The sequence below is a fragment of the Medicago truncatula genome, chromosome 5 (genome assembly GCF_003473485.1).
Source record: "Medicago truncatula cultivar Jemalong A17 chromosome 5, MtrunA17r5.0-ANR, whole genome shotgun sequence".
Classification (NCBI taxonomy): domain Eukaryota; kingdom Viridiplantae; phylum Streptophyta; class Magnoliopsida; order Fabales; family Fabaceae; genus Medicago; species Medicago truncatula.
The window spans coordinates 29036092-29163936 of NC_053046.1; the positions used below are offsets into that span (position 1 = coordinate 29036092).

Consider the following 127845-nt stretch of genomic DNA (forward strand, 5'->3'; position numbering starts at 1 on the left):
ATTTCCTATGTTGTTTGATTCAATTCTATTATTTCGTTTGTCAAAAGCAAAATGGCTTAATTTCATGATGCCCATGGATAAATTTTTTACTGTTTCTAATTTAGGCTTAATTTTTCCCTTTTTAATTTGCTAATGTGAGGGTTAATACGAGGAATCTGAATCTTGTGACTCGGTGACTAACATCTCTAATTCTTAGCTTGATTCTAATTATTATGCATTGTTTATTTATTTCTCTTTGTTTTGTGTTCTTAGACAATGTGCCTTTTTCAATTACTTGCTTGAGTCATTGTTCTTATTCTCCCTTTCTTGTTTTATTTTGTTATTTATTATTTATGTGTGAATTGTGCATTTTGTAGGAGTAATAATGCAATGATTCAACCAGATGAGCAGCCTTGAAAGGAACCTCTTCGTCAATGTTTTCAGCCTGCCCAAACCTCTGGCGATGATTCAAAGGAGTGAAAGACAACAGGGGTATGCTTGTGTGGTTACTTGCAAGATAATAAAAAGCATCTGACTTGTAATCTTTTTAGTCAGCTGTACAGCGATAATTCTAGAAATAGGTGGTTAGTTTTTGTTGATTTCAATTTGGTTTTGTGTCAAGCTGGAAAAAAAATGGAGGTAATCCTATTGATAGTAGTATTACTAACCAGTTCAAAGACACTATCCAGCAGCGTGGCTTTAATGATTTGAGCTACATTGGGGATATTTTCATCACATAAAAGCTAGATTGGACAGATTCTTAGTTAGCAATGTATATGTTCCATAATTTTTCTAATATACAAAGGTATGCCTCTGATCATATACCTTTACTTTTTTAAAAAAATTTGTAACTCTCATTTGGATATATTGTTAAAAAAAAAACACTCTCATTTGGATATAATAGTTGCGGCTCCCCCGAATATTTTGGGCAAGATCCGCCACTGATCTTATTACAATTATCTTCTTATAATGCACCAAAAAACAGAATTATTCATAGCCTCGCATTATCATTATTCACGTTTAAGCCTTAAGAAGTGCAAGTGAACTTCCATAAAATTGCTTGGTAACCAAATGCATATTTCAATTGAGAAGCTTTCAAATGGTAAAACATAATCCAAACATCAAGCACACGTAACATATTAAACAACATCTGACTGACATAAGAACCATAATTTGGGGTTCGGTGTTAAATTTTAAGGCGGCTTTTTCACAGGTTTAACAATGTTGTTGTTCATAATTATGAATTTATTGTTTAAACTCAAGAGTAGCAACGAGAATATACTAATTTATGGAAGACTAGTTTAGCTTTAAATATGTGGAAAAATTCTATTTTGTTAGTCATTCATAGAGCCATTTCAAATCTTATAAATCCATATAGTACATTGAAATCTTAAAAGTCTTCAAATTGAAATCTCTCAAAATCCAAATGAAATATAAACCCTCACAAATGGCACATGATATCCATGGATTAATGGCAGGAATTAAGAAAGCTGCAGCTACATTTGCTATACCCAAAGAAATGCCACCTTCGACAAAAATGGCATGACAAATGCATGGCCTAGTCCAATGAGTGTCTTCCCTCAAGCTTTGTAAATTGCGTCCAAATAGTACACAAGGACAGAACAGTCCAGTCAAGCCTGCAGTGAAAAATGAAAGAATGTAAAAAAGGATGCAATATGCAAATCAAGTAGAATTTGAGAGGTATTAACATACAACTTTCCCGGTCTTCTACACATCCAAAAATACCAGTCATCCAAGGTTCATCTGCAGGAGGTTTATAGCTTTCAGGTAATGGCTGCCTACAGAATTTGGAATTTTTTGCATTCTAGGCTAAGATCATCAATGACTTCTGTGTTCTTTATTTGTTGTACTATCTTTTTGGGTCCCTCGTACTCGTACGCAGTGACTATAATTGACACACTATCTTTATTCACTAATTTGTATGCTACACACTCATACAAATTGGAGTAGGAATGAAATTATTAGGAAAATAGAGAATCCACTTTGATTGAAAATATAGTTGCATATTTTTTTATGAAGTATGATGAGAAGTTGCAAAGCCTCTACCGAAAGAAAATAAAAGAAATTAATCAATTGGTTGTTTTTAAAAATCAAATTACTTTATTATCCTTTAATTTAAACTAGTTTGAAAAGAAAAACTTTGTTTTTACTCGAAATCTAATGGGTATATATTGCTTACATACTCTTTCATGTTTGTAAGTTTTTTCTTGACAAAAGGCAAAAAAAACTATACATATAAGTTTTTTCTTTCATGTTAGCACTATATATATAATATCTCAAAAAATGTATCAACCACAAATGTTGCTAACACACTCTTGAATGGTTTTGGATGCCTTAGACAACTAATCAAATGTTTCAACCACAAATGTTGGGTAAGAAAAGAAGCTGATAGAAAGGAGACAATATTCACCTTTGTGTGTATAATTGGTTCTTTAGCTTTATTTTTTTTGGGTTAGCCATTAGAAAGGAGGTTAATAATTTGAAGTTCAGACTTGTATAAATTAATCATTTAAACTCAATTGTTTGATTATAGGTTCTTTAGTTTAGATTAACTGATCACTCTAGAATTTAATGACTTACAGACTTAAAAATGAAAACATACAAAGTATACCAACAAGCAAGTAGTTGCATGCTTCCCATTCTCATGCCATGCAGGAAAAATCACAATTGAGTTTCTATTGTGAGCAAGAGCAAACACACGAGTTTAGATGTCACATTTTTATCCAAAATCTAAATGCATTAAATATATGATTCATCTCATTTATATATGTCGTTTAACATATATTCTTATGCCTAAATTTAATGTAGAAACTCTAACTCGAACTTACTTATTGACATTATCTTTCTCCAATGTAAGAGTCTTCATATCCTTGATTGAACATCAAAATTTCCGTCTTCAAAAGATTTTTTCATATTATGAATGATTACCAACTTGTGATAGTATTTTGTGTGCTAAGATTATTGATCAACACAACTTTGTTATAGATACATGTATGTGCCTTCTAAGGATTTGCCTTCCAAGGAGTATAACAAAAATATTGTGTGCTTTTACAAAACTTAATTTTCAATGTATAAGAAAATTGACTATTCAATTAAACGATAACTTTGTTTTTAAAAGAAATGGTCATGCTAACAAATGTTCTAAAGATACTTGTTAAGGATTCAAAAATGAAAATAATTAATAAATTTTATGTAAAAAAAAAAATTTAATTTTTTAAAGTTTCAATATGTTGAATATAATTAATATTCCCATAATAAAACTTACTAAGATTTCTTAACACCTTTAGTGCACTTGTTAGTGTTTCTATGGAAAAAATGATTAAATAGTTATAATTTTCCATAATTGAATTCAATATTTCAAGAATTAACCTAAAAATACAAATCAAGAAATCTAAATAGAGGAGGAAGATAAGATCAAAAAGATGATCACCGCAAGAGATTTGAAAAGCACCTTGATAAGATACATGCTTGGTTCAACCAAGAGCTCTTGGAGGGAATTCTCTACCTCACACACAAGTATGAAAGTTGTAAATTTTACTATAATCTAAAACTAAAATAGTGTGTAAATTTTTTATTTAAATGCGTGCAAGTTGAATGCTAAATACTAGTGCACTTAGAATTTTCCAACACTCTTTTGAACTCTAATTCATATACATTCACCCTCTTATGCATAACCAATCTATGCTTCACCATTTAAAATGATGTAAAAAGCATGTGAAAGTACCCAAAGCCAAGTCCATATCCCGCACCATTGCACACTTCTTATATTAGTCAACACTTGCCAAAATTTATCAACGTTTACCAAGTACTCCAGTACATAGTAAAAATTAGATGACTCTTATCTTATCACCCTCCATCAAAATATTTTACTTCCACGGGTACATACATTTTTATTTTATTTTCTTTCAACTTTTTTTGACTTGATTGTAATTAGTTAAGTACGGCAAAGTCATTGGGTCATTCATGATATTCTTTTATAGGTGCCATACATCTACTAGTAGTACTAAGTACACACATTTTCTTGATAATGTCACAGACATGACTAAACACTTGTTAAGATTATTTCCTCTTGTTCCTCAAATATGAATCTGTAAGAAAAACATATTAGCTGGTAAATAATTAATTTTAAATTATAAAAACATAAAAATATATCGTATAAAAATTCGATTCAATATAATATTTGATTGTGCATATTAGATAAAACTTATATTATATATCTATTTATACAACCTACACATATTATCGAGAGAGAAAAAAATAGAAAAGCTTAGTGATTAAGTGGTTAAGGGATAATACTTGGGTGACATTGTGGTTAGGTGTTGTCGTAATCACCTTAAAAAGATATTTGTAAGAAAGGATACAATTAAACACAGAATAAAAAATATAAAAACATTCTTTCAAAATAATAAAATATAAAAACATATTGTACCAAAATTTGATTCAATAGGCCCAACAAGGGCATCCCGATACAATATCTGAGCACCAACTTAACAAATAAAAAAAAAATTGATTCAATATAATATTTGGGATTACATTCAACTGAACTGATTGGATAACAATTTAATTAAAACTAAAGTAAAAGCATATTAACAAAGTCTAATTTTTTTTCATTTCTTAAATCATCTTCTTGTCCATAGCCAATTGCTCCACATTACACATATCTCCTGTCTCCTGTCTCTCTAGTTCCAGTTTTGCCGGGGCGAAAACAACAAAGTGGTGCATATAAAATGTAGGTTGTAGAAATGGTTCCCTCATATGTTCTTCCTTCTATACTGGAATAAATTTAGAATGAGCAACTAATGATAAGAGCATATGTACAAGAAGTTAGCTCCTAAATTAACAAATTCTTCAATATGATTGACTTCCTCACTGGAAGATGATTCTTTCTCTTGACCACTAACTCATAATGCGGGTCAAAGATTTTCTAGAGCTTTAGAGATTCAGTTTAAATGTTCCTCAAGTTAAGTGGAAAGTGAGTAAGTACGGAGTGAATCGTACCTTTGGTTGGCGATAGGTCATGCTCATATAGGCGAGTCGTTGTAACTATCCTCGTTGTATTCGACATGAGATGCAAAAGACAGTTGTATGATGATCCAACGGTCCAGAGCAGAGGTGATGCACTCTTGTGTGGTGAGGCACATTGGACGTCTTCTGGTCTTGCAGGTTCAACAAACCCTTGAGAAATTAAGCACATTGGAAGGTTCCAAAATCTTACTAATTATTTTGAATTTAGAATTATCTAAAGTAATAGGTCTAAGTTGCTCAATTCTTGAAGATTAGCATTGCCAAATTATAAATGCCAACCAATCATGGTTGAAATATTGAATGATAACAATATTGTTAACATCATATTTTAAGCTATTTCCTATTCTTTTGAAAGAACATGGCTTCATCAAAATCATCAAGGCAAAGAGTTCTATCAGAGTTCTTTGCAAAAATAATTGTCTTAATTAATCTTCACTTTGTTATGCAAGATCATACTAACCGTCATGTGAACATCTCCAAAATGGAAAGCTCTCAATATATCAACTTCCATCAAAACTCTGGAAAATTGACCAACAAGGCAATCTTTGGTTGCTTGATCAATGAAAATATGGTTCCATCGATAATTTTGACGAGGCACTAGTGATATATAAGAAGTACTTGGGAGGAGGAAGAGTTAAAGAAACTCAATGAATGAAAGACATGTTTTTCCATTACAATGAAGGAGACACACAACCCTAAGAGGCTATATAGTGGAAACCCTAGCTGCAGAACCCATCTCTTTAGAGAATTTAATTATGTTAATCAAACCACATCTAGGTCAATAATATAGGTTTGGTGACTTGAGTGAGGAGTGGAGTAATAAAAAGTCAAGAATTCAAGCCCTAATACTAACATAATACTAACAAGGTTAGCATTGACCATTAAAATAAAAACTTGTTCATAAAGACTTTTTTTAAAATAGGATAGGATAGTAGTATGACCCACCAATTGGGTGTAAAGTTTTCGTAAACTATAATTTATATTTGATACCTAGAAATCAAAATTTAAACCACACAATTTTCTAATTTTAATTCAAAATGTGCCCTATGATAAGATTTTGTAAGACAATGCAACTTTACCATTAACATTTAGTAGTACATTTCTTTCTGGTGTGGGTGTGAAAATGGTCTAAACTCTAAACAGTTATTCGGTCAAAGTGTCCAATTTAATTATTGGCAAGCAAACTGTGGAGATAAAACAACATCTGTATAGCTTGACAGAGCAATAACTGTGAAAAAATTTCAGAAACACAAATATTTTAATAACCAATTGTAAAATAGAACAAAGACAATGACATTCATATAATAAATGTTTCAAAATTTATGAATATCTAGTCCTATAATACCTTTGCCCCCTGCCCCCTGCCCCCTTTTAGTTTTATTTCACTCCCTCACTTAATAATAGAACAAAAACTCTAGGTTACAACAACAACACTAATCCTTATTTCTCTCTTTGCTATAAAGAGATCAATAAAAGATTTGATAGCTATAGTGAGCTCAAATATGCAGCTTTTTTCCCTATCTATTTTTTTGTTTCCTTTATTGGTATTCCTTTGAGGGGGCATCATCCAAAAATTGTTACTCTTCAAAGTTGGATATGGTTTTCTTGCGTTTAGCATCAGGGCTGTTATGAAGTGGAGAATCTGCAAGAGGTGCAGTAGTAGCATCTGAGTGATTGTCATCACTATTGTAGCTGAGGCATAAAGCATCCAACACTCCTATTGGAGTTTGAGCTACAAAAGGGACAGAAACATTAGCATCCTTTGCAGAAGAACCACTACCTGATAACAGCTGTTGAATCATTTCAATACACTTCATTACTTTCTCCTGCAAAATGTAGATAGATATATCAATTAATTAAACCATGTCATAAACTAAATCTTGAGTAAATCACCAAAATTGTCCTCTGAATTTTAGGGAGCTTTTAAAATGATCTTTAAAATTGAAAGTCTTGATCAGATTAGTCGCTCAAGGACAATTTCGAGATTAAATTAATTGACCGTCTTATTTGTTTTAAGTTTTTTAAATTTGAATGACTATTTTAGAATATCAGTCGTTTAAAACTATAAATTCACGGTCAATTTATGATTTGAAATGAATGATAATCTAAAATAGACGATGAAAAAATATTTTAGATTGATCAATTTAATCTATGAAATTGTTTGACATCGACCATTGTGATCTAGAAAATTCAATTTCAAAAATCCAATTGAAATTTTGTAAATTTAAAAGCAAAATTACTAAACCCTAAGATTTCTTTCAAAAACAAAATAGACAATTCACTAGATTGATTGCGTTTGAGCAATAACAAGTAATCAACTTAAAAAAATATTAAGCAAATTAATGTGCATCAATTATATTCACTTTTTTTATTGGCATTGGACCATCATTAGTACCTTTTCTACATATTCAATGAGAAGAGAAAGTGCTTTCTCAGTTTGAACAATTAGGTTTTCACCCTCCACAGATACTAGCACTGCAACAGCTGCTGCAATTTCAGATGGTCTGAACTGAATGAAGTCAAGTCCTACATTGGATTCCAAAACCATTTCACATTATCATCTCATTCTTTGCTATCATAAATATTATTAGGAACGAAAACACAGAGAAGTTACCTCTTACAGTACTCATTATGAGTCGGAAAGATTGCAAAATTGAATCTCCTATTGGAACTTGATCACCATTGACCTTGTTAAGGAAAAAGTCAATGTAGGAGAAAGGTGTAATTGCTTGCATTCTCCAGTTCAATGTGCTTAGTATCAGAAGCTCTGTCGTACGTAATGTTTTCTTATCAAATAAATACTTCTTTTCATCCATCTGCATGGAAAAAGTTATCATCACCGCAAATGTAAAATTAAAAGACATTTTATTTAACATATGTCAAATACTAACTCAAACATTAATAACTAGCACAACAGTTTCGTATCAACACTAAAACAATTTGAAAAAATAATATAATTGAATGTAAAGGTGGCAACACATGTTAGACACAGGACACACCTTATATCATAAATGTTGTTGGTGTTATATATAGAGCTTAATATATTCAAACCAAGTTTTTAAAAGATTAATACGGTCACATCAAAGGTTTTTTTTATGTCTCTATAGGTGCAATTGTTGCTGGATCAACTGCATTGACTTAAATTCTTTTAATATTAAAGATTGACCCACACAATCGTGACATTGAAAATCACAATCTATGAAACACATAAACAAGCACGACACTGAACATGACATTTACAAGTCGACGCCATATGTTAGTGTTGGATGTCAGACACACTACACTTACAAAGAAACATCCCATGGGTCAATGTCATGTCGATATCGACGTTAGACACGTCTTCAATATAAAATATTGGTGTTACATGCATCACGATTTAAAATATTTTCAAACTATCAGTACTAAGCATCAAAGAAAAGTAAGCATCATTGACTTAAATTCTTTTAATATTAAAGATTGACACACAATCGTAACATTGAAAAAATCACAATCTATCAATCACATAAACATACACAGACACTCAACATGACATTTACAAGTCGACACCATATGTCAGTGTCCTGTTAGTGTTGGACACCAGACACAATACTAACAAGTCAACACCACATGTATCAATATCATATTAGCATCGGATATCAGACACGCCTTAAATTTAAAATGTTGGTGCTGCATACATCGCGATATAAAACATTTTCAAACTAGCAAGTAAGCATGAAAGAAAAATAATATACCTGCATATCAACAGATCGAGGAACAACAACCTCATCAATTTTGGCTGCCAGATATAAGCAACAAAAAGCCAAGAGTTGAATTGACCACTTTCTTTCCTTCTGAGACAAGAAAGAATTCAGATCAAAACCAGTGCCAAACAACATAATGAAAACAACAACAAAAAACACCATCTTCTTCACTTCATCAATTGACTTACCAGCATGTCAACTACAGAAAGGAAGCGATCCATGTAGCGTATAGCTAGATAAATACAGAGAGGTCCAAAACCAAAGTACAGTCCAGCCTATAAAACAGATGCATTAGTTTCAATCATACAAATTATGAAATGGTTTAGAACATGTTAAAATTTAAGAATTTAAGAATTGACTACAAACATGCATAAAATTTAAGAATTGAATCAATTATTTAATAATAAAAGGGCAATCCATAGATTATATCCAGGCAAATCAGTTTCAACAATGGAATCATCATCAATCATATACAATGAAAAAATAAAATCAAATCTAGATCGTTCACACAAAAAAATCACCTTTAAAATTTAAGATCATTAAAAGCAAACAATATAAATATAAAAAATTCACATGCCAAGATTAAAGAATATTAATTTTCAATAAAAAAAGAGATTAAAGAAAAACAATGCACATAACATTGGAACTAGCAAAAGAGAAAATGAACTCACATATAGTTGAAACCCTAAAAATTAATGAGAAATTAAGAATCAAATAAATGTGGACCCCACCTTTTCCATCCAATCAATGGATTCCATCCTGCCCTGCAAATCCAATTCTCCATTTTTCAGCCTATTGACATAATCACTAGCAGGCAAGTGATGACATTCTTTTTCAATCAAAACCTTCAAATTCTCCTCACTCAGCAATGGAGGTGGCAACAATGGTGGTGGCACATACTCAATTGGCTCATCAAATTGCTCAGTTTCATCTTCCATTGAACCACCAAGATCATTCTCATCTAAAATGCTACTGTCTTCAGTGCATAGAAGACATGAAAAATCAAAACTTGGTGGTGCCATTGCAAAAAAATTGTCACTGAAAAAAAAAAAAAAAGTTGATAACTCAAAAAGAAAAGAAAAAATTCTTTAAATTACAGAAAATAAAGAGCTCTTATGAATTGATTAGAAAGAACAAAGAACCTTTGTGAAATAAGAACAAAATCACTCTATAGTTTCAAGCTGTTCATTCTTCTCACTCTCTCTCTCTCTATCTCTATCTATCTCTATATCTCATTGTAAACCTCTCTCACTATATTTATAGATAAATTTTATGAGTATGTGTCCCTTCCCTTGCTTCTAAGACTTCTCTTAAGATTTTCTGTAGGAGAGGGTCTTATGGAGAAGAAACAAATGAATTTTTTTTATGTAGAGAGAGAGATAGAGATAGAGAGAGAGAGAGAGAGAGTCTTCAGAAGGGAATTAGCGCCAAATTCATAGAAACTAAAGAAGAGACAATGGTCATGGTCTTTTTCCTTCTTTGCTTTATTATTATTATTATTTAATTATTTTGACTCAATTTTATTATCATTCTATTGGTCAATGTAGTGTCATTTTAAATTATTTTATTTAAATTAAGAAATATTGAAATAAATGAAAGAATATCATAATTTTAAGAATTTTCTTAAAAAAAATATAGTGATTTTAAGAAATTATGCTAATTAACAACTATTATTTGATTTTAATATATATATATATATTAAAGTATTAGTTTTATAAGTACAATTTGATTTTTTTTTTTTTTGAAAGAGTAAGTACAATTTGATTGATATCTAAACATTAGACAACTTAACAAAATAATGACAATGAGTATTAGAATAATGCACAAATAGGATTAATTTTGAGATAGAAGTACAATATGAAATATGGATTTTGTTATAAACTGACACTTTCAATAAATTATAATTGTTGAGTTGTGAGGATCATTTGACTTCAATAAAATATAACTTAAAAGTCATAGACCTGTAATTTGTTTTTTTGTTGAGAAATGTAGACTTATAATTTGTTGGTTATGTATAATGTTTTACACTCGTGCATGCATGAAAGCTAATCTCATTCTTTAGATAAAAAAAATAAAATAAAATACTTTTTTTTAGGAACAATTTTCTTTTTTCTTTTAATCAAACGTATATAGAATTGGTTATACGGTATTTATGTCATACCAGATTGATATTTCCTTCTTTTTTTACTTCTTAATCAATAAAACTAAAAATGACTATTTTTTAATATGTGAAAAAAAAATGACTAATTTATTATGTGTTGAATTGTCGTGCACTTATGATAATAAAATAATGAGTTAATTTGTACACTCTGATAGTATTTTTTTACACAAACATCAAATCGAAATATAACATAATGTCACCTTATTAGATTTTCCGTGTGAGTATTTAATTTTCGTGTGCACAAATGGAAGGATATGAATAGAGAAACATTATTAAAGACAATTTTTTTTTGTTTTGTTGTTGATATTACTATTGAATTTTAGATGTTCTCATGTGCATGAATTGAATGACTGTGCTGCATTATTAAAGTATTCTTCTTACCCTTTATAACAAAATCCTCACTATAATTCAATTCAATATACCAAAACCCTCAATATGTGTAATTCAATTCCAGAAAACAAAATGTTAACTGCAATTATTCACAATCAACATAAAAAATAAAATTATTAAATTTGCTTTCATTTTTTTTTCGGTCAAGAATTGCTTTTCAGTTTTACTAAAAATATAAAATTAGTTCTGAGCACTTATTTTATTTAAATAAAATTCTATAATAAAAATAAAATAAAATAAAATATATACAATGAGGTAAGATAATAATGCCGATAGTCGGGCTCATTATTTCTGTCGGTATAACATATACAGACTTTCCATTAAGAATACAAACCTCGTAAATTATAATCATTTTAGGTAATTATTATTTTTATTAAACTTTACCATGTAAAAAATAATTACTCAGTTAGTCACTTTAATCTTTATTTTATGATTTGGTCTACATGCAATCTCTCTCTTTCCACAAAATAGTAAAATATGTAATTGTCGATAAAAGTAGACAATCAAATTAATTGTATATTTGCGATATGAAAATGTTAGGAAAAAAAATTTATTTTTAATTATATAAAGTGACTTTCCTTGTAAAAAAAAAAAAACTCAAATGGTTAATTAAACGGGATAGAATATAATATTTAATGCTTAAGGAGTAATACAGCCAATAGTTGTTTGGATATGTGTCTGGCATGCATGAGTCAATGTTTGGAATGTTGATTTCATATGACGTCATCACTTTTTCTCTATTTTTTGGGGTTTCTACGATACTAGTAGCGGTTATTTTCCCTCCATATTTACCCGCCAGATATAAATAAATATAAAAATATCGTTTCATAAAAATTAAAATAGAGCTAAAAAATAGAAAAACAAAGTTTTTCAGTAAAGAAATAGAAAATCATTTCTGAAAACTTAGCAAGATTCATGAATCCACGGTAATTAATTGGATCGGATAATGTGAATATGGTCAAGTTGAATGACAATAAACAAATAGAATACATTTCCTAAAAGAAAAAATACATAAAATTATTTTACAGAAAAATACAGTTTTTAGAAACTGTTTTTTAGAATGCATAAAATATAGAAAAATGTTCATGAAAATTAAAATGCGTAAAATATAGAAAAATGTTTCAGAAAACTTTAGTCAGGTTGATGAATCCACGGTATGAAAAAAAAAAAAAAAGAGAAAAGGAGTATGGTGGTCAAGTTGTATGAATAATTAAATGGAATTATAATTTTGGTCAGCGTGGTCCAGTTGACTTTCTTACTTAATTATCAAAATTTATATTTAAAAATAATCATCATCATGATATTGTAATTATAAAAGAAATTATAAACTGTGTTTGTGAGCAAAGTTCATTTGGTAAAAACATTGTATCATATATACATGTGACATAGTTTGGATCCTGAATTCCTTACTTATTCATCTTAAGGATGAAATTCTAACCACTAGAATATTTGACAAAAAAATTAAATAGTAATGGACTTTCTACTACGAAAATATATTTTAAAATAAGGAATTAAAATATACATCTGAGGTGCTAGCTAGAGCTGTAAAAATTGGTCGGTCTATTAGGCCAGATTTTGGGAGAATTCAAGCCTTAAAAAAGGAATTATGGTTCCGATTTACGGTTTAGATTTTGATTCGGATCTGGTTTTTTTTTTATGTGTGTTGTTTAATTTTTCTGCAAATTAGAAGAAGAAGAAAAAATTGTGAATTGAGTTTATCAAAATCGAATCCTCTTCTGCAATCCTCGTTTTTTAATTTTGTTTTTAATGATTTGCTGGATTTTCTGGGTTGAGTTTGAAGATTTATGAGGTTGTACGAAGAAGATGATGAAGATAAAGAAATGGGAAAAAAAAAAGTTAGTGTTGTTGACTCACTGGAAGATGTAGTAGACATGCAGATCTAACGATCATCTTTTAATAAAAAATATCAAACGGTTTAAATTAAAAATATTAATAGGATCTATGGTGGACCACTTTTAAGGTTGGTCCACCATAGACATCATTTGGATTAAAGTTAACTGTCTGTATTTATTTGGCAAAAGGAGGAAAATCTGAGGGACCAAAACGTACGTTTTATTAATTGTATGACCAAAATGAAAACTTGAAATTATTTGAGGAACCATTGAATCAAATAAGTCTTAATTTAATGCACTTATTTAAAGTTTTTTAAGTTTTTAAGTATCAAATAAGTCTTTAAAAGGTTAACAAAGACATATTTAAAACTTAAAAACTTAAAATACTAACCTGATATTTTTATTAAACTTAAATGACCAAAAGAGGTATTTGACCTTTAGAATATTAAACTTTGAAAAAACATGACATCTTGAAAATTAGAAGAAGAATAAATGTGCAATTGTTAAAGGAAATAACAGAAATGGCTTGTACATGTCATGGATAGTTCAACTACATTGGGAAGAATGTTGTAGCATATTAAATTTAGTGTGATAAAAAACTATATGTTGGCATGAGACATGAACATGTTAATGAGAAAGCATTAATTTAATTACGAAATCAAATTTGCAAATGGTGCGAAATCAACAAGTCAGAGTTTGAAACCACAATGGCTATTTTGTTAAAGATCAACTAATATATGATAATCAAGGTGCAGTTACCCTCATATTAGGAAGTTAAACAAACACATTGATCAAACATTAAATATTTACAATGAAGGGGTTCAAGAACCAATGGAAAATTATTATAGCTTGGTCAGAGATGAAGTTTTGAGGATTATAGGCGCAGATCTCATAAGTTATGTTACTATTGTTGGTGAAGAACTGCAGGAAATGATCCTAATAGTTTCAAGGAAGCATTTTAAAGCAAAAAAAACTCAATACCACATAGAAGCAATGTCATAAGAGCTGCATTCTCTTGAAGAAAAAACAAACAAACAATAGTGGTGGCAGGTAGCTGCGACGACGCTGCAGCGGAGGCATATGGAGGGACTATCCTTCTTTGAAGTGGTTGAAGGCTGGATAGTGACCATAAATGGCACATTAGATGCGATCATAGGTTCTAAGATGAGGTCTTTCATTCTAAGTCTTCAAATTTTTCACAAACATGATGCATCCATGAATATGGGACTAAAGTTGATAAAAGGTTAAATTGAAGTGCAAAGTTTTCCATTAAAGTGATTTTAGAGTTTCATTTTATGTGATTAAGTGATTCGCTACATTTTTTTTACATTAATTCAATTTTATATGTGAACGTGAATTCATGTTAAGCCTCTTAGGTGCACTAATCATAGGCACAGTTATGCCTATGTGAATAAACTATATGTTAACGGGATTTCTAATCACGACAATCTAAGATTTCTTATATAACGTTTGTATCAATTGACGGATTCTTCTTAGACATGAAACATTTTGTTTGAAAGCCATGTTCAAACACCCAATGTTGACAGTCCGTACAATTATTGTGCACTGTAACAATTGATTATTCTAACAAGAGTGAGAGAGATGGATGAAAAAAAATGGAAGGAAGAGGAACTGGAGGAAGAAATTAGGCTAAAGGGATGAGAGGAATATAAAGAAAAATTAGAAAAGGGTAATAATTGAAAATTAGAAAAGGAGTTGAGGGTGTTTTTATCAATTTAGGGTGTAAGGAAAGTTTTTTTTTTTTTTTAAAGAATTAGAACAAATCTTAACCGTTGTTCGCCACCTACGGCAGATAACTGCCTTGGAGGTATTTTGATATTTTTGGAGTGTTAAAAAGCAATTTTTGAAGTGAAATGTGTAAAATTCCAGTGTTTAACAAAAAGCTCATAAGCCCAAAGATTCTAAATAGAATCCCTCTAATGGGTTTCAAACAGTTGCTACTTGTTTCGAAAAAAATTTTGTTTGACATCTTCTTTTCTCATCCTATAAGTTTCTCGTGTGCCTTATACAGTTTGGATTATAGAATCCGAATGATATAAACATCCCATAAAAATTTCCAAAACATGTTAAAATATATCGAATTTTTGAATCCAAAATAGGGTGTGCGAGAAACTCATATAGGATGAGAAAAATAATATTCTTCATGTTTTTCAAAGCTAATTTCAGTTTGAAAAATGCAATGTAGCGAAAAAGTCTAACGAAAGATTCACGATTACATATAATTGGCTACTTGACACCGCTGCTGGGTGATTTCCACAAATTCATGGATTAAGTCAATAATAAGTTCGCTTATAACTCACAAATACACAAATTTAGGGGTGTACATGGGTTGGGTTGGGTAGGTTTTAGCCTAACCCGTTACCCAACCCGTTGATCACACTATGGGTTGGGTTCAACATGGAACCCGCATTTACATAGTTAGAACCGAACCGAACCGAACTAATTTTTTTGGGTTGGTTCGGGTTGGGTTCACGGATACCCGTTTAATACTTTCTCTGTCAATTTTCGTAAAATAGTATGAAGCAGAATTCATTCATATATCTTCCAAAATCGCATGTATGTAACATAATTCATTTCCCTGTCAATTTTTTGGGTTGCTATGTAACAGTAGTAGCAGAATTCATTCATTCATACTCATAGTATGAAGCAAAAACAACTTAATAATAATACCAAAATTGAGAAAACATATCTCTTCCACAAAAGCAAAAACAACTTAATAATAGTACCAAAATTGAGAAAACATATCTCTTCCACAAAAGCCAAAAACAACTTATTAATAGTACCAAAATTGAGAAAACATATCTCTTCCACAAAAGCATAAACTGTAGTAGCAAAATTCAAAAGTAAAAATAGTAGCAGCAACATAAAATGCAGTAGCAGCAAACATCATCAGCAACAGCAACAAAAATACACCATCAGCAGCAACAAGCAACAATTCCAGTAGCAACACAAAAAACATCATCAGCAACAGCAAATCCAGTAGCAACAACACAACTGCAAAATACAAACAACAATAAATCACCCAAACACTACTAAACATAATAATAATTAAACAAATTAGCTAAGAACAATAACAAATAATAAGAGATTAATACAACATTAACAGTTACCTTAATTTCCAGTATTAATGATGGTGTTAAGCTCAGCTGCAGTAACGCCGGCATCAATAGTAACTAATCCAGCCAACTCTAAAAATTTAAACACAAACAATTACTAACAAATATATTTAAAACTATAATCAAATATATTTGAAATTAAAAACAAAAGTATCCATACCTGACTCGATCTTTTCCACTTCAACCAACTCGGCATCTAAATCAATGACCTTGGGAGATTTGATCCAATTTTGGGTGCAGATCAAAGCTTCAACAGTAGAGGGATTTAATGAACTGCGAAACGAGTCAAGGACTCGACCTCCAGTACTAAAAGCTGACTCAGAAGATACGGTGGATACAGGAATAGACAATATATCTCGTGCTATGCGGGAAAGAACATGATATTTATTTGAGTTTACTTTCCAAAAAGTGAGAATGTTAAATGTAGAAACATCATCTTCAGGACCATCCTCCAGATACCTTTCCAACTCATTTATTTGTACCTCCCGTTGTTTTTTCTTCACTCTCATTCTGAACATTGTGTCCCAGTCTTCATCTTCTTCATTTCCAATTGTAGATTGAGATACCATGTTTGAAGATGAGGCATTAGAACCACCACTTTCAGGAGAAACAGGATACAAAGCCTCATAATGCTCAAACAATCTATCAACAAGATTTGTTAACTTCTTCACCATAACTTTGGACTTATCTTCACCATACATTTTGTGAGTGCAAAATTCAATATACTCAAGCTTATAACGAGGATCAAGATAAATAGCAACAAACAAAAGATAATTTATTGCACCACTTTCCCAATACTTGTCAAACTTAAGTTGCATGTTTGCGGTCATGGTTTTCAAAATCGGATCAGTAACATTGTGCCTCCATTTATTCAATGTTTTCTGAATTTCCATCAATTGCTTGAAAAAAGAGTTAGCAGTAACATGCAATGACCCAGAAAAAGGAAGAGTTGCATCATAAAAAGTCTTCAAGAACTTCACAAAAACACGGGAACGTTCCCAATCATCATGATCAGGACATCCCCCTAACTCACCACCAAGACTAGTAACAAAGGCAGCATCAGCATGTTCTAAACGATAAAACACATGTTCATATTTTTCAGCAATGTTCAACATAAGATAGGTAGAATTCCACCTAGTTACTACATCAAGTGTTACCATTGCTTTAGAACATACACCTAAAGAATCTGCACACTTCTTGAAAGTGGCCAACCTACTTGGAGAACTCTTGACAAACTTACATGCAGCCCTGATTCTCTGGACAGATGCATCAATATCTTTTAATCCATCAAGTACAATCAAGTTCAATATGTGAGCAAAACATCTCATATGCAAGTACTCTCCATTAAACAAGGTACGACCATTCCAAACCCTCATGCCTCTATTTAAATAATTAATGGCCAAGTTGTTGGCACTTGCATTGTTAACAGTAACACAACAAATAGACCTAATACCCCAGTCCTTCATGCAATTTTCTAAGGCTATTCCTATGGTTTCACCTTTATGGTCAGCAATTAAATTGAAACTCAATATTTTTTTCTTCAAAACCCACTCATCATCAATATAATGAGTTGTCACACACATATAATTCATGTTTTGAATTGATGTCCAAGTATCAGTTGTAAGAGACACCATTTGATTATTTGCAGACAACACACATTTCAAGGTTTCTTTCTTATCAAAGTACAACCTCAAACAATCTCTAGCAACGGAGACACGAGAAGGAATTTTAAATTTTGGTTGAGCATCACCCATGAACATCTTAAATCCTTTGTTTTCAACATGTTTAAAAGGAAGCTCATCAATAATAATCATTTTCGCAAGTGCCAATCTAGTCTTCTCTTGACTAAAATCAACAAGTTTAAAACTAACACTGTTAGGGTCATCCTCACTCCCTATTCCAATAGCTAAAGTCTTTTGTTTTTTATCAACTACCCTATATGGGTTTTTTAGGCACACCTTTAAATGTTTTCCCAGGTTAGTTGTGCAATGACTAGAACTATTTGCGGCATATTCTTTCCCACAATATTTGCGGCATATTCTTTCCCAGGTTAGTTGTTCCTATTAAAATGTTTCCAAACTTTAGAACGACTTTGAGGGGTTTTTTTTGGTTTGCTTACCGCTGTAGCAGCTCCTACCTCAGTTACAGCCCCTGCCTCTGTTACTTCCCCATCTTTTCCTTGTTGTAAGTGAGCTTCTTGCACTCCTTCCACTTCCATTTCTACAACAATTTTGAACAAGCATGATTAAAACAACATCAAAAGAAAATGGAGAGCGTATCATCTTTGAATAATATTTACATAAACAAAACTTTTCCACTGTATGTTATATCCTATACAAGCAATACCTTTCCCACTGTATGTTTCTAAATAGTTCAATTTACATGTAAAAAAATCTAGTGATGAATCTAATATATTTTTTTTCTTTTGATTTTTCTATGATATGATTATGTTCCGACTATGTTTGAAAATTAGGTAAGCTATTCCATCTAAGTAACATTTCAACCACCATTATATTATAAGTTGACGGTAATGAAAATTTCAGAACTAATTAGAACTAATTTCAGAAATCGACATAGTCACATAGAGATTTGAACAACCTTTCCAAATCAACCTAAACAAATCGACAGAGTCTTTTGGTTTTAAAAAATCACCAATTGCATTACTAATTACAACTTTTTTCATTGGGTTAAATCAACATATCATAATCATGAGAGAACTAAGAAGATGAATGGGTTAAATCAATATATAAAAGATGAATTGAAACAATAAATAGGAGTTGACAGATGAATGAAGAACAGAAGGATCAATATAGCATACACTCTACACACATACCTGGTCTGTGGCGGAAGAGAGAAGAACTGAGAAGGGAACTCTGCACTGCAGCGGCGCTAGGGTTTCTAAGTTTGGGAGAAAATGAAATGAAATGAGGGGAAGGCTGAATAAAACAGGGTTTGGACGGTTGGTTTTATTGTGTTAATGTTTGGGCTCAACATTGGGTTTGGGTTGGGCTCAACATACGGGTATACGGGTTGTCAAACCAAAACCCAATAACCGAACCAAAGATAATGGGTTCATGCGGGTTGGGTCGGGTTAGACCCGAACCAGACCGGGTTTGGATAAAATTTGGGTTGGGTTGGTTTGGATCGCCAGGTCTGCGGGTCGACTTGTACCCGTGTACACCCCTACACAAATTACACCAAAAAGTACTTCTCTCTCTATAACCTTTTCTCTCTATCCTCTCTCTAAGAACTCAGCGTTGCCCCCTCCTTGCACATCTAAACTGTCCTTTTTCAAGATGTAGAAGGTGAATGTGGTGCTACGGTCGAACCACCGCCGTTCTCCACCGTCGTTTTTCCTTTCCTTGTTTTTTTTTTTTTTTGTGTGGTTAGATCCAGCTTCGTTTTTTTGTTTTCGTTTTTATTTTTTTGTTTCATGTTCATCTATTTTGGTTATGTTAGTGAGTTGTTTCATCTGATTTATCGTCTCTTCATAAACTCTTGGTCGGTTGTTTGTGTTGTTAATCTCTACATCTTTAACAGCAGTGACTGACCTGTTTATGAGTTACGTAACTTGGTCCTCTGCTATGGTTTTTTAAGACTTTAGTTCTGCTAAAGCTCGCTTGTTTGAGCTTGCTGACTAGTTTGGGGTAATTTCCTACAAGGCATGTTGGAATGCCTAGTCTAGATTTTATTTTTGTTGGTTGTACCTTTTTGGTTTCACGGGTTTTTCGGTGTTGTTTGTGGTGTTTTCCATGTTGTGGTGGTTGTGTCGTGGGTGTCTGTACCTCGTCGGTGGTGTGGTTGGGTTTGGTGTTGGTCGTGTTGTGTTGTTTGTGTTGTTGGTGACGTTTGTGTTGTTGTGTCGTTCATGTTGTGTTGGTGTTGTTCTTCTTTTTTCGTGCAACTTGGAGGTAACTTTGGTGTGGTTCCTTAATTGTTTTGTTTCCCCGAAAAGGTTTGGTGCATAGACGCTCCGTGTTAGCGGTAGTAGTCATTCATGTACCTTAAGATCTTTTTGGGCCCTTTTAGGGTAGTGTTGGTGGGCTCTTGTTGCTTTTTGGCTTGGTTGTTGTTTACTCCGGTGCCAGACGCCTTCTCCTTGTCACCGGTGGTTGCCTGTTTACGATCTAGATTGTGTTTCTACTTCAGACCGGCGTCGTTGCCCGTGTTTTGTTGTTGGGTTTCATCTTCCTTTTGGTCTGTGTTTGGGTTGTTGTCTGTTTCTTGGCGAGGTGGTTTGGAGGCGTGGTCTTTGTCTCTTTTGATGATTTGTGTGTATTTTCTCTGTGGTTGTTTCTTCGGAATATTATGGTGATGTTTGCTTCTTTCCTTAGAGACTTTCAACCTCGTTGTATTGCTCTTGTGCCTGCTGAATCGGGGTGTTGCATGGGTGGTGGTGGCGGCGAGTGTAGTGGTGGTGGGGATTCAGTAACAAGGGTGGTTGGTGTTGCTTAGGTGAGGAGTTGAGTGTTTTTGTGGCGGTTGTTGTGGGTGATTCCTCTTGGAGACCGCCTCTATTATTCGGGTTTATATTCGTTGTCGCTACCTCTTGTTTCAGTTTTTGGGTGGCTAAGGTGTTTAGGGTGATTTTGAGGAGGCGCGTCCTTCAAGCTGGGCATTTGTTCCTTTTTGATTGATATTTGCACCACTGCAGTCTTACTTTTTGTGTGCTGGATTCTGATGGGCCGGTTACTTTTGCTTCGAGGTCGGGAGTTGGCGTCTAGATGCATTCTTGTTTGGTTGGCATTCTCTGGTGGACTGGGGATAAGGGTTGCCCGTCTGGTTGGGTCCTGAAGTCTAGTGGGCCGATCGTTTTTGATTCGAGATCGGGAATCAGTTCTTTGGCTCAAGTTTGGTTTTGGGCTTTTATGTTGTTCTTTCGGTGGTCTAGAGGTTGTCAGGTGGTGGAAACTTATTGATCTTTAGAATAGTGGCTCAACTTATGGGATGCGGCTGGAGTGTTTCATTTAGAGGGGGGGTTATTTTGGGTTGAGTAGTGGCGATGGGTTATGGATTTAGTTTTAGTGGTGGTTTCGTGAAGGGGTTTGTTTTTAGGCGGTGATGTTTATTTTGGGGGGTGTTGTCAGGTAGGGTTTGACTAGGTGTTTGTGTGTAGGATTTTTTATGGAGTTTATTTTTCGGGTGTTCCGCCTATATATGGCGCCTTTCGTTTGTATCCTCAGTTTCACTGGTCTCAGTTCGTCTTGAACAGGGATCTGGTTTTTAATAAATTTACTTATTTCAAAAAAAAAAAAACAAATGCACACGCTCGTGAAATTTCCCGAAAATAATTTGGCACATATAGCATTCATGTTTCAGTTTTTATAGTTTTATGAATGTAAACACAGATTATTTCAACATGCAGAAGGACAATAGGTATGACATCTTGCACATATTTTATCAATCATTGGATCAAGGAAACAGCATATGGTATAGCAAATATTAAGGGTGAAAATATCCAATGATTGATAAAATATGTGCTGGTTGTGTAGAGTATACCATTAAGGAGCGCTGGTTGAAATATTAAGGGTGAAAATATCAACATGCATGTGAGTTCACTTAGTCATGCCAAGTTTTCAATTGTTGAATTTGTTTAATATCATCGAGCCTCTTAAGTCAATGGAGTTAGAAATTTTTCTTTTCAAGATTCAAACGAAGGAAAAACTCAATTTGATTTCTATTGAAGAGCTTGTTTTGATGATGGATTGTTGAAAAAACACAAACTCCCTCTCTTTCTCTTCCACATTATCCTCTATTTCACTACCATTTTCACTGTGAAGTAGTGTTAGATTTTTTGTGAGCAACAACGATGTTTTAGGATTTGGACATGAAGTTGTGTGTGTATGAAACATGAAAATAACTGAGAGGAAACGGATAGCAAATTTGATGAGGGAGGAGTAGCCGATCGAGAGAAAAATCCGTGCGACCGTATTACCGCACACAAACTAACTTGTGTATGGTAGCACTGTCACACATGCAGTTTTATAATGTAAAATAGTCATTGGTCAAATTTGATTATATATAAGTTGAGAACATATTCTGACATGATATTTTTGTTCTTAAATTAAGTAGCATATGCTCTCTCGTGATGCATGGCTCCTACCATATTAATGCATGTATTTTAATGCTTTCGTTTGACCAAAGTAATTGTATTCTCTTTCACAAAAAAACAAAAAACAAAAAAGTAACTGTATTCTTTTTTTTTTTGGTACAAATTAGTCCTACTCATCTCATGTTATCTCTAAATCTTTTCATTCTTCTTTTTTTGTTGTTTTGTCTATTTTTACATTGTTGATTCTTTTTTCTTTTTTTTGAGAGATACATTGTTGATTCTTTTTCACTCACTTTGTGCATAAACTTCTTTCATCTTGTTGTTACTTGTTTTTTGTTACTTGTTTTCGAACACGCTCAACTCAACACATACTTTGTGGTCTATTTTTCTTTGTACATATACATTGAAAATAAATCAATAAATCCATCAATTTGATCACTCCCTTCAAGCACTGGATTTAAGAATTGAAAGAACCATGGCTAACTTGAATGAGTAACAAAGGTTATTAGAGTTCTCCTAATGGTAATGAATGATTCTAAGAGAAATAAGCAAGAGAATGATGGAATGGAAATAACGAAGGCAATTATGTCAATAATATAAGCCCTACTTCAAAGTTCTAAGATTCCTCGTGATAAGGTGTTACTAGTTATTTGCTAAAACAAGATGTACAAAAATACACCAAATATCCTTAAGATACAAAAAGGAAGAGCTCTACTTACACACCATGATTTACACCTAAAAGGAAAACAAAGCAGACAACTAACTCAGGAGCACACCAACAAAATTAGTCAAACAAAGCAAAAACTACAAAGGTCCTTAGTAACTAATAAGATGACCCGAATTGCAATGCTCAAAACAGCCAGGACAAAAGCGCTTTACAGACTGCGCATGACAGAAAACACCGGCAAACAAAAACTGCACAAACTAACAGATATCAATTCAGGAACCACACCACTCGTCTTCCTGACATTGAGGATCCTTCCTTTGACGATCTGCCTCATGGTTAGCTTCCCTTAGGACATGGATAAAATCGATATCTTTCATAACCAATAACATATTCTTCAACTTATTGCAGTAAAACCTTAAATTTCACGGACTCTCGCCAAGGTTTGTTATCCATGAGAGAGCATTCTTAGAATCGGATTCAATAATAAGTTTACCTATTAGAATCGACAAACGATCCAGGAGTAATTCAAGAGCAAAAACAATTGCAAGCAGTTCAGCTTCATTTGAATCCATGATACCAACAGAGGCTGCAAATTCGGCAATCTTAGTCCCTTTATCATCATGAAGGACACCTCCAATACCAGCACAACCAGGCTTTCCTTTGGCAGAACCATCAGCATTCCACTTTAGAGCCTTTGAGAGAGGGGCTTGCCACTGCAAACACTGTCTGACATTCACCCGTTCACGCCACATACTAACTGCATCAATAACACAAGGAAATCCATAAATTCTTCCTGAAGCTCCCCTCAAATAATCCTACCTAACAATCAAACCAATCACCCGGTCGTCGCGTAATACATCTCAACGTTCCACCATTGGAGCACTCCCATCCAAGTTCGCCAAGTGAACGTACAATGAAGGAATAAATGGCTAATTGTTTCTGCACTACTGCAGAAAGGACACCGATCCCCACCGTCGTCCTGGACAAATATTCAACTTTTCAAACGACTTCTTGTATTCAGTTTCTCTTGCAACACAAAGCACCATGATCCCAAAAACCTATAAATTAAATTATCTCTCGAAAGCATTTCATCAACATAAACTAAAGCAGAACCCGAAAAATTGTCCCTTCAAGGTTTCCCTCTTTTTCAAAACCGTCAAATGAGCAGTCTCACTCTCACGAGTTATTTGCTCATTTACGCGTGATGGAAATAACCCAGTGAACGAGAACGAAGGAAAACTGAAAACACTTAAAAACTTGGAGAAAATGAAACCCAATGTAAAATTATGACCGAGGCAGCATGAGTTTTCTATTTATTTTTTCAAAATAATTTGACAGAAGTTAGACGGTGTGAAACGGCAGGGGGGTTAGTGCTAAGTAAGAAAATAGAATGGGTGTTGCTGACTTTCACAATTAACTCAGAGTGGTGAGTGTAATTTCCCCTTATGTATTTAATTTTTCAATAGTAAATCAACCGTCCATAAAAAATTATAATTAGTGTATTCTTTAATGTGATTGTCATTGCAGTTCAAAACAAAACCAAATTAAGAATATCAATATCATTGCATCATGGATTACTAAACACTTAAAAACTGAGAACATCTAAAAAACCATCAGCGTTTGTTCTCTCTTCAAGTTGCAATATCAGAATTTCAGGCAACATAAGAATCGTGAACCAAGTTTTCATTTACAGATAAACAGAAAGTTGAGCGATATAAACACATCTGAAAGCAAACAGAGAGCGCGAGATAACAGTCATCGATTACAAGACGTAGAAATCACATTTTGTCTATGTTTACTATTATACATAAAGTCTGAAGCTATTCCTCTAGGACATCATAAGCATCTGTTTTTACTACTGATAATGGCATGCAGTGCCAGGTACTTCAAAAACCTGTCCAAGAGGCACTGGATGAGGATGTCTGAGATGCCGGTTTTCTTTTACCATATTGAATGCTTTATGCCAAGGCCATTGCAAGTCAATATGAGACCCTTGTAACGGTTAAGATAATCCTGCGACAAACAAAATGAAAACATCAAATAAACATAATGAGTCATTCATGTAAAAATCAGAGTAAGTATCCAGCTTGATCTCTGAAATTGTAAGACTCTATCAAACCAGTCCTTTGTATTATCAATATTTCAAAATGATCCCTCGAATTGCAAAATGTTAATCAAGCCTGCCCCTCTATTTGGATCTGCTGTCGAATGCATCTTTGTCATATTCACTTAGTTTCAAATTCATCTCTGATATTACAAACTTAATGGTCATTCTAGTCCCTAAGCATACCAATGGAGGGACGAATTTGATTAAAATTTTGTAAATTCAGGGATAATTTTGGAATATTGTAAATGTGAGGAACTAGATTTGCTACAGTTCTACAATTTCAACGACCAATTTGGGTGTTTACTCATGCAACATTCTTTTGAAACACACTTATTGTCAGATGAAGACGAATATTCCTTACAATGATATTGTAATCATATACGTAACGCATCCCGTTTATGTCATACTCTCTCCTTTTGTCTGGATCACTCAAAACTGCTCAATACAGCCAAAGACATGTTAGATTATACTAACTTTGTAGGCAAATAATAAAGAATAGAAAGTCAGCATGACATTCAGATATCACTAAATTAAAATTTCCAACAGGCAACAGCACACGTCAGGAGGATTCTAGACTGTAACTTATAATATATATATATATATATATATATATATATATATATATATATATATATCTATTGAACCGCTAATCTAACCCCTTTCATAACTGCTGTCTTGACTCTAGTCTTGACCACAAACCATCCTCTCAAAACCTTGAAAGGACAACCTTCACTATTGGTCATATGCTTTAAAAATGAAAAATAAAATAATTAAATCCACCAACTATGTTATTACTTCTTAATTTCTTATTACATCTTACATTCATCCCACATAAAAAAAAAAAAAAAATAGTTTACAAGTCAAAGAACATCGCTCTTATTGTATCAATATTTTTATTTATTTTTTGACAAAACTTATTGTATCAATATTAACTACACTAAATCTGGATATGGTAACAGTCAGCTGGTAGAGTGTATTATAAAACCACATATATAAACTTAAAACTTCAATGCAGTATTCTTTCCAGTTTTCCACAACAAGCCAGTAGGAGAACGAGTAACCTTCGAGGAGAAAAGAAAGAATAGGGGTTAAAGCTTGGGAAGCTTTCCTCTTTTCGTTCCCTTCCTTAATCTTTTGCAGAGGGGAGACCAGGGAAGGGAGGGATGATACACTCTTTCAATCTAATAACATGCACTGATGACTCAGTACAATGTGACATCAAAATTGTAAGGAAAAAATTATAAATATCTTAGAAGGCTATAAATCATATCAAAGGCGACCAGCCGATCTCTGATAAGGATGAGTGTTAACCAATGCATGTAAAATAAAAGGGGGAGAAAAAGGTTGCAACAATAATGCACTCCATCATGAATTAAGGTATTTGCAAGTCAAGTTAGAGCTTCATGTGCTCAATTTGAGGCTAGGCATGTACAACCTTGGTTATTCTTACATCAGAAAGAGTTTGAAAAGGATGTTCAATGTTCAAACTCTGGCTACTAATCTAGTATACTAACAACTAACATTTATCTATTTAAAAAAACAAGAACCATCTTAAGCCATTAAGATTAAGGTCTTCTTACTATGGCCTCCCTTGTTCTTCTCGTCACAAGGCAATCTATGTTATTTATTCACCCAACAAAAAAAAGGCCACCTATGGTATGCAGCATTTATTTTCCTCAGTAGATGCCACTCAAGCTTTTTCTCCAAATCTTATCCTTTCTTTTATTCTATGTATGTATCCCTAGTACTCATCCATGACAACTTTTTTTTATCTAAGTTAGGGTTTGTTCTTCTAGCGACTTTACCACCCAACATTTGGTACCTCTGATCGAAGACGTATTAGGTGTCCTACAAGTGTCAGTGTCCGACACCGACACATGTGATTATGTTCAATTTTGCCGTTTTCTTAAATTACTACTGGTGTCGACATGTCAGTTTTGTGTTTGCTTTGTGTTTCATAGTTGAATTTTTAACTCCATGCAATTGTTATCCAAATTCACTGCATTTTGGAAAATACAAGTTCCGGCGTTTGTGCAGCTTGGGCAATCCAGCCCCTCCTATCATCGGACGGCCCACATTTCATGTTGGCAAAAAATAGTGAGTTGAAATCTGAGCATTGGATGACCAACATGCACAACTACAGGAAATCCATGATTTTCGAAATGCAGGAAATCCAAATCCAGAAACAAATAAGTCAGCATAGAGATTGTTATAGTCAAGGATTATAGAAAACAACAAACTACTATAGTTTTCCATCTAAACAATAGTTCCAGCAAAGATAATTTTTACCATAATGCAAAAGAGAATTCTAAAAGTAACTATAGTTAGGCCTTTTCTATATAAAGTTCTCCAGTTCTCCTTAACAACACAATATGGATATTGAAACTAAAATATAGATAAATCCAGATCACATAGATATTATAAAACTGAAACAAACAAATTAAATTAAAATAAAGCATCAACTTAGTCCCTATACTATCATTCTCTCTCCAATTTAGTCCCTAAACTATATAAATATAACAAGTAGCCCCGATAACTATATGAAATCTGTTATTTAGTCTCTAAAGTATATGAAAATCCATCAATTCAGTCCCTAACATAAAAACATGTGGACTAAATTGAGTAATTGACAGATGTTATATACTTTAGGTAATACTACTTATTAAGACACTAAATTGAACTTTAGCGACTAAATTAATAAGTATAAATAAAAGACGATAAAATAATCCATGCAACAAAGCACGATATATAAATAAATACCCTGGTAGGCCTCATTTATATCTTGAAACCGTGACGTGGCGGAATCCTGGTCTTTCTGTTTATCCGGGTGCCATTTCTGTGTGTTGAAAAAGTAGAGATTATTAACAATCCCAAAACGAGGTTAGAAAAAAACCACATAAAACGCAACAAAACGCACCAAAGCAAGACGAATGTAATTAGAGCGAATAGTATCATCATTTGCATCGTAATCCACTTCTAATATCTTGTAATAATCCTGAAAAACCCATAAATAAACTAATTAATTATTATTCATAAACAATTTAAATAAATAAGATGATGGAGGGTGAGGGTTTTGGGAACCTTGGGTTTAGAGAGAGTTGAGAGGAAATCGAAGTTGAGATAGGAATTTGGGTCGGGAATTTGATCGGGTTTCTGGGAAGTGTTGTGGTTGTCGTGAAATTGATGTTGTTGTTCATGTTCTTGTTCCCATTCCCACATCATGGTTTGGTTGGGTTGAGGAGAGTGAGAATGAGAGAGTGGTCGGTTAAGGAAGAAGATTTTGTTTTCGAAATGATTGAAGTTTGTGGGTGAGCGAGTGAGTGGTCCTTTTCCTTTCTAGCGTGGCGTTTCGTTATGTGACGCGTATGTTCGATACGGTAGATAGATATTCATGTTCATAATCCTCTCATCGATATACGCGGTCATTTTTATTTGAGGAAATAGTCACTTTAGTTATCACTTTGGCATCGTTAAATATTATTAAGTGATGATGTAGCACAAGTTTTACGATGATATAATATATGATGTGTCATAGGACTGAAGTGAAAGTAGACAATGATCATTTTAATGCTTGAATTAAAAATCAATATTTCTAGCGTGAATCTTAAATCCCTAAATATCATATAATTCTCTCTTTTGTTCAAAATCAATCTTTCATTAAACATCAACTTTACTATTAGGTCCCTAATTGTGCATACTTATTATCAGTTAGGTTCCTATTTTCAATTTTCACTTTAGTCCATTTGATACATCATATGTATGTCATTGTAAAACATGTGTCACATCATCACTTAACAGAATTATTTAACGTCAGACACGAAGTGTTGAGTCATAGACTTCTTTGTATTAATCCTGAGTAAAAGAACCTTTATGACAGCGAGGTGCAGAGTCAGAGATTAAAGTGATTGTTTGCTCTTTTTATTTTTCTTTAAGGTTTATCGGCAATTTATGTTATTTTTTAACAATAAAAATCTTCTTCATTTATAATTTTCTCCATTTGTTTCATTTGAAGAGATAAAGACACGTAAAAAGTAAAAAGTAATTAATGATGGTGGATCCACCACTTATTTTTTATGTCTATCTCTTTCTAAATTGTATCTTCCATTTATTTTTATTAATGGAGAGGATCCTAACCCATTCTTGAGAGATGCGTACTAGATTCAGGTAAGATGAGAGGATCCTAACCCATTCTTGAGAGATGCGTACTAGATTCAGGTAAGATCTCCCCATTTATTAATTTCTCCATTTTTTCATTTGAATAAATAAAAATATAGAGAAGTTTGAAAATGATTAATAGTAGTAGAACTCATTTAAAATGTCTAGAAGTCCTAGCTCAACTGGAAAATGCCGAAATTGCAAAGTCGGACGTCGTGACCCGGGTTTGAACCCGGGACCTCACAGTTGTATGTGAATTTAATTTCAGTGGATTACCACTTCTTCATCTAAGACAAAAAAAAAAAAAAAAAAAAAAACTCATTTAATGATGGGACTCGCTACATATTTTTTTAATCTATCTCTCATCTAATTGTGTTATCCATTTCTCTTTTTTTTGTGGTGTCCAGGGGTTGAACCCCAGACTTTGCATATATTATGCATTGTTCCTACCAACTGAGCTAAGCTCACGAGGACATGATCAATTTCATTTAAGCAAATGGAGAAGATGAATTTTACATATGAGTTTTCTTAAAAAAAAAAAAAAAGAGACCAAAAGTGAAGAAAGATAGAAAACTTTTTGGAGACTAAAAGTTAAAGAAAAATTTTAAAGAGGATAAAACAAAAAGTTTGTATATTTATAGGTATAAAAACATATAATAACTCATTTTTTCTATAAAAAAAAAAAAAAAAAAAAAAAAAAAAAAGAGAAATTAAAAGAATTAAAAGAATATAAAGTAAAATAGAAAGGAGTATGGTAGGAAGAGAATAATATAACTGAATAATTTTTCTAAAGTCACATATAATAAAACGAGTATCATTTAAAATAGTTTTTTTTTTTTGACAAATCGTTTAAAATAGTTGTATGCTTCAAAAATACATTCTTATCATCAGGTAGATAATTGACAGATCCCACATTTTAGGGGTGTATTTGCCTAAATTATAAATTTAGTCTTCTATTCGTTGATTATTATGTATAATCCAACGATCATTTTTTAAGGAAATTACTTATAGCATTTCATTAAGAAAAAGATTGTTAATACAATGGGTAATATCAAAATAACTATTAGGACTAGGTGATAATGTGGTCTCTCCCGTAAAGACATGAGCTACCTCATTTACTTGTAGTCGATTAAACTCAACTTGAGAGTTTGTAAACCGAGTAGTAAAGAGACTACACAGGTTGTAAAAATATGACTGAATTTTGTGACGTCGTCCCGATTATAATGAAAAACATAATTGATTGTTTTTGAATCCACCACGAAATCGGCATTATCAAATCGATTGTCGTTCAACCATTGCAAAGCGTGAAATAACCAAACACTTCCCCAACATCCACGGGGCATGTAGGTGAAAAGCTATAGACAACATATATATCCTCACCACAAACTTGTTGAACCAATGCATCATTCCATCTCTTGGAAGAGTCGTCAATTAAACTATCCACAGTAAAATCACGGACAAAATGTGGCCCTAGAATGTAACAATATATGCAACCACCATTCTACAACCAAGGTTATGAATGAAGTTTCCTGGTCTGATGCACCACCGCGCACCACCCCAAACAAATAAAACATGCACACAAAAAATTCCTCCAAACATAGCTCGAATTGTAACCTAGGTTGGCTACAAGAAGGGAATATCGAGCTTCAAAAATACGATATGCAAGAGAGTGCGGGTATGTTTGGAATTTTCACCCTTATTTACCTAGCATTGCCAAGTTGAAAGCTGGTAAATCCTTGAAACCCATATCATCGTGGACTTTGTGCATCGGCAACTCCTCGCATGACATCCAGCGAATGCTACAGTTATTAGAATATTGTGGCCCCGCCAAAATTTGTTCATCATTTTCTCAACGGTAATAATGAGCGAGGTAACTGGAATATGCTCATAATATAAGACGGGATAGCCTATAAGACGAACTAATCATCACCTCACAAGTTGCTTTAGATAGACATTTACTGCTCCAAGAATTTATTCTTTTCCAAACGTGATCCTTGATATATGAGAAAGTCGATGTTCTATCTCAACTTATCATAGAAGACAAACCCAAATATTTCCCGGTGCCAAGCACAAATTGAATATCGGGTATCAGCGATGGGCACTTTCATGGTATTGGAAACATTCCTACTACAATATATCTCTAATTTAAGTAAGCTAATAGCTTTACCAAATGCCACCTCATACATGGTAAATATATTTTTCATGATTCACGATTAGGTCACCTCAAATTTGAAGAAAATGAATCAGTCATCAACAAACAAAACTATACAGATGGAGGTGCCTGTTATGTCCCCTTGTTCCTCAACATTATAGATGGGAGATGACAACCCCTCTACACATACGACAAATAGATATAGGGATTAACTTGATGAAGTTCTTATCCTCGTTATTATTATGATCTTATTTGTTCTCCCATATATTTTTACTCCAAATCCTACAAGTTCTCTAATATATTTTCCCTTCAAAGCTCTCATTTTTTTTTTAACCATCCAAAGCTCTCATTCTATTAGTATTAATTACATAAAAAAATTGAAACATCAGGTAGCCCACATATATCACCGCATATCCCTCGTATCATAGATGTATCTAAAAATGTCGAATAATTGTTTATTAAAAAAATAAAATTTAATATTTAGATACTCTTTTGTATAAGGAAACAGATATTGATGCAAAATACGTAAATGATACGATACGTCATCCATTTTAAAGTATTTGAGCTACCTAACATGTCATTTGTTCACCCTTATTTTTTTGTTTTCCGTCTCAAATACTTGTATTTCCCCTTTTCTCGAGTTAGGTTGAAATACACGAGGATGAGGAGGAATATTCTATGGCAAGTAAGCAAAACTATAAAGAACCCAACCCTATTTTGGTAAAGTCAAACACAACATACACATTTGTTTTTATTTTCAAATCTACCAACCAATCACAAAGCAATGTAGTTTCTTTAATATCATCGCCACTACCAACAATAAAACTAAGTCACACACCTTCACAAAACAACATAAAACCCACTCCTATTCTATTCTCCTCCACCCATCAACCAACCCAACACAACAAATTTATAATAAACAAAACACACCAAACACATTCAACTCAACTCAAATTTCACACTTCAATTTCAATTTTGATCTATAAAAACAAATGGTCAAATCATAGCCTTATTCTCACTCATTTCCCTTTCAATTTCAATTTCAATTTTCCAATCCCATCATGGCTTCAATCTCAAGTATTTATTCATCTTCACCAACACTTAACAATCAAAAAAACCAAAACGCATCCTCTATTCCAATACGACGTCGTTCACAACAACATCTCCCTATATACCAAACCCGACCCAAACTCCCTCCAACCCGCTCCGTCGCACGCGAAATTCCAACCGGAACCGATCTCTCCGCTGTGCAATCCACAAACCACCATCGTCTCGAGAAAGATCCACGCGCTTTATGGCGGCGTTACGTGGACTGGCTATACCAGCACAAGGAGATTGGTTTGTATCTGGATGTGAGCCGGGTCGGGTTTACCGATGAGTTTGTGAAGGAAATGGAGCCGAGGTTTCAGGCGGCGTTGAAAGCTATGGAGGAGCTTGAAAAGGGAGCGATTGCGAATCCTGATGAAGGGCGTATGGTTGGGCATTACTGGCTTAGGGATTCCAATCGTGCTCCGAATATATTTCTTAAGACGCAGATTGATAAGACCCTTGATGCTATTTGTGGTTTTGCTGATGATATCGTCTCTGGTAAGGTTAGTCAACTGATCCTTGTCTCTCATTAAATGTCGCATTTCGGACTGAGTTGATTTTAGTGGCGAAATTATTATCATTTGTTAAAACATTCTTATTAATTATAGTTAAGTGGAGTGAACTTCAATAAATAAGAGTATAGCAGTGGTCCGTCTCAGATTAAATGTCACATTTTGTGCGCTGAAATAATTAGTTGAGTTTGAATAGTTAAGTGAAGTGAAATTCAAGATAATTAATGTTGCAAAATTGTTTAGTGAATAAGCATTGTAAAATGTTAGTTACAGTGGCTCCTAATTAATTTTTACTGGTTAGGACTATGATATGACACATTAAATGTTAATCTCAAATCAATGTTAATAAATGTTGAAGGTCCAGTGATCAAATTCTGGCAAGGGAGAAAATATCAACATAACAGTTAGCATACTAACGTTTGTTATTAAAAAAAAATGTTAATCTCACATCAATGTTGTTCAGCGTTGTTAAATAACGTAGCAGAATTTGAACAAATCACAATTGTTCCGCAATCCACTATTTAGTACAAAATATTGTCAAATAGCGGCACTATAGCATTGTTCGGTAGTAGAATTTGATCAAACTGCTACTTTTTGCGATCTGCAGTTGACAACACTGATGTTACTTCTTAAATAATCTCTAATAACATAAATTAAGGTAGAGATTTTTATATTATGTATCAATTACAACCGTTGTATAACAAAAGAAGTTTGACTTTTATCATAATCACTTTTAAAGTCACACATATGGATGATTGTGATTTGGTGGCAGTGTAAGAAAATTTAATTCTTTTTATTTAGGTTTTAAAGTTTCATGCATGTATTTGTCAATTCACTAAAATGAGAGACTATTTTAACATGCTTACGATTTTGAGAATCAGTTTATCTATTCACTCTGTTTCGTTTTATTAATTGTATTTGTTTATGTGGGTGTTGTGGATAGTTGATGTGGTTGTGGTTTTGGTTTGGTAGATTAAGCCTCCTTCATCCCCTGAGGGAAGGTTTACTCAGATACTTTCTGTTGGGATTGGAGGTTCTGCACTTGGACCACAGTTTGTTGCGGAGGCACTTGCTCCTGACAATCCTCCGCTCAAGGTAATGGATGCTATTCAATTGTGTTGTTTTTGTGAATGGAAATGTTGAATCGTCTGTTGGTAATGTTTGGAATTCAATTTGAGTTGATTGTGTTTAAATTTTGTAATTTTGTTTCTCTGAGTATTTTGTATTTTGTTTGTAATTTTGTCCTTAATTACACACATTTTACTTTCTCTGTATTATTAAAAATAAAAGGAATGGGTGTCATTTAAACACGAACTAGTGGGAGGTTTGTGAGTGTTTATTTTAAAAATATAAGAGGTGTGTGCACACCAATACCATTTAAGCATTCTTCAGAGAGCTAATGCAATTTCCGTACGATTGTTTTGTCGGTGATGACGTCTGTTAGTTAACTATGGACATGTTTGTTTAAATTTTGAAAATATGATTATTACATTGTGTAAAAACATGGTTTATCTATTTGATATTCTTTTTAGTTATAGTCATTTAGAGCACTTCTCCAAAAAATTAATTTAATTAATAGTTAAAATAGTTTCTCAAAATAATAATAAATGTGATTTATTTTCATATTATAATTATTTTTTCAAAAGTTTAAACGCATATTGTAAATACTCTTCAAAATAATATCTTTTCATGTAAAAGCTCCGGTGTGACATTTTGTTAAGTGCCTGCGATGATTAGGGGTAATCTTGTTTCGACTGAAGAAACGAAAGTTAGGGTCCAAGCTGAGGATTGCTAGACACTCTCTTTCCTACACTCACTCTTTTATTGGGTGAAATTAATGTGGGTCCTACACTTTGGAAATGGGTCCCACTCAAAGTGGTTGGACCCATGTTCATTTCACCTAATAAGAGAGTGAGGGTTTGAAAGTGCGTTCCTAGCACTTCTCTTGTGCTATCAGTTAACTTGCTTGCAATTATAGTACTTTGGTTCTTTACAAAATATATGAGCAAGACCAACTTGTGCTGTTGAATATTGGATATGGAAAAAGTTTTTATTGGGACCTCACATCATGCTTTGGAATTTTGTCAGATAAGATTTATTGACAACACAGATCCTGCTGGCATTGATCATCAGATTGCACAACTCGGCCCTGAGCTAGCTTCGACACTTGTAATTGTGATTTCAAAGGTCTGCATTGAGATTATACTTTTTTTATTACTCCCACCGTGCCTTTTTGTTTATCCATTTGAGAAGAAAAGGATTTTGTTCCTATTTATATAACCTTTTAGAAGGTCAGTATTAACATTAGTTACAATTTCATCTATTATATACCCTTTTGTTGACACAATAGTTCTCAAGTAATAAGTTATTTCACTGTTGAAAGTCCAAAAATTAAAGGTATAGTAGGATTTCCAAATACGATTTTATGAAAAACAAGAACATAAATTGCATTTCTCAATCCATGTGCTACTAGTTTTAATGGACTTATAAAGGCATGCTGTTGGTTGAACATGTTATTGATTCAAAAGTTTTGATCTATCTTCAGAGTGGAGGCACCCCTGAGACTAGAAATGGCTTGTTAGAAGTACAAAAGGCCTTTCGTGAAGCAGGATTGGATTTCCCAAAACAGGTTTAATCTCAGGTTTCAATTTTCTTGAGAATTTACTTTTAACAATTATTGAATGATAATATGTTTAAATCTTCTTAAGATAGTATGTTTGATAACTGCTATGACTCCCATTTTCAAATATTTTCATACTTTGTCTATAAACAATTGAACTTCTTGAGTTATTTAAAGTTTTACTTTTAACCGTTCAGGTGAAGAGTGAGGTTATGTCTTTGAATTGTGAACAGCTACTTCCATATTAGTTTAATATAAACTCAGCTCTGAGTACCCATCAATAATGGTTTTGCTGCTGTTACTTATTAGTGAACTTTTATTTTCATATGCACTGTCATGAATTTTACAATGATATGGGTCCTATATGACTAGCACATCTGTGATCATTGTCAGGTTATCAACTCATGATAATCTGTTAATGCAGGGTGTTGCTATAACACAAGAAAACTCTTTGTTGGATAACACTGCCAGAATTGAGGGATGGTTGGCTAGATTTCCCATGTTTGACTGGGTGGGAGGTAGAACGTCAGAGATGTCTGCAGTCGGCCTGCTTCCAGCAGCTCTGCAGGTAATGGGCGTAAAAGTAAATTAAGTTATTTCCTACTTTGGTTAGTTGTGTTCAATTCTAATGTTTCTTGATTCAGACCATTGACATTAGAGAAATGCTTCTTGGTGCATCACTGATGGATGAGGCAAATAGGAGTACTGTGGTATGCATTTTTTTCCTAATATTCCAGTCAATGTTTTAATGCTTGAAGATTATCGTAACTGCTGTTCCTATTTAATGAATGATTTTGTATGTATGACACATGCAAGTATGCAGAGTTCTACTAAAAGGAGCAATTTTTACTTGTGATTTTCCTTGTCCATGTTTAAGTGTAGTTGATGCTCCATGTGCGAAATAGTGAAATACATGACTGAGAGGTATATGTAGTATAGACCAAATCATGTTACATACGGCAAGGTCAATATGTCATTTCCTTGATCATGAGACCAAAAAACAAGCTTTACAACCATTTAAATATGCCTATCTAATAAGTTAAGCTACAACATACAAGAGCTAGGAATAAAATCAGCTTGTATGGTGAGTACTGTCCAAGCTCTATAAATAAGTACTACTTAGGTCAAATATCTAGTCAGTGTGGGATTAAAATACCGTCTCACATCCAACACAATGAAGATACAATGAAGACAATCTAAAATTGGCAAAATTAAGACGGCGGGTGGGGATCACAATTAAGGAAACTTGCCAACACATTCACACCCAGGCTATAGGCCTGGAGCATGGACAATACGAGTGGGCCAACAATGGGTCTAGGATAGATTCTAATATTGTCTTCGACTTTGGGATAGGGCCTAACATAACCCTCAAAATCAAACTCTAATGTGAGGACTTTCCAAGCCTTATAAGCACTGGTAACAAGACAAAGCCTGATAAGGCGGCTCTCCAAAAAAAGGTGGCTCTACAAAAAAAATCCAACCCCATAAGGTTTAGAATCAGGAGGTATACTTGAGTAAACAATAAAACAAAGCCTGATAAGCACTATTGGGGTGATATCGTCTTCAACTTTGGGATAGGCCCTAACATAACCAGCAAAATCAACCTCTGATGTGAGGACTCTCCAAGCCTTATAAGCACTATTGGGGTGATATCTCTTGGATTTATGGGACTTAGCACACCCCTTCACATCTAGCACAATGAAGATGCTGTAGGCTGCAATGAAGGCAGCCCAAAGTTGTCACTACAAGTATGGCTAAGGGTGAACTGCAATAAAGGTGGCTCTCAGAAGGAAAAAAAAATATCCAATCCCATAAGGTTTAGAATCAGGAGGTATATATACTTGATTAAATGTTAAAACAAAGCCTGATAACAACTTTGTTGTGTACCCAAGCCCTGATAAAATCCACAACCAGAAATTACAAAATTACTGAATGCACCTAGGCTCCGATAATAGCACAAAATTAAAATATCAACTCACCAAAGTTACTATTCTCAATAGTAATCATCTATCAAGATACAGTCAGTTGTACTGCACTATTCTGTTTTCAGCTTTTGATTTTACTCAACAAATTTGTCTGTTTAATTTTGACTCTTCTTGATCACGAACAAAAAAATCTAAGGCTCTCCTGTCAATAACAATTTTATGCAGATAAGGAATAATCCTGCAGCTTTACTGGCTTTATCTTGGTATTGGGCTACAGATGGTGTTGGATCCAAGGTATGAATTAGCAACTGCTTCAGTTTCATGTCATTGTCTTCTGTTTTGTCACTTTCTCATTGTGTTCTTTTCCTTCTTTCTATTCCTAAGGATATGGTTATCCTTCCGTATAAGGACAGCCTGTTATTATTTAGTAGATACTTGCAGCAATTGGTCATGGAATCTCTGGGCAAAGAATACGACTTGGATGGTAATCGGGTATGTGTGGCACATTTAGCTAATATGCCCCTCGTGATTTTTATATTTTGCACTTCATTTTGGAAAATTGCTAGATTTTCTTTTAATTGGTTTACAGTTGCCTTGTATCAAGAAACAGTTGAATGGAGCTTTATAACATATAGTTTCTAATTGATTGTTAATTTCTTGATATAGACACATTTCAAGCTCACCTTCTTGCATTATATCTGGGATGCCATTAACTTTTGATTGAAATGTTGATAATGGGTCCTAGTTTGTATCAACATCATAGGGTGGCAGATGTTTCATGCTACATGTTATCTCGCAATTAATACTTTTTAATTTTTTAAACATTTCAAACTGTCATGAATTATTAATGTTATATCCAAATCTGCCTTTTTGATTTCACAGGTTAATCAAGGAATTAGTGTCTATGGAAATAAAGGAAGCACAGACCAGCATGCGTGAGTTTTCATTCCATTTTTTTAAGCTTGGTTGATATCATTTTATGTTTTAATAAATTTGTTAAATCTGCAAGAACAGCTACATTCAGCAACTGAGGGAAGGTGTGCACAATTTCTTTGCGACGTTCATTGAGGTGCTACGCGATAGACCACCGGGTCATGATTGGGAGCTTGAACCAGGTGTTACATGTGGTGACTACCTGTTTGGTATGCTACAGGTTTGACATATTAATCGAACATATTTTCTCAGTACATTTGATTACTCTATTAAATTTTTTAAAAGAATGGCTGTGGTTAGTTGGTCACTTGGTATGTTTGTACAGTGCTAAAAAAAATGTTTCCACAGGGAACAAGGTCAGCTTTGTATTCTAATGACCGCGAGTCCATCACAGTCACCGTGCAAGAAGTAACACCTCGATCAGTTGGAGCCCTTGTTGCACTGTATGAACGAGCAGTTGGGATATATGCCTCACTTGTCAACATAAATGCTTATCACCAACCTGGTAAACATATTTTCTCTTTAGTTTATTTTAGGATTCTATGGATCTTGGAGAAACAACTTGCTTTTTAACTTGTCTTGGATTGTTGTTAGATCTTTATGTTGGTTTGGAAGCTTGTTTGGTGCAAATCGAATTATATAACCACCTACTTTATTAGTTTTGTTGCTACCATGTTACTAATTACTTCTGAATTTGATAATTAGGCGTGGAAGCTGGTAAGAAAGCAGCAGGAGAAGTATTAGCACTTCAAAAACGAGTGCTGGCAGTGCTAAACGAAGCAAGGTATGGTGTAATATGTTTCAAAATATCATGATTTTTTGTGTATTAGCTCGAAATATATTTGGAAATATCAGATGTGTTTTAGATTTGTGGATCTGGTTTGGTGGTTGTATGGGTTTTGATAAGGAGGGGGACTAAATTTTAAATATCAAATGGGAGGCTTTGCAAATAAAAATAAAAATGGGAGTTAGTTAGAGGAAAAAGAAAGAGAGAACCGATTTGTTATACAGGATAGTTTCAATGTTGTCAATCGTGGGTCGCAAAAAATAGCGGTTTGTTTGAATTTCGCTATGCTACAGTACTACAGCGCTGCTATTTGACAAAACTTTGTACTAAATAGCATATCGGTAAACAATAGCGGTTTGTTTAAATTGTGTTATGCTATAGATCCACAATAACCGCTATTTGTTACTACCAAGTAGTTTAAAGGAAGTCAAACGGGTCATGTGTGTTTCTATTTTTGTTTTGGCTTATAGTTTGGGCCACAGGAGTTTACCTTCGATAGGACCATTTGCTTGTACTTTTGTATTTTCTTCTATTTATCAATAAAATCTTCCTTTGTTTATTATCATAAAAAAAAAAAAAAAAAAAAAAAAAAAAAAAAAAAAAAAAAACTCCTATTTTTAGATAGGAGTTTTGCCTATCAGTTGGTGTTTTCATTGGCGAGAGGGAGATTCTGTTGTATGTAAACCTAGATGGCGTCAGAACGACTTAATGCTCTAGAGATTGGCTTCTTCAAGGACAATCTACGATGCCTATGAGGATTTCTAATCCTACTCCTCGTTGATAGTTGAGAGCCGCAACTAATCATAACTTTATAACTGCCAAACTAGCGACTTTTTAGGATAACCCATCACTAGAACAAGGAGATTGAGGTTGGTTTAGGGAATGCCAATATCTTTCGCAAGGAAGATGTAATAATTTGGTGATCCAAGTGGGCTGAACAATATGTTTGTAGTAGTTGAAGATCTCGAAGGAAGCCAAAACATATTGGACCAAGAAAACCATGAGCTTCAGTCAGGACGGTGATATTGTTATATTACTCTCAAGGGGTTAGCATGGGTGATCAGATCAATACCACACTGCTTCCAAAGCAACAAGTTTTACAATAGATGGCAAGGCAGGTAAATCCAGTTACTGAGAGTACCAGATCCGTTGACAAAAGAAAAAAGTATTTTAGAGGGCCAGCAGTCAACAAATAAATCTATTACTGACTAGGCCATCATTTGGAGGTCAAATTATGCCAAGGAAGTAACGGAGGGAGATGAAGACAGCCGTTTTAAATAGTTTCTCCTTTCTGCCTTGAGGACAAGGCAGTTTAGGTAGTTTTTTAGGTGGATGGTCCGGTTGGTTATAGAAGGGGAGGAATCAGTGGAGGAACCTACTTGTAAATAACAAATAAAAAAAAGGGAAGTTTGACGCACTAAAGCTCTCGCGTACGCAGGGTTCGGGAAGTTAGATTGAGGGGAGAGAGAGAGAGGGAACTAATTTGCTATATGGGGTAGTTCAATGTGAGAGAGTCAAGTTATTGTGTTTCCTTTTCATTTTCGGCTTATAGCTTGGCCCCACATGAGTTTGTCGCTTGAGCATTTGCTCTTTTATGTAATTTCTTCCACTGCAGATTCCCTTTTTTTTAGGGTAGTACTAGTTAGTTATTCCTATCAATGTGTCTGGATCCTCATGAAAGCCCGAGTTAGGAAAGTTTTGTTGGTCGGTGTTTACATATTGAGTTTTTCTACGAAGTTGGGGAAGTTTGAGGTTCGTGTATCCTAGGGTAGACACCATTACATAGGGTGCTCCACCGTTATGTCTACTTACCTCTTGGCATCTTCTTCAAAGTTTTTGTTATTAACTAACTAGTGGTATATTTGCAAGGATTAAAACAATAAAAAAAAGTTAAGAGACTAAAATCAAAATGTGGTATATTTGTAGGGACAAAAAAACATATTTAAGCCTTAATTGAAAATGACTTTCCAGTCATTCCTAGGAACAGCATGGTCAATATTTATCTTCTATTCGTACTTACCTTTTGTATTTAGCGTCCTTATTCTCTTCAAAAACATTGTCCCGTTAGGTCCATCCTTAACTGCAATTTATTTGTTGTTATTTTCAGCTGCAAGGAACCTGTTGAACCTTTGACAATTGAAGAAGTAGCTGAACGTTGCCACGCTCCAGAAGATGTAAAACATTCACCTCACTGCTTCCCTGTATTAATTTTTTCAATTAAGTTTATTACTACTTGATTAAGAATCGTTAACATATATACTTCTGCAGATTGAAGTAATTTACAAGATTATTGCTCATATGGCTGCCAACGATAGAGCACTAATTGCTGAAGGTAACTGTGGTTCTCCAAGGAGCGTCAAAGTTTTTCTCGGAGAGTGTAATGTTGATGAAATGTATGCATGAGTTAGACTAGTGAAATCCACATTTCATAATAGATGTGTTCAAATACCCATCAAAAGAAAGGAAGCAGCTTGGAATAAATTATTTTGGATCTCTTCATCTTCAATGAAATTGATTTGTATTTTGTAGACAAACTTTTGAAATAGTGGTTGGTTGAGTTTGGTTATCTGAAAAGGGATCATATTGATAAATTTGAATACTATCGATATAAACCAAATGGAAAATGTGAGGGGTCACGTTATGGAATAAGCTGACCAACTTTTGTGGATTGTTTGATCATTCGCAAAAGCAACTTTAGATTATGTAAAATTGATTGTGTATAAATTTGGTTGATTGTTGTTTGTCCAAATTACAAAAGTACTCTTAGTTAAAAAAGTTATGATTGAACACTTTATCGCAAAAATCACTATCGACAATGATGATCGACTAACTTACTTTTAACAAGTCCTTACTGATAGCTTGTGTGTCTCCCTTACTTTGAATTATAACAATCTCTTCATTTCCTATTAATTGGTGTTTGATCAATTTCGTTGTTAAATATCTTAATCAAGAAAGAGGAGTAGTGTATATATATATATAATGTATCAAATGAGAGGAGTGATTATTGTGAGAGGGTGAGAGGAGTAAATATCGACCTTTAGATCTAAATGAATGGTGCAGATTAAAAGATCCACTTAAAATATCACGTGAGCTGGTGGTAATTACTTCTCCCACGCGCGTGCATCCAATATAAGGGAAGAAAGAAGGAAATACACGCTTCCTTTTCCTCCATAGCAGTTTTCCTTAAAGCCATTGACGGTGGAACAAGGTGATATAATTAATGGAAATTTTGGAGATGAAAATTGTTGAAGATAGGAATTTTTAAGATCAAACAGACCCCATTTAAGAAAGAGAAAAATAAACAAACCCATATATGTATCTTCTTTTTTTCGTTTTCTTTTTCTTTGTCTTACAAAAAAGAATTAAGTTGAATACGTTAACCTAGCAAAACCAGAAAATTAGAATTAGCTTCAAAAAGGGGTCTTTAACTATAATCACATCCTTAGCATAAAAATAACTATAATAAGATATGTAGATTCGACTAATTAAAAAACCAGGCTTTCTTGTTACCAAGTTCATTTAAATCTAATCTGGAATTGAAAACAATAAGTGGTCTTTAATTGACAAATGTTGTTTTTATTATTCAATTATCCCAGTTTGTGAGTTTTCAAAAAAAAAAAATTATCCCAGTTTGTTGTGAGGAAATACAGGGGAGAATCATCCAGAAGTAACAACAATGTTTGAGAGAGAGAAAGCAAAGGAAGAAGGAGGCGCGTTGAAAGATAGAAAAGAAGGCACGTGAAACTTTTAAGTGGATCTTTTAATCTGCACCATTCATTTAAATCTAAAGGTTTATATTTACTCCTCTCACCCTCTCACAATAACCACTCATCTCATTTGATACATCCCACATATATATATATATCTATATATATATATATATATATATATATATATATATATATATATATATATGATGAAATCAACTCTGTTTTTATATTATCCTTTTCATTGAATTTTAAAAGAAAATCATTGCATAATAATTATTGTGTGATACTGTTTGTAGGTCGGTATGACAAGGTAATATGCGTTAGAGGGGGTGAATTGCGTTTAATCTTTTTTATTGAATTTGTAGCGAAAGCAGTTTGAAGAAAATGATTTACAACTTATTGGATTTATGCATGGTTCAATGGCTATGACAAACTTATTAAGCCTACACACAAATAATAAGATTAACTTGGAATTGAGATATTCTAAGTAAAATCTTAACACAATCTATTATTAATAAAATTCACACAAATTACAAAAAAGTACAATCTCAAACCAAACCTAAGAGTAATTAATCAATTATACTAATGAACACAATTGTGTAAGTGTTTGATAAATTGTCAATAGATTGAAATTAAATGTGATCTAAAGTAAAGTACGATAAAACCAATTCAATGAACAATTCAACTTTAATGGTTTAAACCTAGATCACACTCAATCTCTACACTAGCAATTTATCAAGAAATCAAATACACAATTAATCAAAATTAAAGAGGATGGAGAAGAGAGAAGACATCGAGATTTATAGTAGTTCGCTCTTTCATCCTCGCTTCAGGCTATGTCTACACTTCTTGATGAAAAACGCCTCCACCAAGGACTTCCACTAGAATGATAATGCTTGATTACAATGTGATTACAAGAATTTCTTGAAACTACCCTAGTTCTTCAATTCATATGCAATCACTCCCCTAATCTTCAAATAACCTTTGAAATTGGTGCTTCTTGATGTCTTTGAATCTTCAATAACCCGTGAAACCCTTGAAGTTCTTCACTCGAACTCTTTGATGCTCCGTCCGACAATTAGATCCCCTTGAACACAAGAAATTTAGAAAGAACCCCCAATGCCCTTAAGGTGGAATGAGATTATTCACTTCACTTTAGAACTTTGATTACTCAATCAATTTCCTTGAACGAACCAACTTGCAATCCCTATAGCACTCTAGCAATCTATGACTCAACGATCAAAGTGATTCTAAAAAAAAGTTTTTAATCTTGAAGAATGTATGAAGAATGAAGTTTGGAGACTCTAGAGAGAATAGATGGAAATCATTCAATAGTTTAGGTGTTATGTGGAAGTGACTATATATAGAAAAGGGTGTTAAGTGCAACATTTCAGCCAAAAATAACATAGTGAATCGATTCACTAAATGTTTGAATTGATTCAGACAATTAAAAGACAAGTCATATGAACTATGAAAGTTGATATGCATCAGACCAAGTTTGAATCGATTCAATGAAGATTGATACGTATCAGATTATATTTGAATCCATTCAGAAGATCCGGGATGAAGGTTGAATCGATTCAACATAAGTCAGAGAGTTTTCATGATACGATTCAAACTGTTTTGAATTGATTCAGAGTGATACGATTCAAGACTATTTGAATCAATTCAAATACCTAGAAAAAGAGATTTTGACACACAACACGAGGATTCCTATACATATTTACAATTATATATTTATATAAATACCATGGTATAAAGCCAAATTCAATCAATATATAGATTGACTATTATGACTTACTCCAACATATGAGAGTGTGTTGTTGAATCATATATGACTAGTTTTGGTGGTCCTGTCATAAACTATAAGGAGTCTTTATTACACGGGTTGCTTAGGCGTGGCAATATCACATTGTATTACTCGTATGGATATTCTAACCTTTTATAGGGGTCACTCACTATTGTGTTGGTCTTTTGGTTTTAAGTGTATTGTCTGTTATTTTGATTCACTTCATGTTGTTCATTTGGACAAGGAGCTTACTAATGTCCACATCGCTCTAAGAGTTTTATTTGCACCATCAAGATGTTGTTGCTCAAAGATTGAAGCATGAATTTATGTAAACCTCGTTAATCGTTATGTAGGAAACTCTTGCTAATTTTTAGCTAAATTGGAAGCTCGAAGTAATAATGAGTATTTCTTTCCTTCTTGAATGTCTTTTGTTATGTTAATACCCAATTTTGTTACCGAGAAAAATTATCGAACCCAATTTGTCAAAAACGAACAAAATGAACTTAATCCCTACGTGAGACATTGTCAAAAAGAAATGATTAATTCCATAAGATAATTAAAAAGAGGCAATTTGATCCATGAAAATAATATAAAAATAGACAATTTGATCTCCACAAAATAAACCATTCTTAAATAGTTTACTCACCAATAAAACACTCTTTTTTGTTCACTTTCTCCTTTATCATTCAAGCAACCATCCTCTTTATTTTTTTTTCTTTCGAAAATTCCGAAAAGATATATATTAACTAAACCAAACAAATCTTTTTCTAACACAAGTAGTATCAGAAAAGATTAAAAAGTTATATTATAAGGAAAACGGCTGGGAAATAGATGTGTCAAACACCGAAGAGGATAATCGTAAACGAAAATAATGTATCTTGTTTTCAACCGACGATGAGACTGAATCTTAATTTTTTCATATAAAGAATGTATATTTTCCTTATCAACCATCGTCTTTAGAGGTATATAATTTCAATCTTGAACTAAGTAACATGTATTTTTATTTTCTTTTACATTGTGGACACCATTTTTGGATATGTTATAGATCTTTTTTAGACCTGCTAATTTATGGATTAACATATTATTTATAGACTTATTTTTTCTCAAGAACCAAATGAATGTAACAGTTTTTCTGAAAGATTATGTGTGTGTTTGGTTTAGCTTTAGATAGAATTGATTCTGATAGAATTAATTCTGACAGAATTGATTTATGTTTGGATACAATAATGCAGAATTGATTAAACAAACTGAATGTTGTTTGGATAGTTTTTATCAAAATTGCTTTTGAATGTATAATTACTAAAATGGACATAGCTAAATAGAAATTACTAAATTAGGATAATTAAGTGCAATATAGTTAAAATATAAGTTATTACAATACTAATAGCATGAAAATAAAAATTACAAATAGATAATAGAATTTAAATTGCAACAAAGTACTAATATTATTACAAAACTAATTTAAAGTGTATTATAGTACTAAAATATTGATATAATAATTTAAAGAACAATACTAATTATTTTGCCTGTGCTCAATAATTTCATTGCGGATTATGTTTCGAACGCGATCCATCTCTGACGACGAAACTACATTTAAAACATGGGATTGATCCAAGTTAGATGAGCTATCATCATGGTGAATGATCGTGCTTTCATCTTCATAAACATTAAAATCAATATCAATTTCTGCCTTCCTTCGGATAAAGTTGTGTATAGCCATTGTTGCGACAACTATTTGAACTTGTGTCTCAAATTTAAAGTTAGGCATGCGACGTAGGATTGCAAATCTGTTCTTCCATACCCCAAAAGTTCATCCACTTTAAGATCCGACCAATCCGCAAAAACTTTCTTTTGTTTAGCCATAATGCTATGTACACAAAGTATGATATAGGAAAAATAAAAGATAAAATGAGCCAACACTACCTCTATAGATGCATAACAAGTATTCTTTCTTTTGATTGTATAAATTTTACATCATGGCATGAATATATAAATTTTACATAACAAGTGTTCATTTTAAACTAGTGTTTAAAATTACATTCAAACACTTTAGCATAAATATTTAAGTTACTAACTGTATAATTTTCATAAAAAATCACTTTAAACTCTAAGAGACATTTTATCAAACACATATAATGCAATATTTTTTGTTTGTAGAAATGAATAAGAGATGTTATATTATGCAACCAAACAAATTTTATAAGCATTGCAGCAAAGAAAAAAGGTTAAATTTAATACAAACAAGTAAGCAAATCAAAGTAAAAATCATTCAAAAATGCCAAATTACCTTGTTGTTGTTGTTATCTTTTGAGCAGAATTTATCCTTTTTGTTGTTCTCTTGAGCACAATATTTGCTAGCAGGAGGTGGTGTTGTTATATAACCTAATAGCAATAAATTTTTAGATTAAATTTGTGAAGGGTGGTTGAGTTCTAACTAGAGAAAAGTGGACAGTGTGGAGTGAATGAATTTAAGGTTCCAGGTAGAAAAAAGCAAATATGGTTGGAGAAAGGGTGATAAAAATTGATGATAATTAAGAGGGTAATTATGGAATTGATAATAGTTTAATGTAGAATTGATTCTACAAAAGCCAAAAGCTAGGATTTGTAGCTTCACGGATAATTGCTTTTGGAGGATAGAAGCAATTCTTAAAAGTCAAACCAAACACCATTGAAAATTCAGCTTTTCACTTTTAAGGGTTGTAGAATCACTTCTTGGTGGTGAAAAGCTGAACCAAACAGGCTCTATAGCTATAAGGAATAAGTTTTTCACTATTTTGTCTTTTTCCAGAAAAAAACAAAGACACTTAAGTTTGTACTAGCAAGTAGTAGTAACTAGAGGTCAAAAAAGAAGTTATGAACAAACAACTAGTATTATATTATGTTGGTTTGTGAAACACTCGTTTACAGCTTAATGCATAAGGTACTACCATGTTACCAGCACAGTCTTAGTTAGTACCATTATTAAATATTCAAAAGTTTATCGTTATTATGACAGTGATATTCAAATTTATTCAAATTAAAGCCACTTCACTTGACTTCACAACTTTATAGCCGTCAACATGAAGCATTAAACTATTCATTCATTCATTCTTTCCCTTGTGTTGTTGTTGTTGTTGTGGTTGTGTCACCAAATTTCTTCAAAGCTGCCATATATAGATTCTTCCTTACCTTTCAATATTACTCATTCACCGTCCTAACCAAACATCACACAGTGGCTGTTCTAGCAGGAGCCAACAATATATTTCAACTTTACTATATTTATTCAACTATTATTGTTTTTTACTTGTAAAAAAAGTATTGTTATTTATTAAGCAAAAAAATATTAAAATAAGAAACAAATTTAAATTTAAATTTAAAAGCAAATTCAAATTCAAATTTTAAATTTAAAACGGCGAAAACAAAGTAATCTTATATACAGTTTTTAAATGAATATTAAATATGTTTTTTTTTTTATAGTTATAACAATTATAATTGATTGCTGTGAAAAAATTATTTATAGTTAATATCAGTTAAAACATGTTAAAATAGATAAATTAATAATAAGTTTCGTGTAGGTAGTTTAGATGAGTCGCATCCTTCATATGACCACAACTTCCCACGCAAGACTTACGATAGCTAGAATCACGGCTCTCTTGAATAAATTATCTTTCGTTGAAAGACAATTGTGAAGTACATGATACATGATAGTAAAAAATTGTAAGCACCGCCAACTGTATATTTTTTTGGAAGTATGCAAACTCCACAACCACATGTCATTAACATCGTCTTGCAAAACAACATAATTCGATAGTGCGCTACACTCCTCAAGTTGTTCCTCCTCCCAAGCTCATAACCTCCTATGTCATTTCCAAGCCTCACCACCCCCACCCAAACCTAAATGCTTCATCTCATAACCCCTACCTCCAACCAAGGGTCCTACCAAAATAAAGTCAAAAGCTTGTCACCTACCTCACACACAGAATTATCATGTATCCATCTCCCCACGCCCGCACCAACACCCCGATGAATTTTGATTAAATTGCTCCACCACACTGAACCCCCTTCCCCTTCTAAACGCAAAATGCAGCCTTCCTCTCTAAATCTAGTTGACAACACTCTATACCACAAACTACCACGTTCCTCCTTTAATCTCCAACATCATTTACCTTTCAAAGCCATTAGTAAATTCCTTTATCATATTGTTGTACACAGTTTTCACATTCTTTAACAATCACTAATCTTTATTTAAGAATTTATAAAAAACAAATGACGAGTTCTTCTTTTTCAATCATGTTTTTTTCCTAGTAAGACCCAAAAATTAAACCTTCACCACTTGCTTAAAGACCATAATTTCTCACCATATCCATTTTTTTGTTTTGATAATTACCATGTCCATGCTTGGTAATACATTGCATTAAATTAAATTAAATACATTTAATAAAAACAAAGGAAAAAGGGTAGTATGAGTGAAATGTGTGTGACCCACCATCATGTGCTTGCGCCACTAGTGGAGTGGGGACTCTTTTTGCCTAATTCTGCTTACACAACACAAACTTGGACTTGTAGGAAAAAACCATAAAGTGTCCCCACTCCTACAACGTTCGAATTTCGATCCAATAATCTTTATGCTTGTTCTTTTTGAATAATAAATTAAAAAATTAAATAAATAATTTTAACTAATCACCCCACTTCGTTTACTTGGTCATTGGTCCCGTATATTATAATTTACGTGCACTTTATTTTCGGTCTCGTAAGAGAATTTTCTCCATTTTAGTCGGTGATATAAATAAATATATTTTTTCAATAAATAATAGCATCAAACAAATCATAGGTATGTGTATACGTAGTTGTCCTTTTGTGCTGATCAAACGGGATCATATGACCATCCATGTTGTTCATATTAATCATCACAACCAACTTCCTATTAGAAAACGTTTTACTGGGAAAGCTTAAAAAAAGAAAATAATTCTATTATTATATTCTATAGTATATATATAAATAATATAATTCCAAACAAATATATGGATGTGATTCACTTTTAGTATTTATAATTAGTATCATTTACCATATACAGATTTTTTGTCAGATACCATATATACATTGTTATTGAATAAGATTCACATGATTTGATTATATGTAATATTAAAAATATAAATATATCCTTGAAAATTCTATTAAAAAAAGAATAAAATAAGGTCAAGTGAAAAAATTGTCCACATTTTCTGCACAAATCTTAGAGTGATGATATTTTGTTTTTATTAATATATCTTACAAATTACTACAATGATCATACGTTATTCTTGGTAAATAAATAAATATTTATTACTTTTTTTAAGTCAATCGTTTAAATATTTTACTCATCAATACAAAAAAAAAAAAGACAAAATAAATAAAACAAAAAACATTAAAAAAACAACATTAAAAATAAAACCAGGCAAAGCAAGAACACAGGCAGAAGAGTGTTTTTTTATTTGTGTGTGGTTTTTCTTTCTGTCTCCTCACTCTCTCTCTCTCTCTCTCTCTCTCTATGCTTAATATCAAAGGGGAACCTTTCTGATTAAGCAAGTAAACCCTTTTTTTTCTCTCTCAAATCTCGAACCCCATTTCAGTTTCTGATTCACACTCTCTGTGGTTTTTCCTAACTCTTTCAGTAACCCAAAAAACCCTCAAAATTTCATTCACGTTTAACACTTCTATTTTTGATCATTTTTCATTCTAATTCAATTCATTTATGCAAAAAGCTTAATTCTTTAGGTTTAAGGTTTCAAAATTGGTAGTGCATTTTCATTCAGAGGTTGGTTCTATTAGGTCAAGATGTTCACTGAAGGACTTGACAAAAACGCACTTAGATGGGTCAGAGAGGTAATAATCTTCACTCATTACCGTTTTTTCATGTTTTATGCAAATGGGTTTCTTTTAATTTTTCCTTTTACTTGTAAAGTTGCGATTTTTTGTTTGTTTGTTTGTTGTTGTTGTGTTGCTTATCGTATGAATGTGATGAAATTAGTATTAGTAATAATGAAGTTCTGATTGACTTGAATTCTGCCAAAAAAAAACTACATTGGTATTTTTTTTTTTTTTTGAAATTCTAATTTTTGTTTTGATTTTGTGTTTGATTGTTAATTAGAAGGAAGTGCCATTCTCAAACACAGCAATGAGATCTCGTGATCCGATTAGTGGAATGAAAAGTGGCGGCGGTAGAGGGTTTGGATTACCACCACCATCAAAATTCAGGAGTGGTCATCTTCCTGCTAATAAGTTACCCGTCTCGGCGGTTGAGACATTCGATAGCCGTTCAAATAGTGATATGGACGCCAGCGTTGATTCGGAGGAGGAAGTTTATGGTGGGAGGTATTCTTTGGATTCATCACCACAAGACAGCAGAGTCCCCAATGGTGCTGCTAAGAGATATGGGAATGTTGCTCAGATGCCACGGTCTCGGTATGCGAGTGATTACACGTTCTCTGATGTTAGTTCGTCGAGAGAAACACTTACTGGAAGACAAGGAATGGCGAGGGATCCGGTGATGAGGGGTGCTGCTAATGGAAGGCAGAATGGTTTTACTGAAGATGAATCGTCAGATTCTGCAGCTAGCTCAGAATTTTCTACCACACAAGTAGGAAGTAGCATCAATGGCACTCTTCCAAAAAGAAGGGCTTATATGTCAGCAGGGTATGCTTCTAGTGTACCTTCAAGGATGAATGTTCAAAGTTCTGCAGAAAAGGTACGAGATATCCCAATAATTTTTCATAATTTTTTTCTCAATTTGGTTTTTAAGCACTTGCTACTGCTTCTTTTGGGTGAATGAAATTGTAGCACGGACACTTCGGATTGAAGGTGTGTCCGACACGTGTCAATGTCGGACACTCACACGGCACCACATGTAGTTACATTCAAATATTTCACTTTCACAAATTGTTATTGGTGTAAGTGTATGTGTTGTGTCCGGTATCATGTCTGTGTCCGTGCTTCATAGGTGAAATATCTTGGCTTAAATTAGCCTAACTTGGTGCTATGAAAATTTTCAGAGTGGAAGATTATCTGATGACGAGGATGAAGACTTTCCGAGTGCACCCCCATTTTGTGGTTCTACTCAAGAGATAAGACAAACTAACGAGGAAATTCCAACTTCTGCAGCACGTAGTACTCCAAATAAAGCAGAATCAAGTACTTTGAAATCTGTATCCAGGGATAAGTTAGAGAACCATGGAGATGCAAGCTCGGAAAAATTTGTTAGGTTAGTGTATTTGACTGCGTTAGTATGTCTCTCAATACTGAGTTCTTAACCTTCTTTATACATTAACAAATAACATGCATGACATCTTAATCACACAATTTACAAAAATGTTTAGTAATTTAATTCAATTTAATATCACGTTAAACTTGATGTATATGTGTGCACAGAACTGCTACTGGTTCAGAGGGTGCTGCATCTTCCAATTCACAACCACCTCGCCTTCCAACATTTCATGCAAGGTATCAATATTTTGTGTTTTATTTTTTTGCGCTGAATGCTTTTCTCCTTAAGCATATATGCTAATATATTTACGTGAATTATTTTCAGTGCTCTTGGGCCATGGTATGCAGTAATTGCATACGACGCCTGTGCGCGTCTTTGCCTTCACGCTTGGGCGATGCAGTGTATGGAAGCTCCAATGTTTTTGGAAAATGAATGCTCTTTACTTAGAGATGCATTTGGGTGAGTTAAGACTTGAGACTCTTCTGACACTACTCTCTTCTCCTTCAAGTGTTGATGTAACTTAAATTTTTTAATTTGTAGATTGCGACAAGTGCTTCTTCAACCAGAAGAGGAGCTAATGGTGAAATGCAATGGAGAACTTTCTAGTGAGGGTGTTGCTCCTAAACTGAAAAAACTTATTGGCAAGATGAAGGTGCAAGGTACATTATTGTGTGTTAGTTTTTCTTTTCAAATTATTTAACTTCTCCATAGTGAGTCTTTTGTGACATTCTTCACTTTTGCAGTACGCAAAGTCAAAGTGGGGGTCGACCCTCCTACTGGCTGTAGCATGTCATCAATAGTGACACATAAAATTAAAATGGATTCAATGCAATACCACTTCTCAAATTTGCAGTCAAAACTATCTTCTGGTTGGCACGCTCTTAGGAAAGTTCGGTTTGTACCACATTTGCCTGCAAATGGTTCCCTGACACATAAAAGCTTGGCATATGTGCATGCTAGCACACGCTATATACAACAAGTCTCTGGACTCCTAAAAGTTGGTGTAACAACTTTGCGGAATAGTTCATCCTCCTACGAAGCTGTGCAAGGTATGGGAAGATGCACTCTACGTAATAATCACTCATTTTTATTATCCATGCCTTAAGGGGAAAAATGTTGGAAATAAATGATTTTCTCTCAATGTTTGAATTATAATTATTTATAAAGTAATTACCCATTTTTCATTTGTATAAGTTTTAACTTATTTTACTGTATCTTATTTTCTGCCTGTGTATATCATCAGAGACATTCACGTGTTTCTTACGACTCAAAAGTGTAGTTGAAGAAGATGCGATTAGGTTGCAGCCTGGATCCAGTGAAGTCCATATGTTGTAAGTTATTTTATTTTCAGTCTTTATAATATAATCCACCATTATGCTGGTTGAATATATTCTGACTACTACATTTACAGTTTTCCAGATAGTCTTGGAGATGATTTGCTCATTGAAGTTCAAGATTCCAAGGGAAAGCATTTTGGGCGTGTTCTTGTCCAAGTGGCTGCTATAGCTGATAATCCGGTAATATTTTTATTGTATTTCTGTCGCAGAGTTATTAGTGCCTGTTTGAGTGGTGATAATTAAGATAGAATTCATGTTCAATCTGAAAACAGTCTGACAAAGTACGCTGGTGGAATGTTTACCGCGAGCCAGACCATGAGCTTGTTGGCAAGATACAACTTAATATACTTTATTCAACCAGTGCAGATGACAATAGTCATCTTAAGGTTAGTGTCTGTGAACATTATATAGTTTTATGTATTATGCATTTGCTATAGGAATTGTTATCTAAAGTTCTTGGAGTTTCCTAATATATCATTTTATTGTCTGTGGTTGCAGTGTGGTTCTGTAGCGGAGACAGTTGCATATGACCTGGTTCTAGAAGTTGCAATGAAAGTTCAGGGCTTTCAGCAAAGGAACCTAGAATTACATGGTCCATGGAAATGGCTCTTGACAGAGTTTGCTTCATACTATGGTGTGTCTGAGATATATACGAAGCTGAGGTAATGAGAAGTTGATGTGCTATTTCCTGCTGAAATATTTAATTTATTAAACTTCGTGCAAATTATTGTGTTCGTTGTGTTCATAATGTTCTGCATTTCTGCTCAAATAGATATCTATCGTATGTCATGGATGTTGCCACACCAACAGCAGATTGCCTTAACTTGGTATATAATCTGCTTGCACCTGTTATCATGAAGGGAAATAGCAAAACTTCTTTGAGCCACCAAGAGGTATCATTGACATCTCTTTTTATTAAGTGTTTTAACTTAGATTAACTAATGCCATCTACTTTCATTATATTTTTAAAGTTCTGTTTTAAGATCAACTATAGGCCTGTTTGAATTGATTTATTTGAGCACATCAACTTGTGGAAAACAACTTATAACTATTATGAAGACAGTATGATTTTTTTGTTTTTTTGAGAGATACTTTATTTTGTCTATTGTTCTATAAATAGCTTATACATAGCATTTATATGATAACCGCTTAATTAAACTGTTTATCCAAGGATGGCCATATACAAGTCAACATACGGTTTTTAGTTGGCATTTATTTACTTTCAAATAGATTGAATTTTGTCTTATTTAATACGGTTCAATATGGCCATCTTATCAGAATCGACTACTAGGAGAGACCAAGGACGAAATTGAACAGATACTCACACTTACATTTGAGAATTACAAGTCACTTGATGAGTCATCTTTCTCTGGTATCGTCGAGGTTTTCAGACCAGCATCCAGTCATGCAGCTCCTGCCTTGGAACCGGCTGTTAAACTTTACAAGCTTCTTCACGATATCTTATCTCCGGAGGCCCAAACCAGTTTCTGTCACTACTTCCAGGTTGGAGAAACTTGAGTTCTTGATGATGATTATTATTACAATTTACTAATTGGATACACTTTTCATTGTAATTAACGTCTAATATTATCTCAGGTTGCGGCAAAAAAGAGGGCTAGAAGGCACCTTTCTGATACAGATGAATATATTGCACAGAATAATGAAAGCTGTTTGATGGATCCTTTGACCATGTCTACCGCTTACCAGAAGATGAAAACACTGTGCATAAATCTTAGGAATGAAATCTATTCTGATATTCAGATTCATAATCAAAATATACTTCCTAGGTATCTTTCTTTTCTCAAACATATATGGACAGCTTATGTAGTTCATAATTAAGAATTCGGACAGCTTAATAACATATATGGATGTTTTGTGAACTCTGATAAAATTTAAATTTTTAATTTGCTTTTTATTTCTGTTGCATTGCATGTTTGTCACTTTTACCAATTTAAGCATTTATATAATCTAGAATAAGTAAGAACATGTGATAATCGTTATTTGAATCACCTTATTTGTTACATGTGAAAGTGTTATTGTGTTTTGCTATCAAGCTACTATTATTGTTAATGGTTCTAATTTGGCTGGTTCAATATTTTTCCACAGCTTTGTAGACCTGCCAAATCTTTCTGCTTCCATATACAGCACAGAGCTTTGCAATAGATTACGAGCCTTCCTCATATCTTGTCCACCGACAGGTCCATCATCACCAGTAGCAGAACTTGTCATTGCAACATCCGATTTTCAAAGAGATCTTTCAGGCTGGAACATTAAGTAAGTGCTCTTTACTAGTTTTAGTATGTGACTAGGATCACAGCCCTAATTATGTAATCGAAGAATTAATCGCTGCTGTTAATACACACGGTTTACTTATTTTATTTCCTTCTTAGTCCTATCAAAGGTGGAGTGGATGCAAAAGAGTTGTTCCATTTGTATATTCTTGTTTGGATCCAAGATAAACGTCTATCTTTGCTCGAGTCGTGCAAATTAGACAAGGTACTTTTTTTCTATATTATAATGGGTTTTTTGAAGGATGCTTTTAAATTAATCATGTTTTGGACTTTGTCTCCTAAGTGATATATTGTCTTGTATTGACGAGAATGTCTAAATGCTTTGCTTTTGCAGGTGAAATGGTCTGGTGTTAGAACGCAGCATTCTACTACTCCCTTTGTTGATGACATGTATGAGCGGCTGAAGGAAACATTGACAGACTATGAGGTCATCATTTGCCGCTGGCCAGAATATACCTTGGTTCTAGAAAATGTATGTATTATCACTTTCCTCATCCTGCATTTTTCTTTTTCCCATTAGTTTTAGATGTTGCCAAATTCTATTTTCTTACTATCATCTTTAGTCAATTTTAGCATAACTAATGAGAATCTATTTTGAAGAATACAAGTTTAACTGGCTTTCCTTTTTCTGAAAAAATAATGATGACAGGCAATAGCTGATATTGAGAAGGCGATTGTGGAAGCTTTAGATAAACAGTATGCGGATGTATTAGCTCCTCTTAAAGATAGCATGGCACCTAAGAAATTTGGGCTTAAATATGTCCAGAAACTTGCAAAACGGTCTACATGTGCCTATGTGGTTCCTGAGGAGGTGGGTTGAATTTATGAAAAGAAAAAAAAAAAAGATCTTCTTTTGGATAACACTTTGTTCAATTCAAACAATTAAAACTTATGTCACCTTTTGTCAGGTTGGAATTCTTTTGAATTCCTTGAAGAGGATGCTCGACATCTTACGTCCAAGGATTGAATCACAGTTCAAATCATGGGCTTCTTGCTTACCAAATGCTGGAAACACAGCACCTGGTGAGCGACTTAGCGAAGTGACCGTGATGCTGAGAGCAAAGTTCAGGAACTATTTGCAGGCTATTGTGGAGAAACTCGTGGAAAATGTAAGATTTTTATGCATTTTTTTTGTTATTAATTTAATATTTGATACCCTTGGTAAAAGAGTTGTGCCAAGCACATCACTGTTGTCAAATAGCAGTACTATAAGTTATGAGAGGAAATGAAATTTTGAAGTCTGAAGAACATACTGCAGTTAGAATATTTATGCACTAATCACTATGTCTGCAGTATTCTGAAACCCAATGTAAAGGTTATTGTAAGGAAACAATACTAACCAGAGGTTACATATGTTTCTAGTCCACATTGCTACTAATGCTACTAATTTTGGTTGCCTGTTAAGTTACTATATTCGTCGTATTTATGCACTGCAGGACATGCTAGATTTGTTTTACTCATTTTCCAGCATAGTGTTAGTAAATTAATCAAGTATATTAGATTGTCACTAATATGAGTCATTATTTTGTTCCAGACGAAGTTACAGAATGCTACAAAATTAAAGAAGATTCTTCAAGATTCAAAGGAAACAGTGGTAGAGTCTGATTTAAAAAGTAGAATGCAACCACTGAAAGAGCAGTTAGCTAGTACCATAAGCTATCTTCACAGTATTTGTGAAACTCATGTTTTCATTGCCATCTGTCGAGGTTATTGGGACCGAATGGGGCAGGTAACTTAATTTTCTTCTGGATTTCTTTACCTTGCCCTGGAGCATCATTTTAGATGTTTATGGAAAATTTGCTTATATATTTCTTATTTGACAGGAAATTTTGAGTTTCTTGGAGAATAGAAAAGAGAATAGATCATGGTATAAAGGTTCAAGGGTGGCTGTTTCTGTAAGTAGCAACCTCTCTGTTAAGGTCATTTTATTATATGTGCAATATACAAGGAAGAATGACAAATAGCATTTTATGTAAAAACAACTTTCAATTTATTTATATAAAAGCAATGTTCTTAACGCACTTTAACTATTTAGTCAATGCGTGCTCTTGGATCCGGATTATAAGCTGTATGCATGTATGCAGGTTCTGGATGATACATTTGCCTCACAGATGCAACAACTTCTAGGAAATGCGATACAAGAGAAAGACATGGAGGCACCTAGATGCATCATGGAGGTTCGTTCTATGCTATGTAAAGACGCTGCTCCTAATCACAAGGACAACAGTTTTTACTATTAGACTGCTAATCAATACACATGTAAATAAAGAGGGTCATTAAGGGGTTAAAATGATGATAATCATTCAATCATATGGGTCACACCAATTTTGTAGCAGGAGTAAGCAACTCAACTGCTCCTAGGAACATGATCAATATGCTCTTCACTTACTGGGAAATGAGAAATAGTGCATTTTTTTTAAGTAGTATACACAATTGTTATTCATTGTAATACATTGGTAGGAATATATAGTTTTACTAGCTTTTTGCATTCTATTGGTTTAAAAAATGCAATATCTAACAGCAGGAACATTTTGTTTAATTTATTCTTCGTTTTGATGGTATATTAATCATATCATTTATCTCAGCTAGCAAATAATACTTGCCATTTAAATTCCATGTAATTGAACTTTTCTCAATTCTTCAAAGCAATTGTTCTATGTAACTGTGTTAGTTGTGTATTTTTTAAGAAAAACTAAACTCTTACATTTCTACAATCATGTATGATATGATCGAATACTAAGAAAAGGATCATGTCTGATTTTTTAAAAATATGGAGGCTGGATAAAGTTGCTCTCAAGTTTTTGAAATACGATTCCTAACAAGATCAATGTTTACAACAAGGGTTGTTAAAAAAAAAAAATCGGAAAATATTTTGTACAAAGTGATGCCTATAAGAAAGAATGCACGAAATGTGGTTCAAGATGAGACTGCGGAGCACACAAGAATTTTTTTGCAGACATGTTTAACATGTTAAAATTTGAATTTACAAAAAAAAAAAAAAAAAAAAAATTTCAGAGAAAGAAATTGATTAATTATGAATTTTTTGTTCCCCATAATTATGAATTTCTTAACAATTAATATTAATTTGTCGCTCGTTTAAAAACTACAAAATTTCTTGGTGAATGTTTTTATGATGTTCTAACCATGGCTACACAATTAGGGAATTAAATTTGACCCATGAGTATATGCTTACTCGGAAGAAAATTGCAATTTTGTATGTTTTGATTGAAAAATCAAAATGCTCTAAAACTTTGCAAATCCTTTTTATGTATTTTTATAGATGTCTTTAAAAAGAAACAACTCAAAATTCAATCTCTAGGTCGAGATTTTTGTTGTTTTGTTATTTGAGTTTTTTGCGCTTTAAAAATTCATAATTAATTCTTTCCTTGTCGGACAAATCTAATTATGCGTCAAAAGCCTTATTCAAATGTCTTAAACATGCTTGGAAAAAATTATGAAAAACTTCAACATCTAAGTAATTTTTCTGGACTTCACATATATTATAGGGTCAAAAATATAAAAGACGCTAAATTTACAAGATTAGAATACGTATCTTTGTTTTTACAAGGTCATTTTCCAGACTTGATGTATATTTCAGGGTCAATTTGAATAATTAACCTTTTTATTATTGTCTTAAACAAATTTGTTCATTTTATGATCATTTCACGGAGAAGGAGTCAAATTTGTTCATTTTATATAAATGATCTTCTCCAAAAAAACAACAGTTATGGAACTCTCTTTCTTCTCCAGAAAAACAAGAGTTGTGGAGATGTTAGTATTACTCATCTTAATCTTCTCCTTCTCCATCTCCACGGCCGACTATGCCCCGTCTCCCCAAAACCCGTTCGTTAATACCACCTACTCCCCCCTCCTCCTTCAGATAAGGGCCTGTTTTATAGACATGATAAGAGATTCCTTTCTCAAAAATATTATAATTTTTTTTTACGTAAAACCATATTTTAACATGTTAAACATGGCTACAAAAAATAATGAAAAGATTAAACTTCTAGGTCACTTTTTTGAACTCCGCGTATATTACATGATTAAAAATTTAATACTTTTATGATCGTATAATTTCTCTCCCTTCCCTTCCCTCTCCAGCAAGCCGGCCCTAGTTTTCCCTCTATAGGTTTTCTCTTCTTAATTTTCCATTGAGGGGTGGTTTTGGGTCAATTCTTGACCTGAAATCACCTCCTCTTCATCTTTTTTTTTTCTTTCTTTCTATATTTCAATATAAATAAGTGATTTTCACATAGATCTAGGTTTTTTCTTTGTGATTTCATCATCTAAGTGTGGTGGTTTGTTGTTCGTCGCCTTTTGGGGCGCTATTTGATTTCCCGTCTTCTTGCGGTGTTCATTTGATTCATATTGAATATTGATTATTCGATCAAAGATATGGGTGTCAACGTTGCAGATCTGGAGGCCATAGATATTCCGGTCACTTTAATTTTATCATATATTTTTGTAGGCATTATACCATTATATGCTATTAACTTGGATGCTGTGAGTATGTTCGTAGATTCATCTTTTACGTTTTTAGCGGTGTTGAATGATGTAATCTCTCGATTTGAATGAATGAATATCATTTCGTTTTTGTCAAAAAAAAATTAATACTTTTGTGAAAATCTCAAAGTTAAAAAAATAAATTATTTGCTATCTTATTATTACTAGTGTTGTTGCCTCCTCTTGCGCGCGCACGCACACAATTTTAAAAAAAAAAAAATTAGGGCATAAAGCAAGGACTTTACTGCTGCATGTAACCTACTACCTTCCCTTTTAATAGCATACTAACGTTTAGACGGACACTTCCATACTTATCTGTCCGTTTTTTCTACTGCGCTAATGTATTTATATAGTAGACATGTCTCTTTGTATAAATTAATATATAATATTCATACACATATATAATTCAGTTAACATCGTGTAGAAGAGTATAATATATAAAGCTTATGATATAAGAAATAAAAACCTAATGAATAGAGATCTCTTGTTGCCCTTCTGTCTGCTTTTATTTTTGTTCAAGTCAAATGAGATTCATCATTTTTCTATAAATTTGTCTAATTTTATATATAATATGTTTTTTTTTTATATAATTTAATTTCAACATAAATATGAATATGGATTAAGTTAAGGTCTAAAGTTTCTCATTCATTTCATGACTTAACTTGAAACTCACGATTACCTGCCAGCCTGTTTCAATATTGTCGAGACTAAATACACCATCCAAAATCCAAATTTGAGACAGACTCAACTCGTTTGGTTGTTGAATTTTTAGGCGCCAAACGTTTATAGTTGCCTTTGATCCATAGATACGATCTCCCTTCACATAAGCTAGGGCATGCTAATTGCTCCAACAAAGTAAAACCAAAAAGAATAAAACAAATACATAAAATCAGGAGATAATACAACAACAAAAAGCATTTCTTTGTTACAGAAAGTTATGGAGACCTTTTTTTCGAAACTATTAATTGGATTTCATCTAGTTTGTGATGAATTGAGAACAATACGAAATGCAATTACAAACGGCTAAAAAAAGTTTTTTTTTTTTTTTTTTAGAGAAAAAAAGAAGTTAAAATCAAGTAATTTTTTATTTCATATAATATTGTTGAAGATGAAATTGAATTTTATTATTCATTAATGACCAAGTAAATTTCTATATTGCTCAAAAAAAAAAGTAAGTTTCTATATTTTTTTGTTAGAGACCAGCTTAAATATTTACTCTCCTTTTTAAAATAAAACTTATACTCATTGTTGGATCCTCAGGACAGCCCTAAAGACTAATAATCTTTCGATGGTGAAAATTAAGATTGACTTCATCTAATGAGACATTTTATTATATACACAAAGCTTAAGTAGGTCTTTCGTCCCTGCAAATATAGGTCATTGAATTTTCGTCCATGAAGTTACTAATCCTTCCAAACTGCCACTGCAAATATTAATCATTTGACTTTTGATTATAAATAGGTTTTTTTTGGTGAGGTGGGTTGTCATTAGCGACGTGGTGCCCATGTGGCAAGTGATGATTGGGCGAGGTGGTTGGCTTAAATATGTCTTTCGTCCCTGCAAATATAGGTCATTTGAATTTTCGTCCCTAAAGTTACTAATCAGATGTAATTAGGACTATTTTTCAAATGATTAATATTTGCAGTGGCAGATTGGAAGGATTAGTAACTTCAGAAACGAAAATTCAAATAACTTATATATTTATATTGACGAAAGACCTATTTAAACCTATACACAAATATGCTGCAAATATAAAGAATAGTATTCTATACATAAATATGTTGTAGGCACATGAACATAGAGTTATTGTTGCTAATGTCAGATTCAATTTACCCTCTTTTATATCCTTTGAAACAGCAACATTGATTGTCCATCAACCACAACTGCATTAGGCTCCTCTTCAATTTCTCCCCCATCATCATGAACCCAACTCACAGAACTGGTTCTTTATGTTGTTGCAAGAACAAGACTCACGACGGCCATTCTAAGAGATTCATTATTATTGAATCATCGAAACAAAAACAAAAAGAATTCAACTTTTTCTCTCTTATTTCCGGAAGAAACTCAAATCAACTTTCTCTCTCATTTTGACAAAACTCAAGCTTCATGTCGATCATAAAAGCAATATCATCCATGCAATTTACACTCCTGCTATAAGTAGAATATCTATATACAATCCCAATAACGTGATTTCAGAAATGGTGGCTAGTAGCAGCATGTAAATTTTCAGCTGGTGTTTCTAACTAGATGCAAAAAGAGTAAGATAATAACTACAAATTTTGATACGTCTCATTCATAGAACTAAATGGTAACAAAGGAATACTGGAAGTGTGGGCCTCATTACAAGTAAAATTTTAGCCTATAAGATTTACTACAACACACGATAAGCAAACTCTACTTTAAATATATGGAAATGCTAACGAGTGCCCCTAGGGCACTCTTTAAGGGCCATGAGTGCTAAGTAGTTCATCGAAGTCTAACAAACTCAATGACATTTTAATGCCCTAAACATAAAAACTTATATAAATCAGTCAGAAGATTGAATCACCAACATACATGGATGAAATCATATATATTGGCAGTGTCAGAGGCAATATCCAATAAGGGTCCTCTTGACACAACTGTGTATTTTCTATCCCCTGCTACAAATTTACCTTTGAACAAAACACAAATGAAGTTGTATGTGTAATTGCAAGACAGAGTGTCTACTTTGTCAGCAAGTATAAGTTTGTCAACAATATAAGTTGTACAGTTGCATAAGCTTTTGTGTTATTAATGCCCTAAACATTGAGATCTAAGCAATACATTGAAATTTAAAAATACACACTAAGAGAAGTATAAAAATAAAAATAAAAAGGATGATGATGGTGATGATAAGACAGTAGTGAACTAAAACTAAATACATTACAAACCCCTTAGAATAGATTCAGCTCTTCCATTATTTGATTTTCCAAGAATGTAATGCTTGAGGTTCTTACAAAAATTGATAACTATAATTTGGAAGCCTTTATAAACATGCTGTCAAGCATATTGTGCAATTTTACTATTGAAATCCTAAGGCAATGCAGTAAATGACAGCACATAAGTTTCATGCTAAATTGATGAATCCTACATGGTGAATTCATTCAATATGCAGAAAATCAATTAAGAAATAATATTTTTCTTAATGATATGCAGAAATAAATTCATTCTGTTTCTTAATGATATTAAGAAATAAATTTGCAGAAAATAAATTCATTCAAAACTTTTTTTTAATCAGAAAAATATCATTAAGAAATAAATTTGCGACGTGTGAAGTGGCAAGCAAGGCTTATGTGTCATTCCAAATGTCAAATGGCAAGGTTACAGGGACCAAATCCAAAAACACAAATTTACAGAGGGACGAAATTCAAAAACGAATAACAAAATTTTAAATTAAAAACCTTGTGTTTCTTTCTTCATCTTCTTCCTTCCTCTTCTTCATCATCTTCAACCTCACCTTCATCAACATTCATCAATCTTAATCAAACTCATAAAACATAAATTATACATTCAAACTCTTTAATCAAAATCTTATTTTCTATTTCCATCAAAATCTTCTCCTTCACCAGATTCAATGTATTCCTAATTTAAATCATACTCAAACCCTAAAATCTCCACATCTACACCCAAATTGCATCTCTTTTCTTTAGATATACTATATAGTATAATAAACACTTTATGGATCCTTGTTTTGGTTCTTTTTTTATTTCCTTCTATCGATTCATAATCACCAAAAATTAATTGTACCCATAAATCTTCAAACAACAACAACACATAACTTGAATTTAATTCTACTGAAACCTTCAAAATTTTACATTAAACCACACAACAAAAACAACAACCCATTAAACCACACACCAATTGCATTTTTTTCTTTCGAGCAACACATTTTTTCTAGCAAATTTTAGAGACCCAATTTTCCAAAAGATGCTAATTTGAAACATTGCAACGTTCTTCCAGCCATAAAAAATCCTATCATATTCGTAGGTTTGTTTGATCTAGGCTTATGTTCTAGTCCACATTGACGAAATTAAAATTGGAATTAGAAGAAGAAGATTTGGGTTTTGGGTTTCTTCTCAACATCCTTCATATATATTTTTCTTCATTGAAGTTTTTTTTCCTTCCTTTGTTTAATTATGTTGTGTCCCAAATATGGAATTGAAAGAAGGGGGAGAATTGAGAATTAAGAAAGAATATGTTTAAAAGAAAGAGTTTAAAAGAAGAGTTTAATAAGAGGAAATGGAAAATGAGATTTTGATTAAAGAATTTGAATGTTTAATTTATGTTTTATGGGTTTGATGAAGATTGATAAATGTTGATGAAGGTGAGATTGAAGATGATGAAAATAAGAAGGAAGAAGATGAAAAAAGGAAATCAAAGTTTTTAATTTAAAGTTTTGCTAAGTCGTGTTTTTGAATTTCATCCCTCTGTAAGTTTTCGTTTTTGGATTTAGTCCCTATAACCTTGCCACTGGACATCTGGAATGACACATAAGCCTCACTTGCCATGTCACACATCGCCGTGTCAGCTGCCGTCAGACACATAAGCGTTTTTGTAACAAATGCTGACGGCAGGGACCAAAAGCAAAATGTTTATAATTTACAGGGTTTGTTTTAGAACAAAAAAAGATACAGGGACGAAAACAAAAAACACGCGAACTTAGAGGGACGATTTACATATTTAAGCCTATATTTTAATATATATTTTCATTTTTATAAGTATAATATATTATATTAAGCTATTATTTTTTCTTTTTAATTCTTTTAATACTACATATGAGTTTAATTTAATCAATTTTGTTTCTATTTCATATGTTAAAAAAAAACGATTGATTATAACATATTATAATCAATGGTTTTTACTTTGTACTATTAATTTTTTTATACTGTTGCATTCTTTATTTGGCTTCCTATTCACACATGATTTCAATCCATTCTATTTTAGTTTGTATATTTTTATTTTTTTAGGGATGGTTTGTATATTATGTATGATCATTCTTTTTTATTTCCTGTATACATACGTCACAATCAACAAACCAAAAGCAAAAAGGATTCAAAAGCAAAAAGGATTCTACTTGTGTGTTGTTGTTGTGATGTTATTTTGTAGACGTCGCAATTGTTATTGTCGTTGATGTGCTTTGTGGGTGTGTTGGTGTTTGTTTTGAGCTGACGGACGTTTATTGAAGTTGTTGGAAGAAAAAAAAAATTAAGATTTTGTGTATTGGGTTTAATTTCATTTTGCTAGAAAGAAAAGAAAAAAAAAACAAGTTTATTGAAATTTTCTGGGTTTGATGTTGGAGAGAAAGGAGAAGATGAAGAACAAATCTGCGTTTTATTTTACTTTATTTTATGTTTTTTTTTTAAAATAAATAATGACGTATAATCATTTACACACGTGGAAAGAAAATAAATGAAAAAGATATTTATTTACACAATCAGTGTGCCACATCAGCGTTTTTATCCAATCAGATGGCATGGCACCAGGGTCCAAATTCAAAGAATCTTCATATTACACGGTTGGAATCTAAACATTTTTTTTACAGGGGAGGGGGTAAACCATAACTCGCCTCACATTGTTTCTCCAAGATGCATGGACAAATCAGAGCAGCTTTGATATCACTTGACAAGATGTCCAGAATGCTTTAGTTGCAGCCCTTAGGATAACAGGGTTTTGATATATCCTATTTAAGAATGAAAAATTAAAGTGCCGGGCACTTGTTAAGGAATTTATAAAAGGAAACATTGTATTGGAAATCATAAAAGGACCCATAATATGTGTTTGCTATATAGCTCACCCAATGGCTGTAGCACCCCATGATGCAACATTATATATAACTTTGCTCCCATCCCAGGCCTTTCGAAGCTTCCCCTTTTTCTTTTTCACAGAAAATGTCTTGCTGAGAGCTGATATAAACATGGCAAAATAAACTTTCAGAAACTCATTCCCAATCTTTTATCTAATTAGCAATAACTGTCTGAACTCTGACGTTGAGCACAAAAATTTATCTGGATAAAAAGGTAGCCAAGAATAAGATATCATATTAGAAGAGAAGCAACCAGACTCACCATCCTGGAGTTGACTTGGAGTCAAATCCTGCAAAAAGCATAGCGATCAATTAGAGAAAGGATGAGCAACAGTAGAAATCTTAGATAAAACAACACATCAAATATAATATGTTTCCTGCTATTGATCACACAGTCAGACATACTTAAAACCACTTTCTTCACTGGAAGAGAGAACAGAAAAGAAACACATATAGGATGCAACTTCCCTCTCTAGCAAGATCGTGTGTTAGCTAGAAGTTTGTAGAAGAGGGGAAGATACAATGATCTGTTGCTGGCTACGCAAAAAATGTTGAAGAATGGGCCGTACCAACTACCCCATTCATACAACAATGAGTAACATATAAAGAATTAGTTGGGCAAAATGGCCCAATGCCCATCTCTTAACCGAAACAAATAACCCTAGTTTTCCATTCCCTATCTCCATCAGCAGAAACAGTTCAGATCATCTTTCCCCTTCTTTTGCAAACACACGAACTAACTAGAGACGAGAAATGGTCACGCAGGACGAGCAGAGATGGCAGCACAGATAGTTGCAAAGAGACAGTCAGCCAGAGACAGTCGCACAGAGATCATTGCGCAGACAATCATCATTTTTGGGATCGCTTTGAGACAGACAGATCTCTCTCGGGTAGCAAGATCGTAAAATCATGCGAGTTTACGATTTAACTCGCTATCTTGAAAAGACTGTAGCAAAGCACCTACAGACATCATACCATGGAAAAGACAAACAGATGATCTGAATATATTTCTTCCTCAATAACTTAATGGTAATAGGGTTGCACGAACAATCTAGATTTATATCCCCGAAAAAGACCAGGAGCTGTAACATGAAACCATAGAGGAAGGGGTGTCTATCTGGTATTTTGTTAATGCAATATTCAATTCTAATGTTTTTCCTGATATTCAAACAATACCATCTTCAAAATGGACATTTTTGTAGAGAAAACGGGCTTTGTTAACTTAATCATTAAGCAAATAAGTTTCCAGTTTAACTTAGGAGGTGTTTGTTTCATGGATGCAAAAATTATTCCTAGGATTACCTTTACCGGGAATGTAATGACAGGAATTTTAATCCAAGAAATCTTTCAAAAAGCTGTTTGGTTGACAATTTAAACTCCTGGGTATATTTTTCTAAAATTCTTAAAAATAAGTAAATATTCTTGGATTACATCATACACTACAATTAAATAACATCATAATTCCTAAAACACCCCTACATATATATGCAACATTTACAAAAAAAAAGTACAGACTTACGATAATGGTGAAAATATTATATAAAAAATAATTGTCATATCTTTGAACTATAAAATGCACAACAAAAAAGTCATTTTTTGCTGTTGAAAAAAATAATAATTCAACGTTCAAGTCTTTGATGGCAATCTCTCTAAAGCAAAAAAAATTTTGGTGAAAAATCTAGTGCAAACGTTTATTAATTTCATGTATTGGATTTAATGTACCAAAATATACTTAACATATTTGGATAAAAAATTCAGCTATACAGATAATTCCTCAAAACCAACACACAAAATACGATAGTTCAATAGGAAGAAAACCATCATGTAATAGGCAGTTGAGGGGTACAATTGTGTCTTATGCAAAAAAGTAACCGTTACAGCCGACGTCTCCACTTGGGAATGAAATGTTCCCACGTTGTAGGGGAGGAAATGAAAAGCCTGGCTTTGTGGGAGTAAGAAGTTCGTGGGTATAGTTATTTCCTGGGAATAATTGTTTATTCCTTTAGGTTGGAAATTCCGCCTTAATTGCGGTCCTCCCCTAGTAGCCTAAATTGCGACCTTTGGTTAACCTTCATTGCAGCCTCCAACACTTTCATTGTGTTGGCTTTGAGGGGGTGGATTTAGTCCCACATCGGATAGATAGGACTCTTGAGAAGAGTTTCTAAAGAAGAGGCACTCCTCACCTTACAAGCCGGTTTTGTAAGGTTGAGTTAAGCCTCAAATTTCAACATGGTATCAAAGCCTATCCTAGATCTATCGTTGGGCTTCCCGCATCGTCCACGCTTCAGGCCCATTGGGCCGGGCTGAAGCGTGAGGGGGTGTGTTGGAAATTCCGCCTTAATTGCGGTCTGCCCCTGGTCGCCTAAATTGCGACCTTTGGTTAGCCTTCATTGCAGCCTCCAACACCTTCATTGTGTTGGCTTTGAGGGGGTGGATTTAGTCCCACATCTTGAGAAGATTTATAAAGAAGAGGCACTCCTCACCTTCCAAGCCGGTTTTGTAAGGATGAGTTAGACCCCAAATTTCAACACTTTATAACAAACATGGGTATTATTTTTTCCCATCTAATATTCCTGGGAATAAGTTTGGAATCTCCCAAACAAACACTCCCTTAGACCAACAATTAATAGTGCATTATATAACTATTCTATTCATGTCAGGTAACTTGTGTGCAAATAGTTGTAATTGAACCCAATTATATGCATACTACCACCATAAATAAACAGCATTGATTTCCACTAACACAAAGCAAAACTGTAGAATCACAGTAAACCAAACACTAAAAAAGTAAAGCAAACGAGGTTAAGAATCCATGTCCATCAATTGCAATTCAAGAACATACGAGACACAAACACAATAATCTGGACAGCAATTAAAGATTTTAGTAGTTTTTAATAATATTCAACAAAGATAAGAAGAACCAAAGAAACAAAAAGCATTTAAAATACCAACAAATCCGAGTTGCTTAAAAAGCATATATATAGGACAACTTAGACAACCTTAGAAAAGGTTATGGCAGAACAATAAACAATTCCACACATCCTTTCAGGAAACTCCCAGAATTATTTCCCCAGGTGGAATTTACAGCTCAACTGACAAGCATAAATTAAGATTTCCATGTTGGTCTAATCAATGCAGTCATTCATAAAAACACCACAAATCTACCATATACTCAGGCATGGCAGAGCCTTGAGCGTTATAACAAAAGAATATGCAGATAACAACAATACATACCTTGGTTTTCTTAAGGGACAACAAATATGCAGCCATAAAGCATGCAATCCCATCCACTATATCATCTTGTCTAACAAGAACATAATCTTCTTCGTCAGAAGTGTCAACACCTTCCCAAAGATCATTTTCGCTGATCAAATCCCAAGAATTACCTTCTTCTGCAACAATGCAAGCAAATTTAATCTGATTACAATCTTGACAACAAAGAAAAAATTTGAGACACTGAGAGCACCGAGATGATTGATTGCATACCGGTTGTGTTCTGATAAACCGACGCCTGTGCACACTCTAACTTGTCAAGGAAATCAGGACACTCAAGTCTAGATTTGAGCAAGTCACACAACTGCAAGATGGAAAATGAAAGAATCAAGTCAATCAACAGAACAACGGCATCAACTATTTATATCACAACTCTACTAGTAATAAATACTTGCATCAGCACGCCGGTGTTTTCGTTGTACTACATTTGTCCCTAAATACAAGCTCAATTTCAATTTCAAATCTACCCGTAATTAATACTACTAAGTAAAAAAGTTGAATTCATACGCAAAATGAACACATTAATACGAAAAAGGAGCTTATGATACAAATGTGTTTTAATCAGCTTACTTATTTCAAGTCTAAATGAAAAAGTAAAATTCAAATAATCCTCTTAAGCCAGAAATTTTGTGATGAAATTAAGTTGAAAGCTAATTTTGATTGATGAAATTATAGCAGAGAATTAAAAAATGAAATTGGATTAACCTGATCGGCTTCTGGATCGGGAGGTGTAGAAGGGAGAGGTTGTTGGTTGGAATCAGAAACGTCGTCGTTTTCATCATCATCATCAGCATCGTCATCGGAAGAAGCGTTGATTAGTTCAAGGGCTCTTTGACACTGTTCCAATACGGTTTGAAGGGTTTTTCTCTTGACCCGAACCGGGTTTGGATCGGCGATTATAGCTTCCATTCCTCTTCCGGTTCGGAGAGAATTGATAAACGTGTTTCGGATTTGGGAACCCTAGAAGAAGATGATAATGAAAAGGGGAAAGGTAAGAGGAATATTGTTTTGTTTTTTTTTATTGTGTTGTGGTGAAAAGAAAGAGGAAAGAGAAACAATCACGTGACTTGTTTAATTCTGAACTGGAATGTTGTCGCGTGAGTGTTTTGCCTTTGTCTCTCATAGAAGAAAGAAACATAGATCATGCACCAAACCTGTTTCAAAAAAAATCATGTACCAGAATTATTCATAAATGACAAATTTTTTATTGTTTTTTTATACCTATTATATTTTTTTTATTGTTTTTTGGATACTTATTATATTTATGTTGTTTTTTTAAGGAACTTATTATATTTATGTTGTGATTAGCGTTAAAAATGATGTTTATATTATATGTTGTTTGGACGAGTTTTGGTTTAAGTTTGCAAATAAAATTGTAGATTTATCTTTGTCATTTAAAGATTTTTGATTTTACACCCTCAAGACGGTTGATTGTGCAAAAATGATAATGTGACGTATTGATTTGGATGATTGTGTACAATTGATGACATGGGCATGACGAGTTAAGATTCTCTCTGTTTTTCAAAATAAATAGAGGATACAGTTTGGAGAGAGATAGATACAAAAAAGAGATGGTGGATATTTTAATTAAATGGGTTTCACCATCATTAATTATTATATATTTTTCCAAGATTTTTTGTATTTTTATCTCTCAAAATGGTGGAAATGGAAACAATTATAAATGGAGAGGATCTTGACTCGGGCATGGCACACTAACCTTGATTTTTTATTTAATTTTTTTTCAATTGCTTTTTTAAGGATACTTTTTTTTATTACTCAACAATTCTTTTCAAAAACAATTTCATATTAAAAAAAAAAACACATTAAACAAGATAAAAATCAAATTCTTCATCTTCATTATCAACCTCTTTACATTCATCATCAAACTCATTCAAAACTCATCTTTCTTCATTTCAAACCCATAACTCTCTCTTCATCTTGAATCTTCCCATAACTCTATTCGAAATATAAAAAAATCCATAATTTTAATCATCTTCTCCCCACCCATTTGACTCATCTCCCCTCATCTCAAACTCATCGTCCCAACTAACTCTGAAATCTCACCAATATTCACTCTCTTCTTAGTAGCAATCAGAAATTAAACCTAAATTAGACATAAATTGGAACAAACTCATATTGATTATTCAAAATTTGGAGCACAACCATACTCTCTCTCTCTCTCTCTCTCTCTCTCTCTCTCTCTCTCTCTCTCTCTCTCTCTCTCTCTCTCTCTCTCTCTCTCTCTCTCTCTCTCTCTCTCCATCCCTCCAATGTAGTTTAATTTTTCTGCCTTATTAAAGTGTTTGTTTTATTAAGATCGATATTTCGATTTCTACTCGTTACAGATTCTTTGTTGAAATCTAGTCTGATTTTTCTGCCTTATTACAGTGTTTGTTTTATTGAGATCGATAGGTCAATTTCTACTCATTACAGATTCTTTATTGGAATGTAGTCTGATTTTTCTAACTTATTACGATGTTTGTTTTATTAAGATCGATTGGTCGATTTCTACTCATTAAAGATTCTATGAAAGATGACTTCGGTATCTAACACTAAAGATTTAGAGACTTTAATATTCTAGTCACTTTGATTCTATCACTTTAGTAGGTACTTTTCCATTTGTGTTATGTTTTAGCTTTGCATGTGTTTTTTTTGCATCAATGGAAGAAGGAAACCGAGAAAAGATGGCTGACAGGTGGAGTCGTGGTTCAGAAGGGTCCAATCATATATCAAAATTGTTTGAAAATTGCAAACTTTACAATTGCTTTATTGTCTACATATTATTTGTGTTTTCTTCACTTTATCTAATAAATAGGTCAAAAAGGCACAACATTATTTATGTTTTTTTATTGATGATTATGATGTGAATTAAGTTAGCAATTAGAATTTTACTTTGCTAATATTTTCTTTGTCATCAAAATTTTAACTTTATCTTTAATTTCTCCAAATATATCTCAACTATTAGTTCAAAGTAGTTGAACTCTTTAATATAAAATATAGCTCGGCATGACAATCATAATAAAATGAAGATTTTCGTTTTGTTTATCATTTCATTGAAATGTAGTTTGATTTTTCTGTCTTATTATTGTGTTTGTTTTATTGAGATCGATAGGTCGATTCCTACTCGTCACAAATTCTTTGTTGGAATGTAGTTTGACTTTTATGGTTTAATACAGTGTTTGTTTTCTTGAGATCGATTTGTCGATTTCTACTCATTATAGATTTTATGAATGATGACTTGGGTACCATCACGAAAGTTCTAGAGACATTAATATTCTAGTCACTTTAATTCTATCACTTTTGTAGGTATTTTCCCATTTGTGTTAGGTTTTGGCTTTGTCCATGTTTGTATTTTCCCGACAAACGATTCCATCTACCAGCCATCTTTTCTCTGTTTCCTTCTTCCATCATTGTATCCGGATTGGATGGTCCAAATTGCCCAATGAATCACACTTTAATTCTAGTGCGATTCAGGGTGCATCACAAAGATTATCCATAAAGTGAGATCATCTCATGATAAGTTTATTTTCCTCTCGGGTATTTGGTGGATTCGACTTTAGAGAAACAATATGATCTTTGGGATCAAAAGTCAAAAGTGGAGCATTACAAAGATTACCATAAAGTGAGATCATCTCATGACGAGTTTATTTTCTCGTGCAATGGTAAAAGTTTAATTAATTATTATCGTCCTCTTATTGATCGTTTTGGAGCACCTTTTTATGGGCTATGTTAAAGTCAATAAATATGGTGGTTGTTTGGCTAACACATCGACTATTGACTATGGGGGCTCATTATATGTTCTAAGAGTGGCTACATAGCTAGTTTTAGTAGCCTTGACAGTATTTGTGACATATGCTTGGAGAACTTATGCGAATTCAACATGATTTGTCTCTTGCCTTTAAGTTAGGGCACACAAAGGTTGGGTGCGAGACTGGTTTCATGGAAGCGATGAAATTGATTCCAGGGAAAGACAACCATAGATTCCGTAACTATATTACCCAAAAAAAATGCATTTCGTATCCCCGTGAGCTTAGCTCAGTTGGTAGGGATATTGCATATTATATGCAGGAGGCGGGGTTCGAACCCCGCACACTCCACTTCTCCACAATTAAATTGTGTGAGCTCTAGCCACTAGGCTACTTGACCAAAAAAAAAAAAAAAATGCATTTCGCATGATAAGACTGTCTCCATTTATCATGTTTTTCACTATTCTCTTGCTCGATTTCCCCTCCTCCTAGATTGGGATCATTTCTTCTCTTGGATGCCTTGGGTGATACAGGTTATGTGTTTTTTTTCGTTCCAGTTCTTCTCTTTGTTTTTCTACTTTGGCAAGCTTTCATCATGCATGTATTTTACAAACAAAAAAAAAACTTAACTTGTCATACTTGATCGAATAAATGTGTAAACAATATCTAAACAAATGTTCAACAAGATATTCAAACTATACACAAAGTTTGTCCATAAAATACCCATACATCGATAGATGTCTATGATCACGGATAATTTTTAGGGATAAAAAATGTGCATAGAAAATTTCATAAAGACTGAAAATGTGATGAAATTTTTTACATGAACTAAAAAGTGCGATATATTTTTGTGACAAATACGAACAAACTTTTAAATATTTATAGAGACCATTTACTAAATTAGTTCTTTTAAAAATAACTCATTATGTCTATCACCGATTGTATATCTCCACCAACTTCAAATTTCAATTCTATGTCTAGTTAAATCTATCTTTTAAAAAAAAAAAATTGTCTAATTGAGTCCTTCATGTAGCACACAAAAGGTTTATCCATAATTTTAAAAACCAAACAAGACCGGCCGGTTGAACCGGTTCGAATTACCTAATAAATCGGCTATGCTTTCAAACTGCGTGTACCGATGCAACTCGGTCAAAACCGGTGAACCGGTGGTTTTGGCAAATCAAACCGGTTCAATACCTACGCACTAGCATGCCGTATTTTAACCACTCCATCAGAAGTATCTTTAATCATTATGTTGATTCTATTCTATTCATTTATATACATATAAGCTTGAATATATTTATCACTAACCAGTAAAGAACTACTTAAAAAGAAACTAACATAGAACTATACTTGAATAAAAAAATGCGTATACAATACAAATTATTATTTTTATTAATTTTATAAAGATGTACTTATAAATTCCGAAGTGAACTTTTTTAATATTTATTTGAATATATACACTATACTATATCTCACAAAAAAATATACGCATGTAAATTTAAGAGGTATCTATCAAGACGTTTCTTTTTTTTTGAAGAAATAAAAATGGAATATATTACTATGAACATTGTAATTGTTGTAGCACAAGACGTGTCAAAACAATCACAAAAAGATTACAACCCTGTCAAAATTACATCAAAGATAGTCAATGCCCATGCATAGAAGCGGGCTCGACCACCAACTATCTGTACCAAAAATAAAGACTATGTTGCTAGCTTTCAACCACCACAAGGTATTCGATTTTACTTTATCTAACAATAGTGATATAGAACTTTGACGATTCTGAAATAACCTATCATTCCGTTCTTTCCATAAAACCGATACACATTGAAACCAAATCAAATGAAATAATGATCGACGCGATTTCAAAACACCTGCATATTCAATAAATTGCACACAATGATCTGAAATAGTATGAGAATCGACCCCTTCGACACCAAGCCAAGCCTGCACAAAGGCCACAAAGCACCAAAAATTGGACAAGACAAAAATAAATGATTCACATCTTCAACCTGCCCGCATCCCGTTACACAAAACCGATTTTCCACATATATAATCCCACGTTCCACCAAATTTGATTTTGTAGGTAAACGATCCCTCAACAGTCGCCAAGCAAGGATATAAACTTTTAAAGGAACCTGTTTATGCCAAATTAACTCCATATTTTGATGAACATGAGGTTGTTCCTGTGATGTCAACAAGTCATATACACCACGAACAGTATAACCAGAAATCTGATCCGGCAACCATATCCACCTGTCTGTTTCTGTTTCCTGCAAAGTAACTGTCAGTAAGAAATCCCTACACTCTATCAAGACGTTTCTATTTATTTTATAAAGATGTGTTCCTATTAAATGTAAAATAAATATATAATTTTTTTAGAGATCAAAATAATAAAATACGTGCTACGTAAATTATAGTTTGTAGAAAAATAATAACTCTAGATTCTTTATCATAAAAATAAAAATAATGTATCATTCTTTCAAAAAAAAAAAGTATCATATTACTGAGGAAATACTGGCGGAATAATCCCTCAGTAATGCTTTGTCAGAACTATCTCTCCATTACTAAGGGAAAAATCCGTCAGTAACATTACTGACACTCGTACTACTGAGGGACTCATTTTGTCAATGTAACGCCCTCTTTAATTATTTAATTATTTTATAAAGTTTAGAGTCCACTTTGATGATTTATGTGATTTTATATGATTATGTGATGTGTTTATATTTTATTTAAAGACTTATTTTATTATTTAATAGAATAAGATTTGAAAATAAAATAAATATTGAGATGTTGGGCTGTTTTGGAATTTAGAGAAGTTTAGTGGAAATAGAGGAAATAAGATAAAGTGGATTGAGGAGAGATATAAGGAGGAAACTAGGTTTAGAAAAGATATTACGTTGTTGTTTTATAAGAGGTGGTGTACTCTGATGTCGTTGTTTCATAAGAGGTGATGTACTCTCACGTAGTTGTATTGACAGGTTAACGTTGTCGTCGTCGAATCGTTAAAGTTGTTGTTGATGACAAACCATGGAATGTTAATGATCATGTTGTCGTTTATATTATTATGAGATGATGATTATGTTGTTGTTTATTATATTATTATAAGATGATGAATATATTGTGTTGCTTATATTATTATGAGATGATGATTATGTTGTGTTGTGTATATTATTATGAGATGAAGATTATGTTGTGTTGTTTATATTATTATGAGATGAAGATTATGTTGTGTTGTTTATATTATTATGAGATGATGATTATGTTGTGTTGTTTATGTTATTATGAGATGATGATTATGTTGTATTGTTTATACTATGTTGTGATGATTTATGATGTTATATGATGATGATTATGATTTGATTATTATGTGTTAAGTGATGATGTATATAATGCGATGAATATGAAGTTAATTATGATTAAAAGTTGATTGAGTTATTAATGAAATATTATAAGAAGATTTAATGTTATTAATTGACGAAATTTAAGTTGTTAAATGCTTTTTATGAATTATATGCTTATTATTATTGAATGTGAAATCTCACCCCTTCTGCTTGGAAATGTTGCTCTTCGTATGAGTAACTTGCAGGTGATCGAGAATAAGTTGTTGTTAGATTGCTGTCGTGAGTGGACTATCTTCCACGTGTGTCTTTAGGTGCTATGATACGTAACGGGATGAGAACTTTGTTGCATGCTTTTCTATTCCTTACGTATTGCTTAATGAATTTTCATAAATAAGATGTTGATTGGATTTGTATGAGATATTAATGATGAGGCCTTCGTGCCCAAGAATAAGACTGTTTTAGATGTTTGAATAAATTCCGCTGCAAAGTATTAATTATTATGTTGTTGAATTTTGAAGGATAATTAGTTAATTATTCCATTTATGATTTTAAGAAAAGAAGTGTGACATTCCGTTTGTGATGATTACTCTGATTATTTTAATGAAATTTTTACGTTGGAAAAACGGGGTGTTACAATCAACAATTCACCAGTAATACATATTATTGAGGGATTTTTGGCATTATTGAGGGATTATTTCCGCTAGTAGAAACCAAAATTCTTGTAGTGTTAATAGTGATTTTCTTTGATTTATGAGAGAATCAAACATGAGTCTTTAAGAACGAGCACACTTTCAGATCTCAAGCCAATAACACTAGATCAATCCAAGTGAATAATGAATTATGATTTTTATTGAACATTAATGTAATTAAGGGTGTATGTCCATTTCGATTTCTTAAAAAAAAAAAAAAAGGTGCATGTCTCATTTTTTCTAGAGTAAATTGAACTCGTCTCCTCCTCTACAATTTTATTAAAAGACACTCGCCCCTCTATTTTGGAAAAAACATCCACCTTGTTTAGAATCTAAGATTGTTAACAGGGATTAATGTTTTAAACCTTAATTTATTTATTTTTTTCTCACCAATGCTTGGAATATGGATCACCCACACTGCCACGGAAACGTAACTTGCTTATAACCTTTCATTACCTTGCCACCGAAATACAAATTGCCTCTCCACCATTACTTGTCTTCAAGCAAGTAGCTTCTTTCGTTGGCGCAAAACCAACAATTAGCGTTTGTTATTTCTCATTGACCAACAAAACCAACCATTCTTGATCAATTATGCTATGAGTGTATTAATTTGCAACAACCATGTCTTAGTACATGCATACATGGTCTAAATAATACCCAATTCATCCTAGTTAGATATAATCAACTTCAAGTCATACAAACAAACCAACAATTGAAATGACAACGATTATTGAACCGGTGTGCAAGAGAATCAGGGGCAGGGCGGATCTAGATATTTGATACAAGTCGGTTAAAATAGTCCCTCAATGTATAAAAAATTTAAATTGTTTTTGATTTACACTTCGTTAGTCAAGATAGTCACTAACATTAAAATATTTTATTAATATTGTCATATTAACTCTTCAATATACTTACTTATTTTCACTTCAAAGACTATTATGACTAAAAAAGTACAAAATCATGGACTATTTTAGAATTTTAATACATTGAAAGACTATTATGACTATTTATTACACATTTAGGGATCAAAAGGACTATTAGTCTTTTTATAATATATATAAGAGAAAAAAAAAAAGGAAAGTGGCATGTGGGGCTTTTATCCCCACATAACCCTTGTATAGATCCATCCCGGAAGAGAATCCCTAAACTTGTGAATGAAGATAAAGAAGGAGGTATTTTGTTATGTCCCGTTTATTTAAAAAGAAAAACTGACATTCTCAAAGGGGGGAAAATGCCTTGGTCATAGAATACTTAAGGGAGGTGATTGATTTTTTTCAAACTAGATGGGATGTGAGTGTCTTTTAATAAAATCTTAGGGGAGGTGAGTGCAATTTGTTTTTTTCCTTTCTATTATTATTATTATTTTGAATATTTCAAATACATCCTTATACATGAGAAATGAGAAATACTAAAACATTTAAAAACTACTAACAAATTAAAAACTAATCACCTTAAAATAAGATAAAAGAAAATACAGTTAAAAAACGTATAACTTTTTCCTTATAATTGAGGAAAAGAATCTGAAAAAATCCTTATAGTTGGAAGAAGAATAGCAGATATAAATAAAAATTCAACTTTTTATAGCATGACAAAAACAAATGTATCTATATAGTTTAATTTGGACTGGTGCTAGTCACACCCAAAAAAAAACAAGTTACACCCCAAAATGACTAACATATCCCTAAATTGAACATAAGTAAACTTAATTTACATTAACCTAGATTGAACGTAAGTAAACTGAATTTACACTAACCTCTTATATACATACTATATACATACGTAAACTAAATAACTTAAATTGAACGTAAGTAAACTTAATTTACATTAACCTAGACTGAACGTAAGTAAACTGAATTTACATTAACCTCTTATATACATACTATATATACACGTAAACTAAATTTACATTAACCTAAATTGAACATAAGTAAACTTAATTTACATTAACCTAGATTGAACGTAAGTAAACTGAATTTACACTAACCTAAATTAAACATACGTAAATTTGAATTTACATTAACCTACATACGTAAAGTACACTAACCCCTTTTATATACATACACGTAAACTTAATTTACACTAACCTCTCACTTAAAATCAAATTGACAAGCATATCTCATACCAAAACAAACAATAAACATATAAACTCATCGAAAATGAAATTCATGAAATTCACTAACCTTTATGAATATAGTACATATCAATAACAAAGATGTTGATTCAGATCTTGGTTGCACATCTATGGTGATTTGTGGATGAAATGAGGTAAGAGTTCAGAATGATCATAAAAGATGGGTTTTTAGAAATTTACATGAAGATGACAATTTTGGTATTATTGTTAAATTTTAAATAAATTTGGATGTAACTTGTTTTTTTTGGGTGTGACTAGCACCGGTCTTTAATTTGATGCTTTAAATTAAATAATTATTGTACAAAAAAAGAGCATATAATAAATATGTTTCTATTTGTATGACGTGCGTTGTGAAAAAAGAGCAAAAAACAGTTCTCTTACGTATTTTCCCTCCATCCATCAACTACCGGTTCGTGTTTTAATGTTTGATGCTGACGTGTACATCTTCATCTCTCTCTCTTTCTCTCTCCTCATATTCATTTTCTCTTCCTCCCTCATTTCATTGCATTCAGTTTTCACATTCCATTCGGATCAAAGAGAGTGAAAGAGAGAGATCCTTTCTCCTTTCACTTTCTTCTTCCTCTTTCATGCTTCATTTCTTCCTTAGGTAATTTATTCTATTCTATTGTTTCAATTATATATCATCATTTTTTTGTGTTTATCGTTATACATATATTCCTTCACATGCATTGCCGTTTTGATCAATGTTTGTCAAATGTAGGGTTTTGTATTTGTAGGAGATATATTTGGGAGATCATAATATGAATTCGGCTCAGGTAATTCTTTTATATGCTTTTTTCATGTGGAAATTTTTTCCCATGAGTTTTTTTTTAATTAATTTGGAATTAGGGATTGCGGTAGGGTAAATGGTCATTTTGGTCCTGAATGTTTGAGTCGCTATCATTATAGTCCTTGAACGTGTCAAAATTGCAAACTAATTGCCTAACAAAAACACATTTGAGGACCAAAATGAGTAACTAAAGACACATTTGGGCATTTGCGGGTCATAATGAGTAACTAAAGAAACAATAGAGGATGTATTTGCAATTTCGATACATTCAGGGACTATAATAACAATGTTTCACACCTTCAGGGACCAAAATGGTTGTTTACCTGATTGTGGTGCTCCAAACGCTCAATTTTGAACACAGTGTATGTTTTGTTTGTGTGAACTGGTGGGTGGATGTTATAGAATTATGTGTTTGTTTTGTAGGGATTTAGTGATGCTTCGCTCTCCTCTCCTAAACATAAGCTTCAGCCAGCTGCATCATCAGTTCAGCTTGCTTCTCACAGTAGGAATGGTAATAAGGTAATTAATCTGTCTTTCTTTGTAAAAAATGGATTTATAATTGTTTGAATTCTAATTGGTTTGGAAGTATGCTTGTGAATGACTTCATCACCGTGGTCAAGCTTTGTGTTCATCAGTCACATTTGTTAGGATTGGCTTATTTGAGCTTATTTACTGCTATAAACTCTTGGGAGACTTTTAGAGAGAGCTTATGCAAACAACTTGCACATGTCCATCAACTGTCAAGAATAGCTTATGAAAACAACTTATAACTTATTTGAAAACAGTTATACTTTGTTTTATATTTTATTTTAAGAAGAGCCTTTAAGATGTTTATGAAAACAACTTATAAATGCTTATACCATAGGCGCTTAATTAAGATGTTTATCCAAACAGAGCCTTTACCCTTCAATTCAATTGTTTCAAATTTGGACTTTGTATACATAAAATTTGATGTGCTTAATTTCTGAGATAACATAGTAATATTCAACAGTTAAATTAGTGAAACCTAATATCTGTGGAGTTATTTTTTTTTGAAGAATTTCTGTGGAGTTATTAAATGGATTAATTATATCAAGAGTTAGGGATGCGGTAAGTGGATCTTCAACCATGTATAACGTATGTATGCAGTACATTTATTGTTGAAATATATAAAATCATAGCCTAAGAATATCCTGCGTGAGTATTTTGGCGTGGTTTTGTGACCGGATCTAATGCTCCAAGGAGCCGTATCATAACGAGAATCTATCCCCCAAAGAGAACAAGTGACACACCTATTAGGAAAATAGGGTAATGCATTTTAAGGTGCATGCATAGGCATGATTCTAGCAGACTTCTTATGGGAGCTGCAAGTAGCAACTCTAATAGAAGCTTCAGAGCTAAAAAATTTTATGGAGTTTAGTCCATGTTGCCTTCTTACTGTAGTTTGAATTCCTGTGATTTCATTTCTTACAGGTTTTCAAGTGTGGGACGCTTTTCTTATCTTCCAAAGGTGTGTTTAACTACTCTAGTTTACACATTGTGGTCTTTCTTATTCCTAGTTTATTCCTAAGGAACTATCAAATTTTTTGGTTCTTCGCCATTAACGTTGTTTTTTTTCTTTTTTATATCCATATTGCTTGGTTATTATCATGATTTGTTTCCCAATTCAATTAAGATTAGGAGTCTTGTATTGTTCAAAAGATTAGGAGTCTTGTATTCCAATGTATAGGAATTAGTACTTAGTCTTAACATCAACAAGTTATGTCAATAATATTACGCCATTATCATATTTAAAGTCTTCATTCTTCTGTCTAAAACTCTTAACTTCAACAACCATTAGTACAATTTATGTGCCTTAGACAATATATCACGACGTTTATATATAATAAGAATAAGTGAGATAACATTCAGCTTTTTCATCTTTGAATCCTCCCCAACATCAATCGCAGTTTGTATTCTACTACATATAATACTCAAATGCAAAGCTAAAATCGAACACTTAGCGAAATGGTGGATTTTGTGAAGCAATTATATTTACTGCACAGTATGTATTTCATGATGTGTAGGAGGAATTGGATGGACATCATGGAAGAAAAGATGGTTTATTTTAACACAAACTTCACTTGTTTTCTTCAGAAGTGATCCAGTAAGTAATTTTTTATAGTATTTGGTTTGTCCATTTTTTCTGCTGTGTTCTCCGTGCAGTGTAAGAAAATCCGTGTTCCAGAAAACCCTACCGATAAAACAATGAAGTTGGTAATTAATTGAAAAAAATACATGAATATGATCTTGTGGTTCACCCACTTTTGGCATAATTTATTTTTCCATTAGCTGTTTTCTTAATTGGTAAACTTTTCTTCATTAACTAATCATAATAAATATGTTGAATATATTTCTTACTATTAGATTTTTGAAACCAGAATATTTTTCAATGATTTTACCAACTAGAAACAAAGATATCCTGCTTTACTTTGTTTGTTGGAACTTGGTTCATGATTTTTATAGGATAGGACACTTTTCCTTTTTTATGCACAATGATGATTTTATATTCAGAACTAGTTCGCTCATAAACTCTCGAATCTCGATATCCTCTATGATAATTCCTTTTGATTTGAATGTTTGAACATATGAATCCTTATTAAAATACACATTCATGCAATTCAACATGGAGGACCTGGTTTTTAGAGAGTGTGAAATGTTGTACTTACAAGTATATTTTTTCGTCATTTTCCCACTTTTCAGAATGGCGTTCCTCAGAAGGGAAACGAAGCTAATTTGACCCTTGGTGGCATTGACCTCAACAATTCAGGCAGGTTGGCTTGGTTTAAACAAGTACTCATTATTGGTAGTTTGTATGACTTAATAATATCACTGTATTACTATTTGTGAATGTGAAATTTCTTGACCCGTGCTTGTCAAATTTTGTAGTGTTTCTATCAAAGCAGATAAGAAACTTTTGACTGTACAATTTCCCAATGTTCATGATGGACGAGTATTAACACTTAAGGTGCTTTGCTTTTCCTCTAAATTTAGCCTTTTTTATTCATTAATCATCATTGCTTTTCCTCTAAGTTTCTTGCTTTTCCTCTAAAATCATTAATCATCGTTGTACAGAAAATCATAATTTTTTTACGATAGAACACAATATCCTTTTTTGTTCTCTGCCTTGGTAAAGAATAAACTATTTTGTGTACATTAGTATATAAATGATGTCTGTGCTATGATTATCAAGAAAATTCAGTAAATTCCTTTCAAGTTACTGTATTTCATCCTTAATGCAATAAACATTGTTTTGTGAGCTGTATTAGGTTTGATATGCTAAGTGGTTTGACATGTAATGAGATACAAGATAGAGGAAGAACTGCGGATACGAAAATGCTTCCCTGTTGCTGATGTATCTCTGCCTTTGTTAATGATACAGGCTGAAACTACTGAGGATTTATATGAATGGAAAACTGCACTTGAGAATGTTTTGGCACACGCACCAAGTGCTACTAATGTGATGGGGCAAAGTGGCATCTTTAGGAGTTATCAGGCTGATTCACTCGATATTTATTTGGACCAGTGTATGTTCTTGCTACTCTTGGGCTTCATTCATGTTAATTTCCTTCGAAGTTTGCATCTCCTTGTGTGCAATCAATAAATGCTGCCCGTGATCTATGTATAATTGCCATCTTGCATATATGTGTGTGTATGGATGCATGTATGTTAAAATAACTGATATTGATTTGTTTGTTTTATGATTTGACAGATGATGTGAATATTATTACTGGGACTTGGGACTTTTCTTATTTCCTTATTTCGATGTGTTTATAATTTCATTATTTCCTTTATGCACATATTCCTTTTCCTGATTGTCCTCTTTCCTTGTAATATATTTTCTCTTACTCAATAAGTCAACTAGGAAAGTTTCTAAGCTACAATTAGCTGATTTAATCCATATGGCCGAGGGATTCAATTTGCACTCTGTTGAATATGCGATTTCTGTGTCTAAATCAGACTACACAACAACGAGGGCTGTGTCTAGACGAAGGGGCTAGACTCACACCACGTGATGAACCAAGGTTCGGATCCCAACTGTGAAAGGTGGTCACATTTATTGTCCAACAATGCCTCAAATAGGATTACTGCATGTGAAGGGAGCCGATGGGAAACCAAAAAAATTCAGACTACACTCACCTCTATTTATAATAGCATGCAGAATAAATACTCACCTCTATAGTAGTAGGAAGAATAAATACAGCAAACACTAATTGATATGATTTGCTTCAAATCCTCTTATTTCTTGTATTTTCCCTATCCTAATTTCCCTCTTTAGGTATGTCTATCTTTTTTTAACTGTAATTAGTAAATTACTGAAGATTCTTGGTGGTAATTAACAGATTCATTCCCTATAGTAAAGGGGTCTAAATTGTACATATTAAAATTAAAATTCCCGATGCCGAATTTTTTTTATTGTTTTCTCTGTACATATTGGTTTGTTCTGCAATATATTAGCAGACCTGTTTTGTCATTTTTCTTTCACTGACCAATATGATGTTTTCTGAAAACCATGAATTTTCATAATGATGTTTAGAAGAATATATTATATCATCTTGCTTAGCTTTCATCTGATTTTTCTGCATTTCTTTTATAGTGAAGGATAAAGAAACAGTAAATTATGCAGTCCTTGGCCGGCCAATTTTACTTGCTTTGGAGGAAGTTGACGGAACTCCATCTTTTTTGGAAAAAGCCCTGAGGTTCATAGAAGAGCATGGTAGGTTTTATTTTCTGTATGTTTTTGTTCACACAAAAACAATCATACAAATTGAAACACTTGTTGTTTTTAGACAGCTTTAAAACAAACATGATGCATTATAGGCTATATCATAAACCAAATTATTTAGTGCCAGTGAACTTGTAGCTTGAATGGTAGTTGCATTAGTCTTTAAGGTTGATGTGTGATGAAGATGTTAGAACTTAGAAGATCAATATATCACTTTCCCTAGTGAATTACCTCTAAAGCAAAAAAAAATTCAATGGTTTCTTCTAAACTTTAGGTTTTCCGGTTTTCCTTTAATTGACTATCAATGCGACCTTGCAACGAACATAATGTTTTTATAACCCTTATGGAATTGTTTATAATATGACATAAACCGGTAAGTTGTTTCATGTGAAGCTAATTAATGCTAGAAACACAGGAGCCAAAGTAGAAGGGATTTTGCGTCAAGCAGCCGATGTTGAAGATGTTGAAAATCGAGTCCGGGAATATGAACAAGGTTTGTACTTCTGGTTCTAAAAATCCTTGCGCTGTATTTTTTTTTTTTTTTTTTTTTTTTTTGTACATCTTCCTCCTAGGGATACCTCCATTTTGATTAGTTTGTGTGCTGAAGGTAATTTCCACATGTCTAGCTTAGCTTCAGCCATACTTCAGGCCTTTCGATGCAAATAATCGGAATAGTAAATTGCATGTGTCCCTATTCTTACAAGAATTAGCTACAAGGCCATTATAGGTCATACAGTTTTTTTTTTATGACACCGTACTTTCTTTTACCTTAACTACTCATCAAATCTTATGTCCATGGTATGCTCTATGGTTGTAGGAAAAGTTGAATTTTCTGAGGGGGAGGACGCACATGTTGTTGCTGATTGTGTTAAGGTATCATGATAAACTGAACGACTCATTCCTTCATCCAGCACATATACTAAAAGCTTTAATTTCTTACTTTTCTATCAAAAAATTTCCAGCATGTACTTCGTGAGTTGCGGTCTTTTCCAATCCCAGTATCTTGTTGCAAGGCGTTGTTAGCAGCTTGTCGTAAGTATTATTTAAGTATTCAATTCTTCATTTAATATTAATTGAAAGGTTACCCAGTATTTATTGTACATGATATTTCTGCTGTCCAGCTATACTTAAATAACCACACAACAACAATCAAGCCTTTTTCCATCAGCTGATATTAGATTCATAGATGAAACAATGCCATAATTCTCAGTCATGTAGTCTGACAATATGTTATTTAGCTTTAAATCTCTCTCTTTTTATTTAATTTATAGTTTTTCTTGATTTCATTCTACCTCTAATTATTGAACTGTCCAAACCAATTTCTCTGAAATGCAAATATTTCTTTAACCGTAGCCTAGTTCCACCGAGAAGGGACATTTCTTCCCGTGTAGTCTTACTTAGGAATAGATATAGAATACAAGGAAGAAAGACACATGAGAAATATGATGTATTGATGACGAGCGATGATAGCTCAAAGTAATATAATGAGAAGGGTTACACGTGGACCATATACATGTCCGAGTGCAATAGGAAGGTCAATTCCAAGAGTTTGATAATTCTAGAGTCCACATGAGTTATATCAGTAGGAGAAGAAAACACAGGTGCACGAGTCAGAGGTGTAGATGGATGATAATGATAAATATACAAGTGATGAATTAGCGTAGAAGTACTTTGAACCTGGGTAACGACGGTGGAGTATACTCGGCTACAATTGGAGGAACAAGTAAAATGACCAAGATAAGGTTTGTTCGATGGTCCAGAGAAAGATGCATGCTCAGACAGTTACAAAAGCTGAGACTAGATACATGAAGTACGATAACCCTTTATGCATTGTGTGTAACTCAGAAAGACCTTTGAGAAACTAAGAGAGCTATTTATCAAGATCTGGTGCAAGACTGTAAAAAACAAGTATACTCAGAGATGCATGGTGTCAATAAGTGCAGAGTGTAATGCCGAAGCAAAAGGAGAAAGAGAGTTATCTGGACTATGGACATATGATTAAGAAACTAACTACCAGCATGTTTAACAATTTGACATGAACACAAGACACATTGTATAAATTCGACAGTCAAAACCTTGCAAGGCTAGGGTGACCCAATTGCTGATGTATTAGAAAAAGGGTGGAATCAGTAGCCGTGCAAATATGAGGGTAGTTGGGGTGGTTTTAGAGGTCATTAAACTCACATCCGATGGCAACCATCTTACCTGAACTCTGGTCCTATAGGGAAACATAATATATAGTGAAATATGTACGGTATAGTCAAGAAGGTGAGTTGAGTTAACTGCCTAATAGAAAGCAAAATAAATTGAGAACTTGAAACATGTACAAATTGTCTCGTAATCCTGTTCTGCACTCTCGCACTAAGCATAAGGAGCTGAACATATGGTTCTCAATAAGAGCCTTATTGTGTATCATCCCAACTCAAGATCCGTAGGCTGATGCACTCACTAAACCTCTGCCTGCAGTCCGGTTCCCTGTGCTTGTGCTAGACCTAGAGTTAGAGCATTTGGCAGTTTCGCACTTGACCAACCAGAGTTTGAGAGGTGAATGTAAGAGATAAGTCTCTGTTTGTATTGTTTATCCCCGTTTGTTTAATTTTTTTTGTATTAGAAGTAATTTCTTTGTAACATTGGTCATGGTATGCAAAGCCCACAGGCCATGGCCCATTATAGGGTATAGAAGAGAAGGCAGTCAGCAACTGCCGCTAACATAATAGTAACCACTTTAACAGAATGTGACGGTTAACATGGTACAACTGTCAAAACTAACTAGATAAACTCCTAACAAATTTTGTGATACAAGGCATACACAGTGGCATTTACATTGTACACACATTACATATATTGTAGTACATGCACTCCACATTTTCTCTGAAATTTTCTATGTTTTTCATGTGTTCAGTCACAACAGAATAGATAAACACAAACAAAATTCTCATATTCTTTTCAGTTTTTATGTATCTCCTTTGAAGCTTAATTTTCATTCATCATTTGAACCTATCACATATTTTAGGAACTGCACGTGAGAATAGGGTTTCTGCTATGCGTACAGCAATATGTGACACTTTTCCTGAACCAAACCGCCGTTTGTTGCAAAGGTATTTGATTAATTACTTTTCATTTTATGATATCTTTGTTTTCCAAAGATCTCATTGATTGCTATCCTCATTTTAAACCATTTATTGTATCTTTGTTATCTTATGTGCCAAACTTCAGGATTAAGAATGCTCTTATTCCTTGGTTTATTTTCTGAATTATATTATATGTTAATGTTGATACAAAGTCAACATTTTCTTTTTTTAAAAAACTTAATATAATATAGTAGTTATATTGGGATAAATATTTCTTTAGATATGATAAATATGGTGTACAGGCATGCGCGCGCATACACACACATACCTATGAGGGGAAATACCAATTTTTCTAATTTTAACACATAGGAGACAGGTCTGTTGAAGATGTTGACTCCATAAGCGCCAAAGCACCAGCTACTATTAAATGGCCTCAACCATGTTAAGGAACTCGAACAATACTTCGAATACAAATTGACATTTAAATGTGGGAGAATGCTGGACAATGTCTTTGGAAATGATAACGATTATGGTTTTCAATCTTTCTATATATGGTGATAGTGTACATTTTATTCTGTTTCCAATGTCTGGGAGAAGTAACTTGTGAATAGAATATATTCCATGAATAGGACTAACATTCAGTTGTTAACTTATGGTTAGCTATTTTTTCTTTTTGGTTTTGTTTTGTTCTCCATTATACATATGAATATTATTATACTATGTAAATTATGCATTTCTCTATTGTACAGAATACTCTTGATGATGCAAGCAGTAGCTTCCCGAAAAGATGAGAACAGAATGAGCTCATCGGCTGTGGCAGCATGCATGGCACCATTACTTCTTCGCCCCCTTCTAGTTGGGGATTGTGAGATAGAAAATGATTTTGATGTAGGTGGGGATAGTTCCCTTCAACTTCTACAAGCAGCTGCTGCGGCTAACCATGCTCAAGGAATTGTTATTACATTATTAGAAGAATATAACAGCATATTTGAGGTAGTTTTATCTATAATTTATATCTCTATTTTCATGGCTTCCATCTGATAGCATGCACGCTCATATTTCATGCTTCTCTTACATCAGTTTGAGTGCCTTAGTTTCCGTATAACTTGGTTATAATTATGATTTGTTTATTTATTTCCCTATTTATTTAAGAATATGAATCTCTACAAATTGAGGCTAGTATTTAGTATTTTGCATCAAGTATTGTCAAGTTATTTTCGATAATATTCAAGCTCTTACTATTTCTCTCTTATATAAAACCCATAACTTCGACAGAAAATAAGGTGCATCTTTTGATGAGAACGCCAATGTTAAAATGTGATTTTCATTCCTAATCTTGACTCCATGCAACAAGGTTAAAATCAATTTAAACCTTTTGAATGTTTGGACTTATACACAGGGGGATCTCTGCCTCTTTTTGATTAAAAAAATACATGCTTCTTCTAATTATATTAATTTCAAACTCTCTATGCTACTGTCTCCACATGTTTCTAAGTTATTAGTGTTCTATCAGGAAGGTTCTTCGTCTCCCGGACCTGATATGTACATAGACTCAGAAGATGATGAATCTGAGAGTGAGGATGATGATTTGTCCTATGATGATTATTATGATGATGAGCAAGATGAATCAATAGAGGGGTCAGATGTAGATGCTAGTGATGAACTTGTTAGTGAAACCAACAGCGAGACCGGAGACTCTGCAGTCAACGATGAATATGATGATAAGGTTCGAGTCTTAGTTAAGTCATGACAATTTGATGACATTATAGCAAATAAGTTTGTAAGTGAGCATATTCATTTATTTCTGTTGGACTATATTTAGTTTATGAAAAAGATCGGAACTCATGTTTTCATGGAGGAAGAAATGTGTAGTTCAACATGGTGGAATTCTGGTTTTACTCTAATTACATCCTTTTCTCAAGTATAACGTTTAACTGACCTTAGTTTTAGTTTAACCTTTGTATTATCAAACAAGTTTTTCCCTACCCAAACTCAATAAATTCTTTAATCAATTACTTTTTCTTGTTTAATTATGTAAGGTTTGATGTTTAATAAATTCTTTAATCAATTACTTTTTTTTGTTTGATGTATAGGACCATAATATTTCATATTCAAGTTCAAAGTCCTCAGAGGTTTGTGACTATCTTGAAGTCTCATTGCCTCAGTCTGAAGATATCAAAAGCTGTGAAAATTTCACAAGCCAAAATAAGACTGCTTCTGCAAATGACTCCACTAAGCCCACATATATAATTGAAGGCTTATCCCCTGACCAAACTACAATGAATAGATCAAATTGTCCTAGCACTTCTTCATGTAACGATGCCATATCCAATAGGAAAATGCATCGATGCCGCACTGTTTTGGGGCAAAACCATGTGAGTAAATCTTCTCATGATTAGTTATGTGACTTTTTTAATATTGGCAATTGTCTTTGTCACTGTCATTTCCCCTAAATTGGCTAAAACTTTCATATTTCGGGCTAATTTTATACTTTACTTGAGACCGGTTTAAGTTTATTCCGTAACTATAAAGTCCAGGTTAATATGTCTTCTTTCTGTATGATGTCCAGGGAAGCAAGGACCTTTCCATGGAATCCATTGATTTTCTAGACGAAAATGAGTAAGTAATTGACATCTAAGAACTGTGGAATTCTTGGTTCGATTTTTTCTTGGTATATTTGTGATGTAACTCGTTCTTTGCCTTTGAACTGTGGTTCTTCAAACTCTTTTTATGCTTCGTAGATACGGAATCCTTTTATGCTTCAATCAGAGCATGTTATATTTGAGGGATACTCTACAAGGCCATGCAATATGCTTATCAAATTATTTATGTTTGTCCATGAAGAGTCTTTCAGAAACATAGATAATAATACGTTGATAAAGAGTGTACATGAAATAAACATCAAAGCCATGCAATCCACTCATATATATTAAATTGACTCCTCATTGCTAAAAAAATCCATGAAACCGCTTTTCCTTTTCATGTTTTGAAATGTATTTAAAGTTTCCATAATAAATAAAATTGAACTGTTATAAGGTATAAAATGTATAATAATATCTTGATATTATCGTAGAGTATCTTATACTATTTCACAGGACGTTTCCAGTGTTAGAGTATCGTTTGAAATGGAGAAGTCACTTAAATGACTCTTATCATTTTTTTCACTTACTCTGTCCACTAACTTATGTTTCTCATGATTCTTAGAGCTGAAGTTGAGAGGCTTGAAGCTGTTAAGACAGAATTGCAAAGGCAAATTGCAGAGGAGGTTAAACCTTGGTTTTCTCAATTTTACTTTGTCTGTGTACAAGAATCAATTGTCCATTTTCATTTCCTCTTTCAGGTAAAAGTAAATGCAAAGCTGCAGTCTTATGTGGAAACACGAAAGGAAGCATTGCACGAGCGTCGTCTGGTTCTTGAGCGAAATGTAAGTTCATTATGAGAGAACATACCCACTCCACGTACCCCTCTTCCTCCATACTCATGTAAACTGAGATTCTGTTACCTACTATTTCCTTGCAGGTGGATAAATTACAGGAACAATTGCTAAAGGAGAAGAGCTTCAGGGCAACTCTTGAAGCAGGACTTGAGATTCATCCAGGGACTTCGTCTGAGTTATCGGGTATTGATGAAAAGGTTAGTCTATCTCATTCATATATTTGTTTATTTGTTCTCATAATGCAACAACTTCTTAATCTGCATACTTTCTACAGACCAAGGCAGATGTTGAGGAAATAGTGCTGATAGAAGCAGATCTTGCCGACTTAGAACGGAAGGTTAATGAGCTTGGTTTACGGCTTAATGCACAAGTTGAATGGAATTCTGGTTCTATATCTCAACAGATATCAAGCCATGAAAGAAATTTGTATGTTAATCATTACGTGAGAGCATCACTTTCTTAGTTCCTAATTTTACAATATTAGACTCAAACGCTTTAGTTTTCTACAAGAGATCGCTTTTACAATATTAGACTCGATCGCTTTTGTATGTAAAAAAAATATTGAGGTATTTTGGCACTTAAAATATTGTGTATAGATGATAAATTTTATATTTTACACATGGGAATCTATTTGACAGGAAGAACAAGCCAGATACTGAAGTTGCAGCCATTTCAGAATCTGACAGGTCAATAAAAAAGGTAAATTTAATATCATAATCAACTTGAAGATTATGTTATCAGTTTTGGATGAAGAAGACTGATGAATTGGTTCGCTTATAGTATATTTCTACCCTTAATCCATGAATTATTTCTCAATTTTACAGCAGGACAGTCATTTTGGTGAAGCAGGAAACGAGAATGAGAGAAAACCAGAGTCAACATCTTTACCAAATAAACATTCGCCTAGTTCCAAGAAATCTGTTGCAAGAGCTGAGGTAAGTTTCCTAAACTATAATGTGAATCTAGATATTAATCAGACTCTTTGTTAAATTGTGAAATCAGCACCAGTAATTTTGTTGTAGGAAAAAAATTCCAAAGCTTAGTTGATATAAAAGGAATCTTAATTACTTTATATGCACATTATATTTTGTCGTAGGAAAAAAAATTCCAAGGCTTCGTTGATATAAAAGGAATTTATTAGATCATAGCATTCAAACAATTCTTTAACCAAAATCACTTTCTAAATAAAAGTTAAGAAGAATGAATAAATTCTAACAAACAAGCTTATGAAAATCAAGTTCAAGCAAACCAAATTTGCAAAATCTGATCTAAGCACACAATAAACCAAAGATGCTTCTTGAAAGCAGCAAATTTTTTGTCAGCATGAAGATAAGACATTTGCTTTCAACAGAAATAACCATTTTGTATTGAAATTTTGTCGAGTTAAACAGACTTATTCATTAAATTCTTTCACAGCAGGGAACAAGTTTCACTACTTCTACAATTACAAGACTAACGTCCAAACTATACTTTTTGAAGGATCGCCGTAGTCAGTTTTCAAATGAAATACGAAACATGAATAAAGGAAAAGCACTTGAACTTCAGCTACCACCTCCATCTCCCAACGAACGTCAATCGCCAAATAAGTCTCTACTTCGATCCCCAAATATGTCTCGAGAAAACGAACGTCAATCGCCAGTTCCATCCCCCAATAAGTCTCGAGGGTTTGAATTTTACATGTCTCTTATGTCTCCAAAAAGGACCCGAGGATCTGAAAATCATTCTCCATCAACCTCTGAGAAAGTTAGAGGCAATGAAGATCATTCACCTCAATATTCAGAAAAACTGAGAAAATCAGATAGCCAGCCATATCACTCAGATAGTCAGAATGAATCTTCACAATTATACTTGAAAAGAGGAATGTCGGAAGGGAATATTCATAATGTCGACAAAAGTCAATTACATTAAGGCCAAATATTTTGTTACACGGCAAATTCAAGATGATAGAAAGACACTGCAATTGTTCAGCAATGTTTTTGTCCAGGTGGGGCATTGCTATGCCTTTGGCTTATGAAATACAAGGCCTATATTCGAAGAAGTAGCATTCTATGTACTCTAAAATATAGGATGTATAGGGAACAGTTCAACCATCCCCATGACATTAAGCCAGACTGTTTGATTACATAACATGCTGATATTTTCTGGCTCCTTAATGAGCATGATGGTTTTATTGTTTCATTCAACTGCATTAATATGACTTGTATTGTATAGCCTAAGCTGGAATTTTCAGATAGACCTTAGTTCAATTTCCTTTGCTCTGAAACCATAGAGCACAAATTTCAGATTGCTTGAATGGCATGGTGTGTTCATGTTATCAGTTCGGGGAATACCATGGGAATATCATTCTTTTTGACAAGTTAATATCTTTCTATCAATTGTTGTTGCTTACCAATTTACTTAGTTTTTATTTTGTCCTTCATTTGTCAACAATTCACTCTAATTGTTCATCCTCCAACATCAAAATTGTAGATTGAACCTGCAATTACAGTATCATCGTCTGTTAAGACGATTATGTGTTTCGTTGACAATTTCAACGACCTAAAATTCAATGACCATTTATGGTAATTAGCTTGTACTAATTTTTTTTTATTCTTTTTTATCAAAACTTTTGTATTGCTAATACTCCATTTCACATTAGCGTCTTCCTATGCTAATTGAAAGTTTGTATTTTTACACATAAGTGCATCAATTGGTTTTTTTTTTTTTTTTTTCACTGATAGAAACTATCCAAAATTTTATTCAATTCAAGTATGCATGGAAGTTGAGCTTGAGATCAATTGAGCTATTCTCTTTATAAGAATTCATGACAGATCCATTGATTTGTGTTTGGGATACAAATGATTTTGTTGCTTAAATTTTTTAGATAAATGTTATATCTTTGATATAGACTATAGTTATTGAAGTATTATATTCTTAGCAATGGAATTTGTTACTCGTAATTATAAACATCAATATATCATTTCAGAGGAATTCAAATACGATACTAACAAAATCTTACACTTTCACAAGCCAATTAGGAAGGGTGTATTGGATTAAGATTTCAAGGGATTTTAAAAGACTTTTTTATTATAAAAAAGTCTTGTGGTATTCACTTTTATAAAAATATAAATAAATCTTGTGGTATTCAATTAAGACAATCATGACTTTTTTTCAATATAACGAAATCCGTCATTATTCAATTATGATTTCTCACAACTTATAAAATGTCATTCGGTATTCAAAAATTGATAGATTTTAATGGATTCTTTTATGGAATGGATTTTGTGAGACTTTTTAGTTAAAAATGTGAACAAAATGCTCATTCAACAATCTCACAAAAATTTATGAGACTTTGTGAGACTCTCACAATTTTCTTTTCAGTGTTGTCCAGCGAGAATCATTTTCTTATTTTCCATGTGCGTAGAGAACATTATTCTCGTAAAATTATATTCCCATTCCCATGGCCCATGAATATCATTTCCAGGTGAACAAAATGATATTGTTCTAGGTGTAAAAAACTTTCAATCAATATAGTTCGAGCTACATGGTAATTTCATTCTCGTAAAATTTTAGCTATTTGTTCAATTTATTAGTTCACTTCAAACTAATTTTATTTTAAGATGACTCTGTGTCTAGAGCCATTGAGACGGCTTCAAAGTCTGTTATAAGTTAGAAATGAATATCATGGTGTAATATAGTGTTGGAAAAAAAAAAACATCTTATAAGCATCTAGAAAAATTCAGGTTCAAAGTCTATTATTAGTTTGTACATTCAGTGATATTTAAAAATTTGGGTTTGTCACATATGTAACTCCTATTCATTTTTGCTTATATATATATATCTGAAAAGCTCACTTCAAAATTTGAACCATTAAGCTCAAAATTTGTTAAAAACAATTCAAATTCAACTTCATTCTCACGTCTCCCAACCAGAATTATGTTAGCGCATCAATCAATTATTTGCAATGCAAGTTAGGGTTCTTAAGAAATTAGGGTTTCTGATTTAGGAATTAGAGAGAAATAAGAAGAAGAGAGAAAGAGAAGGTTTATTGTTTGTAATGTTGTAAATTCATTAGTTGTGCAATACACTTACAAACATGGTTATGTACAAGCTTAGTTATTTGGCTTGCGTGACAAGTTATCTCACAAGCCCTAACTAACTTTGCTAAAAACTAACCAAGTGTAACAAACTTCTAACCAACTTGATTATCTTGTGTTTAATCAAAAGAAACCTTGATTAAAACACTAATCATATCTAAACTGAACTTCAATTAAATCTAACAAATTCTTTATAAAATTTAAAGAATTCTTACAAGCTTAAATCATCACTAACTTGAACTCCTAAGATCATCTACTTCAAGTTATATAATTCATTTTATTTTTCTCTCGTCTTACATATCACCACACTATATAAGTCTTATAGCATATAAGTCATTAGCAAGACAATACAAGATTATCAAATTGAAATATCTAATATAATTTTTTTCTACCAACAAAATACAAACAATTTCTTGTCAAAAAATAAAATAAAAATACAAACAATTTATCAGAGAATCACAACACTAACAAGTAACAATGAATTCCTCTATAGTCTACCTCGTTCTTGAATGTGTCTTTTGCAAGTCAATTTGGTCAACAAAGCTAATATTAAGAAAAGAGACAAACCCAAATTAACTCCACACTAAATAAATGATGAATATTAATATTAGATGGATATTCATGAACCCCGGTAACAATAATGCCACACACATTTAATGATCAAATCACAATTAACTCCAAAAAAAAAAAAACTTCAAGTTTATAATTAACATTTAATGAATTTATTCTTAATATATGTAGAATTGATATTTTTGTAAAAAATAATATGCTCTGAAATTTTAAAAATTAATGTCGTTTGATTCTTATACATTACAATATAAACAACAAAAAATTGACAAAAATATACATAAGTTAAATATATGGTAGTAATTTTCCTATAAAAAAATATCGTAATTTTCTTTCTTATCTATAATTAAAATATCATTTTACCTTTCTTAAAAAAAAAAAAACATTTTATCCATTAAATTATAATATTGTTTTCATCCAATAAGATGTTAACTATACGTGATGGTCGATAAAAAAAAACTACACTTAGGAGGATGTATGTTAAATATGTGTTCTTTTTCTTCTTCTTTTTACACAATAAATATATATTCTTTGCTTAAAAAAATGTTCTCAACTTTTGCATTTTGAGTAAAGAAAAAAAACCTTCATTTTAAGTGTTTTGGAGCCATGTACCCAAAAAAAGAAATTGAAGGCTGTAATATACTTCATCGTTCTTATATCTAAGCACCCTTTTATTAGATGCAAAAGGTACTTACATACAGGGATGAATGAAGTATAACTCGCTTCAAAAGGCTTTGATAAAATACACACTTCAAAAAGTTACAAATCACTATTTGAAGATCGTAGCCATTGAAGATTTATATTATATATCAATAGCTAATGCTGCATTTGGGTATGGTATAAAAGTTTTATAATTTTTCAAGGTACAAAGCAAGCAATTAGACACATGTCACATGTATAACTACTATTATTGTCATTAGTTGCCCATAATAGCACATTATTATCCTAATTACCAGAACCAATGCCAACCTATACCAACTTGTCCACCCCATTCCACCCTCACACACACCATACACACATGTATTATTTTGGAGATAATTTTACTAATCTATTGTTAAAAAATATATATTTACTAATCTAAAAAAAACAAACATATGACAATACATAAAAGAGTAGTTAGCACTTAGCCATAACACAATTTTCGTGTCACCAACCATTTTACAAACAATCTCTACCATATAATCATCCTCAAACAAATCCGTATCTCAAACCAAATAATTATAATTATTATCATAACATCAACAAGCCTCTCAAAAACTCTCTCCCCCTCTCACATTTTCCTTATCGTGAAGGTGAATGAGAGAGAGATGAGTTCCTAAAGTAAATATACAAGTAATTAACCCTCAAACACCATCATCGACCTGGATCATCATAAAATAATTAACAAATGGAGATTCAACGAATGAAAGAGTTGTTATCACTTTTGTTAGCATTCAAAAGTAACCGAGTTGCTCTTGTTGGTGGTAATCATACCGCAGCTAGATTTTGTTCTCGCTAAATATTTACCTCCGTTTCTATCCACACACCCCCCTCTCTCCTCTCTCACACCCTTCATCATAACTCTTTTCATATATACTATAATATATTCTCCTTCTGCCATTTTAATTAATTTCTACCTATACATTATAAAGAATATTTCTTCATTTCTTTCTCTTCATTTTAAATCCCTACCATGGCGGTTGAACTAGCTGCTTTTTCCTTTGGACCAAAAGGATACATTTCCAACAAAAACAAGCATGTTAGTGCACTTGCTTTCAACCCAAAAGCTTATTATCTTATAATAAGGTTCCCTTATTCAGGAACATGGAAGATTTTTTATCGTTTGGTTCTTTTGGCATTGTTTGTGGCTTCATTCCCATTGATAAGTTCATCATTTGTTTCAAGAAACCCTAGTCTTGATGATTCAGCCTCAAACATGAAGATTCTTCCACAACAACAACTCAACGGATTTGTCAACATGGATCAACTTTTAACCCTCCTCTTCAACGACCTAACAAACGAAGGCCTTGTGAAGAAATCGAATAAACACAGAGCTGTTTTTCTTGGAGATCAAGAACTAGAAGGAGTTCATCAGTTTCAGAGTTTCATAGATCAATACAACATGGATTACATTTCATTAAATGACATGGAGAAACAAAGTTCGATTCTTGATGGCACAGTCGATTTCGTCTTCACATCCAACTTCCCCGCTTCATCACAATTCATCGACAGAACCCTAAAAACAAATGGCATTGCAGCGGTGGTGATTCTAAATGCGGCTGCGTTTCATAAGCCTTCAAACTACAAGGTAGCTTACATGAGAAGGTTCCAGAAAGTAGTAATGGCAATGAAGAAAACAACAACTTCACCCGTTAAACTTGGTTCCCAACGAAAGCTATTAGGATACGCAACAGAGGCAAAGAGAGCAGCACTTCAGAAACTTGAGGATGTTCTCCTTGAGCCTCCACGTGCTGCCTCCGGTAAATCAAGAGTGTATTTGAAGCGTACAAAGTATTTACCTGATTTAATGGGTGACACACTTGAAAGCTACCCTCGTCGAGTTTTCATCGACGTAGGGTTGCCACAAAAAGATGGAGGTAGTGGAACAGATTGGTTTTCAAAGAATTATCCGACAAGGAACAAGAATTTTGAGATGTATAAGATAGAGACTGTGGTCGAGGGTTCGCCCACAACACAAGTTGAGATGTCGGATTGGTTGATGAAGAATGTAAAAGACGAAGAGTACGTGGTGATGAAAGCTGAGGCTGAAGTTGTTGAAGAAATGATGAGGAGCAAGTCTATTATGTTGGTGGATGAGCTTTTCTTGGAGTGCAAGCCACAAGGTTTGAATTTGAAACGAGGGACTAGAGGTAGAAGGGCATATTGGGAATGTTTGGCTTTATATGGAAAATTAAGAGATGAAGGAGTAGCAGTTCATCAGTGGTGGGGTTAATTAACTATTTGGTTGATTAATTACTTTTGGCAGAAGTAATTAATTTATTATTGCATGAGATTCTCAACAAAGTGTACCTAATCACAATCTAATCTATTAAAAAAAGTTCATGAGACCATGCATTTTTATAGAGATGGACATTGTTGTGCTCATGCAGGATTGGTGTTTGAGAGAGTGATGTGGATATGGAAACAAAGACTTCCCAGATTTAAAGGCTTGAGAGAGTTAGAGAGATGGGAGTGGATCTAGGTGGCCTTCAAGCCAGGGATTTAATCTCTATTTCTTCTTGTTTTTTCATTCTTTTATTTTGCTGCTTTATGTATTATTATACTACTATTTTGGAAAGGGTAAATTGAGCTACTCACTTTGTATCCAATGTAATTTAAAAGTATATAAATTATTATGGTCTATAAGTATAATAAATAATGAATATAATGTTTGATTTTTATGTGTTGGTTAATTATTACTTACTCTATTCCACAAATGAGTGTCATGTAAGATGTCAGTTAACAAGTTTAACAGCAAAAGTTTGACCTTGTAAACCTCAAACGACAAAGTTTAAATCCCTCAAAGACATTTGTAAAATAAATTCAACCATTGTTCTATACATAAATGAAACAATAATAATGCTCAGAAAATAGATTTTCTAACACAGAGCTAAAGTAATCCAACATTTGTTTACAACATTGTACAACTTTAAAAAACAATAAAAAATTTCAGGAGTCATGTATCTCTTTGAATCACTGCAACAACTACCAAATATATAATAGCACAGGTGAAAATCAACTCTTAACTCCAATAATTTCACACGCACAACACCATTATTGTCCACAAACAGCGAAAACTCGTACTTGTAGCAGGATATGACCAGCAATGGCAATACAAACTTCAAAGCTTAGCTACGGCACAGGACCAGCAAAAAACGTGCAAATCCAAAGCATGAAAAAGCTTTTGACATGATCAGTTGGACAAGTGCAGAATCAGCACCTGAAATGTGGCAACTCACCTAAAAGAAACCAAACTTGTTTTAGAACCCCACACATTGTTAATTACACATCAGATTCGCTGCAGTCACAAATTTGCCACATTCATGCATTCAGCACATAAGCCTGATCTAGATCCAAAAATTGAGGATGTGCCATATGCATGAATACGGCAAATTTGTGACTGCAGGGAATCCTGGGCATGACAGTAAAGTTAAGCTTTACATCTGGGGCAGAAGAGTTCCACTAGATGTGAAAGCAAGGATAAATTAGTTAGTACATCCTTGTAGTTTCATTTCACCAACTATTAATTCAGACTTTTTTACTGTAAAACCTTTTAATCATAAAGTCCTTATCATTATTGTATTATAACTATATCTTTAAATACGGATACTCTTAGAATCTCTTTAAATGTCATTTATATGATATTTTACACATGACAACTATATGCAATGCCAAGACACTTCTTAAAATTATGCAGCGTATTTAATGGGTCAAAACTCAAAACTAAACCCCCTGCCTCCTTCAACCAGAGTCCTTTCTTAACTCCGTTTCTTTATATTCTGCAGCAGAAGATACAGTGGCTAGTTTTCCAAACAGGCTCCCATGTCCCTCCCTACCTCGGTTCTTGGTTAAGACTTCATAGTCCCATGATTTCCCATACGAATATCAGGAGTAAGATGGTTAACCTTCTTAACAAGAGTGATCTAATACATGTTTGATCTATATATGAAGATATTGATAAGTTGTTTATGATATTGGATGTGTTCTGAATATGCTGCTACAAGTTTTGGGGAAAATGTTTTTTTGAAGGAAAAGGGAGGGAGGGATGGAAATAGAAGGCCAAAGGTGCAGGCTGTCACATTAGTACGAGCAACACTTAATAAAAGTTCAACGAGGTTCTTCTAAGGTAGTTATCGAATATTTAAGGCCTAAGAAGTCAAAATTATTACCCATCTCCATGCGTATCACATTGATTAACAGATTGCAAGAGCGATAGACTCCTCAGTTCTTACTCCAACGTTAACTATGACTCTATAGAGACTATATGTCAAATCCTAAATAATATATTCAACAAATTTAAGGGATGCGACATAAAAGTGTGGATAGACGTACTCAATAAAAGTCGATATATCATAGTAGAAGTGTATTAGTTTCCCTTATTAACACCGCCCTTTCCTTTGATGATGGTGACTGGACACTCAGAATGGTGGGCACAGTAGTTGCTAACACTTCCCAGGAACATTCTGCAACCAAAAATTCAAAGCATTGTGAGAGGCGAGTCCATATAGTTTCCATCTTTAAACTTCAGATTCCTTAGAACAATAAAATATGAAAAATACATTTAAGTTTGAAATTTTCCATTTTCTTCCCTGGTATTACTGTTCGACCAGTGTCTAGCCAGTTGTCAACATTATATATATGAAGGATAAAAAAATGTCCAGATGGTTTATTATCATGCCATTTTGTGATATGTAAGGTCCTAATCAGGTTCAAAAATACATATTAAGTCCATTGTTAGTGTAAGTTTCTATGTAACTTTCTGGCTTGTCAGAAGTAAATTTGTGTACCTCTTAATAGGGCCAAAAGCCCGAGACCCCATCACAAGCACATCAGCATGCAAATCCTGTACAGTTTCACAAATCTTCTCCTTTGGATCACCAACAACAACATGAGTCCTGACCTTAGTCTGCCATAGATGAAGAAAAGTCAATTGCAATGCAACTACTGTACGATATACCTGCCATTATTCCATTAACTTGAAACTGAACACTTGCCTAGAAAAGTGAAGGTGGGGGATTCAAAACCCACAACTCTTATCGCTCAAAACTCTTATGTTCCTCCCCCCACGCAACTAAATGACTAATTCTCGTACTGTCTGAGTTAAATTCAATGTAGAATGACAGATTTACAATGTAATAAACATCTGAGAAAGAAAAAATAATAAACTCAAAAATACACTGTATATAAAAAGACAAATATATGAAAAAACTTGAGCTGCAAATAAATTGTTAGTTAAACTAATTTTCACAAACTTGAATTATTTCTAAATGAATAACTAAAATTAAAAAATAGATAGCCGGGAAAAAAAATGCTTTTGCCATTTTCCTTTATTTTAACTATGAATTAATTTGTATGTACGGTAAATGTAAGAAAGTTTTAGCACATTCGTCCAATTACATATATCAATATCATATCATTTTCCTACATGAGAACCCAAATTCAATGATCTCTGGGATAAACAATTTTTGTTCAGGCTTTACTTACCGCCTCATCAACTTTGGATTATTGGGAACCAGAGAGTTAACACCAAAAAAAACCATGTCATTTTCCTATTTTAGTTTTAAAACTATCTATGTTATAGAATACATGTGTGAAACTATTTTACTTGCATACCAATTAAATTGAACTCTTTATATATTCCAATTTTTCACAAATTCCCGCTGTTGCAAATGGAAAAACAAATTGAATTAAACCTTTACGTTGAAGGTGGAGCAAATTCCCAAAGCATGATCAAAAATAGAATCAGTAATACGTTTCTGATGAGCTTCAATTGCAGCAGCAAACGCAGGAACTTCAAGATCACCTAAAGAAAAATCAACGTTTCAGTAAAAACATGGAATGGATTAAAGAGAAAACCAAATATGTGAAAGAAAATGATGTACTGAACTGGGTCCACCGAAAGGGATGGAACCGGGATTAAGACCGGTGGCGATTGACGGCGGAGATTGAACGTGGAGGATGATGAAAGAACCAGCGTCGGTGGAATCGGGTGCAGGTGATCGGAGCTTGAGATTTTCTAACGCCCAGCGGAGAGCGTTCATGCTCTCTTCGCTTCCGTCTACTGCTACTACTACTACACCGAGATTTCCGGATTCCGACATAGTATGTCTGTTTGATTTGGGTTGGGGTTCTTGTTTTTTTATGATTGATGTCCTTCTTTGTACTTGCTTATGTTGACTTTCTTTCTAACTTGCTTCTTAAATTAAATGTGTCGACATGGAGTACAAAAGTTTATTTTTGTAGATATTTTAAAGTAATTTTATATTTTTTTAAATGTCAAACCAATTAAACTTAAGAAAATGTTAACTAGTGCCTCGGACATTAGTTAAGGACTTTAAATGGTAATTTTTTATAAAAGTTTGTATAATCATCGCATTTGAAATTGAAAATTTTGATATTTTAAAACAATAATTTTTTTTTTTTTTTGAAGAAACTAAAATGAATTATATTACCAATAACATCGTAATTGTTATAGCACAAGGCGTGCCAAAACAATCACAAAAAACAACAACAACCAAGTAAGATTACAACAAGGTCAATCGATGCCCATACATACAAGCGGGCTCGACCACCAATTATGAGTACCAAATGTAAAGACCACATTACGAGCTTTCAGCCACCACAGGGTATTTGATTTTACTTTATCTAACAACTGTGATAGAGAACTATTACGGCCACGAAACAACCTATCATTCCGTTCATTCCAAACAACCCAAACACACTGAAGCCAAATCAAATGAAAGAGAGACCGACGCGATTTCAAGACTCCAGCATATTGAATAAATTGCATAAGATGATCCAAGGGAGCATGAGAATCTACCCCTACTACACCAAGTCAATCCCGCACCATAGGCCACAAAGCACCAAAGAAAGGACAAGACAAAAACAAATGAGACACATCTTCAACATGCCCACAGCCCGTGACACATAGCCTAGCCTCCAACGGTAAAATGCCACGATTTGCCAAATTGGCTTTAGTAGGCAAACGATCCCTCAACAACCGCCAAGCAAAGACTGTAACTTTGAGAGGTACCTGTTTGTGCCAGACTAACTCCATACTTGGATGAATCTGAGGTTGTTCATGCGATGTCAATAAGTCATATACCCCACGAACAGAATAGCCACCAATCGGGTCCAATAACCACACCCATCTATCAGTAACGGATTCCTCCAAAGAAACTGTTAGTAATAAAGCCCTACACTCCTCTACCAAGTCCTCCTCCCACACCCATAATCGGCGACGCCACTGCCACGCTCCCCCACCATCCTCCACCCCTAACAAGAACATGTTCCTCGCCGTGATTGATTTATGGATAGCTAAGTCATAAAGACGCCTAAAGCGCTCACACAACGGAACACTACCACACCAACAATCTCGCCAAAAATCAGTATCAGCTCCATCCCCCACCCTCCTCCTAACACAATCCACAAACCAACCCTCTCCACCCTCGCGCTATCCCATCTCTAATCTTGACTTACTCCCTCCACCACGAAGAACAACTCTGGCCCCCATCCTCCAAACCACCATCCGCCACACCATACCTAGCCACCAACACCCTACGCCATAACCCCTCTCTATCAACTAACAACCGCCAACACCATTTCCCTAGCAAAGCAATGTTAAACTTGCTCAATCTCCGAACACCCAACCCCCCATACTCCCTCCTCAAACACAAAGAATGCCAACCAACCCACAATATTTTTCTTTTTTCCTCACAACCCCCCCAAAAAAAATTATTTAACAAAGATTCAATGGAAGAGATTATACCTGACGGAGCTTTGAAAAAGGAAAGTGCATAGACAGGAAGTGCAGTCAGGACGAATTTGAGAAGAATTAGACGACCACCAAAAGAAAGGAACCGACTATGCCAACCAGACAATCTAGTTTTAATACGATTAACAACAGGCTCCCAAAATAATAACCGGCGCGGATCACCCCAATCGGAAGGCCCAAATAGAGGAACGAAATTTTTCCCACTTTGCAACCCAACACAGAAGCTGCTTCAGACAACCAAGAGGCATTAGTATTCACCCCCACCAGAGAGCTTTTATGGAAATTTACCTTCAAACCCGACATAGCCTCAAACAAAACCAAACCAGCCCTCAAAGCGCGAACATTTGCCCAACTTTTCTTCCCTATCAAGAGCGTATCATCTGCAAATTGTAAATGGGACACCACTGCCGGATTAGCACCCCCCACACAATAATTACTTAATTTAGCATTCTTAAAGAGTACTCCGGGGGCACTTGTTAATAAAATCCTTAAACTTAATCTAATCAACTGATTCTTAATCGGTTTGGATTGAATTGAATTTCACATTTAGATTGCAAAACCAAACCTACTTGTCACATCTCTGGCACTCTCAAATGTGTCACCGAGTGTTTCAAGATCTCATACTATATTTAGCTATTAAACAGGTCTACATATTTAATCACTTGCTATCAATTAGATATTTGTATTTTAGCAAATTAGTGTCAATTTGGTCTATATCTTTAATCATTTAAGAGCGGGACAAACCACAATAATTTAACTCTTTATTTAACTTGTAAATTTTACCATATTTTAATTGTAATTATTTATTTGCTTCTCAGTTTTATCCTTCATTGAACTAAGCATAGTTTTTATCAAATTTAACAGATAGTTGTCAACGAAAGTTGATTCGATTAGTAAGGATTTTGACTTTGGCATAAGATCGGGAGTTCAATTGCCACTATTGTTGTGAGAACATCTTTGATGTCATTTTTGTAAATATCTTTATGAATGCTATGAGTCTGCGGTCTGTCTTAACTATGACGAGCACTCGAAACTCACCTAACCAATTTTTTTTTAAATAATAAATTAATTGAAATTTTTTAAATATTTTTTATTATTATTTCAATTTATTTACTTTATATTGTAGATAGATGTTAATAGCTCATTTAATAAATCGCGCGTTCATGTATGTTTAATCTTTTTTCTTTTTATCATTTTTTTGATAAATAAATTTTAAATTAATCTTTTTTCGAAGAAGCTAAAATGAATTATATACCACAAAAAGGCCTTCTCAGCGCAAGATAATTTTAAATTAATCTTATACATATAACTCAAACAATAATATTATATATATTATTTTAAAAAATAAATAATATTATTTATATATGTAATCAGAGCAACGACGATAAAATACACCAGTATTATTCAAAATAAACAAATTTATTAAAATGACACTCATTCCGTTTCAAAATGATTGTCGTTTGAGCTAAAAAAATTATTTTAAAATGAATGTCACTTTCAGTTTCCAATGCAATAATAACTTTTTCTTTTCAATTGTACCCTTCAGTTAATACTATATATTACTTCCAAAGTATTATTTTTCTTTAATGAAAAACAAACCAATAGTTGATTAAGATAATTTGGTAAAATAACATTTCTTTCTTTTAATTAATGTATTTTTTAATATGTATGTAAAAAATTTAAACGACATTTATTTTAAAATGGAAAGAGTGTAATTTAAAATGGATGAAGTAATTTACCGTGAGACAATAATTTTTTTGTAAATGTTCTTGTAATTTTTGTAAGAAAATAATGATAGAAGATTGTACTACTACTCCCTCCGTCCCTTAATGCAGGCATCCATTGTATTTTTCACATTTTTTAAGAAATATTGTCAGTGTAATTAATTTGTCTGTTTTGTGTGTTAATATTATCAAATTATCATTTGTTTGTATGTGTATTAAGTTTGACTTTTCATATTTCAAGACAAGTTATTGGTATTAATTAGGGGTATATTCTAAAATAAAATAATAAATGCATTTAGTAATTTAAAAGGTGATTTACATTTAGGAACAAAAATAAAGTCAACGGGAGCTTAGATGTTGGGACGAAGGAAGTAGTAATTAAGTTGGTTAAAATTTGGACAAATGCATGCAGTAATTTTATATTCTCACGATACTTGTTAGGTGGACCCAAAAATTGATTCTAAACCCCCTAATTGATTGGAATATGAAATCAACGAAGAAAATTCGTTTACATGGAAATTAAAGAGTCAAGATCATCTCCATTTATTTCTCTTTCCATTTTCTCAAGAGATAAAGATATATAAAAAATATCCCTGTGAGCATAGCTCAGTTGGTAGGGATATTGCATATTATATGCAAGAGCCAGGGTTCGAACCCCGGACACTCTACTTCTCCACAATTAAATTGTGTGAGCTCTAGCCACTAGGCTATTTGACCAAGAAAAAAAAAAAGATATATAAAAAATAAAAAATAATAATAAATCCACCACTTATTTTTGTATCTATCTTTATCTAAATTGTATATTCTATTTATTTTTATAAATGGAGAGGAACTTAACCTCAAATTAAAATTCTTTTCCTGCCACCATCAATTTCTTAAATTCCGTAACCGACCTTCTTTGCTTTCTCCACGAGTATTTATTTCCTTATTTATTACCGCGTGCGTTCCACGTAATGCCAAAATCGTGTAAGTAAAAAACAGTGAAAACATGTTTCATATTCCAAAACCAAAAAAATTAAAATTCTTTTTCTCTCCTTTGTCCCAACGTAACCGCAAGAAAACCCAATAGTGTTGTTTTCTTTCAAATTTTCAACCCAACAATTTCTTCCTTGTTTCTCATCACACTCCCACTTCACAATCTTCAAACTCTTCATCACATGCATTTCTCACACTCCTTTGATACCGTTAACTTTCCGACCAATCCCTACCGTGATCGTCATCGTCGCCGCCGTATTACGGCGGAGGAGGAGTAAATAAATGCGTGTTACAGTCGATCTAGGGTTTTATTCTTTCCTTTTCATCGCTTTATTCTGCGTTGTGTTGCCGGTGATTGGATTCTTCATACGTTACAAGTGGCGCCGTGCGGCAGAGAGGGCGGAGGAGGTTAGGAGATTGTTGATTTTCGCGGCCGAGGAGTCTGCTAGGGTTGAGCGTGAGGCGGCAACTTCGTATCAATATGTCACCGCTGCGAATTCGTATCAAATTCAAAACGATGCCGTTCCAGCTTCGTATCAATATGTGAACAAGAATTTGTATCAAAACGTTGCTGTTTCGGTTGCTAAGAATAAGAATAAGAATAATCAATGTGCTGTGTGTTTCTCTCCCACTACAACGCGGTGTTCAAAGTGCAAATTGGTTCATTACTGGTACGTTTTTTGTTTGGTTTTGTTAAATTTAGGGTTTTCATTTTCAAGGTATAAAGTTGTAAGCTTTTATAGTTTTGGCTTTTGATTTTAGGTTTAAGTGATGTTTCTTCTGGAATGGGTTTTGTGTGGTTTTTTAAACCTAACAATGAAAACATTTAAAATCCTTGTCTTGGTTTGAGAATTCACACTATAGTAGAAAGAATGGTGGAAACTAAGCTTGGGCATGTAGAGAGAAGAGATGTAGATGTTGTAGTAAGAAGATTAGATCATATGGAGGATAGTCGGATCACTAGAGGCAGAGTAAGACCTAGAAAAACTATTAAGAAAGAACTTGAGATTAATGTTTTGGATCGAACTATGGTTGATAGAACATTATGGTATAATTTGATACATGTAGCCAACCCCACTTAGTGGGATAAGGCTTGGTTGTTGTTTTTGTTCGTTTGAATTCACACTGGACTCTATCAGTTTGTTTCTGAATATGATCAATGTTGAAAGAACAGCTGGTTGTTTGTTTTTACAAATTATATTGTTGATGTGATTATGTTGAAACTTTTTATATGTTCATAAAACTGTGGTTTAAGATGGTCTTTTGTTTTGTATAGAATCTTTGTTGAAGATGATGGTTTCTTTTTAAATTTTCTTCTCAAGATTGTAGAATGTAATATGATTGATTGCTTGATTTTTGCGTTTTTGTTAGTTTTGACCCTTTTTTTTATAGATCCTCTGTTAGTTGTAGGGTTTTATGTTTTTGCATAATTATATTGTGGGAGCTAAGAGATGTATATCATCCCTCTTTAGAGATGTTTGATTCTCTTAGATGATGTCTAATAAAGACATGCCTTAGTAAGTGCTATTGGACCTTTGCAAGTTATCTACATCCATCATTGGTACACACACATATTTAATAATTGCTCAATACTGAGTATCTGTTGGTTACCTGTAGGTGATAAGATATATTAAGTTTTGAAAAGTCATTTTCCCCACTCAAAAGCTTGGTATTGGTGCTATAGCAGAGATGATACTAACATATCTTTTGTCTTTGATCCATTTTTCTTCTTTACAAGAGAAGAATATGGGAGGGAAGAGACATTCTTTATGATCAAATTTGTAATTTTCAAATACTTACTCACATCAGTACATTTTTATTGCATAAGCACATTAAAAAAAATCGGCTGCAGGGTGTTTACTAATTTTACACTTTCTTGCATCATTAGTGTCCTTAAATTGTAAATTCATAAAGTCATATTAGTTGACAATCTTGTAACAAATATAACTGAAAAAGTTTTCAAGTTATCACAAGTTTACAGAAATAGATTTCCTGCATAATCTATGTTGCTAGAAAGAAGCTAGAAGGTTGCTGTGTAGCCAGCTTTTAGTATACTAAGAGGAACTTTGAGTTTTGCTTCTACTAACATCAGCTCTTGTGTCTACGCAATAACTTTAAAGTGTTAGGAACACATAGTTACTTTGTTACTATGTTATGCAGTTTCCATTTCATCACTTATAGTTAGTTACTTTATTACCATGTAGTTGCCATTTCATCACTTTTGCTCTGCAACTTTTCTATTTCCGTAGATTTTAATAAAATTAAAATGTCCTTATTGCTTCCCATTAATTTCTTGTATTTCAGTTCTGCTAAGTGTCAATTTGCTCATTGGCGTCAAGGTCACAAAGACAAATGCCATCCTCCCGGTACAGCTCGCCAGAGCCAGGCTGATAATCTGGAATGCGATATTGGTAAGAAGGTAGTTGAGCCAGACCACCGTGGAATCAATGATGAGAAGTCTCGGGTTGAAAGCCCAGAAGATAGAACATCCTCTGAGAAACCTCCATTCTCTGATGTAAAACCTCCCAAAATTTCATGTGCAGCGAATGATAATGCAAGGGTTGAGTCTCTTGCAGAGGAGAATACTGCAGACTCTAATTCTGAATTATCATGCAACTCATTTTCTGGATTCTCTGCTTCCACTGGTGCTAACGAGTCATCTGATGATTCATCTGGTTGTGAGAGTATCATCTCAAATGAACATGTTAGATCCGAGGGACATATTTGTACTGACCCCACTTTTGACGACTTGGACAACACATCAAATGGTCATAGCATCGGTGCAACCATCCCATTGTCACCTAAGTTTGCTAGTTTGGTTGATTCAGTTATACCTGTTTTTGGTAAAGAAGAGATTAAGCTCACATCAAACGGTAGATCAGGTTTGACGACGCAGAAAGGGGGAACAACAGAACCTTCTAATGCGTCTTCTGAATTTTGGAATTGCACTCTTGATTTAAAGGGGACAAAAGATGACTCTTTTGCTGACACTCTTCCATCTCACTCTAATGAATCTCGTACGAAGTCTGTTGGGAAAAATATTCCACATGCAGGATCAGGATCAGGATCTTTTCAGAACGAAGGTCTTGTCTCTTCACGTCGTGCAGATGCTTCAAGCATCAATAACTCATACACTGTTGCCTCTAAGGTATCAAATCATGTTACAATCAACCCCAGAAGCAGCTTGAGATCTACTGAAGTTAGTTGTTTTCCTCGAACATCTGCTGATTCTAAGTTAGTTTCAAAAGATGAAGAGGAGGAACATATACATTACAGTTCAAAATGTAAGAAAAATGGTACCCGTTCTGGCACTGCTTGTCCAGTCCAGGTTGCTAACTGTTCTCCAAATTCTAAGGATGGCCTTAAAGCATCTGTTCTGAAAGTTGTTGATCACGATCAATTTAGAGGATCAAATTTGTCCAAACACTTTCCAGTAGCTGTTGGGGGTGATATTGCTGGAAAATACAGTGACAAGGTTATTTTTTAACAAATCTTTTATTTTCTTCAGTGTCTTAAGGAAATTTTTTCTTACACAATATATTAATTGTTGCTACAGGGTCTTTTTCCATATGATCTGTTTGTCAAGCTTTATAACTGGAACAGAGCGGAGTTTCAACCATTTGGTCTTACGAATTGTGGAAACAGGTAATTTGAAATGAGTTCATGAGAAATTGATAATTGTAGCATTATATGTATTGATTTTAATTTAATATGTTCATCATGACTCAATAGAACAGCGTGACTCTGCACTATTTTCTTCTTATTTTGCCATAAAGATCCTATATTTCTTTCACTTTGTTGATTGATTGATCTATATGAATGGTGAGGGTCTGTTTACTTTGTAAAGACATTTTTTGTTTTCATTTCCTAGAAAATGTGAAGTTTAGGGCCTACTGACAAGAACATTAGAGTCTTTTGAAGTGGGTATTGTGATGGAGAGAAGATAAAATGCTATCTAGGGAGCATGGATTTCTTGAAATAATGAAAATAGTTCTTTTGCCATTTTTCATGTGCTTTCAGATATTCAAAACAATTGTTCACTTCAAGAGTCTCTTTTCTCCTTGTTAACAAGTAAAACTAACACAAGTTTTAGGAAATGAAAATAGAAAATATTTTTACAAAGTAAACAAACCCTTGGGTTGTAGATTTTTCTATGTTTAAGATTTCTTTGTAATTTCATAATTTTACTACCACTTTGCAGCTGTTATGCAAATGCTGTACTCCAGTGCTTGGTATTTACACCACCGTTGACCGCATATTTGCTTCAAGGACTTCATTCTAAATCATGTATGTATGCAATCACAGTTTCATATTTAAATCATCTCATGCCATACTGCATGATTACTATCTCTGTAACTGTACCCCGATGGTAATCTCTCATGTCAATTTCAGGTGCAAGTAAAAAATGGTGTTTCACCTGCGAGTTTGAAAGTTTGATTTTGAAGTCAAAAGACACAAAATTTCCCCTCTCACCTATAGGCATACTCTCTCAACTACAGAGTATTGGAAGTCAACTTGGTAATGGAAGAGAAGAGGATGCACATGAATTTCTAAGGTGTGTTTACATCTTTGAGTTGGTGTAAATCAATAGTTTGTAGTTCTTGTTTTATGTCTTACCTTAGTTAATGAATCATGTGCAGGCATGTAGTTGAAACAATGCAATCTGTTTGCCTTATGGAATGTGGGGTTGATGCATCAGATGCATTAAAAGAGCAAACTAATTTAGTTGGTCTTACCTTTGGAGGCTACCTACGCTCGAAGGTATATATATATATATATATATATATATATTTTTTTTTTTCTTTATGAAAAACAATATGCATTTATCAGTAACAATTTTGTACCTCTCCAGCTTATAGATGTAGCACGGTGTTGGCTTGTGTTTTTAATTAGATAATGCTATATTATTGCTGTAAACTAGCATTTACTTACCCAAGCAAGATGGATAATATGTTTGCAGATACAATGCATGAAATGTGGAGGGAAATCTGAGCGCCAAGAAAGGATGATGGATTTAACTGTTGAGATAGAAGGGGAGATAACATCTCTGGAGGAAGCCCTTAAACAATTTACGAGCACCGAGACTCTGGATGGAGAAAACAAATACCATTGTGGCAGGTAGGTGCCTTTTGGAAAATTTCAATAATCATGTATTACTCATGCATTTCGTCAAAAAAAAATGTATTACTCATGCTTGCTATCAAAGCTATATTTTAAGGCCGTGCTTTCAATGTTATATAAGGCCACCTGTAGATGTTGGAGACTTGGTATAATAATAACTTCCCAACAACTTCTGACAGAAATGACAGATCATAGATTATTTGGTTATTAAGGTCTGCAAGGATTTTCATTGTATGATATGTCTAATAATCTGCCGTGGTTTAGAAATACTTATTCATGGCTTACATTATTTTGTAGACTGAAATCATAATTTGGATATCTGGAATTGAATTGGAAGTTGAAACTTATCACTCAAGATTTTTGATTAAATTGTTTCTTTTCCCTTCAATGATTGTTGTCCTTCATTTGTTTTCTTTTTTAAGTTTCCTGACGTGTTAAATTGTTGAAATCCTTGGTGTAGTTGTGTTATATTGTGTTTTCAATCTTTTTTTTTTGTTATTGAAGGATTTCCTCTATTAATTAATCAAACACTTCCATGTTAAACAAATGTAAATTTAGTTAATCAAACACTTCCATGTTAAACAGATGTAAATCTTATGAGAAGGCCAAGAAGCAAATGGCAGTTTCAGAGGCACCTAATGTTCTAACAATTGCATTGAAGAGATTTCGGGTATTTGTCTTACATTCAAAGATTTTTTTTACCATTCTATCTATCCTGTACGCATACTTAATATTTTCGACATGTGTTGCAGTCTGGAAAATTTGGGAAGCTTAATAAGTCAATTCGGTTTCCAGAAATACTTGACTTGGCACCCTTCATGAGTGGGACTAGTGATCTGGCCATATACAGGCTGTATGGGGTCGTTGTACACCTGGATACCATGAACGCTGCTTTTTCAGGTCACTACGTGGGTTATGTGAAGAATTTCCAGAACAGTTGGTTCAAGGTTGATGACAGTGTGGTACGTGTCAGTTTCTATTTATTTGCATATCTGGGTAGCAGATTATTTTGGGTCTTTAACGAATTTCTGTGAACTTATGTACTCCGAATTTTAAGAGAACTTGACTTTATGATCATTAAATTCTATGTTCCAGTTTGCATAACTCATAACCATGGCAAAATAGAACCGTGAATAATAACTTTATGAAGGTAGACAAATGATCAATGCATTGTCTGATGTATGGTACCTTTGTTTGAGCCCATGTAACCCCATGTAAATTTGTTCTGCACTATCCTCTAGACATGGGTGAGGTTTTTTTTTGGGGGGAAAACACCCTAATTGCTGTCACTCCTAGCCACCGTTATTGTGGCTACTATGGATTGCTTTCATTGTAGCCGACAGACCTTCAATGTACATAGGGTTATGTTTAGGCCCACATTGACTAGACATATGACCAAAGTATAGCTCTCTTATAAGGTGGAGGAAATCCCTACTTTAAGAACTAGCTTTTGGGTTGAGTTAGACCTAGTTCAAGTATTATGACAAGACTTATTCAGTTCGATGCTAGATTTAAAGGATATGCACAATCAGTGTAAAATAGTTTTACACTGACAGTCAATGGAAATGCATTATTTTGTAACATCACCCCTTTTATAAGGTATTGTGAATATAGTGGTATGACAAGGACAAATCGTGGCCTCCTAGTGTATGCCCATTAGACTCTTCCATTAATTATATTAAGGAGTAAGGATATAATGTTGGACCAAAATGTGCTCATAGATATTTTCATATGAAGCTGTGTTTATCAATAATGACAACTACTATGGGCCCGTTTGGATAAGGCTTATTTTGACCTTATGCAAATAAATGAGCTTTTTTTGTTATTTATACGCTTGTCAATGTAGTTTATGAAAAAACATGTTATAAAGATACAATTTTTGTTAGTGAAAACTTATAAATTAACATAAAAGTTTATTTATTTGCATAAGCTATTTTTTAATAAGCTAAAAAGTAAGCCAATCCAAACGGGCCCATGTTTTATTTTCTGAAATTTCCACTGTAGCTGTTACCTTGAACTCATTTAACCATCTCATCTATTTGTCCTACAGGTGACACCTGTTGAATTGGAAACAGTCTTGACTAAAGGCGCATACATGCTTCTTTATGCAAGGTAATCCATATGTTTTATATATCTTTTCTTTTTAGGTTAGTATCTTGTTTTCTCTATATTATGGATTTATTGTTTCGTCTACTTCTAACTGAATGAACGACTTTGCAGGTGCTCACCTAGGGCTCCAAGATTAATCAGGGACATGATAGTGTCCTCGGATTCAAAAAGCAAAGTCAATGGAAAATCTGTCATAATGAAGCACAAACATGCATCTTCACATTCTGGTTCTGCTGAACGGATCATGTCTAATTCAATTTCTTCATGCGGTTTACCCACTTTAGAGACTATCCATTCCAAGTTTCATCACATGAAAAGCATCATGGAAGAAGACTCATCAAGTGATAATTCATCCCTTATCAGCAACAATTCCGATGAATGTTCTTGCAGCACCGATAGCACATGTGATTCAACAGGTACCGACGAATTTGCTGATTATATTTTTGGTAACTCAGTACGAGGCGGGGGTGGCGATTCCTGCACAAGTTCGAGGGTGGACATAGACAGTCATTTGTATAGGAGAAGACCGGTGAATGTTGAAAGGAGTGAGGGAGGTGTTTCTCATTTGCATCATAACACAAGTATAGAGCATAGGAAATTAGATACATGTAGGAGTAGTAGTAGTTTTAGGGAGAGTGATTCTTTTGAGAGAGCAGGATCCAATCATTTTAGTCATATAAATTCTGGTGTATCATATAGAAAGACAAGAGAAAGAAAGGATTGAAATATTTGAGTACCATACAAAAGTTGGGAGCCCCTAAGTAATAAATAATAGTGGGGATTTTCTCTATACTATGATTTTTTGGAGATAGTTTTCTTTTACAGGTTGATTTTAAAATTCATAATTGATTTTTATATATTTTTCAGAAATGATCTAAGAAAATTAGCTTTTTCATTTTTATTTTTTATTTATAAAATGTCTTATTCAAGTTTGAACCTTAAGGAAAGCACCAAATTTCACAATTATTTTTGTGGTTAGTGAACTGTCGTGCATTGTGGGTTTCCACTTGTAGGAGGATAATTGAAGTATGAAACGTTTACTTGTAATAAGGCTTTCTTACCCGGTTTATTCTTTTCATACTGCTATTTACAATATGTTAATTAATTTTTGTTGGGCAACTATAGTTTTTGCATCTGAATTCTTTTTCATTTTTTTTCTGTAATTTTCATCATAAAATATTTTTTCTAGAGTGACTCCTTGCATTTGAAGTACTCTCCATCACCAACAGTTCATTAATTAAGGATCAAGCTAGAGATGTATCAGTATCACCATTTGAAATTAATATCACCAATTCTGTTATGCATTCATAACATAACTGAGATGTATCACCAATTGAGGAATCCTCGACTAAGTGGAAGGAAAAAAAAAAAAATCACTTAGCACCATTTGAACTCTGATTCCAGTGACATATTTCTGGATTTACTAGTGGCATTTGCATGTCCAACTCTCAAATTGATTTATTCTTCCCTTTACTATGGTTACTTTGAGTAATTTTTTGTGTATATTACTCCCTCCGTCCCAAATTGTATGACGTTTTGGGTATTTCACACATATTAAGAAATGTAATTAATATTGTGTGGAAAAGAGATATTATGAGTTGTTTTACAAAATTATCCTCAATAAATGATATGGGAAAGATAAATGAAGGAATTGAAAGAAGAGAGTAATAAATAGTTAAGGATATAATAGGAAAAGTAACATTAATTTTTTATTGGTATTGTAAAGCGACATATAATTTAGGACAAATATTTTTTCTAAAGTGACATACAATTTGGGACGGAGAGAGTATCAATGTAGCTATATCATTTAAAGTTCAAAAAATTGCTTTTGCAAGAGGAATTGATGGTTTTGTCCGGTTATTGGAAACAATTGACACAAACAGTTATCGAGAACAATGAACGGTGGTTAACTACCATTCACATGCAAGCTATAGTTAACTTGCATGTGAATGGTAGCGATAGTTAACTTGCATGTGAATGGTATCACCATGTGAACGGTAGTTAAACTTCCTTAAAAAAAAAATGCAAGCGATAGTTAACTATCATCGAAGATATTTTTGGAAGTTTGAGGTGCTCGTGGGTAAATGATAGGTGCCTAAACTTCTAATTTGTTTTAAGTCCAATAATCAGTTTTTATTCGTTCACTTGCATTTCTTATACGATTCTTATATAAAAAAAGTGTTTATGTGATGGTGATGCTCATTCAACCCCCTTAGCTGCGGCAAACTTTTGATAGTGTATTTTAACAAATTTGAGCATATGAACAATCCCCTTATGCGTTAGCTTGCTCCAAATTATGGTTCAGACAAGTGATTTAGGTGAGAAAATTGCTTTTCTGACATACAAAAGTTCACAATGACACAAATAAATGATCAAATTACTTTCAGTGGTAGTTCACTGCCTTTGGCATATCCGGCAGCAGTTAATTGCCGCTGGCTCATCCGGAGGCAGTTAACTGCTGCTTTTTAGTCCAGTTCCAGTTGTGATTTTACGCGTTTCGGTCTTAAAATCAAAATGAAACTTATTCAGAATTCTACGAAACTTTACAGACAAGTCTATAAAAATACATATAGATGATGTGAAAAGTTTTGTAACATTCCGAATAAGTCAATTTTTTTTTATTCTTTCGACCGAAACGCGCAAAATAGCAATTGAAAAAATAAAAAAATTGACACTTATTCGTAATGTTACGAAACTTTGCACATCATCTATACGTATTTTTATAGAGGTGTCTATAAAATTTCGTAGCATTTAGACTAAGTCTTGAATTATTTTGATTTTTCGACCGAACCATGCAAAATTGCAATTTTTTTCCAAGTGCGAGTCTGAAAAAGTGTCCTAGAGGTTGAACTTTTCACGCTTTTTTGCACTCATGTTTAGAACAAAAAAATAACATCTCCCGCAAAAAATTTGAATTTTTCGACAAGGTACAGATTAAATATGAACTTTTAACGCGCCTAAAATTTAAGACACGAAAACATCAACTTAAAAATTGAATTTTGATCTGTTTTTTTGCAGATACCTCTATAAAATTACATATAGAGGATCGGAAATTTTTCTTAGTATTTTGACTAATCCTCAATTTAATTTGAATTTTTTACTGAAACACGTAAAATTGCAATATTTTTTCAACTGTGCGTCCGGAAAAGTTATAGAGGTTGAATTTTTTCATTATTTTTTGCACACATATTAAGAACATACAAAAATATTTCCGCAAAAAATTAGAATTTTTCGATAACAGATGCATTAAATATGAATTTTTGATGCGCCAATAACTCAAGAAACCAAAACATCAAAACGTCGACCTAGAAATTGAATTTTGAGCTGATTTTTTGCAGACAGCTCTAAAAAAATATATATAGAGGGTCGGTAAAGTTTCGTAGAATTCTGAATAAGTTTTGATTTATTTTGATTTTTCGACCAAAACGCGTAAAATTACAACTAAAATTGCATTAAAAAGCAGCAAAGCCAAAGACAATTAACTGTCTCTGGAGTAGCCAGTGGCAGTTAACTGCTGCTGGATATGCCAGAGGCAGTTAACTACCGTCGGGGGTAATTTGATCATTTACTTGTGTCATTGTGTACTTTTGTATGTGAGAAAATCAATTTTCTTTAGGTGAACTATGGTAAGAAGGTTGGGGTCATATCACACTCGTTGACGGGTTTTATATAGGGCCGGTCCTTCAAATTTAGGTGTCTTAGGCAAATCATGAGATGACGCCTTTATAAAAATATTTAACAAAAAATACACGGATAAAAGAAATTAACATGAATATTATTGCATATTTTCATTTGACATTACTAAGCAAAAATAATATGAGTATGAATCTTTGAAATGTGAACCAAATGAATCTAAATTACTATACATGCTCCAAAGTCTACACTCGACACTTGAGAATTTAGTAGTCAAAAAGAACATGTTTTACACAATAACACAAATAGATTATAATTTAATGTTTATATTCATGAACCACCGTAAAATATTAAACAAAATCAGATGATAGCAAAAAGAAAAGAGAAATGATATTCGGACAACCAAAAAGTTGTCCTCCACCGTCTATTGATACAGTTTTCAGTACAAACTGAATTTTTTACTCCATTTTAAAATGAATTGTTTCAAAATGAATGTCACTTTACATTTTCAATACAACTTTAATTTTTTTCTTTCAACTTTATCCTCAATAAATACTCAAACTTTTTTCTCACACAATTTTCAATACAACTTTAAATTTATCTTTTTTCATATAAAACAATGGCAGTTTAGTAAAAGTGTTATATGCAATGGAGGGAGTAATATTTTCTTACCACCTTGGATTCTGTGCAAGCTTAGAATTGTTTCATGGACATATACGTGTAAGCAAAAGTTGTTGATTTTTGATTGTCAAAATATAATGTTCAAGAGAAATACATAACAAAAAGAAAATCAAATGGTGGTCCACTTTTTTCCCCAAAAATCTAGACCTTTTAGATAATAAATACATATTGGATGTGATTTGAATCAGAGTTTCCAAATGTCACTCATCGTAACATAGATATACTAGCATTTTGTAATATAGGAATAAATTGAAAAGAATATTACGTTAAAAAAATTGACCGATATAGAGAAATAAATTGCGATGACTTCTAGAGAATTACGGTGGATTTTCACATTTTTATAAAAACTTGCTTTTGTAGCGTTAGGATTTTCATTTCCACATCCAACTTGCTTCAGGGCGTGATATTTACACCGCAAAAGCTAATCCAAACACATACTAAATCAAACTTAAGTCTTTCAAATTCTAGCTAACTCTAACGTATTCACACACCCGTAGTACCACCAAGAGAGAACCCTAACTCTAAAACAAGCACGTTCAATTGAATATTCACCATTACTACTTTTCTAGTAGCAATATTACTTTGTAGAGAAGGGAGCAGTAGTATAAAAGAGACAAGACAAAGTAAAGAGAGGATAGATAGAATAAGGTGTGGAGAGACAAAGTGAAGTGAGATAAGGAAGGGTTTTTCATTTTCACATGACAACAACACAAGATGATGGTTAGTGGATAGAAGCAACGCACCAAATTAATTAAGATGATGTGTGAAAAGAAATAGACAAACATAATACAATCCTAGCCACGTGCTCCACTTATACTTTTTTCCAAATCAAGAAAGCTATCGTCACCAAACTAGACAAGTATAGCAAGTTGTTGTTAGTTATCCATATCTATCTGGAAGCACTGCTATACTGCAAACAACAACGGTGTACAGATATTCCCCACTTTCAACCAATCTCTTCAAAGCAAAGAAATTCCCCCTTACACAAAATACACTTTTGCAATCAACCAAAAATGCATTATGGAATTTGGAAACCCTATACTCTAAGAAAGACCACAGAATTCTCAATAACACTTTGGTGACATTAACCAACCATAATGTCACAACACATTCTTGTGAGAGAGAAAGAAGAAATTTACTTGCGATATTATGGTTGACCAACATCATCAACCATAATTTCACCAAAGTTTAATCCGAGAATTCTAACATATATCGTGACCGGCATGTAAAGAATAATGTTTTTTTTTTTTTAAAGATCATGTAAAGAATAATTACAACGTACGTCGATTCTATATGAATTCTATATTCATTTTTATAATTCATACACAAAAAAGGTTCTTTTCGGACGTTTCAGATAGGATTTCTATAACTGTTATATTTTATGTTTATGAGAGGTGGTAAAATATAGAACATTTGATATATTCAATGGTTGTTATTATTTTGACTGCAGTGACTGCAGGGAATTTCAACAGTAGTGAATCCGAATCCTACATATATGCAGCTTTTCTTTATTATTTTTTTATTTTTTGAAGTTACCATGATATTAATACGAAATTTTTACCACGGTTTGACAATAATATATTTTTTTTTTTGAGGGAGCCACGGTTTGACAATAATTAGTCTGTAAGTCAGAAAATTGTGGAACATGCAAGGTAGAATATATATTCCATCCAACCGAATTTTTTCTATACAGATAAGCCATTAATCGAACACTTGAACCAATCATTTAGGTTCTGTTTGGTAAAAATAAGCTATAAGTTAGCTGATAGCTGATGACTGATAGTTGATAGCTTATAGCTGAAAAGCTTGCTTATTAAAAATAATGTGTTTGGTAAAATTAGCTGTTAAAGTGACTGATAAGTATAAAATGACATAAAAGGACATTTTTTTTAATATACATATAGACACACACATTTTTTTGTAATGTATTTATATTTTAATATTTTTAATTATAGTTAAATATGTTTTTGGTCCCTATAAATATTCAAACTTTTGGTCTTAGTATCCATAAAAAAATTCTTCGACCTTTAATCCTAAAAAAATATCGACCGACAATTTTGATCTCTGCTTTATGAATCCCAAAAATAAGAGAAAGGTGGAAATATTCACCGACAATTTTGATCTCTTATTTATGAATCCCAAAAATTTTACAACGTACAATAGACTAGTTATTTTTTGTGTGGTGTACGGCAGGTTAGTTATAGTAAAATATAAAACATTTCCTTAATATATATATATATATAAAGTGCTCCTTAAAAAAAATAAAAATAAAAGTGACATTTTTTTTAAGGGACAAAATGGGGCGGTTATAAAGATGAACATAGGTAGTTGTTTAATTAAAAAATAATTAATTTAAATTAATAAGGTTAAAGTTGGAAGAAAATATAAAAAGCTATCAGCTATAAGCTAAAAAGTTACTTGAAATAGCTTTTCAAAAAATGCTATAAGCTCATGAAAAAAGCTTGTTACCAAACACGTCACGTTTTCATCTAACGAGCTTATAAACTAATTCAACAAGCTATAAGCTAGCTTTTTTGTGTTACCAAACACAGCCTTAGCTTTTCGAAATCACTATCTTCAAGTATTATATAAGATTTCAAAGAAGATTATACATGTTTACAATTTTAACATATTAGTCATTATTAATCGGACTTTGAATAATTAATTATTGGTTGGCGTGTATGAGAAATATTTGTTGTGAGATATCATCTCTTAATTTAAGAGTCTTAAATAAATCTTAATATCTTGAGAGATTAATCTATTAAATTGCTCAAGGATAATACCTGGATCAAAGATAACACCGATGGGGCCTCTTTAAAGAATCCAGTCAAAGCTTCTGTTGGGGGAATTTTTAGAAACTCCGAGGAAATTTGCATTGGTTGTTTCACTCGGTTTCTCGGTAATGTTAATACTCGTCATGCTGAATTAGTTGCTACCATGACTACAATTGAGATTGCTTCCTCAAGAGGTTTCACAAACCTTTGGTTGGAATTCGATTCTGAGTTGGTGATTTTTAACTTTTAAATCCAATTTTGTGGTTCCATGGTGCCTAAGTAATAGATGGCAAAACTATCTTGCTAGAATTAGATCTATGAGATTTTTTTGTTTCTCACACTTATAGGGAAGGTAACACTTGTGCAGATAAATTTGCTTAATTTTGGTCTTTGTTTAGATTCTAATGTTTTGTTTTGGTCTGATGACATCCCCGAATTCATTAGGAATTAATTGAGAATGTCAAACTTTAGATTCTCTACCTTTTGAAAAGGTTTTGGTATAGCCCTCTTTTCCTTTTTGTACTTCTTTTTTGGTTTATCTAATGAATTGATGCTCTTTGCATCTTTATTTGAAAAAATAAACTTGTTTGTAGAAAAAAGACTTTGAATAATTAAATCATAGAAATTAGATTTTGTTTTTTCTAAGGAAGATTCTTTTATTTCTAAAAAAGAATACTATATTAGTATATTAGATATTGTTGTGAAAAATTACAATCTCTAGCTAGTCTCTACAATATATTAAACGATTCTCACTAAATTCTATTAGCCTAGCCCAAATTTAATTTCACTTAGGAAATGATTATGTTGGAAAATATATGCCAAATGATGTGTAATTCTATTTTATTTATAGGACCAAGATTTTAGATGAGTTCACTTTCATAGAAATAAAATCATAGTTGAATTGGTAAGGACAATACATAATGAAAAATGTTAGATGCCGCGGAAAAATTCTTTGATGACATTTTCACGAAATGAGCTGACACTTGGTGGTTCGCTGATTGATATCATAAAATGATGTGTCACTGTTCCTATCTACCACGTGCTTTCTCTTGTGCTTTGTTCCTTTTTTTTTTCTTCGATTTCATTTATCTTCAAGCTCACCCTTCCTTCTTCTTCCCACTACACTATTCCTACAAAGCTCTGTTTTTTCTCATATGGGTAATCTTATTATCCATCACCTTGATTTGGCAACTTGATATCATAAAATGAAATTTTATTCTTCAAAGAAAAGTGTAAATATGTTCCAAAATTGCAAAACCATATCAATAAGAAGAATATGAGTTTGAACCCCCAACAAGATCTACTGGCTGGTTCTGTTATATGAATAAATTTTTTTGTAATCAAAATCCATATTGATTCACACAGTTTATTTTCAATTCAGAATGCATATGTTGCAGGTAGTGTGTTAACTATCTAGCGTGTTAAATAAAAAGTAAAACGGCAATCGTGAAAATTCGTGAGAATATCTCTCGCGAGATATAGCACCGCTTATGCATAACATATGTAAGATTTGGGATTCAAACTTTGACAAAAAAAAAAATCATAATCATAAAAACTTCAAAGTTTAAAAAATGTTTATTCAAACAAGTGCTTATGAAATACGACCTGAACTTATTTTGCAACAAAAGAATTGGAACAAGATTCGCACGGATTGAGTTTCATCTAAAAACAAATCGTTAAAAAGAACTTAAATTTGTTTCCTGAATGAAAGAACTTTAGATTAGACTTTACTTCCTTCAGTCTCATATATGAGAAGAGATTTTTTTTTTAAGTTTAGACCACATACATTAATATAAGACCAGACTTATCTTCCGATCAAAATTTTTAAAAAACAAAAGTTTTTTAAATAAATAAAATGACAATAGTTATTGAGAACTCATGCATAAATGGAGGACCCGAGGTTCCAACTCTAGTTACAATCAAAATTAACACAAAAAAAAATAAAAAAAATTAAGAGCAACAACATACCAAAAACAAATATCTAAGAACGTAACCAAAAACTAAAACAAGAATAGAAAAGAAGCTCTCCCACGAAGTCGTAGTTAACAACGTGTACTTGTCAAGAAAAGAAGCACCAAAGAAGAATTTTGGATCCAAAAAATTCAAAATACATCCAAATTGTTTCGAGAACTTACCAAAGAAGTACTTATATTTTACCACCACCAATGATGATTTCTCATGGACAGCTGAATTCAAACCCTGTTTAGATAAGAGCTGAATTTATTATGCATGGACTGACTTTTCGTAAAAAAGAAAAGCATGTCAAGTTGTGCTTTTCTTCTTAAGCAAAAACTAAAATTAAATTAGAAACCAAAAACTAAAAATAAATTCTCCATCTAAGTAGTGATTAATCTACTTCAAAATCTAAAAATAAAAAACTTAACCAATCTTCCTAGAAAACGTTACACCCAAACCATGAAGAACAAAGAAAAAAAAAAAGCCACACTCATACTACAACTACAAAAAAAATATCAACAAAAAGTGATGATTAATATATCAGAAATTTGTTCTTGCCGTTGGAGCCCAAATCACATCAGAAGGAAGCTGAGAGCTATACATACACGACTCTCCACCAGAAAGCTGCGGCGGCGACTTCTCTTCATAGCCGCCGGAGACTGAGTTATTCCTCACATCCTCTTCCAAAGGTAATCTATGATAAGAAGGATTGTTAAAGGAAGCAGCAATGACAAACACCGTACCGGCGGCAAGCAACGGACCGACGACAAACCCTCCAACGATCTGACCCTGAGGTGCGGCGAGTGAGATTGAGAATTCTTTGTTCATGGGTGGTGAGGATTCTAACGGAGAGAAGAACGTGGCGGAGATTGAAAGAATGTTGAAACGACCGTGAAAAGTAACGGTGGTGCCAGGAGGACCAGAAGGTTGACGGAGTGTAACGTTAGCTACAGTGCCTGAACCGGTTAATACACATAAACCGGTTTTTCTTCTGTTACTGAACCGGGATATTGCTTCAACGACGTCGCTGCCTTCTGGGATTTCGAGAATGTGTGGGCTCATGGCAGGGTCGGAGGAGTGATTGATTATGATTTGTGATTGGGCTTTAGGCTTGTTTTTGGAGCCAGGTGGACGGCCTCTTGGCCTACGACCAATTTCAATGGTGGCGCCGTCGTTACAGGAAGGTTTGTTTGGGCTGGGCCCACCGCTGCTTCGGGTTTCATCTTCTTCTGAGGTTTGGCATTCACGTGAAGGTTGAAATAGGTTATGATGTTGTTGTTGTTGAAAGTTTGAGAACATTTTTGGTCCTTTGTTGTGATATCTCTGTGAGTTTTTGTTCTTTGAGTAGAAGAAGATTCTGTTTGGAAAGAGAAGAGAAATGTGACGTGATGTTGTGGGGTTTTATATATGGATTAGATTTAGATTAGATAGTGAAAGAGAAAGAGAAAGAAAAAGAGAGGGAGGTGGATGAACTTGGAATCCAAGTAAAGACTATATGGCGCCGCTGGCTGGCTGCCTGCCTGGTTGGTTCGAGCAGTGTGTGGGGTCCCATGCTTGACAGACTGATGGGATGTGAAGAGGGAAAATTCGGAGTCATTCTTTACAAGTCAGTCAACATATTATTTATGTATACTGCTTCGGTTCAGTTAGGATCAATTTGATAACAGCCAATTTGTAATCGGTTCATAACTTATTTTCATCGGTTTATAGCGTTTTTACGATGAGTTAATTCAACTCGCTTATAATTTATTATCAGTTATTTTAAAATATTTTATAACTATGTAGTATATTAGTCAAAATAGAAAATAATGCTCTACGTTAAAATGTTTTCTTAATATTATCATATTACTCACTTAATTTACTAGTTTTTTTGTTATGTGAGTATTAATAAATATTTATTTATTGTCATATCAGTCTCTATATGAAAAAATAAATTAAAGATATATTTTAGCGTTAGAGGCTGTTTTGACTAACGAAATGTAAATTTAAAAACTATTTTAAAATTTCAATACTAATAGACTATTGATTACTCGTTACATATTCAAATATCAAAATGACTATTACCTTATATATCATCATTTATCTTCATTTTGCTAGAGCAAGATGAAGCTCTATTGCTCAACATGGAGTTGAATTGTTTACTTGGAACTTTGACAAAGATATTTGGCTCGTTGCAAGAATCATACAAGGGACACGCTTCTCTATTATAATGTCAAGCTTGATTAAGCATGGGAGCAAACATACCGATAGGAAATTCTAAATAGTTAGAAACACAAATCTAAATCACTTAGACGCACGGACAACGATATACATTAACTAATATTTTCAATCATAATAACAATAAATTGATTTTTTTTTGTCTTTTTACTTATGTCCATTTGTATGTATACCTAAAACAATTATATTTATAGTTGTGACTACGTAAGAATTGTTTCATATTCGTCTATCTACAAAAAAAAAAGAATTGTTTCATATTGATATACAAATTTCTTTTGTAAAAAGAAAAATAAAAGTTTGAAGGAAAGGACTGGAGCATAAAATGAGATGGACCCAATTAGTTACGGATTTTGTTAGATAGATACAACAAATGACATCATCGAAAACTCTAGCTCTAAAGAAATGTCAAATAGTAAGCTCATTCATTTGCCAAATTTTACCTTTTAAAGGAGCCTAACATTTTTATTAGTTGAATACATTAGAGTACTAGATTATGTGACTTCATTTTACATTTCAAAGTATAGAGTAATGGAAGGTTGAAGACAATTATAGTATATTATCTCTCTCTAATGTATTAGTTCTTAAACTATGTCACTATGAACAAAATTGGTGTGTTTATGGCTTCTCTCTATCACAATAATAGTAGTAGTAGTTTTCTTCTTTTGTAAAAGTCAATTGATATTAACAAAACTATGTCAATGTTTAGTATTAAAGTAAGTTTTCACGGCGACAAAGTTATTTTGTTAAAACCGTGCAGTCTAGCTTTTACAAAATCACGATGATTCTTAGTGATTCAACCAAACTCACCGCGGATCCATACACACTAAAATTAGTATAAACTATGATTCAACCGTAAAGTCTTCATAATAAACAGTATAAACCGTGAAAGATGATAATTATTGGTCGAGTTTTGAAGACTATATTAATTGTGGTGACCCTTAAACAAGTTTGGGAAAAAGTTGGATTTACCCAACTAATTTCGAATTCATAGATAGACTATATCAATGCAATTACTTTAATACAACATTCGTGTTCTTTATAAAAAAAAATTGTTATATTTGTTTTAATTTGTAGCACCGACACTTCTAATCGAAGGTATGTCAGTGTCCCACATCAACACAACACTAACAGGTGTGATTATATTCAATTTTTTTTTTTTTAATTATTACAAGTGTCAATGTGTTTTTCATAGAAATTGCTCCGTCATAACAAAACACAAGGTGGAAGAGCAACAAGAATGTGATGACTATATAAATTAGTGTAATTAAAACCAACAAATAGCCTTTCTTGGGGAAAACACAACCAACTTGCTAAGGTCTTTTGTATTACACTGAGGCAACTAGATGCCATAATATCTTTTGTATCTAATGTAATTCTGACAATTTCATGATTGATAAAATCAAGGCAAGTCTTATTTAATTATCTGTTGCTCTTCATTGATAAACAACTAAGAGAGAAAGAAATTTTGGATGGAACAACCTTCAAAGTGCTGCCATAAATACCAACCTGCACCACTGGTAACATGAAGGTTTATGTTATAAAAAATTAGATTCTGTAGAAATATCATTATCCAGTATAGAAATAAATAAGTCTTGCTTCCATAATCAACTTTGGATGTACTTTGCACAAACAAAATCAGAACAAGAATTTCCAATATATATTAACTTGCTATAATAGGTTTAAATCCCTAATCAACTTGGTGGTTTAGGTTTTCATTGATCATTGCTAATAGGTTTAAATCCTTAATTAATAAGCTATCAAGGAATTTAATTCAAAATCATTTTGGAGCGAGTCATTCCTCTGCCTGTGATGTGTATGACAAATGAGTCGTGAATTATTTTCTCAAAAGAGAAAGTATGATTTCAATTGAAAGTCATATTTAACTTTTGTGAACTTTTAATTGTTAGTGTCATGCATAACACATCACGAAAAAATAGTTAAGAATTTGTGTGTTAAACATTGATGGTTAGAATTTGCTTTCTTTTTCTTTTTCAAGAACGGCCACAGTATTTGTGAAATATATGTCCATGAATGAAGTGCGTGCTCTTTTGGATCCTGTTTTCATCCATAAGGTTCAATATTTGATACCTGAATGACATAGGCTTTGCGCTTTGGGATCACCTCTGCTGCGAATGCTCATGAATTTTTTTTTTTCTGACCCACTTTTCAAAAAAAAATTTCAGTCTGACCCCCTTTTGAAATTTTTTTTTAAAATGACCCACTTTTGTTTTTTTTTTTTTTTTTTTTTTGTCTTTTAGTGGCATTCCCGCCATCTGAACTGGCGGGACTGGCCGCCGGTCTGACAGCCGTCGCGTCAGCCTGGCGTTGCTTTTT

The 127845-nt window shown here is 33.1% G+C and overlaps 10 protein-coding genes and 1 long non-coding RNA gene across 15 annotated transcripts; 5 read left to right on the plus strand and 6 right to left on the minus strand.

The window, feature by feature from the left end:
• Positions 1–1341: 1341 nt before the first annotated feature.
• Positions 1342–9787, minus strand: LOC11442318 (cyclin-D4-1). The gene is made up of 8 exons (XM_003615209.2): positions 9497–9787; positions 8954–9040; positions 8757–8855; positions 7640–7841; positions 7421–7551; positions 6607–6851; positions 1726–1778; positions 1342–1616 (listed from the first exon to the last, which is right to left on the minus strand). The coding sequence occupies exons 1-8, from the start codon at positions 9785–9787 to the stop codon at positions 1342–1344; spliced, it is 1383 nt and encodes a 460-aa protein (XP_003615257.2).
• Positions 9788–24628: 14841 nt separating this feature from the next.
• LOC11435498 (chaperone protein DnaJ) lies at positions 24629–28494 on the minus strand. The gene is given in 6 exon segments (XM_003615210.4): positions 24629–25038; positions 25494–25567; positions 27893–27968; positions 28050–28127; positions 28214–28306; positions 28309–28494. Coding segments are annotated over 6 exon segments (414 nt in total). The 5' UTR covers positions 28330–28494; the 3' UTR covers positions 24629–24966.
• A 3728-nt stretch (positions 28495–32222) lies between these two features.
• On the plus strand, positions 32223–42080 carry LOC11426025 (glucose-6-phosphate isomerase 1, chloroplastic). Its single transcript, XM_003615212.4, has 14 exons — positions 32223–33031; positions 34013–34135; positions 35129–35227; positions 35586–35669; positions 36085–36228; positions 36305–36370; positions 37811–37879; positions 37970–38077; positions 38468–38520; positions 38600–38738; positions 38867–39023; positions 39224–39302; positions 41413–41479; positions 41574–42080. The coding sequence occupies exons 1-14, from the start codon at positions 32501–32503 to the stop codon at positions 41706–41708; spliced, it is 1854 nt and encodes a 617-aa protein (XP_003615260.2). The 5' UTR covers positions 32223–32500; the 3' UTR covers positions 41709–42080.
• Positions 42081–46205: 4125 nt separating this feature from the next.
• On the minus strand, positions 46206–47646 carry LOC120580526 (uncharacterized). The gene is made up of 2 exons (XR_005646263.1): positions 47092–47646; positions 46206–46671 (listed from the first exon to the last, which is right to left on the minus strand). It is a non-coding gene; the product is annotated as an uncharacterized lncRNA (long non-coding RNA).
• A 2601-nt stretch (positions 47647–50247) lies between these two features.
• LOC11437132 (uncharacterized) lies at positions 50248–58214 on the plus strand. The gene is made up of 22 exons (XM_003615213.4): positions 50248–50645; positions 50911–51507; positions 51812–52020; positions 52188–52259; positions 52348–52482; positions 52564–52682; positions 52767–53072; positions 53267–53354; positions 53435–53540; positions 53633–53746; positions 53859–54022; positions 54133–54253; positions 54639–54863; positions 54957–55147; positions 55467–55634; positions 55751–55856; positions 55986–56123; positions 56301–56462; positions 56560–56760; positions 57186–57380; positions 57475–57546; positions 57736–58214. The coding sequence occupies exons 1-22, from the start codon at positions 50598–50600 to the stop codon at positions 57889–57891; spliced, it is 3693 nt and encodes a 1230-aa protein (XP_003615261.2). The 5' UTR covers positions 50248–50597; the 3' UTR covers positions 57892–58214.
• A 7359-nt stretch (positions 58215–65573) lies between these two features.
• On the minus strand, positions 65574–70407 carry LOC11426027 (uncharacterized). Its single transcript, XM_003615216.4, has 6 exons — positions 69957–70407; positions 69465–69555; positions 69213–69370; positions 66241–66268; positions 65970–66078; positions 65574–65855 (listed from the first exon to the last, which is right to left on the minus strand). The coding sequence occupies exons 1-6, from the start codon at positions 70158–70160 to the stop codon at positions 65774–65776; spliced, it is 672 nt and encodes a 223-aa protein (XP_003615264.1). The 5' UTR covers positions 70161–70407; the 3' UTR covers positions 65574–65773.
• Positions 70408–79618: 9211 nt separating this feature from the next.
• Positions 79619–93580, plus strand: LOC11426845 (rho GTPase-activating protein REN1). Of its 4 annotated transcripts, none has more exons than XM_024783822.2 (24): positions 79619–79771; positions 79886–79940; positions 80378–80473; positions 81407–81443; positions 82000–82079; positions 82676–82746; positions 82862–82940; positions 83355–83499; positions 84570–84689; positions 85114–85191; positions 85516–85571; positions 85661–85730; positions 87712–87796; positions 88519–88762; positions 89283–89495; positions 89863–90144; positions 90339–90388; positions 90974–91034; positions 91110–91193; positions 91289–91402; positions 91480–91631; positions 91844–91904; positions 92030–92140; positions 92622–93580. In XM_024783822.2, exons 2-24 carry the CDS (start codon positions 79926–79928, stop codon positions 93111–93113), a joined length of 2796 nt encoding a protein of 931 aa, XP_024639590.1. In that variant the 5' UTR covers positions 79619–79771; positions 79886–79925; the 3' UTR covers positions 93114–93580. The 4 variants fall into 4 exon arrangements, with proteins under 4 accessions (XP_024639590.1, XP_024639591.1, XP_024639592.1 ...); XM_024783823.2 differs by having other exon boundaries at positions 92625–93580; XM_024783824.2 differs by having other exon boundaries at positions 92685–93580.
• Positions 93581–97520: 3940 nt separating this feature from the next.
• On the plus strand, positions 97521–98782 carry LOC11437400 (uncharacterized). The gene has a single exon (XM_003615221.4). It carries the CDS (start codon positions 97521–97523, stop codon positions 98778–98780), a length of 1260 nt encoding a protein of 419 aa, XP_003615269.2. The 3' UTR covers positions 98781–98782.
• Positions 98783–99337: 555 nt separating this feature from the next.
• Positions 99338–102735, minus strand: LOC11427412 (universal stress protein PHOS34). Of its 2 annotated transcripts, none has more exons than XM_003615222.4 (5): positions 102435–102735; positions 102241–102350; positions 101335–101453; positions 100880–101010; positions 99338–99786 (listed from the first exon to the last, which is right to left on the minus strand). In XM_003615222.4, the coding sequence occupies exons 1-4, from the start codon at positions 102646–102648 to the stop codon at positions 100914–100916; spliced, it is 540 nt and encodes a 179-aa protein (XP_003615270.1). In that variant the 5' UTR covers positions 102649–102735; the 3' UTR covers positions 99338–99786; positions 100880–100913. The 2 variants fall into 2 exon arrangements, with proteins under 2 accessions (XP_003615270.1, XP_003615271.1); XM_003615223.4 differs by having other exon boundaries at positions 102247–102350; positions 102435–102734.
• A 4274-nt stretch (positions 102736–107009) lies between these two features.
• LOC11437133 (ubiquitin carboxyl-terminal hydrolase 17) lies at positions 107010–115092 on the plus strand. The gene is made up of 11 exons (XM_003615226.4): positions 107010–107691; positions 109325–110495; positions 110577–110665; positions 111222–111307; positions 111413–111575; positions 111661–111781; positions 111981–112138; positions 112727–112811; positions 112894–113103; positions 114192–114253; positions 114362–115092. Exons 1-11 carry the CDS (start codon positions 107303–107305, stop codon positions 114972–114974), a joined length of 3147 nt encoding a protein of 1048 aa, XP_003615274.2. The 5' UTR covers positions 107010–107302; the 3' UTR covers positions 114975–115092.
• An 8412-nt stretch (positions 115093–123504) lies between these two features.
• LOC11436686 (AT-hook motif nuclear-localized protein 28) lies at positions 123505–124776 on the minus strand. Its single transcript, XM_003615227.4, has one exon. It carries the CDS (start codon positions 124591–124593, stop codon positions 123835–123837), a length of 759 nt encoding a protein of 252 aa, XP_003615275.1. The 5' UTR covers positions 124594–124776; the 3' UTR covers positions 123505–123834.
• Between the last annotated feature and the right edge of the window lie 3069 nt (positions 124777–127845).

Bases quoted from the DNA above. Each gene is read 5' to 3' on its own strand.
- LOC11426025 (XM_003615212.4), top strand. From the start codon at position 32,501: ATGGCTTCAATCTCAAGTATTTATTCATCTTCACCAACACTTAACAAT. The intron at 36,371-37,810 runs GTATGCATTTTT...AATTTTATGCAG, and splicing joins AGGCAAATAGGAGTACTGTG to ATAAGGAATAATCCTGCAGC. The intron at 38,739-38,866 runs GTTTGACATATT...ATGTTTCCACAG, and splicing joins ACCTGTTTGGTATGCTACAG to GGAACAAGGTCAGCTTTGTA.
- LOC11437133 (XM_003615226.4), top strand. From the start codon at position 107,303: ATGCGTGTTACAGTCGATCTAGGGTTTTATTCTTTCCTTTTCATCGCT. The intron at 107,692-109,324 runs GTACGTTTTTTG...CTTGTATTTCAG, and splicing joins TGCAAATTGGTTCATTACTG to TTCTGCTAAGTGTCAATTTG. The intron at 112,812-112,893 runs GTATTTGTCTTA...CATGTGTTGCAG, and splicing joins TTGCATTGAAGAGATTTCGG to TCTGGAAAATTTGGGAAGCT.
- LOC11437400 (XM_003615221.4), top strand. From the start codon at position 97,521: ATGGCGGTTGAACTAGCTGCTTTTTCCTTTGGACCAAAAGGATACATT.
- LOC11436686 (XM_003615227.4), bottom strand. From the start codon at position 124,593: ATGTTCTCAAACTTTCAACAACAACAACATCATAACCTATTTCAACCT.
- LOC11426027 (XM_003615216.4), bottom strand. From the start codon at position 70,160: ATGGAAGCTATAATCGCCGATCCAAACCCGGTTCGGGTCAAGAGAAAA. The intron at 66,079-66,240 runs GTGAGTCTGGTT...TGTTTATATCAG, and splicing joins TCCAAGTCAACTCCAGGATG to CTCTCAGCAAGACATTTTCT. The intron at 65,856-65,969 runs GTGAGCTATATA...ATTCTTAAATAG, and splicing joins TGGGGTGCTACAGCCATTGG to GATATATCAAAACCCTGTTA.
- LOC11426845 (XM_024783822.2), top strand. The intron at 84,690-85,113 runs GTAGGTTTTATT...CTAGAAACACAG, and splicing joins GAGGTTCATAGAAGAGCATG to GAGCCAAAGTAGAAGGGATT. The intron at 85,731-87,711 runs GTAAGTATTATT...CACATATTTTAG, and splicing joins GGCGTTGTTAGCAGCTTGTC to GAACTGCACGTGAGAATAGG.
- LOC11437132 (XM_003615213.4), top strand. From the start codon at position 50,598: ATGTTCACTGAAGGACTTGACAAAAACGCACTTAGATGGGTCAGAGAG. The intron at 54,254-54,638 runs GTATCATTGACA...CCATCTTATCAG, and splicing joins CTTCTTTGAGCCACCAAGAG to AATCGACTACTAGGAGAGAC. The intron at 55,635-55,750 runs GTAAGTGCTCTT...TTTCCTTCTTAG, and splicing joins CTTTCAGGCTGGAACATTAA to TCCTATCAAAGGTGGAGTGG.
- LOC11427412 (XM_003615222.4), bottom strand. From the start codon at position 102,648: ATGTCGGAATCCGGAAATCTCGGTGTAGTAGTAGTAGCAGTAGACGGA. The intron at 101,454-102,240 runs GTTTAATTCAAT...CATCTATGGCAG, and splicing joins GCTCCACCTTCAACGTAAAG to ACTAAGGTCAGGACTCATGT. The intron at 101,011-101,334 runs GTACACAAATTT...TTTTGGTTGCAG, and splicing joins GCTTTTGGCCCTATTAAGAG to AATGTTCCTGGGAAGTGTTA.
- LOC11442318 (XM_003615209.2), bottom strand. From the start codon at position 9,787: ATGGCACCACCAAGTTTTGATTTTTCATGTCTTCTATGCACTGAAGAC. The intron at 8,856-8,953 runs GTAAGTCAATTG...TTCTTGTCTCAG, and splicing joins TTTCTGTAGTTGACATGCTG to AAGGAAAGAAAGTGGTCAAT. The intron at 7,552-7,639 runs GTAACTTCTCTG...AATCCAATGTAG, and splicing joins CATAATGAGTACTGTAAGAG to GACTTGACTTCATTCAGTTC.